Source organism: Protopterus annectens, chromosome 8.part0 (assembly GCF_019279795.1).
Source record: "Protopterus annectens isolate FY-2018-M chromosome 8.part0, PAN1.0, whole genome shotgun sequence".
In the NCBI taxonomy this organism is placed as follows: Eukaryota; Metazoa; Chordata; order Ceratodontiformes; family Protopteridae; genus Protopterus; species Protopterus annectens.
This window is the reverse complement of record NC_056741.1, coordinates 1599103909-1599248087: the sequence shown is the minus strand read 5'-3', so window position 1 is coordinate 1599248087 and position 144179 is coordinate 1599103909.

Genomic DNA, 144179 nt, shown 5'->3' with positions numbered 1-144179 from the left:
ATTTCAAAGTGGAATCCTCTGAGCCCATCCCTGGAAAACTAAGAAACTTGATTAATTCTAAAATGCAATTTTTTCCAGACAAAATAAAAACAAGCAATTTGCACTGTTGCAGTAATTCCTTTAAGAATTCACTTTATAGCAGTTAGCATGCCATGCACTTTTTTCTGGGAAAAGAGCAGTTCAGTGTTTGCACTATCAGCCAGACTAAACATTTGAAGAACTTATGGGCTGTGTAACCCTACCTGACTTGAGGATTTAGGACCAGGGCACTAACTTTCTCTGAATATCCGTAGGCAACAGAAGTGCAGGAATTTCTATCAGAAATTATTCCCAGAGTTTAAAAATTTTACAGATGAACTACCAGTCAAATACTCTAGAAGTTGCTTGGAATAAATTAAATTTAAATAATTAAGCTAGTGGGTTTTTCTGATTAGTATTGTTGTCTAATTGTGCTGATTTTTTTTTTACATTTGCAGGATGGGTGGATTTAGTATAATGGTTAAGCTACTTAACTTCTCACACTGAAGGTACAAGGTTTGATCCTCATTAAGGAAGTCAGGATAGGCTTAAAATGACCCACAATGACAGCTAGTCTAGTACTCCCCAATGAATGATACAGTAATGCTAATAAGTTACTAAGTAGTGTTGTTAGTGTTAAGGAATACAACTGTATAGTTAAGCAACAGCCATTTTATTAATTAAGCAGATACTGCTCAAGTATTTGTACTTAAGCAACTCTGCCTAATAGCTACTCTTTACCTAAATATATGCTGATTGAGTCTCCACTTATGATTACAGACAGGAGAGACCTAATTTGCTAAACTGAACTGTATTTAAAAAAAATTGACTGCTGAATCTGTTTTCCTTAATTTAACATAGCTTCAAGGAGATGTCACTTAACATGCTATATGCCAATGCATATGCCTATAGAGCTTGTGCGAACTCCGTGTACTGACCTAAAGTGCATTAATATAACATTACTATACTTCTTGCATCTGTGATACCAGTACTTACATGGTTCGACACATTAATGGAATTACTGGAAAAAACTCACAGAATAGGAGCCATTGCTATGTATAAAACTCCTGCTAATCAGTCAGTAGTCCTTTCTCTGATGACCAACTCACCGAGTGAAACGCAAATAAAAATGAACAGAGTTTTTGCACGAAGGTAAACCCACTGTATTCCCTGAAGCTGGGCCTATTCCTCACAGCTTTCTCTAGCAAGTTGGCTTTATTTTGCATAGAGCTACATCCACCCACAGACTTCTATTCAAGACTCTGGGAGGTGTGAAATACAAGCTTTTTATAAACAGGGAAGAAAACAAGCTTTTTATTTACATTTTGCTTAAATATTTTAAGTTGCACATATAGTGATTTGTATTGTGATACTTTTTTTGCACTTCTTAACTTGTTTTAGCTGTGCCATGGAGAAAAGGCAATCTGTTTGCATTCTTTTAGTTTGTTCTGGGACCTTAATCTTATAGCGTCATTTGCAATTGTTTGAAGACTGTGTATTACTGCAAAATTTCAGCATTGTTTATACATTATATTATACATCTATTCCTTCAGCAAAATTAAATGTACCAGATAGCTTTTTGTATTTTAAACCAAGTCTGTGGTCACAGCCTTGTAGCACCCTTCACAGTTGGGGCAGGACTGTGATCTACTGCCAGATCTCAGCCTCATTTAAACATTTATTACAGGGCTACTGGCCAATTTCTGCATAGTTTGGTGCCTTAGGCTGTGGTAGGACTATAGTAGTGGCAGTACTGTGAATTCTGCTCTAGGATTTGTGCTTCAGTACTTTTTATAGCTGTATATACTTGCTTAAAGTTGCATTCTAGTAGTCTTAGCCTGTGGTGGGATTACAGTAGTGGCAGTATTCTGAATTCTGGTTCAGGATTTGTACTTTGGTACTCTTTATAGCTGTGTATACCTGCTTAAAGTTGCTTTCCGGTGCCTTTCTGTTAACCTCGCTACTGTTTTTCCCTGTTATTCGAGTCTGCCTCACCACCCCAATAAGGCAATAATTTGAACATTTCTGAAATTATAACCAAAGGACTTGGGCCGCAGTTTGAATTTTTTTCTCAACCCTCCCACCCTTTTCTTGTTGTGATTTTAAAAGGCTGTATCTCTGGTTTCTGCCTCTTATGGTGATCTGACTTTCAAAGTCACCCCTTTCCTCTTTAATTGCTGTTGTGTGTTGTGTAACCTGTTTATGTACTTTCTCACAGTATTGTTTTTGATATATCCATAATAGTAAGTGTCCAGTCAGTGAACCAGTACTGCACTTGAATAAATTTTCCTTACTATAAGTTGTCTCCTGCTCATTTTTCCAGAGCTCCCATCTACTTGGCACACTCACCATACTGTGAGAGGGTCTGGAGTTAATCCTACTCCATTAGTGGCAGACAAAAGATTCATTTCATCAATTTCAGATAACTGTTTAGACTGCTACTGCTTAATTTTTGTTATTTGTTGATTTTGCCTTTAAATCATTCTGAAAGTTAATAAACAAACAAAATGAGCCTATGCACTCAACAATAATAATAACCAAAAATAGAGTGCAAAAAAGCAAAATATGAACAAACACCACAATACATATCCTCAAATGCCACGTCCTTGTTTAAAATAAGGATTCCTTCACAATGGCACTATTTAAAAAGACAGTGGCCACACTCATTGGCCATGCCCAGCCCTAAAAGTGAAATCAAACCAAGAAAAATGTTGAAATTAAAATAAAAACTATAATAATGTATTAAAAATATGTATTAAGTTAAAATTCACTAATTTAATTTAAAAAGTCTACCCTTAGACAACCAGTTCACATGTTATAATTTTGCAGCATGGAGTTTAAGAATTGGATGAATCATAACTTTCTCATTAAGACCTGGGGATTAGCGGCATTTACACTAAGTTGCCATGAAAGTCTTTTATACACTAACAAGCTTTCCCATTCATCCCTGTGAAGTCTTTTCTACCTTTTCCACTATTCCAAAATATTTTTTTGTATTTATCACATATATCAGCATGTTTAGCTAGAGTGTTGTTAAAATTCCAATGTATATCCTGATTGTCATCGGCTCTAATATTCTCTCTCCCTCCTTCCTGGTTTGGGGAAAAATCAGGTCACCCACTGTGATCTGAGGCTTGTATATAAGCCTCATTAATTAAATACCCAGTAGGTATCTTATTACTTTTCCTACCCTTAGTAAGTGGGTAAGCAGTCTTGTTATTGTGCTCTCCTGAGTACCTATCCAGTGTTTTATTTTTTCTGTTTAGCATGTCATCACATTTTTTATCTATCCTAGAAAACACATTAAAAACATTTTACTGTAGTTTTCAAATAATAAATCTGCTTTTATAATCAAATTAAGCTGATCATCCTTTCCAAGTAACACAGATACGTTATGTTTTCCGTTTGATCAAAAGTTCAATCAAATCCATGACAGTCAAACAAAGGAATAAACTAATTAAAAAAACAAACAAACAAACAAAAAAACAGTCATTCGGTTCAATACCATTAGTAAATTTAAAAACCCTAAGTCCTTGAGGTACAATATTATGTGCCAAACATTATTTTAAGTATGCAGTGTCCATTTGTAAAACCCCTAATTTAAAAAATTTTAATTTTAAAATTTAAAATCAAAAATAAGGTCTTTAAGACTATTGCATATATAAATTCTACGAGGTCCTTCTCTTTTGTTACCACCATGTCCTTGAGAAAATGTAAAAAGTTTATTTAACCAAGTCTTAAGAATAAATACATTACTATACAACTGGCAATACAATATAAAAAAATAAAATACAATAGAAAAGTCTCTAAGAGCGGACATAAGGTTGGCACAAAGGTACTAGGTTTCCTTAAAGCCACATAACTATTCACATTATTGTTCCCATAAATCAATTTTAGCATTATATTTCTTACAAATAGTTTAAGATCTATAATGGCATTCTTCCTAAGGGTATGTGAGTCTGATCCAGCTATATATCTAAACCAGGTTTCTACAACTTAACAAAAAATGAACTCCTTGCTCTGTTAGAGCAGAATGATAAACTTGTCATCAGACCTGCGGACAAGGGAGGTGGCATTATATTAATGGACCTACCTGACTATGATTTTAGGATGTTAGAATTATTGCAGGATAACAATACTTATGAAGTTATTAGTAAAGTAAAAGTTAATAAGATAATTTTGTTTGTGAATGATACTTATTATGATATGCTAATGTCAAATATAATTACAAAAGATATTTTTGATTTTTTTTGTATGTACAACATCCTAGGATTCCAGTGATTAAAGGTTTACCTAAGGTCCATAAGGATTTGTCGAATCCCCCACTAAGACCCATAGTCGTGGGCAGAGGCTGGGTCACTGAGCCAGCCTCTACATATGTAGAAAGTCAATTAAAAGAGATTGTTATGCATACTTCAGCAGTACTTAAGGACACCCAACATTTTAGGAGACATTATTTGAATATATTGACAGTGATAGAAACAATTCTGTATACCTACTGACCACATTAGATATACAGAGTTTGTTCACTGTTATTGTGAATGCATATGGTATTGAAAATGTTAGGTCCTATCTACAAGACAATAGTGACTACAGTGAAAGTACCATACCAGTTATCTGTATGCTATTAGAAGTGATACTAGAGAATAATGTCTTAATTTACAACACGCAGATTTTTTGGCAAAAATGGGGGGGGTGGCAATGGGCACTCCTTGTGCCAACAGTTATGCCAACCTTGTGTTGGAATACTGGGAAGAACATCAGGTACTTGCACCCCCCCATGAATTCTGTCAATATATTGCCTATTACAAAAGATTTGTAGATGATGTATTTTTATTGCAGCGAAAGAAGGAATGATTTGACCAATTTGTTTTGTATTTGGAAAGTACGACAGATATTCTCAGATTCACTTCTAAAATGTCTTATGATTCCATAGATTTTTTGATGTATGTATTTCTGTTAATAAGAAAAATGAATTCAATACTAAAATGTATTGTAAGAGTTGTTGAAAAAAATAATTATTACACTGTACCAGTATGCACCCTGGTTATGTGCATAGCAACTTAAATAAGGGGCAACTGGTAAGAACCTTCAGGCTACATACCTCAGATGCTGATTATATGAATGCCTCAGAGACTTTTATTGAGCATTTATTGATGAGTGGTTATTCCAATAAGGAAATACATATTGCAATAAATAACAGGCTTGATTTGAGATCAACAAAAGGGTTACCTTATTTTCCTAAACATAATATATCAAGTTCTAAAAATAATATATCAAGTTCTGGTGGCCAAAGACACCCAGGGCTTCTTCTAACTCACAGATAAATAAAGTCAGTGTTTCTATCCCTTACACTAGTGATATATATATATATATATATATATATATATATATATATATATATGTATATATATCAATAATATTTGTCGGGTCCTTATTAAATTGCCAAACGTTTCAAAGTTCGAATGTGATATGGTCGACACCATATGATCAAAATTTGAAAAGTTTGAAGGTGAAAGGCAAAGACTCCATATGAGCAGAATGGGAAAATTTCCCTTTTCTGCACTGAAGTGCAGTGTCAGAGTTGGTATATTTAAGTAGGGGGTGTGGGGGTGCAGGGGGGGGGGGCTTTCCCCCCTGCTCAGAGCATTGAGGTAAGTTTTTTTTTTTACTTTTTTATTATATATATTCAAGGTTTCAAGTTTCACTCATATGTTGATGAACATATGAGGTTCAAAATTGTGAAGCTTTGAATATATAATATAGATACATCCCAGGCTGTGTTCTATATGAACTACAGAATGAACTGGCACCCCACCTAAGTACCATGTTCAATCATAGCCTAACCTCAGGCTCTGTGCCTGCTGAATGGCGCACAGCAACCTTTATCCCACTCCACAAGGGGGGAGCCACCATGGACCCTGGGAACTACCGCCCCATTAGCCTGACGAGCCTGGTGTGCAAGGCCATGGAATGTATCATCATGGAACTTATAAACAAAGACATTGGTAATCTCCAAACTCTGGACCCCACCCAGTTTGGGTTTGTAAAAGGCAGGTCATGTCTCCTAAACCTGATAGACTTCTTTGATGTGGTCACCAAAGCCATAGACAAGGGTAAGGTGGTTCACACAGCCTATCTAGATCTTGCCAAGGCTTTAGACAGCATCCCCCACTCTGGAATTATAGATAAACTCACTAAACTAGGTATAAATCCCTATGTCACAAGATGGGGTGCCAACTGGCTCACTGACAGAACTCACACTGTGAAAGTAGCAGACTCCAAATCCGACTTCAGACCAGTGACAAGTGGAGTACCACAGGGTTCAGTCCTGGGTCCTCTCCTGTTTGGTATCTAATTCTCTGAAGTACAGGCTAACACAGAAGGTCTTTGGAGCCATAATCAAAACTCCTAACAATGTGGACATCCTACAAAAGGGACTCACCGAGACAGATGCCTGGTGTCAAAGTCATGGCCTCAAGCTCAATGCCAAAAAGTGCATTGTCATCCCCTTTGGTAAAAACTCTGCACCCATGAACTACAACATAGGCAGTAGTATACTTAACACCGAAAGTGTGATAAGAGACCTTGGGACACAGGTGGACAGTAGTCTCGCCTTTGATAATCACATCACCACAGTAGTCAGGAAATCCTTCTACGTGACGCATCTCATCACAAAAGGTTTCTCATCCAGAAAACAAAGAGGTCATTGTTCCCCTCTACTCATCACTCATTAGACCCATTATAGAGTACAACACCCCTTTTGGTATGTACCTCAAAAGACATCTACAACAACTGGAAAGGCCGCAGAAATACCTCACAAAGAGGATTACCAGCCTCAAACAGATGCCATACACAGACCGTCTCAAAAACTCCAGCTTTACTCCGTTGCATATCGCCTACTCAGAGGTGATCTCTGCCTAACATACAAAGCTATGTCAAACCCACAGCTGTTGGACATGCTCCACTTAAAGAAATCCCAATCCTCCGAGCTACACGCTCTAGGGACCTAAACCTTGTCACCACAATAAACAGAACATGCCAGAGGGATAGATTCCTGTCCCAGAGATTTCCCATACTCTGGAATAAACTACCTATCTATATCAAACAAAGCTCCTCATTAGCACTCTTCAAGAAAAATCTTGAAGACTGGATGGGAAATAGGAAATTCACCCCGGGGATCACCTCTGTTGCTCTGCCCGACAGTGGCATAGGAAAATAATTTTCTTGGTTGGCAAAAGCCAGGGTACCTTTTTGGCTGGGCTTGTATAGGCCACAGGGCCAATAGCTTAGTACCTACCTATGAACCTAGAGCCTATATGTCATGTAATAAGGAATAACTGGAAGTTGCTAACTATGGATGAGAAAATTAAAGAAGTTGTAGGTGAAGAACCTAGTTTTTTGTTTAAGAATTGTAAAAATTTAAAACAAAGACTATGTCAGCCTTATCCTTACATGAAAAAAAGAATTTTGAGTCATAGAATTGGTACTCATTCATGTAGGTTATGCAACACTTGTTATATTAATAATACTAATGTTTTTATATTTCCGATTTTTTCTAATAGATATGCATCACATTTGTATGCAGATTGTACTACCAAACATCTTGTATATATTGGTATCTATAATAATTGTTTATGTTTTTATGTTGGGAAAACTGATAGATAATTTAGAGAAAGAATACTTCAGCATATACGTGACATCTCATTCAAGAATACCAGCAATGCCTTAACTAAGCATACTATCCACTTTCTTACATATACATTCTCTTTTACGGTTTTGCAGGTTATTGACATTGGGCCGGATTCACAAAACCTCCGTGTAAGACTTAATATGTCTTACTCGGAGGCTGCAGTTGAACGGTATGACGTCAGCATGTCATGCATATTCATGAGGGCATGCTGAATCATACCCTAGGCTAACACGGTCCATGTAGGAAAGTAGGGGGTGTGTCCGAATGCCAAGTACTGCAAATGGACACACCCCCAGAAGAGTCAGAGGCCTGAAAGTAAACACCCACGTGCGAGTCCTTAGAAATGTCAAGGAACACAACACCACACATCCCCACAGACTAAACCCTACTGAAAATGTGTAAAATGTAAAAATAGCAGTTTCATTTTTTTTTTATAATTTCAAAAATGTTTGCCCGCATTTGCGCTCATTTGCACGAGTATGCCCTTCACTCAGCCACAGTTAGCAGACATTGAAAAGCATATAAGATCTACATATGCAAATTAAGCCAAGTAGCAATAGCGTAGCGGTAGAGACGTTTGCCATTTAAATAAGTATGAAACAATCCCCTGACATATATATATATATATATATATATATATATATATATATATATATATATATAAAACTATAATTTAAGTAAAATGTAATGAAATGGGCCATGTATTTGTGAAGAAATCTGACAGAATAATTTATAAAAAAAGGATTATAATTCCCCATAGCTGAGCAACACTTTAGCAAGCTGAATATGAGTGCCCGTAGGTGAGCAGCACTTTAACAAGCTTAATATGAGTGCCCGGAGGTGAGCAGCGCTTTAACAAGCTTAATATGAGTGCCCGTAGCTCAGCAGCACTTCACCCAGTGTAATATGAGTGCTCATAGCTAAATAACGTGTTACCCAGCGTAAGCCGTTTGCACGGAGCTGAGCAGCACGTCAACCAGCTTACCAGCGGGCAACATTGGGCAAGCTGTATCAAAGCCGCCTTTACACAGACACACCTCCTAGCCTGTCTAGACAGTAGTAAAATAAAAAAAGCAATGCCAAGGGTCGAACCCGGGATACTGTGCATCATAGTCAAAGTACTGAACCACTAAGCCATGACAGTTGTACTTTGAAATACAGTATTAGCATATATATAGGAATGAATGAAAATAGAACCATGACAAAGCAGGTTTGCTTTAAGCTGATAAATATCCAAAATGGCCAATCAAAGATAAGTATGGGAAAACCGGCATATATAAGCCCCATAGGCAGGAATACACACCATAACTGATTGTGGTGCCCATTTGCAGTCAGGATGGCAGATGCAGGAGAGGGAAATTGCTTTAGAGCACAAAGGTGGGATGTTGAGGAGTCAAAATATATGGTTTGGCTCCTAGTCCACGATCATGAAGCACAACTCATGCAGGGCCAGGTTCAATGGGGAGCGTACAAGTCAGAGGCGTGGAACCGGTTGGCACATGATCTCACCAGTACCACAGGCATTCCAAGGACTGGTAAACAGGTCCATTACCACCATGCGGACCTGAAGCGACGTAAGGAGGACCAACTGAACCGTTGGATCCAGGAGGCCCGCCAAATGCCCAATGCCCCACTACTGAGTAAGTATCCATGTAATTATGTATGTAAGAAATGCTATCCTAGCCTATAGTATGGAGAGGTATGTTCCAATATTCCTTCATTTATATTACAGCTGCAGGTGTTCATTCTGCAAATCGCCGAGCCTATGCTGATAGGCTGCTGAGGTTGTGCCACCAGGCAGGTTAGTAATTATTTAGCTGGTATTGTTATAGAATATAAGTGAGACAGATTGTAAAAGAGCTCAGTGTTGTAACCCAGTAATAAAGGTGAAATAAGCCTAGAATAAAAATTCTGCTAGTATTGTAAGATTAGATAAGTGATGCAGCCTGGAAAAGAGTGTATTGCAATCCAGTAATAAAGATTAAACAAGTCTCAAATAGAGCTTCCACCTGTATTGTAATATCAGATAACTGCTTCAGCCTGAAAATGAGTGGTAATCAATCAACAAAGGATAGACAAGTGTCGAATACATCCTTGTAAATTCTGCCATATGAAATAAGTGAGTCAGCTGGAAAGGATTGTTGTAACCCAGTAATAAATGTTAATAAAGCCTAGAATTAAGTACCATTCTGAAATGTAAATATAAAATAAGTGAGAGAGTGTGAGAAAGACAGTTTGAAGCTACCAAGAAAGCTGTAATAAGTCTGGAATAAAGGTGTACTGCAGTCACTACATAATGAAATGAATGAGACAGCCACAACCAAAGAGTGTAATGTCTTAAATAAAGTACAGAACCTGGACTGTGTCCGTCCCACAATTTGGATATGTTGCTGTACCCTTGCATTATGGAGATAGTATGGTTGTATGAAATGCTGAACATCCACAGTTGTCTAGACCCATATAAATCAAATGTAGCAGGATGCTGTACCTGAACACAGCCAGATATGAACATATATGAATAAAAATGGAATGTATATTAATGTAGCTGTAACATCCCCATCACCAACATTCCTAAGGTTACATACAGGAAACTGTACTAATACATGTAGGGGATATATATCTGCATCTACTAGGAATGTACAGTATATGTATAGATAGTGTAAGTTGTTAATGTAATATTTCTCCACCCTACTCTAATTTCACAAATTATGCCATTCCACACCAAACTGGGTATGTGTATTCACAATTAATTCCCATGGACATTTGTCCTGTTGGTTCATACATATCTGCATGTATGTTGATGCATGTGCCCTGTTCACATATCCAAACCTGATGGCCTGTTGCCACCAATCAACCCTGCATGCTGTTGGAATGTGCACTGTTGTTCTAAATATGCATGTGTTATGCTTGCTGCTCAATGTTTGGAATTCATGGGTGTTTGGTTAATGGGAATACTGATGCATGCTGTTACAACTAATTTTGAATGGTGTTGTTTGTTACTAACCCAAAATGCCATAAAATACTTCTAAACATAGGATAACAGGGAAGGCGGGTTCCAGCGGACTCACCTCTCCCACCTCAGCTGGTGAGTGCACCTGGCACCAGTGCCCAGGCCGGGACCTCTTCCTCCGTTGGCCCTGTGCCACCTTTGGGTGTAAGCACTGCAGGGGATGGGGCTCGTCCCCCCTCTGCAAGCGTGGCCGGAGAGCCTCCACTCACCCTCCATAGGGTCTGGTCTGTGGTGCGTAGTGAGATCAGGCGTTCTGTGACTGATCCCCTACGCCAGCTCGAGGCGAGAGTGGTGCAACTCATGGATGTGCCTGCCCATCCTCTCCAGCCCCCAGCACAGGCCCGGCCTGGGCTGTGAAGGCGCAGTGGTAACTGCCCATGGGTGGGGATCTCAGTTCCACTGTTGCCATCTATGGGCTCATGGGCTCGCGATATCCAAACATCCATCCCCGTCAATTGTGTTCCCCCCCACATGTGTCATACTCCGCCCCTGTATGCGTCTTGTTTGTCTTGTCTGTTAACCTCCCCAACCTACCTCCCCAAATATACCTACTTCCTGTACTTCACATTCCACTCTCACCTGAAAAAAAAATAAAAAAAAATAAAAAAAGGGCAATCTGTTCCCACAAAAAAATTACGCCCCATAGATAACTGCCCAATTCGCACACATGTCCGCTGGACATGTAAACTGATAATTCTAATTGGCAGTACAACATATTTTGTTGTCCTCACCCCCCTCTCTCAGGGGTGGAAGGTTTCAAATTTCACACCAAATTTCAAACATATGCACAGCTGTTGCTGATAAAGAAATGGGCAGCTATGGACTTTCCCTACATCCTTCCTGCACATCCTGAGCTTGTTTTCCTACTGTCCTACCCTCTTTGTGCCCCCTTTTTCACCACTTTCCTATTTCCCCATTTTCTTTTCTTTAAAAGAAAATAGCGCGGGTGTTAGCGGGAGTAAGCACTTTTAAGCAGTAGTCAGCGGATGTGTGCTTGTGTGCGCTTAGCTAAGCGTCACGCAAACTCGCGCAAACCCACTTACAACTGCTTAAAAGTGCCTTAGTCTCTCTGTAAGACAAGGCCTGTAGTCTGCTCATCAGCACAATAAAATACCCCTGTCAGTCTCGAACCCCGGACCTTGGACACACTAGTCTGCATGAATTACCACTGAGACACAGCAGATATACAAGAACTTGGTGCTGAAAGAAATATATCATGAAATACAAGGAGGGAATGTAAAGGGAAAATAGGAAGGCCATTACACAAAGCTTGCTCTGTGTATCTTTACTGGCAATTCTTGTGGAATTGCATTACATTAGTGTGAGAAGAGAAACAGCCATGCTAGTAGGTAATAATGTTACAGTAGCACCTTACAAACCCCACACAGTATCAGAGCAGGATAAACACTGCCTTATTTGAATAGGTAAGAGGCCAGACCTCCCAACTGTGACTGATTTACAGGGATGTCCCTGATTTGCAAACAACTGTTACCTGTGCCCCACTGACTCCCTGTGAAATGTACTAACAGTAGGCAGAAAGGTGGGGAATCCCACGTAATGGTACCTGTCAATAAGTTAAAGTAGACACTACTCGCATGTCAGAAATGGTGTAGTAATACATATGCTCAAAATACCCCACAGTCACAACTGCAGAATATCTGAAATATATCACGGGTGTATCCCACTGATATGTACCTTTCCCTCTGGCTGGTCAAATATATACCTGAGAGTATCTGAGGCCTGCAAATGTCAGAAACACACAGGCATATCAGCCTGTCTGCTGTTACATACTCTGTGAATAGCTGTAGAATTACTTCCACAAGCATGCCCTTATGTAGGAGTACAACACAGAAATATCAAAGGATGTAGCCATCTAACATACTAATGACAGTATAGCAGTTCACAAGCACTGCATGTGCCTGATATTCATAATTGTTAGTACAATATACTTAGTTGTCCTCACCCCTTTCTCAGGGGTGGAAGGCTTCAAATGTCACAGCAAATGTCAAACATATGTACAGCTATTGCAGTTAAAGAAATGTGCAGCTATGGACCTTCCCTATACCCAGCCTGCACATCCCTAGCTGGTGTCCCCACTGACTTCCTGCGTCCTGCTTACAACTGTTTAAAAGTGCCTTATTCACTCTGTATGACAAGGCCCTAGTACTGCTCAGCAGCAAAATAAAATACCCCTTTAAGTGTCAAACCCCAGACCTTGGGCTCACCAGACTGCATGAAGTGCCACCAAGCCACAGCAAACATATAAGAACTTAGTGCTGAAAGAAATATATCATGCATTACAAGGAGTGAATGTAAATGGAAAATAGGAAAGCCATAGCAACACATTCCAGTAAAGACAAATATCAGGCATTCAAGGAGTGAATGTAAAGGGAAAATACAAAAGCCATAACAACACATTGCAAGAACTACTGTTGTATGCCAGTTAATCCAAAAGTCCCACAGGTAAGTACATACTCCCATGTAAACAGTGTTAGCATTAGCAGGTGTGAGTTAAAATACACACTGAGAAGAGTGAACTGGAAGAAGCAACAGTCAGGTTTCAGTACAACATGCATTTCAGTGGCTACAACACAGCATTAGATATGAGAGATATACCAACCTTCTGACTCACACAACAGTGTCCACAGCAAACCAGCATGGTCCCCACCTTGCAAAACTGAAAATTCTACGCCTACCTAACCTATCATTTTATAGCAGTGCCCTGAAATCACAGTGAGAACTGCAATTAACACACAGCAAGCTGCATGCAATTACTAAATGCTGGCCACCAATTGGTGCAGAGGCCAACACATGCACATGTGCAGATACCTACAAAAGCAGCCTGTACTGCCAGTCCACACATGCAATAATATCATTGCAGCAACACGAGGGAGAGAAAGAGAAAGACAGAGAGAGAGAGAGAGAGAGAGAGAGATAGAGACAGAGACCAAAAAAAAAAAATAAAAAGCAAGCCAGCCAGCACGCCAGCCAGCAAGCCAGCAAGCCAGCAAGCCAGCCAGCAAGCCAGCAGAAAAAAGCTGTCAGAGACAAAGGTAATGTAAACTACATAATCTAATAATCTACATACTGTGAACCTTCCATATGTGTTAGCAGTCTGTATCTATATGTATATGCAGATGTGCATAGGGCAAGGGACATACTGCAACTGTTAGTGAAGGCTGGACATACATATGTAGTTGAAGGTTGCTATGTGCACATATCAATGTAAGTTGTAGTGTGTGGCATTGAAAACAGCATGCAGTGCAGGTGCATGTCATGTGGTGGTGAACTTCTGTGGGACTTAGCCAGTGAGGCTTGCTACAGCTATATGGCCTGAGGACAGCATAATGCATTATGCACAACACTGTGCAATACCATTACAGAATGGTATGTCTCACAACTGTTTCAGAAGTGATATTCCCACCATGAAAGGTGGGCAGTCTATGTGCCTACATGTGCATGTATATGTACAGCAATGGATGTTTAGAAGTGTGTGTGTGTGTATATATATATATATATATATATATATATATATATATATATATATATATATATATATATATATAAAGAGAGAGTGAGAGAGGGAGACAAGGGGGCAGATGTACTGCAACAGGTGCCTGGTGACCAAAGCATGGACTGAACACCATTGTTGATACTGCAGTACCATACCCCATTCCAAAACATGTTACCCACTAACTACCACTTAAGTGGTTGCCTGCCTACCACTGGAGGTGTCAGAAGGGAACATAAGACACAGGTGTACAATAGCCTCCCCTTTGATATCTACAGTAGCACACTAGTCTTGTAATCCCTGTACATGGTATGTGTCATCACAAAAGGTGTGTCAGCTAGGGAAATGTAAGTCAGTGTACCCCTCTACACCTCACAATGTCCTATGCAGTATGTACCTCCCATGAGAATTACAGCAAGTGGAAAGGCCACATACATATCTAACAAAGACTGATAATGCCCTCAAACACATTCCCTATGCAGACTGACTCTCAAAACCACAGCTAGAGTACCTTGCATACTTCCTACACAGAAGTTACCACTGCTGGACATACACAGTTATGTCACACCCATACCAGTTGGCCAACCACCATGGCAACACCCCACAATCCGTCCAGCCTACATGACCTAGGGCCCTAATCCTTGTCACCGCACTAAACAGCACATGCTGGAGGTACAGGTTTCTATACACAAATATGCCATATCCTGGAGTAAACCACCCAGCATTAACAAACAAGGCTCCCTATTAGTAGATGTCATACATACCCCTGATGAATGTCATGGAGATAGGTAATATGCCTTGTGAGTCACCTCTGTGTAACTGTTTCACAGAAGCAAGTAAAATCACATTACTTGTGTCCCAAAGGGCAGGGTAGCATATGGCTAGGCTGCCCTAGGTCCAGGGCCAATAGCATAGTACCTACCTATGACACAATGCACACACACATGTACTCAGTGCAATACCAGCTATGTGACATTGAATGAGTGTGATACTGATTGTGTGCAAGGCCTGTAAAGGTGTGATAGCTTAGTGTGAGTTTGTGTCTGTCATGGTAGTTGGTGTCCTTGGTGTGAGGCTAGAGAAAGATGTGTCAGTTATCGGGATGCAAACATAGTAGATTGGCATATGTTGTGCCGTACTTCCCTGTGTACGACTGTGGTGTCCCACTGTAGGCAGAAACAATACATGTATGCTCAGTAAGTGGTACTGCTGTTGAATCCAGCTCACATATGAACTGTTGTCCTACCTGATGTTGTAGGCCTAAACACTACAGTATGGTGTATGTTCACATTCCCTGGTAACACTGTCTGGTGTGTTTCCTGTAGTCTGCACAGATTACATACCTCACGCATAGGTATCTGTAAGTAGGGGCACACAGTACTATAAGGTACACAGTTAATGCTCATCTGTGTTGTCATACATTTGTGTGTTGTATGTATGTGTAATGTGTGTGTAATGATGCCTGTACCATGGCAGCAATCACATGTGTGTTACAGGGTATGTGTGTGTACCTGGCAGCATGTATACTCTGTGACAGCAGTATGCTGGCTATAGTAACAACTGTGCACATATGTCAGGTAGGGGTATGGCATCAAAGACTAGGGTGGATTACCATTGAAACTGTAAATGTGCATTGCATTCATTGCATGGGATGACAATATTCTTCATCCATTAGCTTGATACATACCCCCAGTGTGAGGTTGTGCATTGTATCCCACACAGTGTGCCGAGTGCTTGTGTATACTAGTTTGTTGTATGGAGTGTGGCAGGCACTGTCAGACAGTTGTGGGCTGAGCACTGATATGTGGTATCGAACATGTGTAGCCCCTGACAGACAGACAGATGCTATATATGGCAGTTAAGTGATATCAGTACATTAGAATATTAAGTGTGCCACATGACTTACTCACATATTTTTCTTTTCCTTCCAGGGTGATGGTGCATCAGCGAAACCCACCTTATACAGCAGCAGGGGATCAGGAGATCCACCAGAGCCAGGTGCAGAATTACTGTGTGCTGTTTTCCAGGACCAGCCAGAACCAGCATGAGAGGTCTGCACTGTGGCAAGATCTTGTCCATAGGGTAAATGACATAGGCATGCATAACCGGACATATGAGCAGGTACACCATCACTGCAGTGATTTAATTAGACATGTCCGCCAGCATGCGTCTGATATCCACAGACAACAGCTTGCCACAGGCGGTGGGGTACCTATCCACCCCCCCTCACCAGTGTGGAGGACCACCTCCTAAGTGTTGTGGCTCCAGGCCAACAACAGCAGCATCCACAAACATGTGTCATCATGGAGGCCGGAGCCACCCAGCATGTTGAAATGGAGCGTGCAGGTAACATGCCATATCTGTAGTTGACTGTTCTCTGTACTGGTAGTTTATGCATGTGTGAGATGTGTACTGTTTGTGTAGCTGTTAACCTGCCTATTCTTCTGCAAGATTGATATTCTGAGCATAATCTGTACACCTGTGAAAGCCACCTGTTGTACTACTGTACTTTATCATACTCACAGTATCAATGGCACAGTTGTGGCCACTGGCAATCACTCTCATATTTTTGCAGGTCCCTCTGGAGTGACAGCAAGGCAGCCAATCCATGCTGGTGAGTGTGTAATAACAATACTATTGCTAATGACATGTGCATGTCATATGGAGGTGTAGTCTGTGCACATATAACACACCTATGCATAATGAATGCTGTGCATGTTTGCTGTGAGACTATACATATCCCGTTATTCTCAATAGCTGCCTCACTCACATGCAATACACAGAGCATGACACACATGTGTGGCAACACAGTACTGGACATTGTATAGGCATACCTGATACACATGTACACAACACACACATGTTTGGCATACACACTACACCTTAGCCTGCTACACATGTCCAATTATGACACCTGCTGTAAGGCCACCCTTCAGTATCCCACTTATCATCTATGCAGCACACATAATATACCTGAGGGGTAAAGGCCTATCATGTCTTTGTGCAACAGTCTTGAACAAATAATACATTCATGTTAGGCAATGCTCACTATTGGCCACCTTACAAACCCATGTAACAAGTGGCTGTGTAATTGTGGATATAGTCATGTTACTGCACGTCAGGTACAGCATGCTAGCTGCCTGTCTGGCACACATTATTATTGCTGACTGACCACAAGAAGCATGTTGATCATGGCTCACGTTACTACACCACATCCAGTTCCGCCGACCACAAAAGTACACATAGCAGTCATTGCGTAGCACCGTCATGTGTTTTGTGTGTGTGTGTGTGTGTGTGTGTGTGTGTGTGTGTGTGTGTGTGTGTGTGTGTGTGTGTGTGTGTGTGTGTGTGTGTGTGCAAATATATGCACCCACAGCTTGTAACACTTGCATAACATTGTTATGTCCTTGTACACATTGTGTCCCAGGGTGGAGACAATCACTGAACAACTACACACAAGCATCAAGTACACATATACTGTTATTAACAAGAGCTGTCTACACTTGCACTGCATGTTCCTGTGCAACACATAATCTGCATGCTGACACATGTGCAGTGATGTTTTTCCTTGTGATACTGTCACCCACCCTAAAACAGTATTGTGTATGTGTTGGATTGCAGGTGTGTCTGTGTTTGTATCTGCTGTACTGAGGAGTGTGCCTGTGTGCTTGTGTGCCTGTGTGCATGTGTGCATGTGCGCCTGTGTGCATGTGCGCCTGTGGGAATGTGTGCATGTGTGCCTGTGTGCATGTGCGCATGTGTGCATGTGTGCATGTGTGCATGTGCGCTTGTGTGCATGTGTGCCTGTGTGCATGTGTGCATGTGTGCATGTGTGCATGCGTGCATGTGTGCCTGTGTGCTAATATCGTGTACACATTTGTAAACTGTGTTTCCTATCTTCCTCTCACAGGTTCTGATGTTTCTCTGGTGGAGTGCAGCAGGGAACCTGTAGCACTGCTGGGGATAGTGATTATGATGATACATGTGTAATGGCACAGGGAGGTGTGACAGGGTCTGTCGTTGGTCAACCAATTGACACTACACAGCAGTCAACCCCATCAATGCGCACAGTCATCCTGCCGATACATCCATTGTCACCAATGTCCTTAGCTGAGGGACAGCATACAGTGGGCATTGACCAGGGTAGTGTGGTATCACTGGCACATGCATCCCCTCACAGCAGCCATGGCCAGATTCCTGACATGGTACCACACAGGCAGATGTCCAGGGGTTCTCGTGGGAGCATCCATGGTCGTACTGCCCCTGTCAGACGTGCCCACAGAGGTCTTTCAACCTCAGCTATGTTCCGGGCTGTAATGCAGGCACAGGCACGTATGGAACGGTACACCAGACAGGGTCTGAGGGAGCTTAGAGCACATCGCACTGCTATGAATGACACTATGCATGATGTTGCGTCTGCCATCCGTAACATCAGCGAGGTCATTGATAGACGTTGGGGGGACACATTAGATCTCTTCCACAACTACATGTCCAGGAGCCAGGACAGTGCAGGACAGTTGAGGCATCAACGTGGACGTATGCCAGTAACATTATCAGCTGGCAGTCATCGCGGATGACAACAAACCCGCAGCCGCTCCCATAGTGCCAGTACCAGCCCCAGCAATGCTGGGTCTGTGCTATCATTAGACCATGTGAGAAGACCACGTGCACGTGGCTCTGGACAGTCCCAGCAGGGACATGTGTCCAGTTAACAACCCACTGCTTCTGATGACAGTACCCAGTCTGGCTTAGTACCTGATACTGTCCGTAGCACCCCTGCCAGGCACAGGTACCGTGTCCGTGGCCAGAGACAGTGATCTGTATGAACTGGCAGGTACAGTCTGTGGCTGTCCCAAGCACCCGTATATGGCAGCCCCGTGGTGGAACTGTGTGTATGCATACACAAACACATAATGCTAACACCTAGGGCTAACACATACACACACACACATTGCAGCAACATTGCCCCATGTTGTACTGTTGTCCCTCACAATCGCACACACACACATACATGTCAATTGGATGTGTCAATGGCAGACTCTGGCAAACCAAGTACACACCCTGTGCATATGATAAAACTGTGCCACCTCCTGCCATCTGTAACATTGATGCAGGAACAGGGTAGCATGGTGGTGATGCACAGGGTGACTACATAGCACTGTAGTAATATTATCATGTTGTTAGCTGTACAGTGTAATGATATTGTTGTGGGTATATTCGAGCATGCATGATGCATTACCTATGTTTGTCATTGCAGTTTTGTATACACCAGTGTTAATTCCCAAAGTGTACTGTCTGCACATGTGCCACATGGCTGTTGTGTGTATCTGTGCCTGCATGTGTTGGGGTGTGGAAAGTACATGTGTGATGTTTGCAGCACTGAGTTGCAGGTGTACATTTGTGAACATGGTTAGCATGGAACATGACATGGTTTGACAGTATGCTGTGGGTGATACGGTTTCCAAATGTCAATGGTCTGCATTCTGGTAGTATACACAGCTTACATAGTCTAACATTCAGTGGTCATTGCATGGTGTCTCCTCAACTGATACACAGATGTAGGAACCTGGTGTCAGTGATATCCCTGCAGTACTACGTTATACCAGTAGCCATTCTTACTAAGCCCCACACATCCCTGGGAACAATACTCTTTGGCATATAGCAGTCTCACATACATGCCAACACACTGCGGATATGTCCATCCATGACTGCAAATACATACAGTGGCCTACAATGCATTCTACACATGACACACCTAACCACCACAAGGGTATCATACGGACAGATACCTGTTGTCCAAGCCATGCTGCATTGCTGTAATGCAACTGTGGCATTGGCATCGGCATGTAGTTAACATAGTATTCCAACAGTACCATGTAGGTGGTAGCACCCATCATGTAGAACGGGTAAAGGTGTGTACATGTGGACAAGTGTTATCTTGTCTTTCCTGTGATATTCACATTTCCAAAGGTATTCTGTAGTTCCTCTGTGTATCACCTAAGCAAGAAGGTGTCTGTATGCATATCGGCAACAGTTGCCCTACACCTACACTGGGTGTCCATCACTCACAGACTTTGCTGTGTTTTAACATGTCTGACATATACTCCAGACATGAAACCTCACCCACATTAATATATCAAAGCTTTCATGGGTGTGTGTCACATAGTTGGCCTAGGACACAGATCACTGCAGTAGCCTGCATTGTCACCAACATACATGTATGGCCTAAGGTCTAGTAAGCTGCGGCACATGCTGGCAAAGGTAACAACTGTATTCATATGGGGCAGGCTTCACACATAGAAACTATTAAAGGTCACAGGTACATATCTGTATGTGGCACACACATACCTGATGTGTGCATTGAAATTACTGTTATAATAATATGTTGTACAATAATAAAAGCAAAACACATTGACAAACTGTGTGACAAACGCACACATGGCATTTGTAGGATTTAAACCCCTACCTAACTATGTTATGATACTTGAGAGAGACGCATTAGCACAGTGCGCTATTCGCATTACTGGATGATTTCATAGGTTCATATGTTCATAGGTAGGTACTAGGCTATTGGCCCTAGGGCCCATACAAGCCTAGCCAAGAAATGTACCCTGGCTTTTGCCACCCAAGAAAATTATTTTCCTGTGCCTCTGTCGAGCAGGGCCACAGAAGTGATCCCCAGGGTAAATTTCCCATTTCCCATTCAATCATCAAGATTTTTCTTGAAGAGTGCTAATGAGGAGCTCTGTTTGACATGGATAGGTAGTCTGTTCCAGAGTATGGGAAGTCTCTGGGACAGGAATCTATCCCTCCAGCATGTTCTGTTTATTGTGGTGACAAGGTTAAGGTCCCTAGAGCGTGTAGCTCAGAGGGATTGGGATTTCTTTAAGTGGAGCATGTCCAACAGCTCTGGGTTTGACATAGCTTTGTATGTTAGGCAGAGATTGCCCCTGAGTAGGTGATATGCGATGGAGTAAAGATGTAGTTTTTTTAGATGGTCTGCATAGGGCATCTGTTTGAGGCCAGTAATCCTCTTTGTGAGGTATTTCTGTGGTCTTTCCAGTTGTTGTAGATGTCTTGTGAGGTACATACCAAAAGGGGCATTGTACTCTATAACAGGTCTAATGAGTGATGAGTAGAGGGGAACAATGACCTCTTTTTTTCTGGATGAGAATCCTTTTGTGATGAGATGAGCCACATAGAAGGATTTCCTGACCACTGTGACAATGTGATTATCAAAGGAGAGACTACTGTTCACCTGTGTCCCAAGGTCTCTTATCACATTTTCGGCATTAAGTAGACTACCAGCTATGTGGTAGTTCATGGGTACAGAGTTTTTACCAAAGGGGATGACAATACACTTTTTGGCATTGAGCTTCCTGCCATGACTTTGACACCAGGTATCTGTCTCATTGAGGCCCTTTTGTAGTTTGTCCACATCGTTAGGAGTTTCGATTATGGCTCCTAGTTTGCAGTCATCTGCAAACATTGTTAGCCAAAGACCTTCTGTGTTGGCCTGCACTTCAGAGAAGTAGATACCAAACAGGAGAGGACCCAGGACTGAACCCTGTGGTACTCCTCTTGTCACTGGTTTGATGTCGGATTTGGAATCCGCTACTTTCACAGTGTGGGTTCTGTCCATGAGCCAGTTGGCAACCCATCTTGTGACATAGGGATTTATACCTAGTTTAGTGAGCTTATATATAATTCCAGAATGGGGGATGGTGTTGAAAGCCTTGGCGAGATCTAGATAAGCTGTGTGAACCATTCTACCCTCATCTATGGCTTTGGTGACTGCTTCAAAGAAGTCAATCAGATTTAGGAGACATGATCTGCCTTTTACAAATCCAAACTGAGTAGGGTCCAGAGTTTGGAGATTACCAATGTCTTTGTTTATGAGTTCCATAATGATACGTTCCATGGCCTTGCAGACCGGGCTCGTCAGGCTAATGGGGCGGTAGTTCCCGGGGTCCATCGTGGTTCTTCCTTTGTGGAGTGGGATAACTGTCACGGTATGCCATTCAGTGGGTACAAAGCCTGAGGTGATGCTATGATTGAACATGGTACTTAGGTAGGGTGCCAGTTCATTCTGTAGTTCGTGTAGAACGCAGCCTGGGATATTGTCAGGTCCCATGGATGCTGTATTCTTGGCTTTGGAGAGTGTCTTTTTTACATGTGCAGCCATGATTATAGGAACTTTGTATTCTTCTGGTATAGAGATGGGCCCTCTACGGGGTGAGGGGGGGGGTAAAGTTAGCACTGAACCTATCTGCTAGGATGTTGGCAATATCAGTTGGTTCTGTATATTTAGTGCCATTATGCTGTAACTCAGAGCAGATGTGAGTGTTCCCATTTAGATTCTTGACATAGCTATAGAATGCTTTGCGGTTGTCTTTAGAGTCAGTGGCAATTTTGTTTTCGTAACTAGCTTTGGAGGATTTTATGAGGGATCTCAGCTTCTTACTGAGGTTGACCAGGGAGTTCCTCCAGATATGGGATTTTACTCCTTTTTGCAACAGTTTCTTTCTTCTGTTGTAGAGTTTGTTTATGACAGAGGACCACCAGATTGGCTTCCTTTTTTTGGAGGATAACATCCTGGTTCTATTAGGGATAGCATGATCCATGCACTCGTGTAAGTGCTTATAAAATGCATTTGTGTAGGATTCGGCAGTCATACCTCTATTGTCCATCTGCATGGGTGTCATGAAGTTTGCCACTTCTGTCTTAAGAAGTGTGAAGTTGGCTTCTGAGAATTTTTTTACGTTGGTTTCCCTAATTGGGGCTGGGGGTGAGATGCAGATGTCTAGGCTGATTAGCTTGTGGTCAGATCTGACCAATGAGGAATTGACCTCTGGTGTGGAACACCGGTTTCCCATGTTGGTAATGACCAGGTCTAGGATATTGCTGCCCCTGGTGGGGGTGTGAATAAGTTGATCCAAGGTGTTGGAATTCATGAATTCTAGAAAACGTTGAGCAAAAGAGTTGGTACATGAGTAGTTTTCCCAGTTAATGGTGGGGTAGTTGAAATCGCCCATTATTAGGGTGTTGGGTTGTACCCTAATACTTTCCAGTGTATCAAGAAATGAGGAGTGTGAATCCTGGGGCATGGTGGGGGGTCTGTAGCAAGCTATAATTTGGATTGCGGTCTTGTCCAGAGTTAGTTGCACTTGGATAATCTTGGATGCATTATGCTGTGCAACTAGCTTGGAGGTATGGATATCCTTAATGAATATGGACACGCCTCCACCTTTAGCGCTTCTTTCTGGGTTAGGTGGCCGAAAGGTGTGGTATGAATTGAAGCCTGGTAATGCAGGGGTGCTCTCTGGAGCTTTGAACCAGGTCTCTGTCACTGCACAGATGTCAATGTTCTCCATTTTAAGGAGTGCCTCGAGTGAGTGCATTTTGAGGTTTAGACTTCTAGCATTGAATAGCATTACCCTCAGATTTTGCTTGCTTGTACCTGTTACGGTGGTGAATTTGTCATTTGAACCTTGCCTAAAAAAGGCACTATAGGGGTGGCAAGAGTCTTAGCCAGTAGTCAGAATCCTAAGGGCAACAGGTGCAGGCCATCTCTGGCAAAGCATCATGGACTGTTGATCATGTCGTCCCAGACAAACAAATACTAGATCCCCTTAGAATGACACCAGAAGCTTAGCCAATTATTGAAGTCAATCATTTTGTCCTTGTACTGTGGTATCATTCTGGGTGATGGCAGGATGCTACTCAGGGTTAGGGTCATACCTGCCTGGGATACAAGATCGGAGAGCTCCTCCATGTCTCTTTTCATGTAGTCCAGGGAGGTACGTCTCAGGTCATTCACACCAACATGGACAATGACAGTGTCATATTTGTACTTATTGTGGTGTGACCTGAGTGCATGCATTATGTGGTGGATCCTGGTACCTGACAGGCAGCTGACAGTAACTTTCTCCTTGTTTAGTCTAGTGAGTGGAACATCAGTGTGCCTGACTATAGAGTCACCTATGACTAGAGTGTTGGGTACGTTGTTATGCCTTATGGGCTGTGGTTGAGTGGCACACTGAGTTTGTGGGCTATGTGTCATTTGGGTTGTGTTGGGGGGTGGAGTTTGCTTGTGTTTATGCTTTGGATGTCCCTGATGCTTGGGCAGGTTTTTATTGAGAGCCTCCGTGAATGTAGGTGTATGTTTTGTGTTTCTATGTGTGTGTTTTGGTGGTGTAGGTTTTGAGGGACTATGTGATGAGTGTGGTGTGGTGCAAGGGTCTACCTTCTCCTCTGGACTGTCTAGTCCAGTCTTGGGTGAAGAGAGCTTTGCTTCCAGTTTGGCTATATAAGTGCATCTCTCACAGGTTGTAGTGTTGGGTGGTAGGAGGAGAGGGTTGTCTTTGTACATGAGGCAATTGCTGCATTGCCTCAAGATGCCCGGATTCATCAGGTAGACAGGAGAAATCACTGGGAGCTGACCCTTAGACATGCCTGGATAAGTGCTTATTTATTAAGTACTAAAAACTGCTTTCCACTAGACAAGTGAGGAAAGTTGAGTGCTGTAGTAATTTGCAGCTTATGTAGTGCTTACAATGAGTTCTGAACAAGTGCTGAGTTCAAAGAAACAGATTTGAGTGCTGAAACTAGAATACTGGCTAGTTATGAGAAAAAAAATAAGCTAGAAGGCTTCCCTCCAACACAGAAGGGCTTGGGGGCTCAGAAGCCTACAAACAGTCTATACCACTTAACAGGAAAGGCAGGAAACAAGTTTAACATTTTTTTTTCTTTTTTTTTTCTTCTGTTTCCCAGATGCTCTCTTTGTACACAGTAGGAGTGCCTGAAATCAGAATATGATCTCACTGCACTCAGTTGAGTGAGCAAATGAGATGGGCCCAGAAGGAGTATCCAAACACAAATTTACAAGAGGGGCGGACAGTTTCAAGGCCACTAAGATTAAAAGGCCACTAAGATTAACACCAAAACAAAAACAGGGAGGGTGGATGGGACTAACTGAAGAGCAGAGTGAAAACTTCCAGTTCAGTTAATATTCCTGCAACACAGTTAAATCAATTTAAATACTCCCTTCTCCTGCTGTATTTATAGCGTGCTGACATCATCAGTCTTTCCAAAGAGGAATGTACATCTTTTAGTGTGTTATCCCAGTCTTCAAAAAGGCCATTCCTTTCACAGGGAATTGCATACATACACACCCCCCTGCCCCCCCATACAGCGTTTGTAGGATTCAAACCCCTACCTAACTATATTATGATATTTGAGAGAGACGCATTAGCACAGCACACCATTCGCATTATTGGATGATTTCCCTTCTCCTGCTGTATTTATAGGGTGCTGACATCGTCAGTCTTTCCAAAGAGGAATGTACATCTTTAACTATCCCTCAGTATGGGGGATAACAATATCTGTGCATTAACAGACGCCTAGTTCAGGGTCACATATGCACACTGGCACTGCCAGGTTATGTTCTATAGCATGCTTCATGACCACAGGACTTGTAACACACAACACAAGTAGGGGGTGTATCCATATACATCACAGATACACACACCTCTGGGTTGGTACCACTGCACTAAGCATGACAGGCCATACATATACAACTACCATTGTGCAAAACTGCCTTTTGGTTTGGTGTGTAGTTCAGACCCCCATACCCAGTAACCACACTTGGCTTTCCTGGGAACAGTGTAGGATATGCAGGTCTTCACACACACCATTATAGTGGTTGACTTCAGGTACACAAATATTGACTGGGGATACTACTCAGGCCCTCAACAACATCACCCTATAGCCACTACAATTTGGGAATCCATGTGCTATGGCACAACCAGTCACCACACTCACAAGGGGGAATACATATTGGACCTGATCATCAACAACATGGGGACTTTATGTTCCACACCAGAGGTAGAACCATCATTGTTAAGATCAGACCATAAACAACTTTCCCTGGACATCCATATCCCGTCCCCACCCCCAGCCAAGGAAATCACTGTAAAGAATTTCTCAAAAGCAGACTTTGCACTTGTGAAGACTGGGGTGGAATACTTCAAAGGCCCCGTGCTGGAGGATAATACAGCCCAATCTGCAAAATCCTTTACAAACGCATTGTATGAGCACCTGCAGTTATACACTGATCATGCTATCTCAAATAAAACCATGACTCCTACAAAACAGGAGACCTGTCTGGTTGACCCCAGCCATATATAAGCTGTACAACAGAAGGAGGAAGCTACTACATAACAGAGTAATATCCCACAGACCCACATAGATAATAACCTCTCCTTTGCTAATCACATTGACAGAGTCATTGCAAAGACCTTTATATAGCCCTCCTTATCACATGGGTGTTTGCATGTAGATCATGGGAGGTCATTGTGGCCCTCTACTAGTCACTCATCAGGCCGATGTTTGACTACAATGCCCCTTTTGGGGTGTACCTTACCCAACACCTGCAGCAACTACAGTGAACACAACAGTACCTCCTCAAGAGGATCATGGGCTACACACAGATGTCCTATGCTGCTCAACTAAAGGATCTCCAGCTCTACTCAGTTGCTTAACGCCTACTCAGAGGTGATCTATGCCTGACATATGCAGCCATTTCAAACCCAGAAGTAATGGACATGCTCCACCTCATAACATCCAAGACCCTTAGAGCTACACACTCCAGGGACGTAAACCTCAGCACAAAAATAAATAGGACATGCTGCAGGGACAGATTCATTATCCAGAGGCTCTCCTCACTCTGTAATTGAATCCCAGTTAAAGTTAGACATAGCCCCTCGCCAACCCTCTTCCAGCGAAATACAGCCGCATGGATGGGAAATTGCAAATTCACCCCTGGGATCTCCACTGTGTCCCTGTTTGACAGAGGCACAGCAAACTAGCCTTAAAGGGTGCCTTCTGTGACCTACTTTACAGAGGCACAGTAGGCTACTCTACTGGGGAGGTGGACACCAAATACACTCTGCCTAGGCTTATGAATTCCCTAGGGCAGACAGCATAGTATTGACCTCTGCACCTATGTTTATGTTTGGGATGCACAATATTTGTTGCTGCTACTGTTTGCAGGTCTTTATTGCCATAGCTTTCCCAGTTTCTATGAACAACTTGTGTATCTGCATAACATGTTTGATCATGACAGGGTTCCAGTATATTAATATATGTGTCTGTTGTCATTTAACTGTGTGCACAGGGTGGATTGCTGGATCATGGGAGGTTCCTGGCTTAACACATACAACTGTCAGATATGTGTGACTGCCTGCTATACTCAGACATGGCCTAAGTGTGTAAGCATGCCCAGTTCAGGCTTTCCATGGTTTGTTGCCTGACATGTGTCTCATTTATCCAAGTGTGCGAGCATGCCCAGTGTGACCTTTCCATATGTTGTGATCTGAAGTCCACTACATTTCTGGTTGTGTGTGAACATGACCAATATTGACATTTATACTGTGTGTGTTGGAAGTCATGTTGTATTCTTACTGCCAGACTCCTTTGTGTCATAACTCAACAAGGATTATGCTGTGCCTGCAGGGTTTCCATGTGATAGTTTACAAAGACTTGGCAACATTCTCTCATACTGGCTGAATACTTCAATACTGTCATGGTGTAGTGGTTCAGTACTTTCACTATGGTGCACAGTATCATGGGTTTGAGTCCCATCACTGCTTTAAATGCTCATAATGAGCAGACCAGACTGGTTAAGGGCCAGTTGGGCAACTATGAGCATGTTGCATTTTGTTCAGCTATGGCCTACTTAAACCAGGCTTGTCCGACATTGCTGTGTATTCACCAACTTGGGTGGACATTGCCAAACATTACTCCACATTGACCACAGTTGTACTAGTTGGTGTGTGTGATTCTGTTCATAGGTTCATACTAGGCTATCTGCCCTAGGGCATTTATAATCCTAGCCAGAGTGTGTTTGGCTTTCAACACACATTTTAAGTGAAGTTTGCCATGACATTTTTCAAGGTTAGTATACTGTACCTCTGTCTAACAGTGACATAGAAGTGATACCCAGGGTAAACCTACAATCTCCCATCCACTCATCAAGATTCCTCTTGAAGAGAGTCAATGAGGGACTCTGGCTAACCTTGAGTGGGGGTTTACTCAAGAGTGGGGGGAGCCTCTGGGTTATGAATCTGTCACTCCAGCATGTCCTATTTATTTCAGTCCTGAGGTTCAGGTCTCTTGAGCGTGTAGCTTGATGGGATTCTGATTTTCTGAGGTGCAGCATGTCCACTGATTCCAGGTTGAACATGGCTTTATACATCAGACACAGATTGCCTCTGGGCAGGCGGTATGCCACTGAGTGGAGCTGCAGTTTCTTTAACCGGGCAGCGAATGGCATGTGTTTGAGCCCTTTGATCCTCCTGGTGAGGTACTTTTGTAGTCTTTCCAGCTGCTGCAGGTGTCTGATAAGGTACATCCCACAACAGGCATTGTACTCAATTATGGGCCTGATGAGGGATGATTTAAGAGGCACGATGACCTTCCCTGATGTAGATGTGAATACCTTCATGATTACGTGGGCTATATGAAATGTTTTTCTAAACACTTTGGCCACATGGTTATCAAATGAGAGATTGCTATCAGCTTGGGTCCCCAGGTCCCTTATCACTTCTTCCATACTTAATGGGTTACCACCTATGTGGTAATTTGTGGGCACTTAGTTTTTGACAAAGGGGAGGACTATACACTGTTTTGCGTTTAGCTTGAGGACATAGCTCTGGCACCAGTTGTCTGTTTCTATGAGGCCCTTTTGTAGGATGCTTGTGTCAGCTGGAGGGTCGATTATGGTGCCCAGTTTGCAGTCATCTGCAAACTTGTTCACCAACAGTCCTTCTGTGTTGGCCTGTACCTCTGAGAAATATATACCAAACAAGGGAGCTCCCAGGACTGAGCCTTGTGGGATGCCACTTGTAGCTGGTTTGGGGTCTGACATGGCTCCAGCATTTCTGACCATGTGGGTTCTGTCCTTGAGCCAGTTTGCAACCCATCTAGTGACATAGGAGTTTATATTGAAGCTGGTGATATTATCTATGATGACCAAGTGGGGTACTGTATGGAAGGCTTTTGCGAGGTCCAGGTAGGCTGTGTGGACCACCTTCCCCTCGTCAATGGCCTTGGTGACTGTTTCAAATTACTCAACCAGGTTTAAGAGGCAGGATCTGCCCTTAACAAAGCCAAACTGGGTAGGATCCAGTGTCTGTAGGTCCCCAATATGTTTATTTCTGAGGTCCATGATGATCCTTTCCATAGCTTTGCAGACCAAGCTAGTCAGGCTTCTGGGGCGATAGTTTGCAGTATCCATTGAGGCACCACCTTTGTGGAGAGGGACCACTGTTGCTGTACACTGCTCTTTGGGTACATATCCTGTGGTAAGGCTGAGATTGAACAGTGGTTTTATGTTTGTGTTCAATTCTTCTTAGGGTTCATGTTGGACATAGCCCAGGACACCGTCTGTTCCCATTGATGCTGTGTGTTTTGCTTTGGAGAGGCTGGCTGTTACTTGAGCATCTGCGATGTCAGGGGGCCAGCACTCTGCTGGGATAGATATTTGCCCTTTTGGTGGGGAGGGGGGGGGTTGCACTGAACCTGTCAGCTCAGATGTTGGCAATGTCTGTGGGTTTGGTGTATTGTTTGTCATTTTGGACTACTTCTGAGCATATCTGGGGATTCCCACACAGGTTCCTACCATAAGTAAAGAATGCCTTGTGATTATCCTTGGTGTCCTGTACAATTTTTATCTCAAAGATGGCCTTAGACGATCTTATGTGTAGCCGTAGTTTTTCAATAATACTGATCAGAGATGCCTTCCCTTTTTGGGATTTTGATCTATCATATAGTAGCTTCCTCCTTGTATTGTATGGTTTGTTTATGGCTGGGGTCCACCGGACAGGATGCCTGGCTTTGGAGGATTGGGTCTTGGTTTTATTTGGGATTGCATGATCCATGCATTCCTGAAGGTGTTCATAGAATGCATTTATAAAGGGTTATGAGGTCTGGGCCATATTTTCCACAGGCACAGGGGCTGTGAAGGATTCCACCTCAGTTTTGAGGAGTGTGACATTTGCTTTAGTGAATAATTTTCACTGTGTTTTTCTGGCCATGGGCTGGGATCGGGATGTGAATATCCAGTGAGATTACTCTCTGGTCTGATCTTACCAGTGAGGGATACACTTCTGGTCTTGGGCATAGAGTCCCCATGTTGGTGATGATCAGGTCCAGTATGTTTTCCCCTGTTGTGGGAGTGGTAGCAAGTTGTTCCATAGCATTTTGGTTTATAAATTCTGGGAACCTTTGGGCTAGGGTGTTAGGGCTAGGATAATGCTCCCAGTCTATGTTTGGGTAGTTGAAGTCGCCCAATATAATGGTGTTTGGGGAGACGTTCATATTTTCATGTGTGCTCCAGTTGGCCAAGTGTGGTTCCTGGGTTTAGGAGGGTGGTCTGTAGCAGGCTATGAACTGGAAGGCGGTTTTAACCACTGTTAGTTGCACATGGATAGACTCTGATGCTTCATGCTGTGCCACCAACCTGGGGGTGTGGGTGTCTTTGAAAGATATTGATACTCACCCTCCTTTTGTAGTTTGTTCCATGTTTTGCAGCTGTAAAGCATGGTATGAGGTGTAACTTGTTAATGCTAGGGTGCTCTTGGGAGCCTTGAACCCCTTGTTACTGCACAGATATCAACATTCTCCATGCTGAGGAGAGTTTGGAGTGCGTGCATCTTGCAGTTTAGACTTCTGGCATTGAGTAGCATTACTTATGGTTTCTTATTCCTTGTGATACCTATGGAGGTGGGTTTGTGTTTTGAGCCTTATCTAAAAAAGGCACTATGGGGGTGACAAGAGCCTTTGACAATATCCAAAAGGCCACAGGTGATAGGTGAAATCCATCCCTAGCGAAGCATCATGTCTTGTCAAGCATGTCATCCCAGGCTGACAGGCATTGTATCCCCTTTCACTGACACCAATACTTAAGCCAATTGTTGTAATTGATCATATTGTCTTCATATTTTGGCCTTATGTTTGGTGAGGGTAGGATGATACTCAAGGTCATCAAGTTTGCATATACTACATGGTGGTAAATGCTGTTTAGCACTACCTTACATTGCTTAACACATGGCAATCATGCCTCGGGTGGTGCTGCAGGGCTGCATATGTCAGATGCACATACTGCACTCCCTATACATGTTTGGAAACAGGTAGTGTCAAGTTAGGCATCCCTTTTACTATATGTGCGAGTCAGAGAGGTATCATTTCCAGGGTTCCTACTGAGCCAGTGTATGTGCTATGCGTTGCCTCTTTGCCAAGGCCAAGGCATACTGGGCATGCCTCCTTCTGCCTACTGGGGCAGGCTCAGGTTGTTCCTCCTCCGAGTCACGCTCTGCCTGCGATGGCCTTGGCACTGGTGGGGGGCTGTTTGGCCCAGGCCTATGCTGGTCCTGCTGCAGCTGTTTTCACAGAATTATATTATGTAGCATAGCACATACCATGACAATTTGGGTACATGTAGTTGATGAGTATTGCAAGGCTCCACCAGATGTGTCCAGGCACTCGAACCATGACTTGAGCAACCTAAACACACGCTCGATTACATTTCGTGTTTGTGCGTGTGCCTCATTATGGCATTCCTGTTCAGGTGTGTGTGCATTTCTGATGGGTGTCATCAGTCCCGGCTCCAGTGCATAGCCAGCATCCCCCACTAAGTGACCATGTGGGATGTTCCCACTGGCAAATGTCTGGTACAGCTGCGTCAGATGCCAGATATGGGAATCATGGTAGCTTCCAGGGCAGCCAGCACACACATTCATTATTATGCCCTGGGCATCACGCATGACCTGGCAGTTGATGGAGGGGAACCCCTTGTGGTTAATGTAGGTACTACCCTGCTCACCGGCTGGTGCTATGATGCGTATATGTGTGCAGTCTATTGCACCCACTACCTCAGGGTATTCTGCTATTTGCTGGAAGAGACGCATATTGCTGGCCAATAACTCACGGGAATTGGGGAAATATACATGATCACCGACATGTGCTGACATGGCATCCAGGAACTGGTGCAGTACCCTGGATGCTGATGCCTGTGATATCCCCATCATATCACCAGTTGGTCTCTGAAATGTACCTGTTGCTAGTATTCTTAGGCCAACACATACCTTGGTTTCCACTGGGATGGGTTCCCCTCTGTTGGTTCTGTGTGTGAGGCGTGGCCTGCACAGCTCAACAATTTGCTGCAAGAGGTCTCTGTCCACTCTATAGCACTCCACTATCTCCAGATCATGTAAACCCTGGTAGTTGACCCTGGGCCTGTACACTCTTCTCCGTCTCCTCACTGTGGGTTGTCCGGCAGCATTTGCATTGCCACCACCCTCAGCATGTTGCATATGTCGCCTTATAACAGCAATGGCAGCCCCTAGCATTTTTTGTCTGAGTGTAGTTTTTTCAGTTTTCACTTCTAGTAGCTTACTCCAGTGTTGCAGTGTCTGTTGAGAGAAACAAACCACACTGTTGTTTGCAGAGTTTTAAGTGCTGGGCTGGGCTAGTGTTCTGCCTGTGTAATTGCCTGATTCTGATTGTTTGCACCTGCTAGCTCTACTAGTATTCCCTGGTAGCTTCCTACTATTTGTTGTGCTTTCTTTTTCCTTTCTGTTTCCTCGAGGGAGCGACGAGCATACAAGCGGAAACACACCCACAGCAGCTCACACGCGCACACACATGCTTAGATGGACTAAAACTTGCTTATTCGGGTTAAAACATGCACACACCAGTGCAAACACGCTTACAGGTCTTCCAACAGCCTTATACATGCTTACTTCAGCTTAAACGCGCGCACTCACGTTTCCACGCGCGCACTCTGTCTTACTCGAGTTTACAGGCGCGCACACACATGCATACCCACTCAGCAAGAAACTTTGGTGTTATTCACAGTATACACCTTCCATTTCTTGGCTTTCCCTGGCCTATCTGTTGACACACCTCTTTCCATGATGTCTAACTGACAGCTAACACATGCCACTGTGCTCCAATGAGCTTCAATACTTTCATACATACCCCCCTTGTGATATCACCTATCTCCTACTCTGTTCCTCCTCATATCCTACTCCTACACTGCACTGACTGTGCTCATTTGCTATGTAAAAGTGAGATTCACTATCCTAACACTCATTTACATAGGATTGCCTACTAATGCTTGGTTACATGTCTTAGACTGGGCTTCTCCCCTTAGCAACCCCTACTCGGTGGGCATGTTGTCTTCAGCCTGCTATTCCCTTACATTGTCACTTAACAATTTTCATAAATTCCACGTTTGTGGCTTTTATTGTCTTATTTTATGATTTTTATAGTGCACCCCATTTGTGCGGCACTGTGCTACTCTTAAACATCGGAAATCGCTGAAAAAAAAATTCTTTTTATTTTAATTTTGCATCTGGGAAACTTTCCAATGGCCATATATTTGGCCATTGGCATGCTTCCTCAACCATACGCAACCTTTATTTGGAGCTGACAAGGCTCCATTGTGCTATTTGCAGAACGGTTGTCAACTGAGTACATTTCTGCAGCTAACATGTCTCCTACTCAGACAGGTTTGTGCTTCCTGGATCGCAAATTTACCTCATTTGCATGCCTTTCGGCTGCAAGTGAGGTAATTTGCATATCCCAGCCCTGTCCGTGTAGGAGACGTTTTAGGAGCTCTCTTACATGCCCCTACAGGCTGTTCCTGGATCGCTCATCGGACATGATGGCTGCATGGAGTCTTACTCTACTCGTAGACTCCGTGCAAGCCATCGTGAATCCTGCCCATTGATTTCAGAGGTGGAGACATTTTTAATCACACAGAAACTGCTGAGCTATGATGGATTGCTGAATTGCAGGCTGATAAGCTACCAGGGCTGAATGGTCAGGTACCTTTAAAACCCATTTTAAAAGGACGTCATTTGAAACTTAGCATTTGATTGGATGTTGTTTTTTATATAAGGTGTGTTACTTTTTACTGAGTTGGACCTGAAGAAGGTTATTCTCGAAAGTGCTTATCTGTTTTTATTTTTATTAAAGTACTATTTTATGCTCCTCTCCATGGTGTCCATGCTGGTTTGTCTTTCAATTTCATTTTATGTTGCTTACAGTCTTGGACTTTGGTGACCGACAGTGGTTTTATGCTTTGGTACTTTTTTGAATGTTGCTAAATGACGTGTAAGGGCGGGAAAACAGCCTATATTAAGGGCAAGAGGAGGAATTCTGTAGCACTCATTGGAGTCTATCTAACTGACAGTATGCCAGGTGGTGTTGGAGAGTGTGCACGCTTTTGGGCAGGAGTTTAGGGTTTTTTATTGGGCTCCTGATGTGCAGTTATGAACCTAGGCTGCCTCAGGGCAATTACCAGGGCTCAGAGTGTAAAGCTGAGGCCTGGGATCTTTTGGCCAGGGAACTTACCAGTGGTATTGGTATTCGCTGCACTGGTGAGCAGTGTCGTCACCACTATGAAGTTTGAAAAGAGGAGAACTTTGGACACCTGGGTCCAAGAGGCAAGAGCTGGGAATGCCCCAGACATATGTAAGTATTTCTTCCAGTACTTTACTAAAATGGAAGCTGAATCTGTGCAAAATTGGTATGCATTATTACCATTAGGTGTGCTTCTCTCCCATCAGCTGCAGCTGAGAGGGCTTGCAACATCCAGTCCCATGCTGAGCACCTGGCCAGGTTGCACCGTGAGTGTGGTAAGTATGGATATACTATGCTAACTGTAGTGTAATAAACAAAAAAGAATAAAAAACTGTACTGCAGTAAAGAATAAATAGTACAAACTGTAGTGCAATAAATGGGTAATTAGATGTTTAGTATAATAAGTGTACAATAACAACTGTATTGCAATAAACACTAAACAATACCAATAACAGTAAGCAAAAAGGTGTACAGCAGGATTGTGGTGTCATAACATAATTGCACTTGAGCTCTATGCTTGAATGTGTACAGTAAGATTGCTGAAGTCAAATGTAAAACTGTAATAACTGAAGAATGCAAAATTAATGGCCTGAATAATGTATTGCTGAACTCTTACTATGGTTCAAGGCTGTCTCCAGGCCAATTCCAGTCACATAATGCTGTCTTTTCCTCCCACTCCAGGAACAAAAGGTATATGTGTGAGGTAGCCCACTTTGTGGGCAGATATTGTGTGTGGACTTCACATATAATAAACAGCAGTACCAATAACGTGTTAAGCAGCATTGTGGTTTCCTAAACAAATCTGTCTTAATATTTGCATTAAGGCTGTATTCACTGCATGTCTGTTCTAAGTTGCTGAAGTCAATTGTTACATTATTTGCAGATGTCTCCTGCAGTCACAGCTTTTGGGTTCTAATCCCATGCCTACAAACTAAGGTATGACAGCTGTCTCGTTTACTTAATGTACATAAACATGCCTCTCAACTGTCACGATTTTTTGTAATGTAATTACAACTGCCTAATCTGTCTGTTCCATGATTACCACATAAATGATTACCTGGAATGCAATATATTTTCAAATCCATTTACAGAACACCTTGGTAGTTATGTAAGTCCACATTATGTGAAACTGTTCTGTGTAGTTGTGCACCTGCATTTGTCACTGCTTGGCCAATACTGTCCCATCCTAACAGACTGAGAGGTATGTACGTGCTATATCAGCTACAGAAGAATTGTAGTCACTATACTCACAACTGACACTGCACACCTGTAGAAGTATGTAATAGTACTATGTGTAGTAATATTACCTACGAGGTAACTAATGGTATGTTCTTCTCTCTCTCCCCACCCCTTATCATCTTTAATTTATTATTGTTATTTATTATATTTAATATTAACATATTTTGTTAAATTAACTGTTTTATTGGCCTTATGGTTTAATTTATATTGGTTTGCTGTTAACATACTTACTGTTATGTTACTTAATGTTGTGTTACACATAATATACCTTAATATGTATTTGGATTAATAACTATGTTCCATTCTGTTAATACTAACATTTGTTTGGTTATTACTAATCTTAACTTATTGTTATAACTACTTTACTACAGCACGTCAAGTTCGACTGGTTCCTTGTGATCTGCCTATCTTTCCTCCTCTGGCTGTGGCACTGGGTCCCAGCATGTCTGGAACCCAGTCTAGTGGTGCCCTCTCTGTTGCCCCTGCACTACCTACAGCATCAGGTAGTGCTGCCCCACAAGATGGGGCTAGACCCCCCCCTCTGGGAACGGTGGTGGAGGGGGAGTTGTCACCCATGATGAGCTGCCAGATTTGGTGCGCGGGATCTTCTACCAAGGGTGTGGATGATGCCTGCATTGGATGGAAAGCATGATGGCCACCCTGGTGGGGCAGGCTCAGCGCAGAGCCCAGCCTCCACCACAGCTACCCTCGGTGCAGTGATGGAGCAGTGTCAACAGTTCCATGGGTGGGAATGTGAGTCATGCTGCTACCTTGTGGAGGCACACTGGACTGGGATTCCACAACACCCTCTCCGTCCAAAGTGTTCATCCCTCTCTTGTGTCACACATGACCTGTGTCTGCTGTCTTGTCTGTCTTGTCTGTCTTGTCTGTCTGATAGAGCTTCCTCACCTACCCAGCTTACCTCTCCCACACGTACCTATGTCCCTTCTCCAACATTCCATTCTTCTTCTACTTCTTCTTCTTTCGGCTTTTCCCGGTTAGGGGTCACCACAGCAGATCACCTGTCCACTCATGATTAGCAGTGAAGTTTTAGGGTGTCAAGTTGCCAGCCCAGCACCCAACCTTCCACAAAAGGCACACACACACGCATGCACTCACGCCTAGGACCAATTTAGAGTGTCCAATCCACCTACAGCATGTCTTTGGGATGTCGGAGGAAACCAGAGCACCCGGAAAAAACCCACGCGACCACAGAGGGGACATGCAGACGCCGCACAGAAGGCACCCCAGCCGAGGATCGAACTGGAAAACCTCTTGTTGTGAAGCAGCAATGCTAACTGCTGCACCACCACAGCCGTCCCCTCAACATTCCACTCTCACCTAAAAAAAAAAAATGGGCACCTATCCCAAAAAAAATATTGTCCAATACATAGCTCTCCATTTCACACATGTCCACTGGACACACATAATTTGGTCCAATTGGCTTAACAACACAATTATGTTGTCCTCACCCCTCTCTCTGGGGGTTAAAGTCCAAAGTCATCTAGAAATTCTGTCAAAGTGCACAGTTGTTGCTGTACAAGAAATGGATTGCTATGGTTCTTTCCTACACCCTTCCTGCACATTACTCCCTGCCTTTCAATGTGTTTTTTCCCCTGCTTGTACCCCATTTCATCACTTTCCTATCTCACATTTTTCTTCTCTATATGTATTTTTAGCTCAATGCTGGGTGACGCAGTGCATCAGGCAGCTTCGCTAAGCTCTGCTAGATGGAGCAAAATCGATATATGTGTTTGACAAAATAAACACTTATCCCCTATTTCAAACCCAAAACCATCACATCTGCAGACCACTGTATTAACCTGCCATGCCACACAGCTGTAAATTAAAACAGGTGGTTTAGGCAAAACATAGTAATTGCAAGTTACGCTCATTAAGCATGTTTAAGCATAGCTGCACATTACGCCACATCATGGAAACTTGCTTAAAGAGTAATGGAACAATTGGGAGTGTACCTTGGAGTCTGGTGCAAAAGTACTCCACTAGAAAGCCAAACACAGAATAATGGATGTAAGTGAGGTTTCTAATAGCAGGTAACTGTCCCCTTTTATCAGCAACATTTACAAACACACCTGCTAAGGCATTACTGGCAAAATACATGTACAACAGGGACGTTGGTGCAGAAATACATTCATATAAAGCCATGCACATATTGATGGCTGTAAAAAAGTATGTCACAGCCTGCATTTGTGTACTTATATCTTGCAAATACGTTTGCTATAACAGTGACTCAGCAGCTCAGGCTGTTAAATGCCTTGCAAACAGTACATTTTGCAACACACAGTCCTAGGTTCAAATCCAGTGGTGTGTAGCATTTAAATTACATTATTGTAAAGCCAGCAATTAATGACGGAGTCTTGCACTCTTTATCCAGACAATGCATTTCAAATGAAATGTCTGCTTGTCACTGATGGAAGTCACAGGCCTACAGATAGGAACACAGTTCACATACCCATGTAACAAAACTATAAGTGCATAAAGTGTCACATCATGCATTAATATGCATTCGCAGAGGATTTTAACTCAGATAATGCAAATGAGGCCCACTACTATCAGAGTGCAGTACACAATCCTTTCAAACTCACAGTTCAGATTAACACAGCTGCACAACTAATATACACGTATGAAGCCCCTGCTTGTAACAACGACTGCCAGCATACACATTCCAAATGAGTACTAGACTGTAACATGTGGCCTAACAGTTGTCAAAATGGTGGAATAATGTTATATTTATCTCCTATGTTGCTCAAGGACACAACAAACATGTTGCCTAGTACTCTATTAATGATACTGTTGCCTAACATACTTACCTTAAACACATGCCTTAAGTGGAGTGGAATGGGTACCCTCACTATGGCTCTGTCTCTACTATAAGGCTGACACAGCTCCTACAGTTACTCCTACAGCTTGTTGTCCCCCAAAGTGTTCACACTCTCAGACTAGGCCTACTACTTGCAACAGCAGCTGCAGCCTGTAGCACACACATCTGTATGTAACAGTAGCTGCTACAGACCTACCCTCTGTGATGACGTACTCTCCTCACCCAAGTAACGTCCAGCACAACATATCAGAAAGGGCTTCTAATCTACATGAACACCTTATATCTTGTAAAGTAGTTGCATGTCATTGGCTGATAATCATGTAAATCAGCTGTGTTGGCTGCAATTAGCATTTCAGAACCATGGGTTGGTTAAGAGGCAATCGTCTGATAATGAGAAGCATGCTAAAAGGCTATGGGGAACCATTCTGTATGAGACTTTCTGCACACAGAAGACGTGTTTGCAAAAACTTAAATATCATCACATATCAACAGAGGAGTTTTGCACTCCAGCAGGTATGTAACCTTTTTATTTACAAATGGATGCAGATGTGTGAATATACTTACAGGGAATAGGGATTACAGTATTAAGCCTTTCTTAGAGCTGTGATAATGACATGTCATTGATCTCTGGATTTGTTACACCTACAGAATATGTACAATACGTCAAGGGTGGAATGTTGTCAATGTGGCACACTGGTCTCGTGGGACTGTCCCTTAATAGTGGTTGTAATAACACAATACTGTTTGTTTGGCACTGTTGTTTTGACATATTATCAGGAAGGTAGCCCATAGGGGACAAACTACAATAGATCCCAGTGTTGGGTGCATGATCATATAGCAGTATCTGTCATGGCATACATGGGAATAGCTAACTATTACTAGTATCTTAGTTGTATCCACATGCTTATTATGCTTGCACACTGCGGAATATGACATGTGTGTTGAAGCAGTGGATACTGCCAGCCATTCTGTTCTTGTATCTTTACATAGTATATTTCCATGTATGTGATCCTGACATGTGTTCCCATTCTGTTGTCTTTCAGGAAACATGTACCCAAGACATATCAAGAATGTACCCTTTCACAGATGCGGAGAATGATATTTTACTTGAAGGTCTTCAGCAACACCATGAACTCCTACTGTGCAGGGAGAGAGGCAAAACAGGGAACAGAGAATAGCACTGTGGGCTGACCTTGTCTGTGATGTGAATGTTACAGATCATCAGAACAGGACATATGAGCAGATTCAACACTGCACAATGGGATTGCCCGAGGCTACATGAAGGAGAGCAGCAGATGTAGCCAGGGATTGTGGCATCACTGGTAGAGGGTCTGCAGTGGAACAACCACTCTCAGCCATTAATGAATTCCTTGTGAACCTAGGCACACACGACAGCTCCCAGGCATCCATCACACTGTACATTGTGGATGTGGGTGGCACAGTTTCCATGGCAGAGGAGCGTGCAGGTAAGCTTAGTATGATCACCATTGCAATACTGTATCATTCAGTGTGTCAGGCTGTACATACTCTTACGTGGATGTCAGGACTGTGTTCTTTGGGGGGGGGGGTTAACTGCAGTTTGACTCTCATACTCAGATGTTGACCAATGTAATAATTAATATAGTAGCTACTGTAAATGTGAGATCTTCACTCCCTTACACAACACATATTTAACTCCGTTGAAGAATGGTTTTCTCAATGCTGTCTCCTACTTAACCCAAAAAAAACTAAACTCCTTCTCTTTACACCCTCCAGTAAATCTCCACCTATAGACTTTACAATAACATCTAAAAATGGCACACCTATATCACAAGATCCCACTACTAAACTATTAGGAATTACCATAGACAACAACCTTAACTTTGATACCCATATAAGCAACACTTTGAAAAATATTAACAAAAAAATAGGCTCTCTTTACCGGATCAAACCTTTCCTCACTCCAGAATCTAGAATCACTATTGCCCACTCCCACCTTATCTCTCCCCTCCTCTATGCCTCACCCATATTTACTAACTTGTCAAAAAAGAATCTTCTTAAATTAGAAAACTCTTACCACAACATAGCCAGATTTGCTACAGGTAACCCTTTCAGAACCCACAATTGTACTAATCTAAAGCAACTAGGCTGGCTTGAATTTCAGCAGCAACTTAGCCCATCAAATACTGTATCAACCTGACAAAACACCTATACTATCTACCCTTATCTACCCCTACCATAACCTAAAATCTCTAAGATCCGCACACAAACTTCTTGTAAATATTGACAAAGCAAACAACAAAGCTGGTGATTCCCTCTTTTCCAACACTGTTGGAAAACACTGGAAACTGCTTTTCTACTATTCCCTCAAAATCTCTCTTCAAAAAGAGACAAACTCCACCTCAAATCACAATGGCTGTGCCCCTGTACTAATCCTGACTAACTCTAGCTCTTGACACCTGACTAAAACCTATATCTTATAACCTATAACCTACCTCTTATTTGCATCCACTGTTATATTTCTCCTCCTACTATTTCAAAAAAAAAAAAAAAACACAATTGTACATTTTGGTAGTATTTCTTCAAAATGTCACTTGTAACATTATCCTTGTCACAATTATTGTTAACAGTTATGTTATTTTCACACTTTATAACTATATCTGCAGTTATAATGCTTTTTATTTTTCTGTTTGTACTCTTTTTTTTTTTTACTCTTTACTTTCATGTTATTTCTTTAATGTAAATTCATCTTAAACTCTGGAGCTTATCTCCCCAGGCCTCTACTGAAAATGGACATGTATCCAGCTAGACTAGCTCGGTCAACAAATGTAAAATAAAATAAAATAAATAAATAAATAAATATGGACATATTACCTTGTTGTGGTGCAACATGTGGTGGTATTGACATTACCTCTTCCTGTACTTTACACAGGTCCATCAGGTAAAGGACAAGGCCATGGTCCTGCTCCTGGTAAGCAAAACACTGTTTTGTTATAGATGTAGGTTTACAGCAATGCAATCCCTAAAGTGTCATCCCAGGCCTGCTGCCTAGATTGGTATACTGTCAGCATGATTGCCAACTGCACAGATATTTTCTGACTGTACACATGTTACAGTCATACATATGCCTGGTAGATGTCACCACACTGATAGATGTAACAGTATCATCAGAACTTTACAGAGTGACATATGTGTCAACTGTGCAGAGTCTACACAAATGTCAACAGTGTACCTCACTGTTGCTGATGAGATTGCTCTTTAAAGAGCTTTTATTTACCAGTAACTACAGCTGTTAGTGGGAAAAGTAATGTCCTCATGTCCTACTATATGAGGCTGGGGGTTTCAACAGGTCTCTAATAGTGCCAACAGTGTTTAGAGCTGTACATATATTGCAAAGGAGTGCTGCACAGGATAATAGCATAGGTATTAATGTACTGCTTTTTCCTTTCTTATCACAGGTGACCAGGAGGGTTGGTCTCTGTCCCCTACACCACCTGATGTCAGCGTCTGTTCAGACTCTGATGATGATGGTGGTCACAGTGAGGCACAGATGGGGGCTTCAGGGGCAGAATTTGTCTCAGAGATTGACATCAATCTTCTGCCCTCATTGTCACCACACACAGTCAGTATGCCCATATATACTCACTTCCCAGAGGCCACAGATATTGGATAGTCAGAGAGTGGGGACATTGAACAAGAAAGTGTGCAACTATGGCTCCAGTGAGTGTAGACACTGGCCATAGCCAGAGAGCTGGTGAAGTTCCACACAGGTGGATTGATAGGGGTACTCGTAGGAAGCCTACTGTCCTTTCACCACCTGTTGCAGGTGTTACATCTCAGTTCACTCGGCATATGTTTCAGGCTATCATAGAGGCACAGGCACATTCTGAGAGGAACTCCAGATGTATTCTCAGGGTTATAGATGCAGCACACTCTGACATCCGTGACTGCCTCCACCACATTGGCGACACCCTGGACCGATTCATTGATGCACTGGAAAGAAGGTGGGCTGAGACAGTGCCTGTCTTGGAACTCACAGTGTTTGTGATGGAACGTATGGTTGAAGTTGAGCATCAGCCTTGTGGACATAGGTCAGTAACCCCATCTGCTGAGAGTCCATGTGGCCATGCACAATCACTGTAGTGGCAGTACATCTAACACTGCAGAGGGGAGTGTGCTGTCCACACTAAGACCTGGCAGGCCATGGGCTTGTGGTCCTGGGTCTTCCCGTGGAGGACATGGTCCCAGCAGACAGCAGTCACTGTCAGGTACTAGCACCGCTTCTGACCTTGGGCATGGAGGTGCCAGTGCAACTCCTGGCAGAGTTAGTTCCCATTTTTTGGGCTGGAGAAGGTGAACTGTCAGCTCTACCATGCATGGTTTAAAGCTGTCCAACATACACACATGTAAGTTTAGCACTGAGCTTGACTGTGTACATGCACACACTCACACAACACTGTCAAATGCAGGTCACCTACAGACACACAGTGCACATTTCCATGGTCCATCTTGTCTGCTTCCCTTCCTGGCTCACACACATGTTGTCAACCTTTTGGGTCTGCCTAGGCCTCCTGCACCCCCACACAACATCCTCTGCAAGTGATGATACCTGTGCTACATCCCTGTCATCCTCGTCATCGATGCAAGGAAATGAAGCTATGTGTCTGATGCACAGGGTGACTATGTAAATTAATATGTACTTGTGTAATGCATTGTTTTGCCATGCCACTTGTAATGCTACTGACAAATACTGTATGCTGACATTTGTAATGAGCAAGCCACATACATTTGTGTACCTTATGCTGTATGATGTTGTAATGGCTGTATATTTACACAATGAAAGGTGTGTCATGGACCCATTTATGTTTCTGTTTCAGGACTTTGTTGGGCACATCTATGGATACATAGTGGCAATAAAGCCATAGATGTCACAGTACAGGATAAAATGTCAGCACAGAAGAAATATGTACTCAGTAAGGTACAGCACTATAGGTGCATGTCTCCCTAGGTCCATATGTGTATAACAGCCTAAAAAGGACAATGGCATCATTCAGCATACTCGTGCATCCCTAATCTGTGAAAAGGTCTGATACCGTTGATAAGTGTCACTAGGGTTTTGGGAGCTAATGCTGCTACAAGCTGTGGTGCTGGAGATGACTCATCTACAAATTTCCTATGTCACGTACAGACATTTGTCTGACAACAACTATGATTGTCTTATTCTGCATCCCATTGTGTAACTTGAGCCTGATGTATATCACAGCAGATGTGTGCTTCACATGCATGGGGGGCCTGTTACATATAGGGTGTGCAGTCTGTGTTACATACGTGTCTCTCCAGCATGTACTATTTATACCACAGTGATGGTGTAGGTGTGTAGAACAGGTAAGACATGTGTTAGTCCTGTCATGGATATGCGGGAGGTACACAATGTGATCTGACACCTCCCTGTATGGCAGCCATACACATCCCCTCCAAAGCATTTAGGAAACAGACGACATATGTACGGTCTTGACACAGACTCCATAGGTAGGTACTAGGCTATCAGCCCTGGGGCCTATATAAGCCTAGCCAAAGAAATTCCCTGGCTTTCGCCACCCAAGAAAGTTATTTTCCTTCACCCCTGTCTTGCAGAGCCACAGAAGTGATCCCTGGGATGAATTTCCTATTTCCCATCCAATTGTCAAGATTTTTCTTAAAGAGGGCTAATGAGGAGCTTTGCTTGACATGAATGGGTCCACAGCATGGGAAGTCTCTGGGACAGGAATCTATCCCTCCAGCATGTTCTGTTTATTGTGGTGGCAACGTTTAGGTCCCTGGAGCATGTGGCTTAGAGGGATTGGGGTTTCTTTAAGTGTAGCATGTCCAACAGATCTGGGTTTGACATGGCTTTGTATGTTAGGCAGAGATCACCTCTGAGTAGGCGATAAGCGATGGAGTAGAGCTGGAGCTTTTTGAGACAGTCTGCGTATGGCATCTGTATGAGACCGGTAATCCTCTTAGTGAGATATTTCTGTGGCCTTTCTAGTTGTTGTAGAAGTCTTGTGAGGTACATGTCAAATGGGGCATTGTACTCTATAATGGGTCTGATAAGGGATGAGTAGAGAGGAACAATGACCTCTTTTTTTCTGGAGGTGAACCCCTTTGTAATGAGATGTGCCACATAGAAGGATTTCCTGACTACTGTGGCACTACTGTGGTGATGTGATTATCAAAGGAGAGACTACTGTCCACCTGTGTCCCAAGGTCTCTTATCACACTTTCAGTGTTTAGTAGGCTACCGCCTATGTGGTAGTTCATGGGTACAGTGTTTTTTTCCCAAAGGGGAATGACAATGCACTTCTTGGTATTGAGCTTGAGGCCATGACTTTGACACCAAGCATCAGTCTCAGGGAGGCCCCTTTGTAGAATGTTCACATCATTAGGCGATTCTATTGTGGCACCTAGTTTGCAGTCATCTGTAAACTTCATTGGCCAAAGACCTGCTGTATTAGCCTGGACTTCTGAGACGTAGATGCCAAATAGGAGAGGACCCAGGACTAAGCCCTGTGGTACTCCACTTGTCACTGGTCTGAAGTTGGATTTGGAATCGGCTACTTTCACTGTGTGGGTTCTGTCGGTGAGCCAGTTGGCCACCCATCTTGTGACATAGGGATTTATGCCCAGTCTAGTGAGTTTATCTATAATTCCAAAGTGGGGGATGGTGTCAAAAGCCTTGGCAAGGTCAAGATAGGTTGTGTGTACCACCTTACCCTCATCCATGGCTCTGGTGACTGCTTCAAAGAAGTCAGTCAGGTTTAGGAGACATGGCCTACATTTTACAAACCCAAACTGAGTGGGGCCCAGAGTTTGGAGGTTACCTATGTCCTCGTTTATAAGCTCCAAGATGATATGCTCCATGGCCTTGCAGACCAGGCTCGTCAGGCTAATGGGGAAGTAGTTCCCGGGGTCCGTGTGGTGCCCCCCTTGTGGGATGTTATCTGCAATGTGTATTGGTGTACCAAAGAAACTGTATGACTGCTACAGTTGTATGATATGCATGTGTAGTGACATAGCATGGGTGCCATTGTAGACAGTCATAGGTGTGATGAGTGCCACATTCAATATAGCAATGATAGTCTGGGATTTACATCACATACCTTTCTGTTTAGGTTATACAACATTGAATGCATCCCCACATCTTACTGACCAGTGAATGTCAAAGGCTACATTACTCTCTGTGTCCATAAGCCCATGAGTAATGGCTCAACAGTATGTGGTGTGCAGACACTACTATATCATCCAGGGGTAGATGACTTTCCAAAGGATAGTATTGTGCAGTCATTGGCAATTAGTATTTGTCAGTGGCTCAGACAACAACTGAATGTGTGTCATGCCATCCTGGATAACTGTTGGTTCTATATGGGATTTAGTGACAGCTCCTGATATGCAATCACCTGCTAATGTAGTCAGTCAGAGGTCACTGACAATGGCTGTGACTGCAGAGAGGGAATGGCTAGAAGGGTACACCATTAATGATGTCTGGGGAAATCCACTTGTGATTAGTGTCATTGCAGCATAGGTCTTCCAATGCTGTCTTCCCAGATTATGACTGTCAGACACTTGCTTATCCACCAGCTGACATAACACTCTATAGATAATCAACACAGTTCCCAGCAAAGCCTGCTGTCCTATTATTGTCAAATGCCTTGTCAGGCCATAGTAGGTAGAGTAAGTAATATTCCCGTCATCTACTGCATAGTGTAACACTCAATGGGGTCCACCATTTAGAGTTGGTAGCCATGATTTGGCTTTGAGCATAACAAACAGTGTTTGGTCCAGTGTCAGTAGGTGTATGACAGTGTTACTGCTCATATTCATGTTAGCTCCTTTAATGGAATTTCATGTCACATGGCTGAAAGATCTGAGAACACTGCTTGGCACTACATGCTAGTTGTCCTTTGTGCAACTAAGTATTGCAGTTACTTCCAGCATGTTCCAAGAAGACAGTCATCCAAGATGTCTGTACAGAGTGCAGACAAACACATTAGAGAATTGTAATATGTATACCCTGTGATGGTAAGGTGGGTATTTTGCACAGGTATTCTGCAGTTGGACACTATCCAAGTGGTGTGGACTGGAAGGACACAATTACCTTGTGAAGACTGTGTTACATATGGGAGTCCATGGAATTGCCAGTTCCTGGCAACTACTAATGCTGGTCTCACTGACACCACTCTCATATAGGATACCATGCTCCGATACATTTTCTGTCATCACACACAAAATGTTGCTATGAAGCCCATGCTGATGAGTAGGACACAGCCTGTTTGTTCATCCACATAGCTGTCCCGCATCATGAAAGGCTCTGTAGGCTTCCCATACTCTTTTCCAGGTAGAAGCCTTGATTAGCAACCTGGTCACTCAGTTGGCTTTTGCATGTCTTATGCCTTCCTTTCCAGGGTTGGTGGCATATCACTAAGGAACTGACAAGAGGATGATTAGTAGCACTGCTATAGCACCACACTATAATGTACAATGTCCAGTAACATAGATGTCAAGTCTTGCCGAAACAATCAGCTCACTGGCGGTGAGCCATCATAGGTGACAATTTCACAGATAGGCATGCATCCTGCCCTTTAACACATTACTGGTGGATATCTGCATAACATGGCTGTGAGGCCTACTGCAGTAGATGACCACCTTTGGTCAATGTGTGTCCACCTGCCACATGTCCTAGGCATGTCACACTGTATAGTTATGCACCCAAAACACACCTGTGTTTCCCACATCATGTCACACAACAAACAGTGTGCTGTCTAGTTGCTTGACAGGCATTGTATGCTTGCGAGGCCAACATAATTCCAGCAAAGCTGAGCAAGTCCTATATGCATGCATGGGCATCCATATCATCAATGCAAGGTGCACCTACAAACACTGTATATCAGGCTGTCAACCACAAGGGTGTGGCAGCATGACCCTAACTTTGCAGGACCTGCTGCTGAGATGTTGGGAGCATCCCCACTCCTCTACTCCTATGACTTCCAAACACAACATGTGACAGATGTGACTGCATTTCAAACTTTGCTGCCATGGTGTCTCCAACAGTAGTTATTACATATGGCAATGAGCATTATGCCAACATGTACAGCTTACATCCTGCACCACCTGCACCCACATCACACACACCTGCATGTGTGCAGCTCCTTACCAGACACATTTCCAAATAGACACCTCAGAAAATCCTGCTCTAAAGAGCACAGTACACATAATACTGCATGCACCATTCTCTCACTGGTCAAACACCCAAGGCAAAACACAAAATCACACCTCTTAGTCAGAGGTAATTACATTGTGAGACACACTGATGTCTGTGTCAAGTAGCTACATATGGGAAAGATTACAGATAGCTGTCTATAGGTTGACAAAATAGGCCTTATCACACATTGCCGAAAATTAAGGAATACCAGTTAACATAATGTTGACATGACACTGAAACAACTCGAAATATAAATTGATAAGTATTTTTTGGCAATTCTTTCCAAAGTTCTACAGTATCCTAATTGCTTTTGCTTAATTGATTTAGATCTATAATATTTGCTGGCTTCTGATCTGTGTCGAAAGTGCTATTTTTCTGAGTTGAAAGTGCTATGTTTCCCCCACCCTTAATCCTGCTCTGTTAAATACTGGCCAAACAACTTGTGTGTTTTATCTGATTGTCTCAAGGCTTGCTAGTATAATTAAGATTCCCTGTTTGTTACCTCTGCATTTATTGCTTGAATCTAATTGAGTTCTGACTGAGAGTGCTACTGAAACAACTCGAAATATAAATTGATAAGTATATTTTTTGGCACTTCTTTCCAAAGTTCTACAGTATCCTAATTGCTTTTGCTTGATTGATTTAGATTGATAATATTTGCTGGCTTCTGATCTGTGTTGAAAGTGATATTTTTCTGAGTTGAATTTTTATCCCCCACCCTGCCCTCCCTATTAGTGTTTTCTTTTTATACTTGTTGGCTTTACAATTGCCCGCCCCTACTGTATATTTGATCTGTGACACTCCTCCCAGTCTAGTGTCTTTAGCTCATTCTACCTAATACAGAGAGAAGAAAACATTTTTTTGCACTTTATTCATTTGCTTTTACTGTATTTGTGTATCTTCCTACTTTGTTACTAGGGGTATTGACTACAACTCTGATTTGAGATATATAACAAGTATTCTTTTCAGTGCATTTAAAGTGTTTTTTGATTGTATCTGCTTTATTTTCTGAAAAAAAATATATATATATATATATATATACTTGTTTCCTGCCTTTCTAAGCTAGTATAGTCCAGTTTTCAGGTTAAGTGCTGAATTCAGGGCTGTGTTACAAATCTCTGTGCTTGCCAATACCTTACTTGGATAGAAGAAAATTTCTCTGTTCATCTGTGAGAGAGGGGAGCTTTGAGCAGCCTATCTGTCCCTGCAGGAGTGGTTTCAGCCCAGAAAGTAGTAGTTTATTGGCCATTTTGGGCTAATTTCTATCTCTTTCATTTCCCTGCTATAAATACCGCATTTGCCCAGTTTTGCACGCCAGGCAGCACCGGTTAGCTAGAGTATAACTATTCCCGGCTCCACAAAGTCTCCTGTTAAATTTTTCCCTTGGAACTAGACAAACTTTCAACTTAAGCACTCAAGCCATTCATTTCCCAGCCCGGCACTTGCTCAAAACTCATAGCAAGCACTTATAAACCCTAGCACTAGACCCTCCTGTACTGTACAGAAGGACAAGGCTCCCTATTCAACCTTACCAGCCATTCAGTAAAACAGTTCACTGTAACTATCCAGGCATGTCCAAAGAGCAGTTTCAGGTGTACTCTCCAGTCCAACTGGTGAATCTGGGCATTTTGAGGCAATGTTACAACTGCGTCATGTACACAGACAACCCTCTCCTCCTACCACCAAACACTAATACATGTGAGAGATGCAATAAAAAACCCAAACGGAGGCTAAGCTCTCTCAACCCAAGGCTGGATCAGACAGTCAAGAGGAGAAGGGAAATACTTGCACCACACCACCAGTCTCACATAGACCCATTAAACCAGCACCGGCAAAAAAACACACATAAATACACGAAAACATACTCAGAGGCTCTAAATAAAAATCTGCAAAAGCAACAGAGACCTCCAAAGCAGACATCCAAGCAACCTCCACCCCCAACACAAATCATGAAACACATAATTCACAAAACCAGTGTGCCATGTAATCACAGCCCTTAAGGCAAAATAACATACCCAGCATACTAGTAATAGGTGACTCTGTAGTCAGGCACACTGACATCCCACTCACTAGGCTGAATAAGGAGAAGGTTACTGTTAGCTGCCTGTCAGGTGTCAGGATCCACCACATAACACAAGCACTCAGGTCACTCCAGAACAACTACAAATACGACTCTGTCATTGTCCATGTTGGTGTGAATGGCCTGAGCCATACCTCCCTGGACTACATGAAAAAAGACATTGGTGTGAGGGTGGCCTAATGATTAAGGTGTTTGCCTTACAAACACAAGGTGTAGGGTTTGAGTCTCACAAGGGATAATTGTCTAGGCTTACAATGGCTTGCAAGGGCAGTTAGCCTAGTACTATCCTATGAACCTATGAAGCTATGAACCTATAAGAGCTCTCTGATCTTGTAGTTCATGCCGGTATGACCCTGACCCCAAGTAGCATCCTGCCCTTACCAAAAATGATACAACAGTATAAAGAAAAAATTATCAATTTCAACAATTGGCTAAGTTTCTGGTGTCATTCAAAGGGGATCCAGTGTCTGTCCACCTGGGATGACATGCTCGACAAGCCACGCTGCTTCACTAGAGATGGCTTGCACCCGTCACCCATAGGCTTTCGAATACTGGCCAAGGCTCTTGCCACCCTCATAGTGCCTTTTTTAGGCAAGGCTCAAAAGACAAACCCACCACCATAAATAGCACAAGTAACAAAAAACTGAGGGTAATGCTACTCAATGTCAGAAGCCTAAATCTCAAAATGCACGCAGTTGAGGCACTCCTCAGTATGGAGAAAATTGATATATGTGCAGTAACAGAAACCTGGTTTAAGGATCCAGAGAGCACCCCAGCACTACGAGGCTACAACTCATACCATACATTTTAGCCACAGAACCCGGACCGAAATACAAAAGGCAGGGGCGTATCCATATTCATCAAGGATACCCACACCTCCAGGTTAGTGGCACAGCACGACACTTCAGAGATCATCCACGTGCAACTAACAACGGGCAAAACTGCAATTCAAATTGTAGCTTGCTACAGATCACCCACCATGTCCCAGGACCCCCCATTCCTCATTTTTGAAAACACTGGGAAATATAATGGTCCGACCAAACACCCTAATATTGGGTGATTTCAATTACCCAAACATTAACTGGGAGAACTACTCAAGTACCAACTCCCTTGCCCAACATTTCCTGGAATTTATAAACTCAAATGCCCTGGATCAACTGGTCAACACTCCCACCAGAGGTGACAACATATTGGACCTGGTCATCACCAACATGGGTGACCGGTGCTCCACACCGGAGGTCAACCCCTCACTGGTTAGATCTGACCATAAACAAATCACTTTGGATATCCACATTCCGCCCCCACCCCCGGACAAGGAAACTACTGTGAAAAACTTTTCAAAAGCAAACTTCACGTTACTTAAGACCGAGTTGGAAAGTTTCAAAGCCCCCATGCTAAAGGATAATGTTGTTCAAGCTGCAAAATCCTCTACTAATGCATTCTACAGGCACCTACAAGAATGCATGGATTATGCTATCCCAAGCAAAACCAAGACTCACTCTTCCAAGAAAAGGAAACCAGTCTGATGGACTCCTGCCATAAACAAGCTATACAATAGAAGGAGGAAACTAGTACAGAAAAGAGTAAAATCCCAAGAAGGGAAGACATCCCTGATCAGTATCAGCAAGAAACTATGATCCTTCATAAAATCATCCAAGGCGGGTTTTGAAAGAAAAAGGACTCCAAAGATAACCACAAGGCATTCTTTAGCTATGTCAAGAATCTAACTGGCAATGCTCAGATCTGCTTGGAGTAAGTGCAGAATGGTACAAAATACACTGAACCAACAGATATTGCCAACTTCCTGGCAGACAGGTTCAGCGCAAACTTCACCCCCCTCTCACCCCCAAAAGGGTCCATAACCATACCAGAAGAATGTAGAACCCCTGAAATCACAGACACTCAGGTTAAAACAGCCCTCTCCAAAGCCAAAAACACAGCATCAATGGGACCGGACAGTCTGTCAGGCTGCATCCTACACGAGCTCAAAGATGAACTAACCTCTCACCTAACACACTGTTCAAACTCAGCCTCTCCACAGGTTACGTACCCATAGAGTGGTGCACAGCAATGGTTATTCCACTCCACAAAGGTGGAGCCACAACAGACCCCGGGAACTATCGCCTATAAGCCTGGCTAGCTTGGTCTGCAAGGCTATGAAGTGCATCATCATGGAACTCATTAACAGAGACATTGGGAACCTCCAAACACTGGACCCTACCCAGTTCAGCTTTGTTAAGGGCAGATCATGCCTCCTAAACCTTGTGGACTTCTTTGAGACAGTTACCAAGGCTATAGACGAGGGAAAGTTGGTACACACAGCCTACCTAGACCTCGCAAAGGCCTTCAACACCATTCCCCATTCTGGTATTACAGACAAGCTCACCAGCCTGAACATAAACCCCTGTGTCACAAGATGGGTTGCCAACTGGTTCACGGACAGAGCCCACATAGAGTTGCAGGAGCTAGGTCTGACTCTAAACCGGTTACAAGTGGTGTTCCCCAGAGCTCAGTCCTAGGACCTGTTCTGTTCAGCATATACTTCTCAGAGGTACAGGTAAGCACAGGAGGACTATGGCTGACCAAGTTCACAGACAACTGCAAACTAGGGGCTATAACTGACTCTCTGGCTGACACAGACATCCTCCAAAAGGGTCTCACTGAGACGGATACCTGGTGTCAAAATCATGGCCTCAAGCTAAATGCCAAAAAGTGCATAGTCATCCCCTTTGGAAAAAACAAAGTACCCACAAACTACCACATATGTGGTAATCCCCTAAATACGGAACACACAATAAGGGATCTGGGGACCCAAGTAGATAGTAATCTCTACGAAACCACAAACTTTGACTAAAAGGATGATCCGCTTAGGCAAACGCTTTTCCACTCGCTTTATTAAAATAAAAGTTAAATGTTAACAAATTTAAATAATGCTTTTCGTCCAAATCAATGGTTAATGCCTTTATTCACCCTGGTTTAAATGAGAAATGTTCATTAATGTGTCTCTTAAAATTAAGAAGTTTAGAGAGATAACTTACATTAAAATCAAAATAAAATAAAAATAGAAATGAAAACAAATATAATAGAAATGATACATATAGAGTATAGAATAATTAACTAGCATTATATTCATCTTATAATCATCAGTTGACTAATTCTTATCACTACCTCTATAATAGCAACGTTAGTAATAATAGAAAATTAAACAAAAGTCTATTGAAAGAATTATTTAAATTTCAAATTTTATATTTCTGCACATCACTATCAATTTATTTAATATGGAATGCTCTCTAGGTATAAATAATTTAATTAATTTATTAAAATTAATTTGATGAGAATTTTTTAAGATTATTAATGTTTCATTTATTTTTTAATATTGTTTTCATAACATCACAATATAACATAAGTAATTTTTTAATTTCTTATTTTTAATAAATAAATGGAGTCGTTTAATAGCGATAATAAATCGCAGGAATAGAATTTTAATGAACATCTATAACACTATTGTTAGTATTCTAAATTCTAGTAGCAATAGTAGTAGTCTCACTTTAAGAGATTACGTCATGGTTTGCAATCATGGCGTGAAAATCAAGGAAATTGAGCTATTTAAATAAGACTCTACTACTGTTCAGATGTTTGTCAGTTTGTCTGAAGAAGTCCAACCATTGATTTGGACGAAAAGTGTTATTTAAATTTGTTAACGTTTAACTTTTATTTTAATAAAGCGAGTGGAAAAGCGTTTGCCTAAGCGGATCATCCTTTTAGTCAAAGTTTGTGGTTTCGTAGTCTTTTTGGTTTTTATACGCTATGGCTAATAATTCGCTTGAAAACACGCCAGCGATCTTCAGAGACATGCAAGGAAATGAGAGCGGATCTATGCAGGATTTGAGCATTTTAGTACAACTTCTCTCGCAAAAGTTGGATTATACGAATGAGAAGTTGGATGTAGTGATGGCAGAACAACAAAAGTTCAAATATCAGGACCAAATGGTTACCACAATGACAGTACAACAGAGGTAAGGAGAGCAGAGACAACTTTCATCTCACGCTGTTGAACAAACAGATCAAGTCAATATTACACCAGGTCAACGGACAGCTCAAATAAATGTAACTCAACGTACTGGTGTAGTTATTTCACCGGAACATGGACGAGTTATAAATAGAACTAAAACAGCTTCTAATAACAACAATCCGGATGAACATCTGATTGTGCAAGATAGAAATGAGTCCATAATTCTTAATAGATGTCCAAGTGGAATCCAACATAATGAGACGTCCATTTTAAATAGATCAGCAATAAATTTACAAGACTGGCTGTTGGCACCTATAGGCTTGTGGGAAGACAGTAGTATTAATAACAATATGGTTCAAGAGAGCAATTTGGAGAAAACACTTGCTGAATTATTATCTCTTTTAAATTCTAAAATGTTAAAACATAAAAATCTCAATTTGGAAATTGAATATTTTCAGGAGTATCTTAAACAAGAAATTGTCCCAAAGGGTCTCAGGACCTGGAGATACCCTACAGGATTGATACCTGGATCAACGTTTCATCAGGATTTGATCAAATTGTTTAATCAGCATGGGTTGCAACTGTTACAAGTAATGATTAAACATTATGCAACAATGATGCGAGATTTGCAATCTGATATTGAAATGATAGATAAACAAATTAATGATCATACCAATTTCATAAGATATAAGTATGATTATCAACGCTGTTTTCAGAGTATCGAACAGCATCTGCATAAAATAAAAATAACTAAAATTAAGAAATTACAGAGGGATCAAGTGCAATACAAAGCAGGGACAGCATATCCCATGCCATCAAAGATACAGATTCAGTCCAACAACCAGGCTTCTAACCATGGAGAAATTTTACATACAACTGAAATAACTGATACAGTTACAACATCAGTTAATTCACAACAATCTGTATCACATGGCAATAATAATGAAAATGATATCCAAGAAGATAATTTAAGGAGGAGTGATAGAATAAAAGAATGAAATAATAATAATAATGGAAATAACTATGAACGAGGAAGTAACCAACAGGCATCGACTTCTTATGGGGGGACAGGGTTTTCAACGACGGAATCAGAGAAAACAATGGAACAAGAGAAAGAGCCACAACCACAAGAGATAACACATGATATTGAATCAAACTCATTGACATTAGTCAAAAATACACAACAAGATTTTTTAATTTACAACTTTTCTTCCTTTATTGTTACAGAAGAAATGGCTAACATTTTAGCAAAAGGTTTAACTTTTGTACCAACTTATAAGATGAATTTAGCACAAACTATCTGTGACATCAAGCTTTTTGTAAGAAAATTAAATCTTAGACAACTATTGGGAGAATCCAATTCGACGGATCATTCTTTGAGAGTGGCCAGTTGCTATAACCCTCCCTTGCATTTCACACTTCACACTTTTGAAAAAAATGTGTGAAATTGATTTACGACAACTGGACCAACAAAGGAAGAACTATACATATAATTTATCTAAAGATGAAAGGGATAATATTCAGCTTCTAACATCAGCTGATGTTAGAATCATGAACCCGGACAAGGGAGGCAGGTTAGTAATCATGGATAGATTTGATTATAATAATAAAATCATAGATATTCTAAATACGGATTCGTACGAACAATCATCACTTAGTGAATACAATAGCTCTAATCAATTCATTAAGAGCTATTTGAATGAATTACTCATCGAGGCAAGGATTGACTCACAAGAGTTTAATTATCTTTTGATGGAAGCTCCTAAAGTACCAATGATTTTTGGAGTCCCTAAAATCCATAAAGACATCAATAATCCACCGTTCAGACCAATAGTGGATGGGAGAAGATCCTCCACATATGCTTGTGCTAAATATGTGGATGGGATCCTGAAGAAATATGTCTCATTAGATGAGTGGATATTAAAAGATTCATGGGACTTCTTGGAAAAAATAAATAATATCATTTATCAGCAAGATAATAACTTCATAACAGTGGATGTGAAAGATCTCTATTCCAGTATACCTCATCAACAAGGTATAGATTGGGTACTGGAAAACATGCGCCAGAAAAATGCAGAACTAAATGAAATAACCTTGGTAGGAGAATTATTAGACATAATTTTGTCTTATAACTTCATCCTCTTTGAAAATCAATTTTACAAACAAAAGAAGGGGGTGGCAATGGGCTCCCAGTGTGGATCTAGCTATGCGAACTTAGTAATGTCTTATTGGGAGAAAAATTATGTATTTAATAATGATTTCCTTAAAGGCATAATAACTTTTTACACTAGATTCATAGATGACATCATAATTATATTTCAAGGGGATGAGAAACAGGCAGCTGAAATTGTAGAAATGTTTAACAACAATACCGAATTTTTAGGTTTCACTTACACATTCAATAAAGAAGTTATATCATATTTGGATGTAAAGTTGACCAAGAATAGATCACAAGAGGCTTATGAAGCAGATATATTCAGAAAATCAACCTACTCTAATAAATTTTGCATTTTCATAGCGCACATCCTTTACATCAGAAAAAATCTGTGGTCAAAGGACAGCTCGTTCGAGCTGCACGAATGATTACCAGAGATGAGAATTTCGACTTGGAATGTCTGAAGTTGAAAGAAATGTTTCTTAATAGACAATACCCTATTCAATTTCTAGACCCCATAATGGAAGAAGTTAATATAAAAAGATCAAATGGTTACTTCAAACCTATATTAAAGAAACAATATCATAACTGTTTTTCATCAGAGGGGACCCATCTCCAACTCACAACAATGGAACAATCACATACTGTTAATTATAATTTGGCTTGCATAATACGATTCTCTCTGGAATTTGCTAACATTAAAGAAATTATCTTGAAGAACTGGAATATATTCAATGAAGACCAATTATTAACATACAATGTGGCAATTGTTATATACTCACAGGATATATGCTTAAATGAAACTAAATGCTTAAATGGAAACTAAATTCAAACTAAGGGAATAATTTGTTTATGTCAAATCTGTTGTTTATGTAATAATCTGTCAGCCCCCGGCTTTTTTAAGAAGAGGCTGAGAGATGAGGAAGGAACATCTAAGAAACATCTAAGAAGCAAGGAAGATAATGCCTAAGGAAGATGTTAGCAAGAAGAATTATTATGGATCATCCTGAGTATAATTTTTTATCAAATCAACAAATCAATCACATCAACCGAGGGGACCTTAATCTCTTGCTGGTAAAAAAGAATTATTATAGATGGCATGGCGGCCTGCCTTATTGCACCCTGTTTAAATGAAATGTTCATTAATGTGTCTCTTTAAAATTAAGAAGTTTAGAGAGATAACTTTACATTAAAAAAAAAAAAAAAAAAAAAAAAAAAAAAAAAATGAAACGAAAAAAAAATATAATAGAAATAATACATATAGAGTATAGAATAAACTAGCATTTATATATTCATCTTATAATCAGTTGTGACTAATTCTTATCACTACCTCTATGATAACAATGTTATTAAACAAATATTGAAAGAATTATTTTTAAATCAATTTTTTTTATTTTTTAGATTTCTGCACATCACTATCAATTTATTTAATATGGAATGCTCTCTAGGTATAAATAATTTAATTAATTTATTAAAATTAATTTGATGAGAATTTTTAAGATTATTAATGTTTCATTTATTTTTTTTCATAACATCAATATATAACATAAGTAATTTTAATTTTTAATTTTTTTTTATTAAATAAATTAGTAAGTTTAAATGTGATAATAAAATCACAGGAAAATTTTTAATGATGAACATCTATAACACTATATTATTATAAATTGTATAGCAGCAATAGTAGTAATAGTCTTTTAAGAAATTACGTCATGGTTTTGCAATCATGGCACAAAAATCAGGGAAATTGAGCTATTTAAATAAGACTCTACTACTGTTCAGATGTTTGTCAGTTTGTCTGAAGAAGTCCAACCATTGATTTGGATGGACAGCGTTATTTAAATTTGTTAACTTAACTTTTTTTTTTTAAATAAACAGTGGGAAAAGTGTTTGCCTAAGCGGATCAGACCCATCATAGAGTACAAAGCCCCATTTGGGATGCATCTTACAAGACACCTGCAACAGCTGGAAAGACCACAGAAGTACCTCATGAAGAGGATCACTGGCCTCAAACAGATGCCCTATGCAGCTCGACTGAAGAAACTCCAGCTGTACTCAGTTGCATACCGCCTACTCAGAGGTTATCTCTGCCTAACATACAAGGCCATGTCCAACCCAGAACTGATGGACATGCTCCACCTAAAGAAAAGCTTATCCCCTTGAGCCACACACTCTAGGGATCTAAACCTCACCACAACAATAAATAGGACATGCTGGAGGGATAGATTCCTGTCCCAGAGACTTCCCATGCTTTGGAACAATATTCCAATCTACATTAGGCAGAGCTCCTCGATAACAATCTTCAAGAGAAACCTCGACAAGTGGATGGAAAACAGAAAGTTTACCCTGGGGATCACTTCAGTGGCTCTGCTGGACAGAGGCACAGGGAACTAATCTAAGGGGGTGGCAAAAGCCAACACATTCTGGCTAGGCTTATAAATGCCTTTGGGCAGATAGCCTAATAACTACCTATGAACCTATGAACATCATAGTTCCTGCTGGTATGTACAACTATAGATATACGTCACCAGCCTGTATGCAGACACATGAATGTGCTTAGCCAGTCTGTGTCTCTCATGGGAATATGCATAGCTTTCAGCTGCAGTTAACCCTCACCTAGGATAATGGCTCCATACACACAGAGATGATAAAAGTCAATAATTGCCTTATGTGGTGTCACTGTCAGGGGATCTACTATATGTCTGCCTGGGATGCCTTGCTCAACAGACATTGATGCTTCACCAGTGATGGTGTTCATCTCTCAACCCTGAGATTTGGAGTACCAGCCATGGCCACCTACACCCTCACAATGTATCTTAAATGCACTGTTCAGGGAAAAGTTGGAAATAAGAACACCATCATTATAGAACATCTTGGTTATGCTGCTACACGGTGGGTATGGCAACACTGAACCCCATGACAAACTCCTCAAAAAACAAAAGAAGATCGACTAGTAAATCACAAAAAAGGCAGCAGCAAGGCCACAGTATACGCCATTTTTATTGAAATAGAGTAATCACTTTCATCTGTGTTAATCCACCAACTTCTTCAGACAATTAAAACCACATTCTGTTACAACTTAAATACTGTCAAGTAGCATAATCAATTAAGCAATTAAGACCATTTTTTAAAAAAAGAAGAATTAAAGAAATACTACCAACAATATTTCACCATTAAAGCCAGAATAAAAGTGCAATTTACATTATTTGCAATATAGTCTATGTTATTATTAAAAATGTGTTCTTCAAACAACTACACAGCTATCCCTAAAACATTTATCTCAGATAAAATGAAATAAAACAATGAAATAATCAACAGTAAGAGCTAGCCAGAGTCTTTGAAACATCCATGTATATATATATATATATATATATATATATATATATATATATATATATATATATATTCTTCATCATGCAAATATAATACATATTGAAAACAAGCTCAAATTTTCACACTAATCCAAAGTGCATTTGTTTAACATGTGCTGTGTTTCTGTGGAATAAAGTGAACTGAAGTGTGCCGAGCCATCTGTGGGTTTTTTCACAATTTTCTAAGCTTGCCCTGCTCAGGGCTTTATTGTTTTGCCTCAAAAGCTGCTTCATTTTGTGGATTACAAGTTTTATTTGGACGATGCTGTGAATTTTGTTTTATTATGCTAGTGAAGTTTAAATGTCCTATGGTTCTATAAGCTGATGTAAAATGTTCTAACAGCCACACACACACAAACATGGCTACATTGAGGATAGCACCACTTCCAGTTACTGCTTACAGAACATGGCATGGCGCACACATAGTGCAAGTTGGCTGTATGTTGATTAGAACACTTACCTATGTAATGATGCACACTGTAGATCTCAGTACGTGATGCACGCAACACATCTCATTTCTGATAGTACTATAAGTTTAGGACATATTATGCTTGATGACATCAGCAGGCCTAGCTGTGGTCAGGCATTTGGATGGCCACATTATCTGCTATAAATACAACTCTGCAAAATACCTACCTCTTCCTAAGTTAGTGAGGTGATCATATTTATGCATTATGGACATACACCCATGTACCAAGTGGCCTGTTGTGAGACTAGAACCCCTAGCTATCTAGTCTTACACGCTATAAATTACAATACTAATCACATGCACGATGGTTTAAGTCTGACACTACACTGGCAGCTGGTAGTCTTAAGGTAGATGATATGCATCAGGCCTTGTAGATGAGGGCAGTTTAGAAGTCAGCAGTAACTTACAGGGCCAAAAGGTGCATAACTATTGCAGTTTAATAGCCAATGAGGTATTCTCAGTTGCTTGGCAGGGGGATATACACACACACAGCAAGTGGACTGCAGTGAGATTAGAACTTCTACCTATCTACTCTTACACACTAGAGATCACAATATTTATCACATGCGCCACAGCTTAAGTCATATGCTGTAATGGCAGATGGTAGTCTTAAGGTAGATGACATTATCAGGCCTTGTAGAAGAAGGCAGTTTGGTAGCCAGCAGCAACTTACAGGGCCAAAAATACCCATGAGGCATTTTTAGTTGCTTGGCAAGGGGATACACACCAAGTGGCCTGCCATGAGATTAGAGCCCCTACCTATTTATTCTTACACCTATATCACAATACTTATCACATGCACCACAGCTTAAGTTAAATGCTGTAATGTCAGCTGGTAGACTTAAGTTAGATGACATCATCAGGCCTTGTAGAAGAGAGCAGTTTGGGAGCCAGCACAACTTACAGGGCCAAAAAGCACGTAACCATTGCAGTTTGATAGCTAATGAGTAATTCTCAGTTGTTTGGCAAGGGGATACACACACACACACACACACAAACATATATATATATATATATATATATATATATATATATATATATATATATATATATATATATATATATATATATATTTATATAGGTATATATCTATTTGAAAATGCATAGAGATAGATATACTATGTCTGTGAGAGAGAGAGAGACAGTGAGAGACAGATATGTATACATATATGTATGTATGTATGTATGTATAGACATATCTATACATAACAGGTCATTTTGATCAAGGGACAACAGGATTGCACTCAGTTTAACTAAGTGTATGGGCATGCCCAGTGGGATTGTCAGCACTTATAAAGTGACTCCAGGCCACACCTACCTAAACTCCAGTCTGGGACTTTGTGTGTTACAGACACTGACATCTGTCTCTGTTTCTGCAGTACTGCACTTCACTCAAAATGTCCTTGGCATTCTCCAGCTGTCTGGTGCAATTAATATGTGACAGAGGTTCATAATGTTACACCACACACAGACTGACAGTCTGTGAAAACACCAACATAACAATACCTCACATGCAAAAGATGTGGATATTTCCAGATTGGAACCATCAACAGCATTACCCATGCTAACTTCCCTAGTCCACTGAGCCACACAAGCTGCCAGCCAGAGAGTAGTCATTCATCACACAATAAGCAGCTGATATACCATTGATGAACTACTGTTAAAGTGGTTATATGGGAAAACTGCTGTGTTGGGTGTGGGGGAACAACACCACATGTTCTGCTGGGATACACAGTAGTCCAACTATCATACAACCCCACTGTTTAACATCTCCCTTGACTGCTGTAGTGCATATTCTGACCATGAGGCCTAGTGAATATTAAAGAACACATACTAGTGGACTGGGTAACTGTAGTCCAATGTAGATGTTACTTGTGTCCAAATAGCTCACTATATTTCCTTGCATGAATGCAACAGATCCATACATACAATACCATATTATAGTAATCCTTACAAGTAGTGTGCAGGTTAGGGATTTACCTTGCAAATGCAGACATTGGCAGAACTGTAGTTCAGGCCTGACTCTGCCTGATGCAAGCAGTACACAGCTAATACATGGATAGGTATAGGTTGTGTGGGTTACCTGGCATCAATTTTATTATATGTATGTGAGTAGGAATAAGGTGCCAGTCCCTAGGGCCCTAGGTTGTCAGTGAATGTGCTATGTATTGTCTCTAAGCCAAAGCCAGGGTGTACTTGACACTTGTATGTCTGCCTACAGGGACATCATCAGGGGGTTCCTCCTCCAAGTCCACCTGCGACTGTGGCTGTTGTGACCTAGGCACTGGTGGGGGCTGTGTATCCCTACCCTTTGCTGATCCTGCTGCTGCTGTTTCCACAGGATCATACTGTGCAGCATAGCCCAAGCAGTGAATGTATGTGCACATCTGGCTGGAGAGCACTGCAGGGTTCCACCAGACATATCGAGGTACCGGAACTGTGACTTCAAAAGCCCAAACACATGCTCTATGATTTTCATAGTTTGTGCGTGTGCCTCATTATGGAGTTCTGTTGTGGGTATGTGTGCATTTCTGATGGGTGTCATCATCCACATTTTCAGGGTGTAGCCAGCATCTGCTAGTAAATGGCCGTGTGGGATATCCCCCCCAAAACATCTGGTACAGCTGTGATGTGTGCCAGACATGGGAGTCGTGATAACTGCCAGGGCTGCCAGCAAACACATTCATGATAATCCCCTGGGCATTACACATGACTTGGCAGTTGATGGAGTGGTACAACTTGTGGCTGACTTAGATTCTACCATCCTCACCAGGTGGTACCTTGATGTGTATATGAGTGCAATCTATGAAACCCGTAGTTTATGGTAGTGTGCTACATGGTAGAAGTGTTGCATATTGCTGGCCCTTGCCTAAGGGGTGAGGAGAAAAGAAATGTGCTCACTGGCATGTGGTAGCATGGCATCAAAGAACTGGTGGAGTACCTTGGATGCTGATGCCTGTGAGACCTCCATCATTTCCCCAGTTGCCCTTTGGAAAGTACCTGTGGCTGGTATCCTAAGTGCTACACATACCTTTGTTTCCACTGGGTTGGGTTCCCCTCTGTTGGCTTTGGGTCTGAGTTGAGGGCAGCAGAGCTCAGTGAGTTCTTGTAGTATGTCCCTGGTCACACTGTAGCGCTTTACAATCTCCAGTGCATGTAGCTCCTGGAAGGTTACCCTGGGTCTGAACACTCTTCTCCTTCTCCGTCTAGGCCTATGGTCAGCAGCAGCAGCATTGACTTCAGCAGCTAGCACATACAGGTGTAGCAGACTTGCGGCAGCTCCTAGCATTTTGTCAGTTAAAATTCCCAAGTCTGTACTCCAATGGTCCAGAGTATTGGGGAAAAAACAGAATGTAGGGTGTATGCATACTTTATAGAGCTCTGCTGTAGGTGCAAAATGTGTGATTGGCTAACTATGATGCATTCCACCCGCCTACAATATAATTAACATCATTTAATGGCCATATTTTAGCTTAAACAAGGGTCACAACTAATTATATACATTTTTTTCATACATGCTCAGCAGAGCGGCACGCTGGGCAAATACCCACACTGAAGGTAAACACAGCTTAGAAGCTAGTGGACACAGCCTCCTGAAGGAACTTGTACAGCCAGGCAGCACACCATGCAAACATGGGCACCTAAGCTGAAATGAGCTTAGAAGTCAGTAGATACACACCCCTTTGGTGTCAGCTACATCCTGTGTAAACAGCAACATGGGTCTAAGCCTACATGAAGGGGATATGCAGACATGATTACTCCTTTCTGCTATTCAGTAACTCCACCTCATTTGCATAGGTATCTGTGCTCAAAGCCTGGAAACTACATGCATAGCCCAACCACGTTAGCAACAGCAGCAATGCACCATTGTAGGGACTTCAAGCACAGTCCTGTAATACATTTCTGTCATATAATATTAATTTTTTTATTTTTCTATAAAGCATGTTTGCACACTGTGGAGTGCTGTGCAAACATGCCCAGATTATTAAAAAAAATTTAATTTAACTTTTCTTTAATTTTTCTGACATACCGGATAATAGATTCACTCATATGTGTATGTGGTATAACATTTCTGTCCATATATCTCCATTTTTGCAACCCCTTTTTTCTGTGTACACTCCTGTACACTGAATTTTTCCATGTACACTACAGACACTGACACGAGGTTTAAACAGTTGCCTGTCTGATTGCTGGATTGCTCTACCTGCCTCATTTGCATAAGATTCACCTGCTTATGAGGTGATTTGCATGCCATGGAAGTTTCTGTGTTAGAATGTGCGTGCACACCGCTCAGCAGTGCTTACTGAATCTAAAAATGTTCATGCCCAGGTAAGCAGCGTGGCACGATGCCTACATGGAAAAGAAAGCTGTAGGCTTTATTAAATTACCCCCATATTTTAAAAGTCTGTCAAACTGATCTATAACGGTGGGTCAAGAGTATTCTTATGAACTTTAGGTATACCAAAGATGGCAGGGTTGATTAACATTAATTCTATTGTCCAAAAGAAATTCCTCAAGAATCAGGTCATTCATTATATTTTTGTTTTGGTATAGTGGAAAAGGTAGAAAGGAATACACTGGAAGGTGAATGGGAAATTTTGTTGGATTATAAAAAGCTTTTATGTAAACTTAGATTAAATGACGCTACCCCAAAGGTGAGAATGTTATGATTCAACTGGTTCTTAAACTCCATACTGCAAATTTATAAAATGGGAGCTGATTGTCTACAGGTAGACTTTTTAAATGAAATTAATAAATTTTAGCTTAATACTTATTTTTAATACATTATTATAGTTTTATTTTTTCTAATTTCAACATTTTTCTTGGTTTAATTTTACTTTTAGGGTTAGGCACAGTTGATGAAATGTGGTCACTGTCTTTTTAAATAGTGCCATTGTGAAGGAATCATTACTTTGTATAAGGAAATGATGTTTGAGGGTATGTATTCTAATGCAGTCTCCTGCTGAGGGATGAAAGCACTAAATCTGTATGGAAATAAATATTTTGTGTTTTGTCAGTGGTGTTCGCTCATTTATTGCTTTTTGTGCTCATTTTATAGGTCTCTAATACTGAAAATTGCCTTGTCAAGGTAGTTTAATTTATTTTGTTGCAGTATTATTCTCACAAGCAATCTTTCTTGATGTTACTACATCAAGGGGTTAGCAGTTCTCTGTACAGACAAGTGCCAAGAAAATAAATTTTATCTATAAATCTTCCCTTAGTAATGAAACCTGTAATTTAGTGTGGCTAAAACACATTAAACAGCATTATCAGATCTTTGCACAATCTAACCTAGTCTAATGCCCAACTTTAGAGACCACCCAAGGAGGCCTCTGTATAACCCAGTCTAACACCTACAGCAGCCCACCCAAACACTGGCCCAGGCAACATGAATATGCAATTTCCAAATGTCTCTGTAGCCAGCTTGATGGATATGGGCATCCTAAGACAATGTAGCAGTTGTCTCATGTTCACAGCCAGCCCAGCCATTTAATCCTTAAAGAAACAAACACAATAATATGTGACTGATGCACATACACAGTTTTGCTGGTGGCAAAAATCTTGCATACAAACCGGGTTGTCAAGAACACAAACAACAGTATATCCACCACACAGTGTCTACCATACACACATAGACCATTTTACGCTGAGGATCTAAAAAGCAATCTTCCAAAACCTCAAAGACCTTCTAAGCTAATAAATAGCAATGCCTATCTTCACCAATCTGTAAAGCACTCATCAAAAGCAAACAAACACCATACATATGCCTACACCCAGTGGAGCCCAGGGGAAGCCCATAAGGCAAGCCAATACATTACACAGGACTCTTGTCATAGGGGACTCTACTGTACAACACTAGATGCCCCACTAACCAGATTGAACAAGGACAATTTAATGGTTAGTTGCTTATCTGGAGTCAGGATTCATCAAGTTACACATGGATTCAAGTCACTACCTCACAGGTACCAATATGATTCTATAATAGTCCATGTGGGTGATAATGACTTGAGACATACTTCCCTGGACTATATAAAGAGAGACATTGGTGATCTCTAGGAATGCATGTCTCAGGCAAGTATGTGCCTTGCACTGAGCAGCATTCTACATTAACCAAAGATGTTGCCCAGTATGAACAAAAGATGATTAAATTCAACAATTGGCTTTGTTTCTGGTGTCTTTCTGGGGGATATTCAATATTTGTTAGCACTAGAGGACACTGTTAACAAACCACATTGCTTTGCAAAGGATGGTATGCACTTGTCTCTCCTAGGCTTCCGAATATTGGCTATAGCATCATCTACTCCCTTACAGTCTTTTTTAGGCAATGCCAGATTGACAAACCTACTGACACAGAAAATAAAATACAAAGAAACCTAAAGGTGTTACTGCTCAATGTTAGGAGCCTAAACAAGAAACTCCACACCCTACAAGGTCTCCTCACTCTGGAGAACAGAGACAGCTGTGCAGTTACTGAATGGTTTAATTTTGCAGAAAGTAGTCCAGCAGTGCAAGACTTCAGTGCATTTCAGGCATTTATACCATCACCTGCACAGACACAAACAAAAGGTGATGAAGTCTCAAATCATATTGTCAACAAATGTAACTCTATGTTAGTTAAACAGTACAATGCCCTGGAATTTATCTATGGTGATTTGCACATGGATAAAGTCCCATACCATTTCCTAGCAAGCTATAGATTACTCTCTATGTCCATAGAATCCCATAGCTCATACCTCACCGTACTGGAGACACCCAACGTTAAATCAAATACCCTATTCAGAAAGACTAACTACCCCTGTATATAGTGGGAAACATACAATGCCTCATAATAGTAGGCACAAATATTCCTGAACTTTATTAACACAAATACCCTTTACAAGATAGTGTGCACTACCAGCAGAGGTTCAAACATATTGGACCTGGCACTCACCAATATGGGAGAGCGCTGCAACCCCCCCCCCCATGTCATGTCCTCACTGGTGAGTTCAGACCACAAAGCTGTCTCCTTTTAAATAAAAATCAAGTGGGTAATCACAGCAAACTCTGTAACATTTAGGAACTATTCAAAGCAAACTGCATTATATTAAGTGCTAAGTTTGTCATAATCCAAAGCCAAATTGTTCACAGAGACCCTGTATAACCATGTAAATGGATGTATAGAGGCTGCTGTACCTATTATACACAGGCCCAAAACAAACTAAACACAAATCACACTAGTGGAATACTAACCTTAATAGGGTATATCAAAAATGGAGAAGAATCATGGCTAAAATTAGGAAGAGCAACTCCCATAACTGAGCTCTCTAAGTAAAATAAACAGGAAATTAGGGGGGCAAATTAATTCCAGCAAGGCCAATTACCAGGTCAAGATTGTCACAGGCTAAACGTAACCACAAGGCCTTCTACAGCTATATTCAAAACTTCAAAAGCAGCACACATCAGTATGCTGAACTGGTTATAATAGTGCAATAGTGCCACCTTCGCTGAGCAGAGCAAAAGCAAATTTGTTGGCTGATAAATTCAGCTCAATCCCCCCCAACTCTCCCATGCAATATCTACTAGCATACCCCCCAACTATGAAAAGGGAGCAGGTTCTGGTGGCAATCACTAAGGCCAAAAACATAGCCTCAGTGGGCCCTGACAGTATCCTGTGATGCCTCCTAAATAGCTTGAAACATGACCTATCAGGACCACTTGAGTCACTTTTCAACTATAGTCTCAAAACAGGCTTTGTACCATGACAATGGGGGACTGCAACTGTTATCCATCTTCACAAAGTTGGACCATCAACTGACCACAAAAACTACAGACCTATTAGTCTGACTAGTCTGATATGCAAAGCCTTGGAATGAATTAGCATGGAAATGATCAACAAAGACAAAAGCAACCTTCAGACACTGGACCCAATTCAGTTTGGCATTGTCAGGGGAAAGTCATGCCAACTAAACCTGGTTGACTTCTTTGAGAAGGTCACCAAGGCAATGGATGAGGGGACCTGGCTAAGATAGATGATACAATACCCCGCTTGGGTATAGTTGACAAACTTACCAAACTGGGTATAAACCTTACATAAATCTCTGGATTGCAAATTGGGTCACAGACAGGACCCAAGAAGTCAGGAGTTATGATACCACCCCCATTAAGAGACCTTTCACCAGCAGGGTACCTAGGGTTCTGTGCTGGGACAAGTCCTATTTGGCATCTACTTCTCGGAAGTAAAGATTAATGTCAAGTGCCTTTGGCTGACTAAGTTTGCAGATGACTGCAAATAGGGAACTAAAATAAATTCCCTCATGATACAAACATCTTACAAGAGGGCCTAGCACAGACAAATGACTGGTGCCAAAATCACAGACTAAAACTCAATGCTAAGAAATTAATTATCATATCTTCTGGAAAAACGTACACCGAGGCTAAATGCTTTATCAATAAGACACCCCTAAGAGCTGAGCTGGTAGTCAAGGATCTGGGAATAGATACAGGCAGTAATCTGGCCTTCGACCAACATGCAGATAAGATCATTAGAAAATCATTCTATGTCGCCAAACTTATAAGGGTAAGGCATCCAAGCTCAAGGAAGTCATAATGCCACTTTATTTCGCCCCTATCAGACCCATTGAGTATAATGCCCCCTTCGGCATGGACCTGACCAGAAATATTCAACAGCTGGAATACTCGCACAGGCTCCCCATTAGCAGAATTCATGGTATAAATTTATTATCCTATATGAATTGCCTTAAATCCCTATCTCTGTCTCCTACAAGTTACCGAGAGCTGATCTATGCCTGGCATGCATACTCAGATTCAGCTCTGATGGATCTCTTGCATCCACAAAACAAACAGCATCAAAAACACTAGATCCAAGGATTTAAATTTTGCTTGTGACATAAATAGAACACACCGGACAGACTGATATGTGTCTCATAGGACCCCAGCGCTATGGAATAAGCTCTCCATCCATGTGAAACAGGATATATTCCTAACCCTATTCAAAAGAAACCTTCATCACTGGATAGGAAATCATAAATTCACTCTGAGTCTGGCCCCCATGTTTCTGATGGACTGAGGCAACTAACATACCCCTTCCAAATAACCCTTACCTACCTCCTTACTAACATACCCCACCATATAAACATACAAGGAACTCAAGGGAATAAAACTGGGTTGGTTGCATAACTAGGCTTGTAAAGACCCAATTGGTCATTAGCCTAGTATAATCCTAGGATGATGGATCCCATGAACCAATGACAGAAATAATGAAGGGGGTCTAAGGAAATCCAAAGGAAATTTTTTATGTATGAAAGCACTTAAACTTTGCCTGTTTTTTCTTTGTCTATTAAAAAGTTTTTAGTGTATTGTTCCTCTTGTGAGATTTTTTACATTTCTGGGAAGCCTTCTGTTCACTGTTTATTTTTCTTTGTTTATAGTATTCCCAGTGCAGTCCTATAGTGCATTCATTTGTGTGGTTTGGGTTTACATTTATATTAACTGCAAGATAACAAAGGGTTACCTGAATATATATAAAATAAAATGTTCAGCCACCTAAGCAATAATATATCAAACATAACATATCAAAAAACAATAGTATCATTTAATCCATGTACTTACTCTATCAATGTGCATTCCATACCCATATTTTACTTCCGTTTTTAAAGCACAGTCAGAAAATTTATGTCTGTAATGCCTAGTCCCTGAACTACTGTTTTCTACAAATGAGTAACTCATGCTTATGTAATAGTCATAATTTCACAAAGCAGGTAGACAGACACATATTTGTTAAATTTGTTAAGACAGAAAGAGAAGCCAATCAGAATTATCATTTAAAGTCTACCAAACGAAGTACAATCAGCCTTTAGGAAATCCATTTAAGTTTCATACAACATACTAAATTTGGTGGGATAGGGCACTGAGTTTTAAATTCTTCTCCTTATAAAGTTAGTCACTAAATAAGATATCTTATTCAGGCCAGGTTAACAAACTCCCCATAGATATAACTTACTAGGCTGTTGATCTGTGAGGATCTTAAGAAGCCTAACCTTACAACTCTGTGGTAGCCTCCAGCTGTAATACTTTGAGTAAAATAACACAGAGACTGGCAGAACATGGATATGTTGGGATAATTACATGTTGTCCCTATCCTTTAGGGACTAAGAATGCTAAATAAGGACTGAATTTGTAATTACCTAGCCATTCATCGAAATTATGTTTGAATAGAGAAAAATAAATACTTTGCATTATGTTTCTTCCACTCCACATACTTTGCATTTTGTGAAGTGGAAGACAGTTACACATAAGAGGAATTATCTGTGGTACATAACTATCTTTCTAACATCTTTTATTTATGTTGAAGAAGAGCCCGAGATTCATTGAATGGGTGTTTATGGCTGCACTGGGCTTGTGAGTGTGTACTAGATCTAACAGAATAGGGTGGGCTCTATACAAGAAGCAGAGGTCCCCTTTCAGTAGCCTTTATCATACCAAGACAAGGGACAAGGCTTTGAGGATGGTCTGTATAGTTTTTATGATTTAGGCCCTTGCTTTTCTTACTGAAGAGCCATTGCAATTGCAGTTGTAACAAATGTTTTGACAAGTACATACCAAATGTCATTATACTCAATGATTAGCCTGATGAGAGCAGAGAACAGTTTGTGTCTTTCGGCTTTTCCTGGTTAAGGGTCGCCACAGCGGAACTCCGGTCCGCTAATGATTGGCAGTAGATTTTTACATACTGGCTTGTCGGGCCTAAAGCACAACCTTCAATGAAGGAACGCCCATTCACGCATGTCGCTACACAGAAGACGCTCTAACTGAGAATCGAATGGGCACCGTCTAACTATGAGGCAACAACGGTACCGCAGCACCACCACCGCAGCTATGAGAGCAGAGAACAGTACTATACTATGATTAATTCTTTGGATCTGGACACCATGCTTTCAGATGCAAGTTGTGTAATGAAAAAGGACTTCCTTACAAACTGCTCATCCTTATTTCCTGGGTTCTGTTTATGGGGCCAGTTTGCTATACTGTGAGTTACTTAGGAAGTTCCATTTAGCACAGGGAGCTCATCTACAATACTTGTTTGCGGAATGGTGTTGATGTCTTTGGAAGGTCTAAGTATGCTGTGTGTGCCCTCATCCATTGCTACAATAACTTTTTTGAAGATGTCAACCAGTTTAAGTAGTCAGGATTTGCCCTTGCTGAATCTGAATTGGCTTGGGCTGAGAGTCTGCATGCTACCTGCAGCCTTATTTATTAATTCCATGATGATTTTTTCCATTGCCTTACAGATGAGGCTGGTTATGCTTATGGGACTTAATTACTCAGGATGGCTAAAGCCCCACCTTTTTACAAAGGAATGACTGTTGCTGTCCTCCATTCATCTGGCACAAATCTTATTTTGAGACTGATTCTGAATGCTTCTGAAGGTGTCAGGCAAGTCATGTTTTAGGTTGACCAGTAGGCAGCCTGGAATATTGTCTCACCCCATAGAAGTACTGTGCAAGGCCTTATATATCACCTTGAGGACTTGTTCTTGGGAGATTTGAGGGAGGGTACAGATGCAGGTATGTGATCTGAGAATATTGGAGGGAGAGGGGTAATGTTTAAATTTGTCTGTTAATATACTGACAGTGTCTTTTGGGTCTCAGTACATGAAATCATTTACTATGCACAGTGCTGAGCATTGCTTTTGAGGTTTCCAACACAGCAAAAGGCTTTGTTGTTATCATTTGCCTGACTGGCTATTTTTATCTGGCTTTGGTTGATTTGATCAGGGCCTGGAATTCCTTTAATTTAGGAACAGCATTTTTGGTTTCCTGACAGCTAAATTTATCTTTATATGTAGAAGTTTTTTTTTTTTTTTTTTTTTAGTAGAGCCTATTTATATTAGGATTCCACTAGGGCTACATTTGGCATTGTAATTATTTCGGAGGACAGATGCATCTATGTAGGTATTTACATGTGTATAGAATCTGGGAGTAAACGATTCTGCATAGGCAGTGGGGTGAGGTCATCAAGATGGAGGGGGTGTTTGAATTTATTCAAGCCATCACTCAGTTTTACTATATTATCCTTTGAATAATCTAGCTCTCAACCAATCAGGGACAAATATCAACAGAATTAGGAACAAATCCAAAAATAATCAGGGACAATCAGGGACACTTTTAAAATATTACTTTTATTAACTTGAGACATTGACAGAACAAGAGAATGTGAATTACTAAACAGTTTCTGAATTAAAAGAAGTCTATAACTCTAATTATTGTCATTATTTATTAAGTATAATTCACTATATCTTCCCAAAAGTCACAGATTTTAGGAATGATTAAGAGGGACAGGGCTAAAATTTGAGTAAAACTCAGGGACGTCCCTGAAAATCAGGGTCAGTTGAGAGGTACTGAAGTATTGGAAGTTGCTTCAGGCTTTAGTCTTATAGTGATTGTGACTGATTTCTGGTCTTATCTGACCAGGGAGGAACTTACAATACATAGGGAGCGAAGCTGTCCCATATTGGTAAATCCAAATCCAAGATTTTGTTGACACTGGTTAGGGTGTGGACTAACTAGTCCAGAAAGTTTTTATTTGTGAAATTCAGAAATTTCTGGGCATATGTTTGGCAGCCTATCAGCTGCATTTAACACACAACCTAAAACCAGGGTGTCAGTCGTTATTACAGGATTGTAAGAATAACAAAATGTAGCAGAATGGTCGTCATCCTAATATACCGAACAGCTCCTCGAATAAGTCTGAAAATATATGCACAAAATATGAGAATTTAGAAAGAGTATCCATGTCACCGCTGCATATGATGTATATGATAATGAAAAGTGCAGGTCCTGAAAGTTTGAAATCTAAACTGCAATTCAAAAACAAAAACACTGAATTTCAAAATGTACTCTTACAACACTGAAGCATTTCTGCTGTACTACCTGAAGTCAGGGACATTGCACCACCCACATCCCTGTAATGTAATATGAACTCCAAGATGGCTATACCTCAGTGTACAGGAATATTTGGACTTAAATATATTCCCCCACACCAACACATTGTTCAGATTCCAAAGGTAATAATTGCAGTCCTTGAAGTAGTGGAACAGGCACCCTAATTCAGTGACATGTTGATTTCAACATCAGGCTAAGCATTAGCCTAGCAAATCAGCATGTATCACCACTGTGCCCTACCCCCAGTCTAGCCAATCATGTGAGAGTGTCAACCCATGACTCAGTTTAGTGTAACTGTGCTTCAATCATAGGCATCAACCATGCAAATATAAAATATATAGGGGGGTGCTGAACACATTCACAGCCTACTGCCTAGTACTTAGAGACTCCTTCAGATTTAGCAGTAAGCCAAGGCAGGAGTTCTGTTGGACATTTTTTCCTTTACTATAGTCTTTGTTCATATGCAATTGATGCTAATATTAATTAATTACTGTACTAATAATACAACTGAGGTTCTCTCGTTAACTAAGGTACAAGTATCTGATGCTTTGCCTATTAATGTTAATGCACAATCACTTCTACAAACATGGCTTGTTCAGCTGTTTAACAACACAGTTTTGACAACCCACCTGCAAATATGAGCTTCTTTACAGGGACAAGTCCTTGCACCTCCCACATGAGGGAGAAGCCTCCCATATTCTCTGAGTTATATTTATATACGGTCTTCTAAACCCTAAGAAAACCAAATGTATGTTCTTTGGTACTAAGAAAACACTTTCTACTGTCACTTCCTTTCTTAACATCTTTGATATGACTAAGTCTCTGACTGTAAATATCATTCAGTCTCCTTCAGATTGTAATGCAGTGATTATGTAGCTTAAAAAGGCATCCTCTGATCCCAACATTGATGGATCTGCTGCACATCCTCAAAACAAATAACATCATAAATACTTGTTCTAAGGACCTAAAGAGCTGCGGCCTCTTATTTTTGGCATTTTGGATAGTTTTCATCTGCAGCATAAACAGGAGATGTTGGAGGGACAAGTAGGTGTTTTAAAGATTACCCCTTCTTTGGAACATGCTTCCTATCCATGTGAAATAAAGCTCATTTCTAACTCTATTCAGGTGTAACATGGACCAATAGATAGAAAATTGCAGACTTACCCATTGGTTTGGCTTTACCCATTAGGTTAGGCTCATAGGTTCATAGGTGTTAACTAGGCTAATGACCACAAGAGCCTTTTTAAGCCTAGCCATGCATCTCAAATCTCTGAAGAGTTCTGATACCCTTGATAAGTGTAAGCATGTGCTTGGGAGATGAACTATTTACAGGTTACCTGTTTGAATCAGAGACATATAACCAAACTAGGGATGAATTTCTGGTTTCCCATCCAATTGTCCAAGTTGCACTTGAATTGGATTAGGGAGGAATTCTGCTTCACATGGATGGGGACCCGGTTCCATAGACAGGATAGTCTCTGGAACACATACCTATCTCTCCAGAAGGTCCTATTTATATCACGGGCAAGGTTTAAGTCTTTAGAATGGGTATTTCTGGTGCTGTTTGTTTTGTGGATATGCAGGAGGTCCATCAGAGTGGGGTCTGACAATGCCCTGTATGCCAGGCATACATCTACCCTCAAAAGCCTGTAGGATACAGAATACAGGGATAGGGCCTTGAGGTGGTCTGCATAGGACATATTACTTATGCCCTGTATTCTTTTAGTGAGGAACTTCTGTGGACATTCCAATTGTTGGATATGCCTGGTTAGGTACATACCATAGGGGGCACTGTAGTCAATGATAGGTCTTATGAATACCGAATACAGTGGAACAATGACTTCCTTGAACTTAGATGCCATACCTTTGTTTATAAGTTGCACAACATAGAATGATTTCCTCACCACTGTAGGCACATGATGATCAAAGACTAGATTACTATCTATGTGTGTCCCTAAGTCCCTGACTACTGGGTCAACTCTAAGGGTTTTTTTGTCAATATGATAGTTACCAGGGATAGATGACTTCCCAAAGGATACTATTATGCATTTCTTGGCATATAGTTTTAGTCCATGACTCTGACACCAGTTGTTTTTTCTGTGTCAGCCCCTCCTGAACATTTATGTTAGTGTGAGATTCAATGACAGCTCCTAATTTACAATCATCTGCAAATTTAGTCAGCCAGAGATCACTGACATTGGCCTTGACTTCTGAGAAGTAGATGCCCAAAAAGGAGTGGTCCAAGGACTGATCCCTGAGGGACTCCACTTGGGACTGGCATCTTTGAAGAGGTGGACTCCCCAATTCTAACTTCCTGGGTCATGTCTGTGAGCCAGTTGGCTATCCACTGGGTGACATATGGGTTTGTACCTAACCTCTTGAGTTTGTCAACAATACCCAAAAGGATATTGTATCAAATGCCTTGGCCAGGTCAAGGTAGGCAGTGTGAACGATTTTGCCCTCATCCTTTGCTTTGGTGACCTTCTCAAATAAGTCCACCAGGTTGAGTAGGCATGATCTGCCCTTTACAAAACCAAACTGGGTTGGATCCAATGTCTGGAGGTTTACTATATCTCTAATGATCATCTCCATGATAATTCTTTCCATGGCTTTACATATACGACTAGTGATACTTATGGGTCTGTAGTTTCCAGGGTCTGTAGATGGCTCACCTTTGTGTAGAGGGATGACTGTTGCCTTTCTCCATTCATGAGGCATGAAGCCTGTTTGGAGACTACAGTTAAACAGTAATTCCAGAGGCCCTGATAGGTCATGTTTCATGCTATTTAGAAGGCACATATGTCTCAAATTGACAGGGATAGCCTGTGAATGCTTGATTTGTAAAAGCCTATATCATAACCGTAAAATTCCTTGAGGTATTGACACATGTCAGCAATATGTTATTAAATTTGAGGCTAGCTTGGCTAGACTTAAAATTACTCTTAGTCCAATAGCCTAGTAACCATCTATGAACCTATGAAACTACTACCTCTTTTGGATACTTATGATTTTACCTAGACCAGTCCCTCAGTTATCAGAAAAAAAAAACATTCTAAACTGAGATCTAAAATCAATTACCTCTTTTTCTGGGCCAAGAAAATCTGACATTCCCTCTCAGCTCCTGCCAGAGCAGCCATAGCCAAGGATGTCCTACTTGCTCAGCTTGAATACAGCCTATGTTTATTTGTCACCAGTTCAAACAAAATTACAACTACTAATCCACAATCACAAAAACCAAACGATGAAAAACCAAAGACGCTGCTCCAGGTATCAAAAAAGGCTGTCCTCCATACAATTGTACTATTCAAAAAACAGTGCAATCCACACCAAAAGATTCCGCAAGACAGATTCCACCAAAAACAAATTAATTAACTTATGTTTACATAAGTTAATAAATTCATTTTTGGCGGAATCTGTCTTGCGGAATCTTTTTGTGCGGATTGTACTGGTTTTTGAATAGTACAAAATTACAACTACACTGAAGACCTTAAAAAAGAAAATTTGTCATTTCTTTACAAATTCACCTCAGAATAAACATTACTGCCTCACATTAGCCAAAGCAAAATGGCTTCCTGTACAAGGCAGAGCAAGCCCAGTACTTGTTTCTCCACTTTTCAATCTAGTGCATCAAAACATTCCATTTCCTCTTGCAGTGAAACTCATTATAGCCAGCCCAGCCTATGGCCCCCGAAGCCAATCAACTGATGAGTCTTCCCCCAACCCTTTCCATAATAGTGCATTGTGCAGATCACAGATTCTCTGTTCTAGACCCCAGTATGTGGTAATCTCTTCATTATGATATTATGACCTCACCTACCACACAAGCTATCCAAAGTTCAGGTCAGAAGTGAAACAGTTTCTGACTGACCAACACAAATACAAATGCCTGGAAACTGGGAACATTAAGTATACCATTTTCCCTGTGAGTTAACACCTTTTTTCTTCTGATCATCTCCTTCAGTTAAGTCTATGCCTTACTATTTGCATACTTGCCAGTTCACAAGCACTGTTTTTCCTTCATGAGTATGTTAGACATCAGTAACACAATCCTATAAAACCTGGTGGAATGCGTAACTATCAATCTTTCGCAGTATTTTAATTTCTTTGGACATCTTTTACTATTGTTTTGCAGTCATGCCTATGTATTATTAGTCACATACCTGTTCCATTGTGCATCTATTTATGTAGATTGATAGTTGCTTTTTGTTATTACTATATCTGTTCAGTCATTCTTCAATTGATACTGGCTATTTGTTGCTTTTCATTACTACAATGTGATTGTAATCTGGCTGAGCCTGCAACTGGTCATTCTGTGATCTGCAATCTACCTTTATTACCAAAATGGAAATGAATTGACTAAAATAAATAATACACACAGACACATACAAACTTCACAAACAGTGGAAAGAAGAAGTTCTTGTTAGTGTGCACAATGATCTTACATAAACAAGTGTTCTGCAGTGCTGACTATCTAACCTTTAGTCTACAATAAAACTTTAACTTCATCCAGCTGCTTTTAAATAACCAGAGTTCAGTTCTCAGGCCTTTGATCACATGTAGCGCACTTATATCTGACTACTGCCAGTATCAGACTATACAATTTTCATTCCAGCTACTTTAAAGCAGCAGTTATATACACGCCTAATCTCACCAGCTGATTTGTGCATAACCATGTGTGTGTGTGTGTGTGTGTGTGTGTGTGTGTGTGTGTGTGTGTATATATGTATATGTATATATCAAAATGTACAGGTGGTACCTTCTAAATTATTGATAACTGGATAATGTGAGTACAGTTTCTGAAGGAAAAAATTGGAATATATGAGTTGCAATAAAATATCTCTTTCTTGATGGAGAGCTCTGGAAGCTTCATTTAGGATTAATGTTGCAGTCAAGAGAACTGTATTTACCATCATTAGAACTATGAGGCTAAAAAAAGGAAATATATACTCTGAAGTCTGAGCTTACAAAATCTTAGAGTATTCCCTTTACTCTGAGGTATAGTGATTTTGCATATAAGTACGCAGGGATATGGGGGGGAGGGGTGCAGAGAAATGAAGCCCCTGCCCCGGAAAATCCCTTTGATATATTACAATGTATTTTGAAAATTGCCATATTTCTTTATCAATTGCACTTTGTTTATCTGCAGAATGCAGTTTCTAGTCAGGCTTTTGATAGAGGCTTGTTGTTGCTTCTCTTTCGGCTTTTCCCAGTAAGGGGTCGCCACAGCAGAACTCCGGTCCACTAATGATTGGCAGTAGAGTTTTACGAAACGCCGAGGTGCCAGCTCGATGCCCAACCTTCAATGAAGGCACACCCATTTACGCATGCATGTCTTTCAAACGCTACCCAACCATGGGGAGGACATGCAGACTCCACACAGAAGGCACTCCCAAGCCAAGCCGAGAATCGAATGGGAGAACCTCTTGCTGTGAGGTAACAACGCTACCGCCGTACCACCGCGGCATATTCAGGCTTTTGATAGAGTGTCATTTGTATAAATTATTTTATGTGCATGATGTGATGCCTCCATCACTCAAAGTTACAATATTGCACAGGAGGCTGTGCAATTCATGACCTACTGGTAGCAATTTTTCCACAGAACTGCCTGTTTTGATTTTCTCATCTGAACTAATTAGTAGTACAGGACATACTGAATTTCACCACGATGCTTTTGATTCAACAGTCACACTAAGTCCAATAAATGTCTTCCAAGCTTTGTCAACCATACAGGGAGTAAAGTATTGTAGCAGAAGTGTTTAAATTCCATAGCTGGGGAACTGGCACAGTTTCTTCGTCCAAAATTCACAGAACAGCAATCTGCTGCTGAATTACCTACTTCTACTATTAGGCCATGCAGTGCATTTGGCTTCAGTGTGAAACATAATTAAAACCTCATCTATAAAAAAAAACAGAAAAGATCTCAACACTGATTGCTTCTAAAAAGTACTCGAACAAGTGCTATACAGATTATGAAGTCTATGGCCTACTTCCACAGTACATGCAAGCTATACAGATTATGAAGTCTATGGCCTACTTCCACAGTACATGCAAACAAGAGTATGTTCATATTGATAGGAAACAATTTCATAAAACTGTTGCACAGTGTTTGGAGAACCCGCCACAAAGTTAAATAAACAATCAAGGGTAACTCAAGCCAAGCTGGGTATTAATATATACACTGAGAAACAGCTTAGCTCTTCATCATTGCCAGTAATAATTTCCATCTGACTACAAATGATCCCTCAAATAAAAATAAAAATGTCTTTTTCAAGGGTGTAACTTTGGCGTAAATGTTGAGCATCTCCTTGGTCCAAAGGAAGCACTGCTGACAAGCAGTATGTTATCCTTTCAAAAGTAATGGTGAAGTATTGTTGTTGTTCCTGAATGCAGCACTGCCACTGGTGCAAAGGACAGATGCCACAGGCAAGGTCTGAATCCTACCACTGAGAACCAATTGCGAAGAAAGTCCCCAGCTGTTACCAGCAACATCCAGAGTCAGACCGCCCATACATAGAAGTTAAAATAAGAAAAAGTGCACACAAGTCTAACTCAGTAATCAAGAAATGCAACAAGACCCCAACAGCATTAAAGGGAATATGCAATGCTGTCCTGGGATGGGCTTCTGACATCTGCACCCAGAATGAACAATACACGGGCCACCTACAGAGCTGCATCTTTAGCCAAGCACCTCAGGCCCCTTTCTGGCCACTCTGTTAGTGAAGTATAGCATTTACCAGTGTCCCTTATCTACCATAACTGTTTTTCACGCAAAATATCTTCAGACACATAGACGTACACAGTTTCTAGAAAGACTGATACAATTCTGAAATGCCACAGATTTTTATGGCACTGTAGTAGTGTTACCACTCTGGAAATAGCCAGATACCACCAGCCACCTGCTACTGATTTTGTCAAATACAAAAAATATACACATATATTTTCAGTGGTAGCTGGCTCAAGTAAACCAGCTAAGTGGAGATGGGAGTCATAACTTATTAATCTACACAAGTCGATAAGGCAAGCAAGGAAGTTTCAGATAAAATATGCACATGGAAGTTTATAATAACATCACTTGTAATATAATTAAACAGCCCCCTATCCAAATCAGATACATAAATCTAACTACCTCTAGGTTAAGGAGAATTAACCCTTACTTATCTAAAAGGCAGAAATGGTTGATTGCAAATTTACAGGAGAGTGTCCCCCTCAATAGCTTCAGTAAGACTAAGACAAAACAAAGATCAGTCCCAAATATTCAATTAGTCCAATCCCTCAGGTCTGTTCCCCAGAAACCATTGTATAATTTCATTTTGCACAGAAAGGCATTAAATCAGCTTGTTTTAGTTTTCCACAGAAACTATAACTAAAAAAGATTTTCTTCCCCACCTGTAATTGACAAAAGCTTAATTACATCAACCCAGAAACAACAGAAATTACTAATACCCAAGATCCTACTTTCATCTCTTACCTGCTTGCATTTTAATTATTACTTTCCTTTAACAGCTAGCTACTTCTTTGCAAAAGGTTGCATCTGTATTTTTTTACCCTTGCTAGCACAAAAGATGCAAGAAGTTATATCTTATACACTCAGTAGCCATCAAGGAAAACTTCACTTTATTTGAATCCAACACCAGCAAAATCCATTAGTTGTTAAGCGCTTTCATCATAGACAATGACTTCATCAGAACCAGGATAATTCACATGCTTGAAGAAGTCTATATATATACCTAAAAAATTAGCACATATTAAACTAATGAATTAGGTTAAATCAATCAATTAGGAAAAACATGCTTAAAGACACATACTCCAATATAAAATAAATACTAAATTCTCAAGTATAAAAGTCTATGTACATGCATGCACAGCTCTTGTGAAACATAGTATATGAGAATACATAGTTTTAAAATAATTTTTTGTTTTGTATTTAAAATGTATAAAAGACTGTATATATAAAATATAAACATTTTTCATGCCTAAAAAACATAGGAATACTTAAAAAAAACATTTAAAAATACTTGTGAGTTTTAGCAGACAAGAAATGCACAATGATTATAAAGTCATCTATTTAATCTAAGGTCCCAATCCTTAATTTGGATTTTGCCCTTTAGGGCTGGTAATATGGATACATTATTATTTAGTCCTGGGGGGGGAAGTTGGCAGCAAGCCTGAGTTGCCAAAAAAGTTCCTTTTTGCTAAGCTGATTCTTCCAATCTCCCCCCCTGGGTTCAATGTCAGCTGTGTCTAATATACCAAACTTGAAGCCTTGGAAATTTGGACACACAGGTTAGTATATCTGGCAATGTGTGATACCTGTCCGGCATACTATGTTGGAAAGACGGAAAGGATTGTGACCTTAGATTAAATAGATGACTTTATAATCATTGTGCATTTCCTGTCTACTAAAACTCACAAGTATTTTTGAATGTTTTTTAAAGGTATTCCTATGATTTTTAGGCATGAAAAATGTTTATATTTTATACATACATTCTTTTATACATTTTAAATACAAATCAAAAAATTATTTTAAAACTATGCATTTTCATATACTATGTTTCACAAGAGTTGTGCATGCATGTACATAGACTTTTATACCTGAGAATTTAGTATTTATTTTATATTGGAGTATGTGTCTTTAAGCAAGTTTTTCCTAATTGATTGATTTAACCTAATTCATTAGTTTAATATGTGCTATTTTTTTATGTATATATAGACCTCTTCAAGCATGTGAATTATCCTGGTTCTGATGAAGTCATTGTCTGTGATGAAAGTGCTTAGCAACTAATGGATTTTGCTGGTGTTTGATTCAAATAAAGTGGAGTTTTCCTTGATAGCTACTGGGTGCACTACTTTTGGTTACTGGTATTTTTCATGCATCCTGGAACTTTTTATCATTTGGTGAGTTTGTATTTTTGTTCCTGGCCACATGGAATCTCCTCCAACTCCTGAGCTGGATAGTGGATCCACACAAGCCTCATTGCCAAAGGGGACACCCTTAAGGCAGGCAGCGGAGCTACACGAGCTCAAACAGGATGTGAAAATGCTTAAAGGAGAGCTTTCACAGCTTATTGACTTGCTTACTATACAAAGCATTGGAAGTGGTACGCACAGCAGTCCGATTAGTTCGGACAAAGTAATTATATGTTCGGACAGTTCACTACCAAACACTGGGAAAGGTGATAAACTTCCAGAGTCCTTTAATTCCTGTTCCTTGGGCTTTGGTAACAGTAATCAGACTAATCTAGTCAATAATGTGATGGAAACTCTTCCTGGATCGCAAACTGGTAAAAAACGTCGTGATGTCATCACCATGGCACAGGTGCATCATTCCAACTGCCAGGATGGACGAAAGTGTAACGGTGGTGCTTCTAATGGCACTGTTTACCATGGGCGGGATGTTTTTAACATTACAGATGAACAGGTTGGAGCTGCACCTTGTTTGCAAACAGGTACTGTAAACATTTTTCCTGTATCAGGGAACAATTCTGGCAATGTTTCTAGGTCTCTGGTTATACCGGGGAATCAGCATGCTAGGACAGCTGCTTCAACAAAGAAGGGTGGTTTGCATCCCAGCTCCAAATTTGACTATCTTATTAATAAAAATTATACTTTTTCTAAAGAACAACCTGATGTATGAGGCAACACTGTCAATGCTGACAATATGCACTTTAAATCTTTAAAAGACATTATTTTTACCTTTGAAATGAAGCTGTTTAAATATAAAACCTTGCAGCTTGAGTCTAAATACTTTAGAGAATGTATTAAAGCCAAAGTGGTACCACAAGGCTTACGGGTTTTCAAATTTCCATTTGGGATTTACTATAATTATATTATCGAGGATTTTACTAATATGTTTAATGGGTGGGGTTTTGAACTGTTGCAAAAAGTGTTGGTTTACCATGAAAAAATGTAAGTGGAATTGCAGAATGAACTGGCTGTATTAAATGCACAAATTATTAGTGGTTTGTTATTTGAACAATACGAACTGTTTTATCAAAAAGTATTAGAAAGAGTAGAGAAGAAATGCAATGTTATTCCATAAAAAAGTAGGAAATTGTCCAGGGCTATCAAACAATATCAGTTAAAGGAGGCCTATCCGACTAAAAAAATTTTTGTTAAACATGATATTGTTGTATTAGATGAACAACAATTTTTCAACGATGAAACACTTGTGAATGAGGAACCCGAGTTTGAGGGAATACAAGAAGGTATAGTTAATCAGGATTTTCCCCCATTACGTCACTCAGAAAGAATAGCAAGCAGGAATTATGGACACAATTATGTGGGTCAGTATCCCAGAAAAAACTCATACAGGGGGAGAGGCAGGAATTACTATTAAGTATATCCCCCAATGTTGAAGGTGATAACATTGTTCACACTTTTGAAGGATTCAACATTTATAATTATACCAACCAACCTATTACTAATGAACATTTTACACTTTTTTTGAACGGTTTTAAATTTGTGCCTGCCAGTATCTCGGACATTGCTGATGGTCTCCTGGATATCCATTTTTATACCAGGAAATTGAATTTTCAGGTCATGTTTTCTAACCAGGAGGTTATTCATAACTGCAAAGGTGGTCTTAGGAAAACTAGTATATTCAATCCATCTTTGCACCCCCTTATACATACCTTCAAGACAGCTGTTAAGGAGGATATGTATAAACTTTGGGCAGGACACAAAAATTTCTATTCCAATCTTAACCCCAAAGAAAGGATTTTATTGAACCAAATTAGAGAGGACAGGTCAGTGCAAATTATGACCCCCCAATAAAGGGGGAGGTATAGTTATTTTTAATACTACTGATTACACCAACATCATTCAGGACTTGTTATTTGATCAGGATAATTATACACAGGTGTCCATTAACCAGATACATATCGGATACCAACGTATTGACAGTTTTTTGTTAGAATTTTTGTTGGATCAATGTATTGACCAGGACACCTATGATCTTTTGACCAACACCCACCCCAGGGTTCCTGTGATTTTTGGTATACCTAAGGTACACAAGAGTGTTTGTTCCCCACCCTTTCAACCCATAGTGTCTGCTAGGGGGTCCAAGACCCATAATTTGTCCAGCTTTGTGGAAAACAATGTTAAACATATTGTCGAAGGAGTTCCACATTTGGTTAGGGAATCCTGGGATTTCTTGGGACACTTAGTAAAGAAATATGGAGCCCAGATCTTATTTTCTTAATCATAGACATTAAGGATTTATTCACCTATATCCCTAAGAAAGATGGTATGAAATTTTTCGAGGATATATTATTTCTCTATTCCAGTTTGACTCATGGGGAGGTCACCCTTATATGTGAATTAATGTCTATGGTTCTAGATTATAACTACATCTATTTTGAAGGGCAATATTACCAACAAATGTCTGGGGTGGCTATGGGAGCAGTATGTGCACCAGTGTATGCCAATTTAGTCCTTTTTGGATGGGAGCTTAAACATGTTTTCAATAGCACTTGGTGGGCTGAACATTTACTATTATACAATCAATACCTGGACGACATTTTTATTCTATGGAAGGGAGACAAAGACAATATTCCTGCATTCATTGATTATTTGAATGGAACTTCTACCTTCCTCAAATTTACATTTTCCTGTCACAAACAACAATTACCATTTTTGGATACACTAATTTCCCATAATGACCATGGCTTCAGATCTCAGGTTTTTCATAAGAGTACTTTTTGCAACTCTTAATTGCATTTCAGCAGTCATCACCCCTTGTCCCAAAAGAAAAGCATTGTTAAAGGACAGACTATACGTATTGCTAGAATGACTTCTGAACACATCAATGTCAAAAAAGAATTTGTTAATTTGACCAACATGTTTTTACAAAGGGGCTATCCCAAAGACATGATAAATTCAATTTTGGATGAAGTGTATGGTAAATGGGGTAGGAAATACAAACTCCTTTTGGGAGCAGGTCAGTTTACAAACCCACCCTCGGGTAGTCCCCAATCTCATCCTGGGTCTGGGGCATTTACAAGAGCATGTATAGTACAATACAGTACTATATCTAAAAATATTAAAGCTATTTTTCGAAAAAATTGGAGTATTTTTAGAAGCAACCAGGATATTTACCAAACTTTGGGTGACCAACCCTTTTTTATAAACAAGGTGGGAATGAATCTTAAGAAATTGGTAGAGAAAACAAAAAATTGTATTGGAAATGAGAATGGGAAAGGGACTACAAGTTGTGGTAGTTGTTCCCAGTGTAGTTTCATTTTTAGGGGAACTGTTACTACATTGAGCAACAGATTAAGGACTAACATCGATTTTAGGAATGGTAATTGTAGAACACAGAGGTTAGTATATCTGGCAATGTGTGATACCTGTCTGGCATACTACGTCGGAAAGATGGAAAGATCTTTCAAACGTAAGATTTACGAACATTTATATGAATTAAAATATAAAAAGGAAACTAATGCATTGTACAGGCATTCACTAAGCTGTCCAAATTTCCAAGGCTTCAAGTTTGGTATATTAGACACAGTTGACATTGAACCCAGGGGGGGAGATTGGAAGAATCAGCTTAGCAAAAAGGAACTTATTTGGCAACTCAGGCTTGCCGCCAACTTCCCCCCAGGACTAAATGATAATGTATCCATATTACCAGCCCTAAAGGACAGAATCCAAATTAAGGATTGGGACCTTAGATTAAATAGATGACTTTATAATCATTGTGCATTTCCTGTCTACTAAAACTCACAAGTATTTTTAAATGTTTTTTTAAAAGTATTCCTATGATTTTTAGGCATGAAAAATGTTTATATTTTCTATATACATTCTTTTATAACTTTTAAATACAAATCAAAAAATTATTTTAAAACTATGCATTTTCATATACTATGTTTCACAAGAGCTGTGCATGCATGTACATAGACTTTTATACTTGAGAATTTAGTATTTATTTTATATTGGAGTATGTGTCTTTAAGCAAGTTTTTCCTAATTGATTGATTTAACCTAATTCATTAGTTTAATATGTGCTAATTTTTTAGGTATATATAGACCTCTTCAAGCATGTGAATTATCCTTGTTCTGATGCAGTCATTGTCTATGATGAAAGCGCTTAACAACTAATGGATTTTGCTGGTGTTTGATTCAAGTAAAGTGGAGTTTTCCTTGATGGCTGCTGGGTGCATTACTTTTGGTTACTAGTATTTTTCGTGCATCCTGGAACTTTTAGCATTTGGTATATCTTACACACTACATTCATGCATTTCCCCTTCCTTTCATCTCCAAGGTCACACATTCCACAGCAACAAGAAACATGCATTGTAGATAAAAACAGAATTCAGTTTGCTGTTTACAAAGATATCAACACTCTGAAGTAAGAAAATACATATTTTACTTCGTCTTTCTTCAGCATGTCACATTGCAAGGTAGCACTCATACCTTTACAAGTTATTAATAATCTTGTAGGAAACAGTGCATATAGCAAGAGAAGAAGACAGATGACCTACAGGACAGCAAAGAAACTACATTTGATGAAAGGCCAGATTATGATATAAATGAATGACGATGTTTTAAATGTTGTGGCTATCTTTTCCTAAAACAAAAAACAGTGGATGATGCAGTGGTGCATTGTCACCTCACAGCAACAGGTTCCCCGGTTTGATTCTCAGCTGGGATGCCTTCTGTGTGGAGTCTGCATGTCCCCCCTGTGTTCATGTGGGTTTCCTCCCATGTTACATGCATCTGGAGCATTTCTCCCTGGGCTTCTGGTGAAAACTGACTTGTTCCAAGTTGGACTTTCCCAGTAAATAAATGTTAAATAAATAACCAACGCAACTGAATAAAATCATCTAACATTTTGAACATAAACATAGCTACCCTTGATAGCAACTACACTTTTACTTATCAAATGTACTATTTAACAACTGAAGCAGAATCTTTGTTTCACGTATTACTGTCTCCTAACTTTACTTTGATCCCCCATCATCCAAAAATGTCACTTCAATCCTGACTGCAGCTGAATTGTCACAGAAAAGTTCAGTGAAGACAAACTATACCAACAGAAAGTATTTGTCTAATAAATTCTCTACACATAGTTTTCTACTTTACAAAACAGATGACAAACATCAGAACGTAATGCTTTAAACTGATTTGTATTTTCATTTAAACAAGACTAAGAGTTGTTTTGTGCAACTATTTCAAGCTTAACTTTCCACATTATAGGATTCAAGTATGAATACTTTTGAATGCAACCAGCTTTTTCTTAAGTGCCTGGCCATCCCATGACCATGGGCAGCAGCAAAAAACAGCTTGCTTTGTGTCTACAAAGTCAATAAGCCTGGCTGGTGGAACTCTGTCACTACGGCACAAGGTGTAAAGACAGTGAGCTTAGAGCTAAAGGGCATCTGATGCATAGTTCAAATCCATTTAAATGATATTCTGTGGATAGAGAATAGGAAATTTATACCGTACCTAGCACCCTTGTCCTTTATGGGCAGAGGTAGCTTATAAATTCCTTGCCCTCAATGTCATATTTGGATACAGGACATCATTATTCTTTGAGGAAAGCTTAGCTAGGCTTAGAAAGCCCCCCCAAGTCATTAGCCTAGTAATCTATGAATCTATGGTAATTACAATGTCCACCACTCTGAAGAATTCAATTTTGACTTAGACTGGTGCATTTTTAGCACGAACCTAGGTGGACTTGGTGGGATTCCAATTCAGTATCTGGATTAGTGTGTCTGTTTCTCTGATGGTATCTAGGACAGCATTTTCAGTTCATAATGTCAGAAGCTGGACTTTGATAAAGGTTCAGTTGGATAAGCATTCTGCCACAGTCTTGTTGTAATTCTGTTAACTCTTATTTATATATGTCAGTAGCTTCATTACACTTTGGTGAAGCCGTACAGATACAAAAAGTGTTTCCCTTCTGCAGTTGCTCCAAGACCCCAAATACTTATATAGCGCTATCCTCCTTTTCCTTGTTAACGTTATCCCCACTGTCCACGATACCTTCATATTACTGTGTCATCACTTCAACAACTGAATGCCTTATAGTTCAGCACATTCGGTGTAAAGCACACATTGTTAAAGGAGTCAGTGGTATCATCATGTTACAGTGGTGCAGTGAGAAGCATTGCCTACTCACAGCAAGAGCACAAGCCACAAAGAATTATATAGAATGATGGGATCACCCATTACCAAGAGTTAAAAAAATAGATGCAAGAAAACCAGAAATCCAGGAAAAAGACAAAAGTAGCATCGATCACTGGAATTGCTATACTCATTAATTACTATGCCTTACGTACAGAGACAGGCAACATCAAAATACTAGGGTTTTCATGCAGAAACAAGAGCGATGTGAAAGTATCTTGTCTATGCTTTGCTTCATATTATGTGCCTTCAGTTTGGCATTCCAGTCCACTATCATTTGCTGAAGTCTGTGTTCAGAGTCTGCTTGTCGTGTGACATCATCTGCATGTAACTGATCTGTCCACTTCCATCACCAATATGAACAGCACTGAACCAGAGCAGAACCCTGATGCACATCTACTCCCACTGCTAAGCCCTCTGTGAGTCCGAACACTGTTAAAACTTACATAAATGGGCCCTTGTACCTAGGCTATATTAATTCTACTAATGTGTCTGGGATTTCAAGCCATCATTACAGGATTGCCCAAATCAGCTTTCTTGGGACATTATGCTTTGGCTATGTCTAGGAATCCCTGTTGGACTTTTTCCTCCAAATCTATCTCACTGCAAAGATCAGTTCAGGATTTATAAATATATCAATGTTAAATACTATATGGATAAAAAATACAAAAAAAAAAATGACTTATTTATTATATTTATGTAATTCACTTATTTTTTTATTATTATTGTATTTATTATTATGTTGTTTTATATTATTATTTTGTAATTTTGGGATCTCATGCCAATAGCTTAAGTGCTGGAGTAATAGAAATGTGGACAGTTCAGGATTACTTGTTCCTAATATAAATCTGAACTGCTCATCTTCCATCTTGTTTTCTATTACTCTGCATACTCATTAATCAATCAGTCACTGTCTCCCACACTTCCATGCAGCCTGACAGGAGTTTCGTACCTTTGCACTTCCTGCAGTTGTTGCCCCCCTTTTTCCTCCATACATGACACTGGAGTGCTTATACTCTATCTCTCTTATTCTCTCCATACAAAAATGAATACCCTCAGGAACCATTTCTCCCCTAATGCAGCCAACATCTTGCTCATATGTATTTTGATTCCATGCTTTCCATCTTCAGTGACTTAAGTTTTCCTTAGTTCACATTGTACTTTTAGGGAGAGTTCTCCTTCCTTCTTCATTGTAGGTTATGGATGGGGCAGTACAGCTTCTCCGAGGCTTTCTGCATTTGGAAGTTTCCTGAAGTACTCCTAACTGCTCTTCATGCCTTATGGCCTGGTGAGCAGACTGTTGCTGGCATCCCTTATGAAAGTCATCCGAAGATTGTCTTTGTCTTTTTATTATTGCCTTGCTGCCTGGAACAGTTAATTTGTGCTATCTGGAGAGTCACTTTCCAGACACTGCTAGGGGTTTTGTGACTGCTGTCTTAGTCTATTTGACAGACATCTAGCATTCCTTCTCAGTCCGGTTCATGTTTCCCATCTCCCACTTACTTTTTCCTGCACTCCTGCTTTCTTTGGATTCCAGCACCAGCTTTCCTTATGCACCTTCTTTACTTACCTCTCTTGGCCACATATCTTTTCTATAGTTTTCATGTTTGCTGTTTTGAAATGCCTCCATTCTTCAGCTCCACCTATTTCCTCTCCTTTTTGACATGCTGGAGTACAGAGTATTTATTTAAACTCCTGATCTCTCTCCTTTCAGTTTCCAGGTCTTCAGCTGATTCTTTGTTGACCTTGGAGCATTCTCTTCGCAGTTTTGGTGTTTCGATGTTGTGTGGATTCAATTTCATGGTCTTGAAAAACTGAAATTCGAGATTTCAGTATTTCGAGATTATGAAGTGAATCTGTTGAATTACATCAAATTTAAGAAATTGCACTGTTAACCTTCAATCGAATGTGTTTTTGGAAATCAAAAAATTAACTTATTTTACATTTTACTGGGCATGTCCTCATGTCAAACATTTACAGTCTTTTATTAACAGCAGACTTTTTTGTGAACATACTTTCTCATGGTGTCAAGTTGCCAGCCCGGCGCCCAACCTTCCACAGAAGGCACACAAATGCACACACTCACACCTTGGGCCAATTTAGAGTGTTCAATCCACCTACATACATTGTTAAAATTCAAACAAGTTCATTAACTGCACAAGTTATGTTTTATATATCACCACTCAATGGGCATCACTGAATGCAGTTTTTGTGATTATGTTGTAAGAGTATGTAGTAAAACATTTATTTTATTTTATTTATTTTTATTTTACATTTGTTGACCGGGATAGTTCAACTGGATGCATGCCCATTTTCAGCAGAGGCCCGGGGAGAAGAGCTCTAAGGGTATGCAGATACAGCATTACATAATACCAGCATTACATTATACAAACAGACTATTTACAGAGATTACATAAGTAAGCAAGTTAAACAAGTTTCACAGGTTAGAGTTAATCCTGAGCGCAAGTCAGGATTAAATTAAATTACACAGTAAACTGGTTAACAGATTTTTACACATTCTAGAGAGAGTTAGCCAGACTTGATACATTGACATAGCCAGTTAAGTGACAAATGTTGTTTGAGTCTAGTTTTAAATTGACCTAAGGTGGAAAGTAAGGTAATATCAGCTGGAAGAGAGTTCCAGGATCTACTTACAGAGTTTGCAAAGAGAGAGTCACTGGCTGTGTTATTAATTTTGCTAGTCTGAATTAGTAGTTTGTTAGAGGATCGAAGTGGTCTAGGATTGTTATAGGGGCTGATAATATTTTTAAGTGCAGGAGTATTGTCCGGATTATAGAGGATTTTATAGGCCATAATCATTTGGTTATACTGGATTAGGCTGGGTAGTTCAAGCTACCCAAGCTGATTTAGATTGATGCAATGATGTGTCCTAAAAGGCAGCCCAGTGGCAAATCTGGCAATGTTGCTGTAGCATATTGAGAGTTTGTTAAGGACAGGCTTGTTTAAATTCGAGAGTAGAGGGGATGTATACAGAAGGGTTGAAAGAAGGTGAGAGTGAGCTATGGCAATTTTAGCTGGAGGGGTTAGGAAGGCTTTTATTCTGTAAAGTGACCCTAGTTTTTTATTTATAGTTTTGATAGTTTGGTTAACATGTAGGTCGAATTTTAGAATATTGTCTATGATGACCCATAATAGTTTTGTAGAGGGGTCAGGGGAGATTATTGTGCCATCATTTGAATTTATGGTAAAGGTGAAAGCGGTAGACCTACGTGTTGGTGAAAATAACAGCATTTTAGTTTTTTTGGGGATTTAGGATCAGATGACGTTCAGAAAGCCAGTTTTCTATTGTATTAAAGGTGGTCTGGATAGCTGACCATAACTCTATTGGAGATGTGGCTGAGCAAATCAGAGTAGAGTCATCAGCATATTGGATACAGCTGACTTTTGGGATGACAGTATAAAGGTCGTTAATGAAGATGGAGAACAGCAAGGGCCCTAGTATAGAGCCTTGTGGTACTCCAAGGGTGTTAGGTAGACAGTTAGAGAGTTTGTTCTGCCAGAGGACAGCTTGCTGTTGACCATTCAGGTAGCATTGAAACCATTGAAGGGCTCTAGTATCTAGACAGAATGTTTGCAGGGTGTGGATTAAAAGTTGGTGATCAACCATATCGAATACCTTGGAAAGATCCAAGAAGAGGGCTGAGGATATATAATTATTGTTGCAATTATGGTTTATGGTGTTGGTAAAGGCTAGGAGGGCTGAAGTAGTGCTGTGATGAGGACAGAAGCCATGCTGAGTGTCTGCCATAAGGTGATTCTGGATTAGGTGGTGCATGAGTTGTCTATGAATACATTTTTCCATAATCTTTGCAAGTGGAGAGAGTATAGTTATTGGCCTATAATTGGAGAATTCAGTAGAGCTGCCTCCTTTGTAAAGTGGGATTACATAGGATATTTTCCAGATGGTGGGAATTTTAGCTTCTACTATGGTTTGATTGATTAATATTGAGACGGGGTAAGCAATAGCATCAACTGATTTTTGTAAGGTACTCAGCAGGGAGTTGATCAGCAGAAAGTGTAGTGGGTTTTAATTTTTTGATCAAGGTACAGATAAGTGAAGTGGTGACTGGTTGGAAGCTGAATGCGAGTAGGTTTCTAGGGGTGCTACTTTCAGGACCAGGGGAGCTAGGAGGTAGTTGGCTAGCTAGGGCTTGAATTGTCTCAGTAAAGAATCGGTTAAAACTGTCAGAAACATCTTCAAGGGTTTTATCAATAGTAGCAGCAGAGATTGGGGTTGAAGTTTGTCCAGGATGTAGTAGATTATTTAAACCTGCCCAAAACTTCTGAGGGTTATTTTGAGTCTGCAAATTACAGTAGTATTTTTTTTGTCTTGTAAAATAGATTTTTTGGTTTTGTTCCTGGATTGCCTGTATTTAATGTAATCTTGGGGGTCTTTAGAAGAACGCCATAAAGCCCATGCTTTGTTTCTAAGGGTAATTTTGAGTTTAGACTCTTTAGAAAGCCATGGCACAGTTTTTGCCTTGGTTCTCTTTGAACGAACAGGTGCATGCAAATCAAGGATCTCAAGGAATCTGTTGTTAAAGTATGCTACTGCTTCCTCTAAGGAGAGGTGTTTTAGAATAGACCAATTACATGAGTTTAGTTCTTGTTGGAATTTGGCAGGGTCAAAGTTTTTATTGTTTCTAACCTTTCTGAGTAAGGGTTGTTGGGAATTAATGGCTTTGTGCTTAATTACATATGTGAGAAGGTGATCGCTTAGGCCATCAAGGAGGGTACCAGAGGTATACAGTTGGGGGTGACTATTTATGAGTACCCAGTCAAGTATGCTTTCTTTTTGGTTGGGTTTACCTTTCCTGGTAGGGGTGGATATAATTTGTGTAAATGCATGCAGGTTAATATGGGCGGTTGGGGATTCTGAGGAACAGGTGCCCCAGTCTATGTTAAAGTCTCCAAGTAGTAGGGTTTCTTGGGGGTAATGACATGATAGCCAGTGCAGGATATCTTCAAGTGTAGATATATTGTTACCTGGGGGAATGTACATACAGATGATATTAATACATTTATTTTTATTAAGTTGCAATTTGGTGGCAAGAATCTCCAAGTTATTAATCTGAGGTGGTTGTATTACATCTATGGTGACATTCAACTCAGATTTATAGAGTACAGCTACCCCACCCCCCTTCCTGGAAGCACGATCCAGCCTGTGTATGTTGTACCCAGGTGGTAACACTTCATTGTCTTTAGTGTTAGGTTTTAACCAGGTTTCAGATAAACAGAGAATCTCAGGGGAGTGGAAATCCAGAAGTGCATGCAATTCATGTACCTTGTTATTAATGCTTCTAATATTGAGATGACAGACTATGAGAGAGTTAGTTGGCCTATTAATTGTAGGTTTGTACCTTAGATTGCAAGTAGAGGGGGTATGTTTATCTGAAGTGGGTGGGCCAGGGTTGGGGTGAATATCATCACTAAGTATTAGGTTGAGTCTATACTTGGTGATGAACTTCAGGAATTTGTTTATTAGTTTGTAGTAGTATTTGGATCTAGAGCTAATGTGCCTGGGGTTGAGATGTTGATACACTGAGCAAGATGTTGGATAGGATCTGGTACTGTAAGTATGATTGAAGGTGGGAGGATTTACAGCTGGGGTGATAGTATGGCCTTTTGGGACCTGAAATCCTGTGAGAAACTGGTTTTCGTACAAGGTAAGTAGGTATGGTGCGAACAAGAGGGGTAGTAAAGAGGAGTATATCATTATCTGTGATTCAGCTAGTGAGTTAATGAACTGTTGTACCTGGTGATGCAACACCAGAAGATAGAGTGGTGAGGTAAAGGTACTGGAAGGGGGATGGGAGAATGCCAGATGAAAGATAATAGGTGCTATTAAAATGTAGGTAGAAGAATGGGGGTGGGAGGAATTATCCCAGATGAAAGCAGATATGATCTAGAAAGTAGGGGAGTGGTTATAGTACTTTAAATTTAGAGGTACTGGGAGCGGGAGGTAATTGGGGGCAGGGAAGGGAGCGAAGAGAGCCCGAGCGTAGTGAGGGCGAACATAGTGGGACTATTGCAGTTTACAAGGTTTCCTAAGGTGTCCTAAAGCTATAAGGTAAGTATTATAGCTCTTAATGTGAAAGTCAGTTTACTTAAGTTACAGGGGAAGAAGGCAAACACTCAAGTAGAAAAAAAGAGCCCTATGGCTGACCAAAATGGTGACCTGCTTAATTACACAGCACTGTAAGTGAAAGCTTAACAAATGCTTTTTGTGTGCAACCTACTCTGCTTAAATGCTTAGAGAAACTAATTGCAGTCCTGCATACACCGTTTTGTAGGGAACTGTAGAGTTCAATCTGCTTAAATGCTGAGAGAAACTGATTGCAGTCCTGTAGACACCGTTTTGTAGGGAACTGTAGAGTTCAATCTGCTTAAATGCTTAGAGAAACTGATTGCAGTCCTGTAGACACCATTTTGTAGGGAACTGTAGAGTTCAATCTGCTTAAATGCTGAGAGAGACTGATTGGATATAATTTATGTAAATGCATGCAGGTTAATATGGGTGGTTGGGGATTCTGAGGAACAGGTGCCCCAGTCTATGTTAAACATACATTTTCAAGCAAATTTGTAAGGAAGTTTCCTGACAACAGATCAATGTGGAAGTTGCTATATCAGATATTAATGGACACTTCAAATCCTGCTAATAAATGTCTCCTCATTCATCAAATTTAAAAAGACATTTATTATGTCTCTACTATCTATGAGCACAGAGTGGAGAGAAGCTATAGTATTTCTAGTTTCTGACAGCTCACATATTTCTTGCTGTACACTTTTATAGTCAAAATGATTTGAAATTGTTTATATTTATGTGTTCTTTAAAGTTGCTCACAATCAGTTTGTACTTCTTGTTATAACAAAATTATACATTTATATTAATTTTCTTCAATAAAATGTTTAACAAAAAGTACAAAATGATATATGTTATTATCACTCATTTTACATCATATAGAAAAATTCACCAAAATCCCTCCTTTTCTCATGCCTACATAAAATACCATTTAATTCCTACTAGTCATTCAATGTTGTAGTCTGTACCAAGCAAGCAAAGTATAGCTAACTGTGGGATAAAAATCACTGCTTTAGAATAAGTGGTATTAACAATAAATAGTATTTACTTGAAACCTGGCTAGTAAATAAAGTTCCAGATGTAATAGATATTTTAGACTTGGCTAAACTCTGACATTTCATTGTCATCCCAAATGCATCTTTACTACACTACCTTCCGTGATAAAACTCAAGGACAAGGAGCTGAAGGTGAATCTCTTGATTTAGAAATGTCACATAAGGACATTAAAAGAAAATGAAATCTTTACTACTAACATACCTAAATATTTAGTACAGATCTAGGTAGGATGCTATACAAGCACCATTACCATTTTAACATATATGCTTCCTCTAGCTACTCTGTGTATCTTTATGGAAATTTAAGAATGATCTACAAATATATTAGTAGAAAATGTTCATTTTTAAGATACTTCAATTTAAACTGGCTAGGACCTACTAAACTAGTCTTAATAAAAAAAACTAAGCTTGTTCAGTCTTAACTAAAATCAAAGAAATTACAGATCTTAATTTTATGTCCAGTAGTGACTCATTACTGGACTCAGTAATCATAAATATCCACCCTGAAATTCAAAGATACTTCTATACACCTCTATGTTAAAGGCAACCATTGTTCAGTTGCAGATTGTTATTGTTTTCATTTTTCGTATCTTAAAAAGTCTTGACTGGACTATTTTTAAATGGACAAGCATTATTTTTATATTTTACTGGACAAACATTATTTCACACTTAAACATATATAAGTCTTAGACAACATCCTTAAAGTTTGACATAAGCTGTTTTCACTCCATGAGAATATTAAAATGGTAATATATTGCCATGGCTATATTCAGCGCTCAAAACTTGACTTAGACCTACAAATTGTATGTAGACTTGATGGAAAGAAACAAACTAAACAGCCCAAACTCTGCAGTGAATTCCTTGAACAATGGCTATCATGCAAAGTAACAACAAAAACTGCCAGGTCTGACTGCTTCAGGAGATAAGAAGTCATCTTTGCCAGACTCCATAAGGATACTATAGCAGGCAATGTTTATGCTGAAATATCCAAGTCTTGTTTCCACTTTAACTTAACTGATAGCAATTTGTCCAGCTTGATACATAATTACAAAATACTTAACAGCAACATGTACTAGCCAGAGGCCACCTGCCATAGTAACATTACATAAAGCAATTCTTACAGTACCATCACCTTCCGCTTTAACACAGTTAATGCAAAAATAACAGCATCATGCTTTTCTTAAAATGGTATTTCGTGTAATGCCAAACCACAGGCACATATTAACCTTTCTCTTAAGTCTGCCATTGTGTCCGTTACTGAAACAGGCAACAAACAACCTTTCCTGTAGTGACGAAATGTTCTGGAAAGAATGACATCAGATGCATTTCAAACCCAAGACCTTTAGTATTTAATAAAAAAAGCTGAGAGTCATGCACACTGAGTTGTTAGAATTCTCTTCCAAGTAGTTCAAAAAGGTATTCAGTATATAGACTATAACTACACAATCATAAAAAACAACTACTGAGCAGCCATCTTTGTGGATTTAAAATGGATTTTTGAAATTGTTGACATTACTCTTCTGCTAGTAGACCTAAACAAATATGTGGCTTTACATAGAAGATTCTTAAAAAATGGTTTAGTTGCTGTTTGAAAGACTGAACTTTTCAATATCAGAACCTATTTAAAATCAAGAAAAAGTACTTGTTCGGATCCAAGAGGGACTCATGTTAGGCCCTGCTCTGTTTTCCTTGTTTGTTAATGACCAAATATTTCAGCATTGTAAACTTCAAAACACCTTCTATGCAGACAGCCCTATTCTGTCAAAGGAGGCAAAAGCAGTGCAGAAAGTTCAGAAAAATCTCCAAGATAAGGTTCATAGGTACTGGCTAAGCTATATGGTGGTTTTAACTCTTATGCTTTGGATACAAATAACCCAGAGAAGACTGAACAGGGATATGTTGAGAAACAGGGGTGCTAAACCAGGGGTGAATTTGTGGTTACCCATCCTTTCATCCAAATTACATTTGACTACAGTAAGAAAAGTACATGTATTTATGTGGAGCAGAAGACAATTCCACAGAAGTGGTATTCTATGTGATACAAGCCTACCCCTCCAACATGTTCTATTTATTTTGCAAATGTGATTAAGGTCCTGTGAGTGGGTATTTATGATACCACTGGACTTGTGAATGTCTAATCGGTCTGACAGAACAGGGTCTGTTGAAGCTATATAAGCATGGCAGCGGTTCACAGTAGATTGTATGATACTGAGAAAAGGGACAAGGCTTTCATATGGTGTGCATATGTTTTATAATTAAGCTCGTTTTTTTTTTTTTTTTTAAGTGAGAAAGTGTTGTGGTCATTCTGGATGTGACAAGCATTTGGACAGGAAAGCACTGAAAGTTGTATATGGAATCGGCTATTGAGTGCAGAGTACAGTAGAACAATTACATCCTTGGATCTGGAAACAGTTTTAAACATAGGTTCCCAGAGCCCTAACTACAGGATCATTTTAACAGGGTGTGTTGTCAGTGTGGGGACTCATGCTTGCACAAGGATGCAGTTACACACTTCTTGGCATTTAGTTTCAGTCAATGGTTTTGACAGCATTTATTGGTTTGGGATGGTCTGGATATGGGTCTTGGAAGATCTTGGTGTACTCTGGGAAATGTATAATGGCATCAAGTTTGCAGAAACGTCAGCCACAAACCCTTAACATTAGCTTTGACCTCCAAGAAATAAGTGCCAAAGAGGAATAGACAAAAGACTGATCCCTGGTATACATTGTTAGTGACAGGTCTTTGGGAGGAGGTATTGCCACCTAGCCTAATTTTCTGGGTTCTACTTGTGAAACAATTTGCTATCCAATGAGTTACTTAGGGGCACACAAATTTAACTGGGAGAGCTTATCTGCTATACTAGAGTTTGGGATGGTGTCTAACTCCAACCTTTTTTTCCTTAAGTATTGTTTGTTTCTTTGATAATAGTAAATAACATGATTCTAAACTCATCATATTCATAGATATTCCAAGGACACTGAATCTCATGACTATTGTCACGTTGCCAGTACCCCCCCCCCCACCATCAAGCTGCATCTCCTTTCTCCACTATGGCCATACTGGTAAATCCTACAGTAAGTTTGTGGAAATCCATCCAGTCAGATTATTTATGTTTAAAGGAAGCTAGAGAGCCACACTGTTAAACAGCAGGGGAAGTTTATTTCAGAGATTTGGGAGGTGCTGGGTTATAAACCTGTCCCATCACTGTATTTTATCTATTGATGAAGATTTGCATCCCTGGCTCTAGTATTGATGATATTGGACTTGTGAAGAAACAGGAAGTCCAAGGCAATGTATCACCTACCCACAAATGTCTTACTAACAAAGCCACTGCTCCTTTGCCTACTACCTCTCTACCTCCATACCACTTATGAAAATCAACACTATCTAGGATTCCACTACCCAAAATGTCAAACCTCCACACCTAAACTCTCGTATCCAGGAGACCATATAACCATTCCCTTCTATCTGACTCCTCTTCTCCTGTATCCTATTATAGATAGGTTCATAGATTAGTACTAAGCTAACTGCGTTTGACTCAAATAGTTCCACCCCAGAGTCAAACAATATCAAAAACTAACAAATAAACTTCTAAAACTCTTAGTCAGCCTACACTATAACTTGTTAATCGACGGAGACATTCATCCAAACCCTGGCCCTACCACTGCTGTGTATAATGACTCACAAGCTTCTAACCCCAGAAGCACTAAACCGCTAAGCAGGTCCCCTAGTTCACTCGTAGCCTTTCACCTAAACATACAAAGTATAAATAACAAAGTCCACAATCTACATGCCCTCTTAGATGTCCATTCCCCAGATATACTCTGTCTCACAGAAGCCTGGCTAAAGCCCACAACTAAAGACAATGAGGTTCTACCACCAGGATATAACATAATAAGAACTGACCGATGCACTAGAAAAGGAGGTGGTGTAGCTGTACTTTATAAAAACACATTAAAAGTTACTAGACTATCCCTTCCACCACCCAGCTTTGATAATGTAAAAATTCTTCCCATCAATCTACAAATTAATAAAAACAAAAATATAATTATTGTCTGTATCTATATTCCCCCAGGCAATAACAATAACACCCTATAAGATATACTACACTGGCTAACCACCAACTACCCTCAGGAAACCATTGTTCTTGGAGATTTCAATATTAACTGGAACTCATACTCCTTAGACTCCACTCCCAACCATATAAATCTATATGGGTTTATACAAATTATATCCTCCCCCACCAGGATCAGTAAACCCAAGAAAAAAGAAAGCATCCTAGATTGGATACTTATCAATAGTCATCCCCATAAGTATAAGGATGGTACCCTCCCTGATGACCTCAGCAATCACTCTCTAACCTATATCATCAGGCATAAAACTGAGGATCCTCACCAGCCTATTCATAAAACCATTAAAATAATAAATGCTTCAATCCCACCAACTTCCAAAATGAACTAAAAGCTTGTAATTGGTCTATCCTAAAAAGTCTGCCACTTGATGAACCAGTAATATTCTTTAATATCAAATTTCTTGCCATACTTGACTCACATGCCCTTGCATGAACAATTAGAACTAAAGCTAAAACTGCACCTTGGCTTACGAAGGATACCAAAGCAAAGATTAAACTTAGAAATAAAATATGGGTCGCCTGGCATGGCACCAAAGCCCCTCTAGACCATCTATGATATCGGCAGATTCATAATGACACAAAAAATCCATTCTCCTTGACAAAAAACTACTATCATAATCTTCAACAAAGACACCAAAATAAACCTCAAAAGTTTTGGGCAGGTATAAATAAAGTCCTTCATCCAGGACAATCCACCACTCCCACTCCTTCTACCTCTACCCATAAATCTCCTGAAGAGATCGCCAACACTTTTAATAGCTTCTTTACCGAGACGGTCCAGTCTCTTGCTAGCCAGCTAACACCCACAAGTACTAACTCCATCATAACCCCACCCACTACCCACCTCCCCTTAAGTCTCCAACCAGTCTCTATCTCAATTATTCATTCCCTACTCAAAAAACTAAAACCGACCACCCTATCTGCAGATCAACATCCTGCAGAGTACCTGCAAAAAGCCGCAGACGTCTTAGCTTACCCAGTCTCAGTCTTGATCAATAGAACCATAGCAGAAGCCTCCATCACCTCCATCTGGAAAACCTCCCATGTCATCACCACTCCATAAAGGTGGTAATTCTACAGAACTATCAAATTACAGACCCATTGCCATATTTTCACCATTGGCCAAAATAATGGAGAAATGTATTCACAAACAACTCTTGCACCATGTCCTACATAATAATCTGCTCGCTAGCTCACAGCATGGCTTTAGACCTCACCATAGTACCTCCTCTGCCCTCATATCCTTTTCCAGTGTCATAAATCATAACCGTAATAATAATAAATTATCCTCAGCCCTATTCCTTGACCTAGCCAAAGCTTTTGACATGATCAACCACTTACCGCTACTTTGAAGTCCATCTCCCTGGATAACCAGTCCATTCAGTGGTTCCAATCCTATCTGAATGACAGACAACAGGCTATCATATGGGAGGGTACTCTATCTACTCTACTACCCCTTACCCTTGGAGTTCCCCAGGACTCTGTCTTAGGACCTCTTCTCTTTTCCATCTTTATTAATGACCTACACTTCACCATTCCAGATGCTACATGTATACAATATGCAGATGATTCCACCTTGATCTGCACAGCCCCTACCCCATCCGACCTGCATACGCTATCCCAGAAAACATTTAACGCAGTTGAGAACTGGCTTTCAGACCATCGCTCTTTCCTAAACCCAAAAAAAAATAAACTGCTTTTCTTCTCCCCCACTCGCAGGTCTACACCATTCTCCTTTACGATTTCCTGTAATAATGGAACTGTTATTTCCCCAGATAACCATACTAAACTCCTAGGGGTAACTATTGATAATAACCTTAAATTTGACATGCATATCAATCAAACCATTAAAACGGTTAACAGAAAACTGGGCTCCCTATATAGAAATAAACCTTTCCTTACCCCACTAGCTAGGACTGCCATTGCCCACACTCATCTTCTCTCCACCCTTTTCTATGCCTCTTCCATTTTTACTAACTTAAATAAATCTGAGCTATGCAAACTCTCATGCTGTTATAATCACATTGCTAGATTTGCCACTGGCTCCACTTAAAGAACTCACCACTGCCATAACCTCAAATCTCTAGGATGGCTAGAACTGAATAGCTCACTTCAGTACAGTCAACTTGTAGTAGCCCACAAAATTCTCAACCACCCAGATAATACCCCTGCACTTAAAAACATCATTTACCCCTACAAGAACACCAGGCAACTGCGCTCTTCTAACAAGCAACTAATCCAAACTCTCAAAGCTAACAACTCTGCTGGTAACTCCTTGTTTTCCAACTCTGTAAGCAAAATTTGGAATTCTCTTCCAGCTGATCTAACACTAGAACCATTACTAAACCAATTCAAGAAAATCTCAAAAAGTGGCTCACTGGCTTTGCCCCTGCCAGAATCCAGACTAACTCCTACTATACTATAGCATATATGACCGTATTGTAAGTATTACCTAGCTGCTTCTACTTGATTGCCTGTGATCATTTAAGATTCAGCTATGACTAATAATAATTGTACTTGTACTTCTCATGCTAATTGTGAATGTAATTGTTTTAATGTGTGGAGCTTTTCACCCCGGGCCTCCGCTGAAAATGGAGATATATCCAGTTGGACTATCCCGGTCAACAAATGTAAAATAAATAAAATAAATAAACAAATTAGGAACCTTTGGGGTTTTTCTAACTATTTAATATGTTTTAGAGAGCTACATTGCAAAGGGGGGGGGGGATTATACTTTAACTGGCCTGATCAGTTCTGAGTTTATTCACTCTTTAAACCTTGATGACATTCCTGATAAATTTTGTTATGTGATTGTCAAAGCAGGAGGAGCTATCAACCCAAGTAAGTAGGTCTCTAGCTGCATTTTCTTTTTGTAGAGATGTGTTGTTAAGACACTATGATGAGGGAAAGGTTTCTGTCAAAAGGGATGATATAACACTTCTTAGCATTTAGTCTGAGTCCTTTTTTTAGCACATTAAGAGTTGGGTAAGGAGAGTTCTTTCAGAAGGATTTGGGTGCCATTTGTCTGCAAACATTGTTTGCCAGAGGACTTGGCTATTTACTTAGAGATCTGAGAAATAAATACTATAAAAGGAAACGTCCTAGCACTGAGCCCTGAGTGACACCATTGGTCAGTTTCATATTTTCTGCAGCTCCCATCATGTGGTTCTGTCTTTCAGATGGTTTGCTATCAATCATATCACATATGGGTTGATTTTTAAAAGCATTTAGTTTTTACATGATGCCAAAATGGTGAACAGTGTCAAAGGCCTTGACCAGGTTAAGATACAGTGTCTGCACTGCATGGCCACCATCTGCAGCCTCCACAACCCTTTTGGTGAAATTTACTAGATTATATAGAAAGGATCTACCCTTCAGAAAGCCAAACTGTCTGAGTTAAATTCTAACAAGATTCTTTATATCACAGTTTATAAGGTGAGTTATAATATGTTCCATGGACTTGCATATAAGGATTGTAAGGCTGATGGGTACCCATCTCAGTTGTAAGGTCATCCATACTGAGGGGCATCCCCACTGCTGTACACCACTCATCAGGAACTAAACTAGTAGGTAAACTTAAGTTAAACAGTTTTGAAGAGTGTGTCTGCAAAGACATGTTTAACATTATTAAATTAAGAAACCAGGTATATTGCCAGCTCTCCTGGAGGCAGTATTTTTGGTCTTGGTTAGCACTTTCAGTAAATGATCTTTGGAGATAATTGGAGGAATTAGAAATTCAGATATTTCAAGGTCCTAAATAGAAGTCTCAGGGTGAAGCTGGCATTAAATTTGTTTACAAAGACATTAGAAATGTTAGCTGGATGAGAAAAGGATGTCTCATTATGAATAAGTCCTGAACAATGTACGGTATTTTTTTTAACTTTTTCTAGCATAGTTAAAGAGGGATTTATAATTAGCTTTGGCTACAGAGGCAAGCCTAAATTTGTGTACTCCTTTAGTGGATCCAATAGTGTTCAATTTATTTTCGCAATGCTTTTGATGTTATCCTTTAGAGGATGGGTTTTAGGTCTGCTAAATAATTTAAGGAGGTTTATTTTACTTTTGGTTGTAGACTTTATTTATAGTAGTGTGCCCCCAGGGTGTTTTGTTTTTGAATTTCCCATGCTACTTTGTTCCAGTAGGGACTACTAGATCTGTGTATTTTTCGAAATGAGTATAGAATTCTTTAGTGAAGCTTGCTGTTGAGTTAAGGTCAGGGAAGGTTGGCATGTTTGCAGTAATTTAAATTTAATGCTGTTTGGGATTTTAAAGAAGCTAAAAAGTTTATGGTCAGATTTCACTGGAGAAAGTGATATAAAAGGAGTAGTGCAAGAAGTGCCCATATATGTATGGAAAGGTCTTAAATGTTATGTCTTGTAGTAGGTTTATTTGTTAACTGCTCAATGGAATTTTCGTTTATTAAGTCAGGGAATTTTTGGGCATATTCTACAAAGGAGGTGTAGATCTCCCAGTTTAACGATGGGTAGATAAATTCAACCAAAATAAAGGAGTTTTGGTAATATAGAGATAATTTAGAGCAATCTTACATGGTCATCAGGGAATATGCTTTGTTGTTAGTTACCTCCTAAACAAATCTAATCAAGACATACTCCTTGGTTGTTCAGGATTTTGGTAGCATTTCAGTTCACAAAACCTCTGCTTATAAACGCCTTGGGCTTCGGTTTGATCCCAACCTTACATTTAAGCACAGTAATAGAGTTTTATCAATGTTTTTCAACCATCTTAAGCTCTGTTACAATTGAACAATCACATGTCACTATAAACAAGAAGGGTGATTGTTTAAAAGTACCTATTTCCAGACTGCAATGGGCTCTTCCACTTCTGGTCTGAATGAGAAGCACCCATTTTCTTCAATAAACAAATAAGAGTTGCTAATTTATTTTACTTTCCAGTAATAGAGCATCATGGATTAGCATTACAAAAGGCAAAAGTGGCTTCTGGCAGCAGCAGCAGCAAGAAACTCCTTATTACTCATTATGATTACAATTAAGTCCATTCACTTGGATACTACACACCACAAGCGCAAAAAATATAGTATAGCAAGGCTTTGATTCCTGTTAAGATAAACTGATCACCATCCCCACTAACATTAGGGAACCATACATTCAGAAAGACATGCAGCTGCAGGCTGGAATGCTTTACTTGTTGATGTAAGACATGAATGCAGCCCAACAGTTGAAGGACTACTTAGATAATATCTAGCAATGTGTTATATTATGAAAGTGGCAGAGCCTATCCTCTTCCTCCTCCTTCTCTTACATCAAATTGTGATAATTTGTCAAATGATTTTAACATTGTTAAGGACAATGACCATGTCAAGAATTTGGATTATGCCAACCCTATTCTCTCTCCCACAAGTTTCCCTTTGGACACTCCCTCATTGAGATGGTCTGAATGGTTGAGAAACCATCAACCGAAGGGGCCAGGTCAACAGCAACAGCAGAACTGGCCCAACCCCACTGGAGAAGTGTGTCAATGAGGCAGAAGGGATTTAGGAACAAGCATGATCTTTACAACTGATGGACAAATGTACGGTGGTTTATAATAAAAAATATGATTTTAAAATTTACAATTTAAGCAATGTATGTGCTACTAGAGACAGTAAATGATAAATGAACAGCCCTATAGCATATGCCTGCACTGATTACAATGGCCACACCTCACCATTTTCCATTAGAATTAATGCTACTACTTTGGTCCTGGTGACAGAAGGAGCAGAGAAGCACTGATTTATACTGATCTTTCATTGGTTAAGAGACTTCAGTCAGTGGTCTATTGCAGTTTTGATGCAAACCTCTTCAGGGACATTGTGCAGTTTGGGTTTCTGTTGCGTCCAACTGCTGTAGGCTCTATCCATGGTATCTACCAAGACAAATGTATAGCAAGTATACTGAACTCATCAATGTATGGGTTAATAGTACTTCTCAGGAAGCACCTTGGGAGTAATGATACTCTTTTTAGTGACAGCAAGAGGAAAGCATTACGGATTCCTAGTGGGATGCAGCTGTGTTGAGACTAAAACTGTCCCCACTACCAGAGAGATAGCACTTCCAGTAACCTACTCCAAACCTCATAGGCACTACTCCTCCTTCTGGCCACATTAGTAAGCACCTGGAATCATGAATATGCTCTTTCCAACTGCCTCTGTAGCCAGTTTACATTTCATCCTGTGGACATTGAAAAAAGGTACATCCAGAAAAAAAATAGATGTCTAATTAACATAAAATTTGAATTCCAAATAGTACACAACTCTTCTCGTTTCTGTTAGTATTGTTGGATACTACTCAGAAACACGTTTGAAAACGTGTAACAAAAATGATAGAAAAATATAAGCACATTATCAGAGACAGTTAAAAGAGGTATACTTTAATCAACTATAATGCAAAATTCTGCCACACAAGCTAATTTATTTTTGCTTCTGAAAAAGGGAGCTGTAAGATGTGTGTCCTCCTTTAAATTATTGGCGCCACTAGCATATTGGTCATGTACAGTTTTCTGTGTACTAGACAGTTTAAAAAATCAAGTGTGATGGAGAGGGGGTTTCAGAAAAATGCTGTAAAGGAGTAAGTCAATCCTGAAAATGGGGACATACCCCCAAATGTAGGTACAACATAAGAATGTTCCCCCAAATAGAGACAGCTGAGAGGTTGAAATGGGCATTCTGAGACAATGCAGCAATTCTCATATTTACTGAGAACTACCTGCTACTTAAACTGACATAATGTGTGACAGATATAGTTACACAATATTACTGGATGCAAAGCATTCATGAAACCAAAGCAAACAGCAAAGAGATTGTCAGTAATACAAAAGACCATACTAACTCTCACGCATGATACAGACAAATCACATAAATCTACATATATTGAGACTGTTAAGAGTAACCTACATACACCACAAAATGTAACTTAAGAACCAGGTACCTTCAGCCACCTCACATACCTACAACTCAGGAAGCACCCAGCATGAAACATGCATCCAGAGCTCACAGTGTCTGATTCAATAGCATATAAGGCAAACCTCCACACAATCCAACATCCTAGTCTTAGGTGATTCCATACTGAGTACTGCTGCACCCCTCACCAGGCTGAATAAGAAGAGGATCATTGTTATTTGCCTTTTGGATGCTAGGATTTGCAAATCATACATGAACTCAAGTCCTTGCACCACAACTACACATAAGACACAGTCATAGTACACATGGGTGTAAATGACTTGAGAAATATCTCCCTGGACTATTGGAACAGAGACATGATGAAGTTTTTGTAATATGCGACCCATGCAGGTATGAAACTAGCAGTGAGCAGCATTTTACCATCACTGAGAATGATTCAGCAATACACACAAAAGATGATTGACTTCAACAATTGGCTTAGCTTTGGGTGTCATTCAATGGGGGTCCAATATATATATCAGCCTGGGAGGAGATTAGACAGTCCTAACTGCTTTGCCAGGTATGGCCTGCACCTATTCTCCCAAGGCTTTTGTTTACTGCCTAAACCTCATCCACGCCTAACTTAACAAAATAGAAACTGGATAACAAAGGTATTGCTGCTCAATACAAGGAACCTAAACAAAAAAAATACACTCCCTACAGGCACTACCTACCCTGGAATGAATCAATATATACATCATCATAGAGACATGGTTAAAGACCATAGAGAGCACCCCATCAGTTTAAGGTTTCACACCTAAGTCACATTTCGGCCCACCACACTGGACAAACATTCTAAAAGTGGTGCTGTCACTACATTTATACAGCAAAATCTCACCTCCATGCTCATGAGGCAGGATAATGACCTGAAACCCCTCCACATCTAATGTACCATTAACAGAAACCCTTATCACATCATAGCCAACTGTAGGACTTCCCATGCCCCCTTGACCCATAAATTCTACCTGACTACAATGGAGTCCATATGCATTAGACCAAACACCAGTCTCTGGGAAAATTCATCTACCCATCTATCAATTGGGAGACTTATACATCACCTAATATATATGTCCAGAGATTTCTGGGCTTCATCAATACAAGCCTTTCTAGACTAGTTAGTCTGCATATCAACTAGAGGAATCCAAATCCTGACCTTGCTCCTCATCAATATGTGACAACTGTTCCCCACCAGTTGCACCTTCCTCACTAGGCAAATCAGATCATAAGTCAATCACATTCATCATAAGACTGAGCCCCAAAAGCATCTTCAAATATTTCATTATTCATTAATTATGAGAATGTTAATCCTCTCAGACTGAGCGATGACTAGCTATATTCAATAATCCCCTTGAATCTGATGACTACATTTTATGCACATGTAAATAGCTGCATAGACATATTTGTCTGCCTCTGAAGTAAATACAATGTTGAATTAAAAAATAAATCCTCGAGGTGGAACCCAAGTATAAACAGGATCTACAATAACAGAAAAAAAATCATTGGATGCAATAAATGCAATTCTGAAGATGTGAAATATGCTCTTGCTAAAGTTAACAAGGGACTCCGGTCCTTGATCAAATCATCCAAAGCTTGATATTAAGTCAAAATAGCCACTCAGGCAAAAGACTACCATGAAGTCTTCATTAACTATGCTAGAAACACCAGGAACAATGTCTAGCACATAGACTGGTGATGTCCTCGGAGTCTGCCTACCAGTGGATAAACTTAGCTCTAACTTCATCCCACCTTTCTCCCCCTTCATTTCCAGTTCACATACCTTAATCTACACACACCATCAACTATTCCAAGAAAAAGTCCTCCAAGCACTTTCCATGGGCCAGTTAACATACCAGGTTGCCAGTTACTGGCCAGCCTGAAGCAGGACCTGCCAAATTACCTACAGAAGATATTCAGTATCCATCTCCAAACAGGCATTTGTGTCAGAAAAATGGAGGACAGCAATAGTCATCCCTTTGCGAAAAGGTAGGGCGTCAATGGACCTAGGAAATTACAGACCCGTAAATCTGACCAGCCTCATCTGTACAACTATGGAGAGGATCAGTATGGAAATAAGGATATAAGTAGACCACAAACTTGATCCAAAGCTATTTGTTTTTGTCAAGGGCAGATCCTGCCTGTGTAACCTGGTCATCTTCTTTGAAAAGGTTACTGAAGTAATAGATTAGGGAAAATCAGTACAAGCCACATATCTAAACAATGCAAAGGTACTTGACACCATCCCACACACCTGTATTGCTGATATGGATAAACATTTAGCAGGAAGAACTTATGTAACTCATTGGATAGCAAATTTGCTCATAAATAGAACCCAGGAAGTAAAGGTAGGTGACTTTATCTCCTTTCAAAGACCTGCCACTAGCGGTGTACCCCAGTGTTCAATGCTTGGACCACTCCCCTTTGACATTTACTTCTCAGAGGTCAAAGACATTAAGGGCTTATGGCTGATCAAGTTTGCAGATAACTAAACTTGGTACCATCATAAACACTCCAGAAGACACCAAAGATCCTCTAAGAGGGCCTTTCCCAAATAAATAGCTGTAGTTATAACCATAAAATAAAACTAAATGCCAGAAAGTGTATTATTGTCTTTCTTTGATAACCACGATATACACTGCAACCATCATATTGACAACACACCCCTGAAAATTGATCTGGTAGTTAGGGTTCTAAATCTATGTGGACAGCAAGCTGTCCTTCAGTCACCACATATCCACTACTCTAAGAGGGTCACTTTTCTTTGCATATTACTAAAGAGTACAGTGACAAGGTCCAGGGGATGTGATCATTGCACTACATTCAGCACTTATTAGGCCAATCATGGAAAATAATGCCCCCGTAGTTGTACCTATCAAAACATTTAACACAAAATGACAAAAATACTTTCTCACCAAGAAACTCAAGGGCCTCATCAGAACTACATTGACCACCCCAATGCCTTGTCTTTCTTCTCAGTATCATAGAGGCTACTGAGGGGTGATATCTGCCTCACATACAAAGCCTCAACAGAGTCTAGCCACTCAGACCTACTACACATTCACAAGTACTATGGTGGCATAAACACCAACTCCACAGATCTTAAATCTCTTCTACAACATAAATACAGCATGTTGGAGGGATAGATATGTATCAGAGAATCCTACCTCGTTGTATAGTCTTCATCTCCACATAAAGCAAAGTACTTACCTTACTCTAGTCAAACATAACCTGGACACATGGAAGGCAGACTGCAAATTCTCCTTCATTTAGTACCCTTGTCCCATATGGATAGGAGTACCCTGTAAATGTTTTGGCTGATTCTAGGCTATTCATAATTAAATTACAGGGGCTAATAGCTTCATAGGAAAGCAGAGCTAGGCTTCTAAATATCAAGGATCAGTAGTAAGTGACTTGCTCAACGTCACACAATATGCAGATGAAGGCCGAGTGTATGAATCCCTGTACTACAGGGAGTAGCACATGAACAACATAGAGCCTTGATCCTCTATGTAAACTGCCAGACTCTAGGATCCAGCTTCTTTATAGCTGATTTGGAGAACAGTGTTGTTACACAGCTGCCATGCACTGCCCCCCCAAAAAATAAATATGTACTTTCTATCTGAAATCCAGATGCTGTACTGCACAAAGAGTGAGTCAGTCAAAACTGAAATAGTTAATAAGGTTAAGTCCCTATTACTGGCCTGCTCAAATGAATAATGTCAAGCCTCATCTGTTGGCTTGTCTACACAGCAAGATACTTGCAGGCTCTCTGCTATTCTGAAAATGGAACTTAGCTTTCAGTAAATATATTATATAATGATATCAATAAACTGTTTCCCACCATCCACCATATCAGCTATATGGTTTCACACAAATGTTAACTTAAACCACAAGATTGATAAAACTATCATGGAAATATTTTAGACTGTGCACTTGCATCAAATCCAAGCACTATTATAGTGAATCCTGGCAGAATTCCTTAATCCAATGTGTTTACATTTACTGCATGGAATTATGCTAAAACTGGCAAAGTACAAAAAAATGTTTCTTCACAAACATGAAGAGTTAAATAGATCTACCTTTACTCAAGTACTAATGTCAATTAAATGGATACCATGGACTAGGTAAGTACTAGATGAAACAGTGCATTAGTTCTGTTCTGTAGGCAAATGAGGGTTGAGGGAATCAAACCCTGCACCACAAAGTAGCTCACAGCCTTAACCCTCTCTGTCAATTATAATCATTGCTGTTTTGAACAGTGGGCTTTAGTAATACACACCTACCATCAATCAATCCTTAATGTAAAGCCTTGTTGTCTATAGTATGTATGCACTCATTCTATACACGATTCAGGTCACACTAGATTCTTTGCAGCTCAGAACTAGGTTAAGCATACTGTCTTCCCTTGCTCTGTTCTGAGCAACAGTAGTGTAATAAACTAAGGGAATCTTGGATAAGTATTGACCAGTTATTAAGGACAGGCTATATTTCTACCCCTGGTCTTTCTTCTCCATTACAGTGAGATTGCAGCAAAATTGCAGGGCCCTATGTTACTATAAAAAAATGACAAACGGACAAACAGTTGGTTGTCAGGGGGTCTTCTGGCAAAAATTCCCTGTCCTTTTACTCTCTAGACAGACTCTTCTGACTTGGTGTGTACACATTCCTTCAGAAATGGTCCGGATTGTTAGCTTTTGATATAACACATACTGAAGATTTGAAAACTGCTGTTTGTGGCACTGAATATCTAGTCACTTTTCTTGTTATTTTTTTAAAGATGGTCTTGTCCTCCCAGTTTAAAAAGGCCATAATTGTGACTTTTCACAAAAAAAGTTACACTATGCACAGTGGCGGATTTAGGCATGAGCGCAGGGGCACGGGCCGGTCCCTTTTTAGACTTGCATTTCAAAAAAAAAAAAAACATGTCTTACAGAGAATCCTGTCACCAACGTGCCTAATACTGTACATCGGAGATGTGATTGGAGGTTTGCAGTCAGATGACTTTTTTTTTAAATGATCCTTCAACAGCATCTCCATTGTAATTTAGGCACGTTGGTGAAAGCTGTGATATCGTTGTGGGTAAAAGTTTATCTTCCGCCTACTGATTCAAGAGAATTTAAAATGAGAAAGACAAAATACTTTGAAATTGCTCTTCCAGTGTGAGTGATCTGCACTGAGGTATTAAATTTGCTAATTTTCATTGAAGTACCAATTATTTTCAAGGCACCAAAGAAGCAGTACAGTTGAGAGAGTGCTGCATTTGGCGCCCTTAATGCATAAATTATCATGCAGATTCTTCTTTGTGATTTTGCAGTAATATCGTTTTTTTTTTTTTTTTTTTGTGTGTAATTAAGCAGTTCCCAAAAAAGATGTTTTATTTTGTGGTTGATGGCAGGCACTGTACAGTTTACCTTATAAAAGGCACAGAATCTGTTTTAACTTTAAAAGTGACCACGATTGTCCTTGATACTTTAGAAATTTGTCCCTAACTGGTTGAGAGTTATGCTTCCCTCGGAAGCTATAAAACACGCTTTTCATTGCCATATAGTCCTGGAGCTGTCCCCATGAATAACATTATTTTTTTTTTCTTCATGCCAGGTCACATTGAGATGTTACATTTATTTTTGATTTGTAAAAGCTGTCACAGAAATGTTAAGCAGAATAACTGTATAGTACTTGGCAGAGGGTCCAGTTATTGCTGAGACTTTTGCACGACAAAAAACAGAAAGAACACCTGTCCCCATCCAGCTTCTACCCTAGGCGATCATGACTGTCAGGGGAAAAATCCGTTAGATGACTGAGAGTTAAACCCCAAATCACCTGCTACAGGACCATTACTGATGTATGATCGTAACTGTTTCTGGTAATACAGTTGCTGTCACAGCCTTTTCTTTTTTTCCATGATGACATCTCATAGCATGTAATAGCATATTAGATAATACTCCTTAAAGTGCCAAGGAGACAGGGATTGTGTAACTGTTTATTGACTGAGGTGCTGGACATGTGTTTGCTGCAAGCAACCAGTAAATCATTTCTGAAGTAGGCACTGAAAACTAAAACTCCTTTCTTTGTCTCCATCTTCTAACTCAGCTGTTTGGACGCAGACAACAGACATCAAAAGGTTCAAGCTCCAGGGTTAATACATCTTGGTATTCCTAACTAGAGATCTCATTCCTTACTTCTGATATTTATCACCTGTAGAAGACTGCTTCTATGTTTTTAAATCTCGCTTCGTGTTTTATGGGTTTCCTAACAACCGCCTGTTGGGTATACGGTGGGGGAAAAGCTCATTGGTTTGAAGGAATTAAGAATACCTGCATTTTATTTTTGTAATGGTTTTGACATTTAACAGAAAAAGACCTGACATTTAATTGAAAAAGATCTATATAGCATTGGTCAATAAAACGCACATTAAGAGACAGAACTCAGCACAAGCTAAGTCTTTTGTATTACACTAGGTGCAGGTTGTGGTCTTAATTGATCAGGATAGTATATTAAGGCTATGTGACATTAGCTTTGTTGAAGCATTTACATTTTGCTTTTTTTCAAAGAGATTTGTCTTCAGTTATTTTCTGAAAGTAGGGAAGGAATGATTTCACTTATTTGTTTGAGGATGAATTCCCAGATGTTGGAGCCCATTATGGAGAAGATGTATTCTGTCTACTTTAATTTGGTGTATAGGGTAAGGAGGCTGGGGTGGAGGTGGGAAGGGATCTGATGTTGTATGGTAGCTGCCTTTTTGCTGGCAAAGAAGGGAAGGACTGCATGTTAATAAGTTTGAAAATCATGGACTTCTGCAGGAAGGTGATTCTTTGTGGAATGGGTAACCACTTGACTTTTGGCAAGGGTGTTACAGTGGTGTTCTCTTCTCGCGGAGAGAGTTATAACTCTACAGATGTTAAAATGGTTTGAAGCTTACTGGTCTTTCAATGAAGAATTAACTGTGGAAGTTGGAGTTGCATTCAAAGGCAGACAAGTGCTAATTTCTGAGTCAATGACTACAGATATTCTGAAGCAATTTCATGAGGATTATTAAGGCAATGAAAAGGCATAAATTCTTGCCAGAGAGGGTGTGAGTTAGGTAAAGCTCAATGATCAAATTAAAAACATACAATTTCTGTAGTGCTTGTACAGATTATCAGGATGTCAACACAAAAGAACTGCTAGAACCCAACAAGATATAATAAAAGCCTTGACTGTATATTGCTTGTGATCTCCTGAGATAAGTGGCTGCCAATATTCATTAACTATCAACTGATACTGAAATATCCAGTTGTTTATAAAATGACTGCATTTGTATCAAGTCAAGAAGTTGCAGTCGCAATATAGTTCTGAATGTCTTTGACTGGAAGACCTGATGAAATAATGACTCAAGAATTCAAAAATCTTCAAACTTCAGCCTATTACCTTAAAGTTTTGGATTTATTGAAAGACATATTTGATGCAGTAGACAAGTGGTATTAAATTAAATCAAATGTAATTATTTTCAGGAGAGAAATGTGATAGGCTGAGGGAAGCCTGCAATTCCCTTTCAGTACAGCATGCAGAAAGCTATAGTAAACCAAGTTAAATGTGATTTTTTTCATATGGGGTCATTTATTGCACTGTTTTGATTATTTTGCTACTTGTGTATCTCTGATACCTTTAAACTAAAACAAAACAAAAAAAAAAATCTTGCTTTTTTCCCTCTTTCTGAAATTTAAGAAAGTTCAGTTACAGATCTGCTGTTCTGAACTGTTTGTAAGTTTCTTGGAGGCCAGTGCTTGCTTGGACTAAAGGGAAGTCTCTGTGTTCACCAGTGGCAGTGGTTAACACTGAACAGCCTGCCTGTCCCTGTAGGAGTGGTTACTGCCTAGAAGCTATAGTTTTATTGGCCATTTTGGGTCAATTCTAAACTCCTTGATCTCTATCTTTTAAAACCCTGCAACCCTCTTTTAGTGCAGTCTTGCGCACAGAGCAGCGTCGGGCAGCACCGCTTAAACAAGCTTAAACTATTCCTGGCTCCACAAAGCCTACTCTTCACTTTTTCCCTTAGAACTGCTCTAAATCTCAAATTAAGCACTCTATTCTCATTCTAAAGCCCTGCACTTGCTCGTATAAGTAATCTCATAGGTAAACACAAACTAAAGCACTACATCCTCTTATACTCCTTCAAAGCACTTGCTCCCTATTGGTTCTTTCTGATCAGTCAATAAGTAGTTCACTATATTATTCAGGCATGTCCAAAGGTCAGTTTCGAGTTTACTCTCCAGTCCAGCTGGTGAATCTGGGAATCTTGAGGCAATGTTACAACTGCCTTATGTATACAGACCACCCTCTCCTCCTCCCAACAAGCTCAAATATATGTGAGAGATGCAACTATATAGCCAAACTGGAGGCTAAGCTCTCTCAACCCAGTACTGGCACAGCCTGTCAGGAGAAGAAGGTAACCACACTCACCACAAATCCAGTCTCAATTAGACCTATCGCATCAGCAAACCAATCACATAAACACACAAAAACATACTTGGAGGCTCTAAATAAAAATCTGCCTAAGCAGCAGAGAACTCCAAAGCAGACATCCAAGCAACACCTACCACAAAATAATATCCACGTAGCACATAGCTCACAAAGTCAGTGTGCCACAGTCACATCCCTTAAGGCTAAGCAACACACCTAATACACTTGTAATAGGTGACTCTATTGTCAGACACACTGACATCCCACTCACCAGGCTGAACAAGGAGAAGGTCACTGTAAGCTGCCTGTCGGGTGCCAGGATCCGCCACATAACACAAGCACTTGGGTCACTCCAAAGCAAGTACAAGTATGACTCCATCATTGTCCATGCTGGTGTGAATGACCTGAGATGTACCTCCCTGGACTACATGAAAAAAGACGTACAGGAGCTCTTTGATCATGTAGCCCAGGCCGGTATGACCCTGACCTTGAGTAGCATCTTACCCTCACCAAGAATGATGCCACAGTATAAAGACAAAATGATCAATTTTAACAACTGGCTAAAGTATTGGTGTCATTCAAAGAGGATCCAGTGTCTGTCAGCCTGGAATGACATGCTCGACAAGCCACATTGCTTCGCTAGGGATGGCTTGCACCTGTCACCCCTGGGCTTTCGAATACTGGCAAAGGCTCTTGCCTCCCCCATACTGCCTTTTTTAGGCAAGGCTCAAAAGACAAACCCACCCCCATAGACAACACAAAGAAAAAAAAAAACTAAGGGTAATGCTGCTCAACCCCAGAAGTCTAAACCTCAAGATGCATGCACTCGAGACTCTCCTCATTATGGAGAATATTGATATCTGTGCAGTAACAGAAACCTGGTTCAAGGATCCAGAGAGCACCCCAGCACTACCAGGCTATACTTCATACCATGCTTTCTGGCCCCAAAACTCGGACCTAACCACAAAAGGAGGGGGAGTGTCCATATTTATCAAAGATACCCACACCTCCAGGCTAGTGACACTGCACGAAGCTTCGGAGACCATCCATGTGCAACTAACAGTGGGCAAAACTGCCTTTCAGTTTGTAGCCTGCTACAGACCACCCTCCCAAACACAGAAACCTCACTCTGCTTTCCTGAGAACACTGGAGAATATGAAGGTCTCTCCAAACACTATTATATTGGGTGACATCAACTACCCAAACATCGACTGGGAAAACTATTCAAGCCCAAACACCCTCACCCAATGGTTCCTAGAATTTATAAACTCAAATGCTATGGAACAACTGGTCACCACTCCCACAAGAGGGGAAAACATACTGGATCTGGTCATCACCAACATGGGGTCTCTATGTTCCACACCAGAGGTATACACCTCATTGGTAAGATCAGACCATAAACAAATCTCACTGGACATCCATATTCCATCCCCACCCATAGCCAAGGAAACCACGGTGAAGAACTTCTCAAAAGCAAACTTCACACTTCTCAAAACTGAGGTGGAATCCTTCAAAGCCCCCAGACCAGTGGACAATACGGCCCAAAATGCAGAATCCTTTACAAAAGCATTCTATGGACACCTACAGGAACGCATGGAGCATGCTATCCCAAATAAAACCAAGACTCACTCCTCCAAAGGCAGGAGACCTGACTGGTGGACCCCGGCCATAAATAAGCTATACAGCAGAAGGAGAAAGCTACTACATGACAGAGCAAAATCCCAAAAAGTGAAGGCGTCACTGATCGTATCAAGAAACTACGATCCCTCATAAAATCTTCTAAGGCCAGCTTTGAAAGAAAAATTGCACAAGACACTAAAGATAATCACAAGGCCTTCTTTAGTTATGTCAGAAACCTGGGAGGCAACTCCCAGATATGCTCTGAGTTAGTGCAAAATGACAAAAAATTCACTGAACCCATAGACATTGCCAACATCCTGGCAGAAAGGTTCAGTGCAAACTTCTCCCCCCCTTCCCTCCCAAAAGAGCAAATGCCTACCCAACAGTGTGTAGCCTTCCTGAGATCACAGATGTACAGGTGAGAGCTGCCCTCTCCAAAGCAAAAAACACAGCATCAATGGGACCAGACAGTGTCCCGGGCTGTGTCTTACATGAGCTCCAAGAAGAACTAAACCCTCATATAAAGTCACTGTTCAATCTCAGCCTTACTACAGGATATGTTCCCAAGGAATGGCATACAGCAACAGTGGTCCCACTCCACAAAGGTGGTGCCACAACAGACCCCAGAAACTATCACCCTATAAGCCTGACTAGCCTGGTCTGCAAAGCTATGGAATGTATCATCATGGAAATCATAAACAAAGACATTGGGAACCTCCAGACACTGGATCCTACCCAATTCGGCTTCGTTAAGGGCAGATCTTGCCTCTTGAACCTGGTCAACTTCTTTGAAACAGTTACCAAAGCCATAGATGAAGGGAAGGTAGTCCACACAGCCTACCTGGACCTCGCAAAGGCCTTTGACACAATACCTTACTCGGGCATCATAAATAAGCTCACCAGCTTAAATATCAAGCCCTATGTCACAAGATGGGTTGCAAACTGGCTCAGAGATAGAACCCACATGGTCAGAAAAGCAGATGCCATGTCAGACTCTAAACCAGTTACAAGTGGTGTCCCACAAGGCTCAGTCCTGGGACCTCTCTTGTTCGGTATATATTTCTCCGAGGTACAGGCTAACACGGGTGGACTATGGCTGACCAAGTTCGCAGATGACTGCAAACTGGGTGTTATAATCGACTCTCCAACTGACACAAGCATCCTCCAAAAGGGTCTCACAGAGACGGATAACTGGTGCCAGAGCCATGCCAAAAAGTGCATAGTCATCCCCTTTGGAAAAAACAAAGTGCCCACAAATTACCACATAGGTGGTAATCCATTAAGTACGGAAGAAGTAATTAGGGACTTAGGTACCCAGGTAGATAGCAATCTCTCCTTTGACAATCACGTTGCCAAAGTGGTTAGAAAGACCTCCTATATAGCCCACCTTATCATGAAAGGGTTCACATCTAGATCAAGAGAGGTCATTGTGCCCCTCTACTCATCACTTATCAGGCCCATAAATGAGTACAATGCCTCGTTTGGGATGTACCTTACCCAACACCTTCAGCAACTGGAAAGACCCCAAAAGTATCTCAACAAGAGGATCAAGGGGCTCAAACAGATGCCCTATGCATTTCATCTAAAGAAACGCCAGCTCTACTCAGTTCCATACCGCCTACTCAGAGGCAATCTGTGTCTGACGTATAAAGCCATGTCCAACCCAGAATTAATGAACATGCTTCACCTCAGGAAATCTAAATCCCTTAGAGCTACATGCTCCAGGGACCTGAACCTCAGCACAGAAATAAATAGGACATGCTGGAGGGACAGTTTCATATCCCAGAGGCTCCCCTCACTCTGGAACAAAATCCCAATCCATGTCAGGCAGAGCCCCTCACTGACCTTCTTCAAGAGAAATCTTGACGAATGGATGGGAGATCGTAAGTTTACCCTTGGGATCTCTTCTGTGTTGCTGCTTGACAGAGGTACAGTAAACAAACCTTAAAAGGGCTTCCTTCTGTGACATATTATACAGAGGCACAGTCAACTAATCTAAAAGGGTGGCGAAAGCCAAACATACTCTGGCTAGGCTTATAAATGCCCTAGGGCAGATAGCCTAGTATCAACCTATGAACCTATGAACCTAAATGTGGCTAGTAAATGTTGCAAAATGTAATATATGTGATGTACAGAATATATTACTGTTTACAGTGGAAATGCAACAAAGTTGTTAAAAGGGAAAAATGTGAAGATGGCTTCTGAAATGTTTACACATTTGCAGTGTTCAAAGCTTGCTCTCTATTAAATGCTACTTCAGGTCGAGAGAATGAATTAGCTTATCTGGACTCCCCTCAAGAAGTGCATGACTGTGGAAAGTGGAAACCATGCATTTAAAGAAAATAGGAAATATTTCCTGGGACTCTTTTTTTTAAAGAGTAAGTGAGGCAGACAGACAGAGAAGAAAGGGGGAGAAATAGAAAGAAAGAAAAAGAGACTGTTACACTGCCTTTTTTCTGGACTGTGTACTGTGGACTGCTGTCCTTGACATAGTTAGTGTCAGAGGTTCTGCTGCCTGCTGTATGGATTTACAATATAGAGGTAGACAGAAATTAAGTAAGTTTTTTTAACTACTGGTAGTGATAAGTCAAAAAAGCCTCTTGGAGTTCTTCTGCATGCCATCTGTTGGTTTAAACATATTTATTTTGAGTTTCCTTTATGAAGGTTTATACTTGTTTCTATATTTGTTTTTTAAAAAGTGCATTACATCTTCTCTGGAACAGACCCCCCAGTTACTTCCTAACTCAATTCAAGTGGAACTTGGACAACTGGATGGGGAACAGGAAATTCATCCCTTGCTCACACCTAAGTCTCTAATGGACAAAGACAGCCTGTAAATGGTTCATCTCTCAGACCCCTGCTTGTAAATGTTTCATCTCCCAAGCCACTGCTTACACTTATCAAGGGTTCCAGAACTTGTCAGAGATTTGAGATGCATAGCTAGGCTTAAAAGGCCCTTGTGGTTGTTAGCCTAGTACACACCTAGAGCATATCTCCACCTTTTCATGGTCTCTTCAACCTGTTCCCTACTCTAACTACAAATCACAATTTCATTCTCAAACATCATAGTCCACGGGGACTCCTGTCTGACCTCATCTGTCAATGTGTTTATCATCATTGCAAATAAGAAAGGGCTCAGAACTGATCCTTGATGTAATCCCACCTCCACCTTGAATGCATCCATCACTCCTACTGCAAACCTCACCACTGTCACACTGTCACACTGTCCTACATATCCTGTACCATTTTTACATACTTCTTTGCCACTCCCGACTTCCTCATACAATACCACAACTCCTCTCTAGGCACCCTGTTATATGCTTTCTCTATGTCCACAAAGACACAATGCAACTCCTTCTGACCTTCTCTATACTTCTTCATCAGCACCCTCAGATCAAACATCGCATCTGTAGTGCTCTTTCCTGGTATGAAACCGTACTATTACTCAGTAATCATCACCACACACACACACACACACACACACACACACACACACACACACACACACACACACACACACACACACACACTCATTAAATCCTGGTAGAGAGGGAGGGTGAGTTATCATTGGTCTGAAACCATGTTTCAATGATCTTGTGCTGAGAGAGGAATTTCTTGCTGTCATATTATAGCTTATGTCAGGTTACCAAAAAATGAGCGATACCTGTCCAAGTAGTACAGACAATGACAATTTGTGAAAGTTTAGCAAAAACAATTATGCTTGTGTGTACAGTCCAATATACATCAACATTTATAGAAAGACTATGAGTGCAGTATTATCGCATTCCTATTTGTACATTTTAATATCTGTCCTTGCTTACAAAATATTTACAGTTGTTTTCCTTATGCCTTTTAAGTTTATTTCTCCAGAAAACACTGTGTAATGCAAGGATGCGAGTAGGCTGACAGATGTGTGACATTCCTTTCTGCATAGATGTTAATGAGTTATGTATTCCAGATATTCTTACAGTTACCACAGATAGTTAAAATAATTGGTAAAATGTAGTGTCAGAGCACAATTCATTTCTAGCAGTGACTAAGATAACTGTGAGTAGTATACCACCCACAGACAGAAACAGTTTTGTAAAGTAATTGCAACATGGCAAAGCAGAGAACAGATCATGCATTCATTTGTGAAGTGTTTTACATGTGTTCTTTCTTTAATACAATAAACATGTATTGTGGCCATTGCCTAAGTCAGTAGTACATAACATAGTTTTATTTTGTACATTAGATACAGAAGCAGTTACATAGTACTTGACTTTGCTTTATTTTATACATTAGATATAGAAGGAGTTAATTTTTGCACTGAAATGAGCTACACAGTATGTCAGGAAAAAGTGCTGCCATGACTTCAGGAGCCAAGTGAGAACTACATCAACAGTCTCTTTTCAAAATTTTCAGAAAGGCCATAAAACATGGGGAAGGTTCAGTATCTGAGGGTAAGTCATTGTGGGTGAGAGTAGCACCAAAGTACAAGATAATGTCCTATTCTCTGGGTGATTATATCAGATCAGATATGTATGATATTTTATTTCCTGTGGTAAAATATTTGTCTAGGATTTTGTGAATTAGGGTGTTCATAACTTTTACTGATTCAGTTTTGAAAGGAAATCAGGTAATAAATGGAAAATGAACTGAAAGGTACTGCACTTTAAAAGTTTGGCTTGTTTATATATTAAGGAAGGAGCTCATGTGTGAGACGAAACATCTTAGTAGTCCTTGTTGTGTACTGTGGATTTATTTGTAGGTTAACAGGCATTCAGTGTATAGACTGTGTTTCCCTGTGATTTTTTTTTCTTGTTAGCAAAACTTTTTGTTTCTGTATATGCTCTTCAGTGGAGGCAGATGTAGTTGTATTTCATTTTGTTGTTCTGTTAGGGAAGTTATCACCTCTTGATACTGGTTTTCACTTTTTTTAAAACTAGCAGTCAGAGAGTCATGTGTGCTTGATGACACAGAAAACATAGTTAATGAAGGTAGTGCCATCAAAGAAGTCAGTCAAGGTAGCACTATCACTGAAGTCAGCAGCTCAAGAGATAACCTAGAAAGTGAGAGAATACCTAAGTGTAGTCATTTATGTCAGTAAGAAATATTCAGATGAAGTTGGTGACACTATCTGTTCACTGACAGATATTAGTGAGTACATCACATGTACTAATACTACAGAGAAAGTCATTGTCATAAATCATCGCAAACCACATGACAGTTTCCATTTTCCACTCAAAGCCTTCACAGACAAAAGAAGAAAATCAGGAAGTTCCCTTCACCAATGTCAACTCTCGTGGCTAGACCAGTTTAATTTTCTGGGATATTCGGTGAAACAGGATGGGTTGTATTGTTTAGCCTGTGTCTTATTTCTAACACCAGCACAGACAGAATGGGCAAAGTTATTCACTGAGCAGCCATACTGTAATTGGAAGCATGCTAAAGCTGATATTCAGTGATACTAGGATTTCAAGTACCACAAGAAATCTGAGGCAAAATTACATGCTTTCAGAATCACAAGTGACAATCCAAGTCAGAGAGTAGACTTTGCAATTTCAAATGCTACACAGCTGCAGGTGACCAAAAACAGAGCTATACTGACCTCTATTATAAAGTGTCTGGAGTACTGTGGAAGGCAAGGGATAGCACTTTGTGGGCATAGAGATGACCACACATCTGACTGTACTACCAACAAGGGAAACTTCAGAACTCTAGTGGATTTCCGAATTGAAGCTGGTGACAGAGACTTACAGACCCACTTTCAGACATGCAAAAAGGATGCAACATATATTTCAAAAACAGTGCAGAATGAATTGCTAGAGTGTATTAAAGAATACCTTCGACAGCAGATAATAATGGATATTAAACAGCCTCTTGGATCCTTTTATTCTATCCAAGCAGATGAAACTGCAGATATAAGCAAGTGGGAACAACTTTGAGTTGTACTGCGATATGTGAAGAATGGCCATCCTGTGGAGAGATTCATAGAGTTTATTGCCTCTGAATCTGTGACTGGAGAGGAGATCTGCAATAAGTTGTTTGCATACCTAACAAAGTTAACATTGAATCTTGACCACTGCAGAGCTCAAGGATATGATGGTGCTGGAAACATGGCTGGAACACAGAAAGGCTGTGCAGCTTTGTTTCAAGAAAAAGTACCATGTGCTATTTTTTCCATTGTGCTAGTCACCAGCTGAACCTTGTACTTTCAAAGGCTTGTCAAGTTTCAGAAGTATGAATAATGTTAAGTGTAGTGAAGGAAGTTGGTTTGTTTTTCAAGTACTCCCCAAACAGGCAAAGTTGCCTAGAAGAATCAGTGCAGTACATGAATTTATAGAGAAAGGCAAGTAACCAAAACCTTATCGAGAAACAGGGGCTTAAGTTGCTTTGTGAGACCAGATGGGTGGAGAAACATACAGCCTTTGATGACTTCTATCATCTCTATGAAGCACTTCTTCACTGTTTAGACAATATTATGAATAACAGAGGACCACATTGGGATGGAAAAATTTTGACAGATGCCAGTGGACTTTACATTTAAATTACTAAGTCATGCTTTATTTCTTTCCTGTCAGCAAGGTTCTTGTTTGGCTTTACTAATCCCCTTAGCAAACTTCTACAAGGATCGTCACAAGACATACTCTATGCATATGAGGAAGTCAGCTGTGTGCTTACCGAGCTGCTGGCTATTCGTGCAAACATTGAGCATAAGTTTAGGAATATCTTCAGAGATATGTCAAAAATGGGTAAGCAGTAAGCTGACTTATCCCTTCCACATTTCTGTAACAAACAAAGTATAAGGATGAATGTTGATGGAGAGACTTCAGAAATGTACTGGAGAAGAGCAATTTTTATTCCTTTTCTGGATCACTTTATTCATGAACTTTCCAGCCGATTCACTACAATGGCATCAACAGCTATTCAAGGATTCACACTTATTCCATCAAACTTGAACAGCTTAAAATTAGAAAGAGAGAATTCACTGAAAAATTTTTTTGACTTGCCTTCACCGACAATATTCCATCAAGAGCTCAGACTGTGGAAAAGGACATGGGAAGCTTTATCAGCCAGTTCTGCAGTGCCAAATGACTTGAAACAGACATATTCACAAATAAATGTCAACATGCTCCCAAACATTTCATTCATAATAAATACCCTCTTGCTCACTCCAGTCACAACCGCTGGAGTAGTGAGGGCTAATTCAGCCTTAAAACTGATAAAGTCTGAACTCCGGAGTACTATGGCACAAGAGCGCCTAAACAGTTTAGTGCTGCTATTCATGCATAGAGACATCCCCATAGACTATTCTTTGGTAATTGATTTATTTGCAGAAAGACACCCAAGAAGAATGGTACTTACTAATCCACTTAATTAAGAATTGAACATTAGTATGACTGAAATTTGTGACAAATACTACAGTACAGCATGGGAAAATAGAGGACATTATGAAATGCTTAGCGTTACACTCACAAAACAAAGATTGGGTAAAGACTGACTTGCTCTGCACTCACGCATAGTTTTCTATGTATCTTTTGATGGTATAACACATTGACTGTTTATCATAGGAAACAATGTGCTGTTTTATGCTGCTTGCATCAGTCATACCAGCTGAGGATACCTACATAACAGACTGTGCTGGACAATGGAGATTTACACTCATTCCATGGATGGTAACAGGGAACAAAATATTTACAAAAGGAAGATTTCCTGTCCTCCTTGTAAATAGAGTTCAGCATCTAGAAAAATGTGTGTAAAGGGAGAAAACCATTGACTTACAATATCTTGCCTTTTTGAAGACACATGAGGTTTTGGAAAAATATCAAGGTTTACAAAATCATTAAATGACTGACTTTGGACAATGGCTTCAGAAGGAAGAAAGAAGAAAATCTGAGTATTAGGATTGATGAAGTCCTGAAAACATTCCTGTCATTACCCCAAGGATCTGTTGCTAAAAACAAAAAGTATATAATAATTCTGTGTGATTAAAGGTATTATAACAGAAAATGACCTTTGATTTCAACCAGTGGAAGAACTCATTTACTCCAAAGGCAATCAAAAGACTCAGAAAATTCAGTGAAGTAAGAGCACTACCATCACAAGAAGTCATCTACTCCAGAGGCAACATAGAAAGTCCTAGACGTACCATCAGAGAAGTGAGAGCACTACCATCACAAGAAGTCATCTACTCCAGAGACAACATAGAAAGTCCTAGACGTACCATCAGAGAAGTGAGAGCACTACCATCACATGAAATCATCTACTCCACAGGCAACATTGAAAGTCTTAGAAGTACCATCACAGAAGTCAGTCAGAGCACTACCATCACAGAAGTCATCTACTCCATAGGCAACATAGAAGATCAGAGACGTACTGTTAGTGAAGTCAGTCATGGCAGTTCAGTCAGTATAAAGCATGCAATTGAAATTGGTGACTAATTGTTCATTGAGGGATATTAGTGAGTAAATCACATGTACCAGTATTACAGACAAGTATAAAGTTGTAATGCATCATTGAAAACCATACACTTTCTACTTTTTACACAAAGTGTTCACAGAAAAGTTAAGTGAATCTGAAAGTTCCCTATGACAATGTCAGGACTTATTGGTAGACCAGATTAATTTTGTGGTATATTGTCTCAAAGAGGATGGATTACCTGTATGGTTTAGACTATGTGCTGTTTACAACACCACCAAAAGAATGGACAAACGCAGATGCATCCACCTTTGGGAGGGGGGGACAGAAAATATTACATTCACTGTAGGTGATTGAAATGCTGGAATACCAGGCAGGTTTGGCATCGGCATATAAAATGAAGCAGACATAAGACTGCTTTTCTGACAAGGTAATTCATTAGTCACAGCAAACACTATCTTGCAACAGCCTAAGAGATGGCTTTACATGGGGATATCATCAGATGGACGTTACCACAATAAGATCAACAATATCCTTGTCAATTAGAGATGAAAGAATTCTATACACTCAGCAAAATCAAGATCCAGAGCTAACTGTGGCAGAGACTATCTGAGTCTTATTGTAAAGTTTAAACTTACAGAAAACAAGAAAAATGACTAGGCCGGTCAGGTTTCAGTTGAGCAATACTGCAAATAAACATCTACTGGAGATGAAGAGTAGTTATAAGGGATTAGGCATGATGGACAGAGTACATGAACTATGGACAGAAGTATGAAATATTAACCAGGAAGTGGCAAAAATAATGCTAAACAGAAGATTAATATGGCAAAATGACTGTGAAAGCTTTATAAGTGGCTGGGGAAAGAAGAATATCTAAAGACAATGAGGATCAAACATCCAGAAGAGTGAAGTTAAATGGACACTAGAAAGCTTTGCTAATATGACTGAACCATCAGCTGAATTGTTTAAAATACTGCAAAATGATAGTGTAACAGTGCTGCATTTAAATTGCCAGCAGCTGTGGAAAACAAGAAAGCAGCAATTGTATTGGAACATGTCAGTTTAGATTCAAGTCCCCAAAATGGTCATTGCTACAGAGTCTGTTCCAATTATAAATCACACTTGTAGAAAGTACTGCATTCCCCAAATTAGGAGAACTATTTCACAAATGCTATAGCTAGGGTGACTGCAATCCAAGTTGAATGAAAGTTCGACATGACAGAAGTTTAGTGTCAAAAAAGACGTGTTGGAAGAGAAAATATCTCAAATTCAGATGACCATGAACTTGGAAAACATTGAAGTCAAAGAAAAAAAATTCAATGGACTTTGACTTGAGAAAGAAGACAACCAACACTGGCATTTTTGAACTCCTGGAGACCAGCATTGCCTCCCCCTCCCACACCCACTCTAGAATTTGTTAAAAGGAGAGAAAAGGTACAGTAGGACTTTTGTTATGAAAACACTAATAAAAGATAATTAATTATGCTTAAAACCATAGAAAGAACACTAAACACTCCAAAAACATCATGACCTGCTTAGGAAAGTTGTATGAGTTTAGTTATTTGGTACATCCATTAAATGAAGCTCTTACTAATTTATCCAAACATCTGTGCCTGTGGTATATATTTTTTGTCGCATAACAATAACATACATTTCACTGTGGTTAGTTTTACCATCAGAGGGGTTCTTTCCAAGTTTATAACAGTGAATATGCCCAGTATGAAAACAAACAAGTAAAAAACTGCACCAAACTGACACACCAAATATTTATTTGAACAAAGCAAAAAAGGTTAGCGCTTTCACGACAAAACCTGTCACTTCATCAGACACAAAACTAAAAATGAGGCTAGTATTTATAGTGTAGTCAACAATCAGCTGACACTTGGGGGGGCGTGGCTAGGATGCTGAACTGATAGCTGCACTTCATTTCAGCTCTCTTACCTCATTGCTATTCCTGACAGGAATTTTACAAAAAAATATTTAATTTGAAGAAATATTTACTACTAACTTATTTTAACAACTTTGAGCATCTACAGGAGAATTTTCATTGTCAGAACTTTAATAATTCCTGTCAAATTAATTACTGGCAAATCAGCACCAATATCAGCTTTACAATATGAGTCATGTTAGGAATTCAGCCCAAGACTCTTCTCTCCAAAAGGATCTACAATCTCTTATAACAAATATATAGGAACTCACAATTAAAAGTGACAAGATGGACAATAAAATAGATACTTTTAAAGAAAAGTGCTCACAACAACTAGAACAACTTCAGGAAATGTTTACTCAGCAGAAAGGACATATATCACTTATTGAACAGTCACTAAATGACATTAACACCAGAATCCAAATAGAAGAACAACAAATTGAATTCTTATTACAACATAATGCATATTTACTAGAAAAGATTGATGATATGGAAAATCCAACAAGAAGAAATAATATCCGAATATATGGTCTACCAGAAAAATCTGAAGGGGACAATATGATAAACTTTTTTACCACCTGGATACCAAATGTAGTACAATTACCTGAAGCTCTTTCATATGGTATAGAATGTGCACATAGATCACTAGCAACACCTGGAAATACTTCTTCTCCAAATAAGAACAAACCGAGGTCCATAATGGTGAGACTTTTTTCTACACAAGATAAAGATCTGATATTAAGAAATGCTTGGGCAAATTATCCCATCAAATACAATGATACATTAATCAGATTTGACAATGATTACTCTATAAAGGTGGTTTCAAAAAGAAAGGAATTTCTACCAATAAAAGCCTTGAAGAAGAAACAATTCAAACCCCATCTTTTATTTCCAGCAAGACTGAGAATTTTCCTACCAAATGGAATAAAAGTCTTTGAAACAGTAGAGTCAGCAATAAAATACCTTACCAACAATAACATCCTAACACAAGAAGAATCTATGGACTGGGCAATTAGTACTCCAAAGAGAAATGCTGAAGTAAACAACTGGAAGACTGTTGAACAAAAGAAAATAAAACTAAAGGACAGATAATCTTATATGTTTCATATTCTGTCAAAGTTTAAATAATAATATAAACAACAAAAGAAAAGTTCTTTATGTCTTCAACTCAATCTGAAACAGGTACTGTTTTCTATTATACTTTAAATGTTAAAGTTAATATAAATTCAAGTACATTTAAATCAATCACTCAAGTATATTAAGCATAATTTAAATATTACTTCATTTTTTATTATTTATCCATCTAATATATTCATTTTCTTAAACAGATTAATCAACACATAGCAAAGTTCTCAATAGTTTTATGTTTGTTTTCTTTTCTCTTACATATAAAGTCTTCATTAACATATAATGTCCTATTTAGTTCATAGTTGTATTCCTTAATAGATATAGTAAGTCCTGTTATAAACTTTGTTATTAGTTATATCTCTGACTACATATTTTTCTAAAAGACAAAAGTGTTCTTGTTTGGGTAAACAGCAGAGATGGGAGGGAATGTGTCATGATTAATACGAAGTGTTTCAGTTTGACATTATCATAAGACTAATTTAAATAGTCTTAAAACTGTTTTGCTTTGGTTCATTTGTCTATGTTGATGTAGATTAAGGTAGAATTTGCTCTCTGTGGTATTTTGTGGCTTCAAGCCGAATATGATGTGGTTCTGGATATCCGGAGTTCAGTGACAGTTCAGCTGATGTTTAAATGTCCTGTTATGTTCTGCCCTGTGATAGTGTATATCATAGTATGCATGAAATGCATTTTATGTGATGTGAAATCAATAGAGTAGGCTAGAGCAGTTGTGTGAATAGTAGTTAATCTTGCCAGAATAAAAAAAAAAAAAAAATACCCTTTTCCGCTTGGTTCCCGAGACAGCCTTACAGTCACGAATGGTATTAGAAGCACAAGCTCTGTATATTGTTGATGTTTTTCATATTTTTGCTTATGTGCATCATCCCCTGGCTTTATCTAACTGACACTCATCCAGGAAGCATGCTTATTTCATTTTTTAAAATAACATGACCATTATTTATACATCTATGACCACAAGACATTCCCGGTGCTTTTCCATTGTTGGGGCAGCGATATAGTTGTGGCACTGAAAATTGTCAGGAACCACATTGCTTTTATGTATTACATGTTTATATTAAGTACTCTCCACCTTATTTTACAAACACAGAGATGCACTAATTTCTTAACTGCACAGAGAACAGCATTTTGGGAGAAGTATGCAGTTTTAAAACAAATGCAGAGATATATACATTAGTAAGACCATACATTTTTAAACTACAATCTCAATCTTCATAAATTAGCATTTCCTTAAGCCTTTCTTGAATTGTCCGTGTTCTGGATGACACTAATATTGCATTCTCTCTGCATACTTTCATTTTAAACTCCACCCTCACTCACCACCCAGATTGTGTGTTCATAGTATACATGTTTCTTTCTCCTCTATTTTTTAATGTATATATGATAACTTTTTATCACAAAAGTGGTCTGCTATCTGCCATAACATTTTTATCCCCTCTATTCCCCTTCCCCTAAATTGCCTCAGTAGTTATCACAAAGTTGCAATAGGTGTATATGAATACAAGAACACCTGAGGGAGACTCAATTCATTCTGCTGCTGTAAGATGCTGTAAATGTTTTACTTCACCAATTTAGAGAATTAAAGCAATCTTCCCTGACACTAGATATGGGGGTGAATAATGGGTTTATTAAATGAGCCTAAGAAGCAAATCAAAAGCTGATGACTTTCTGTGTAGCTCATTTTACACAGAAAAGCAACAGAAACGTAATGTCACTCAGCAGAAAAGAACTTAATGTTTGCTTGTATATGAAATAACAAAAAAAGTAGATTTCACTGGTTACCAATGAATAATATATACGTCTTTATTTATTTATTTGTGTTTTGTTAATTAATAACAAATAAGGTTTTAGTTAGTTATGTATATATGTATGCATCTACGTTTGTATATTTATATTGCTTTTTTGGCAGTGAAAGTCTGAATGGGTAGAACCCCCCCTTTTTCAATGGAGAAAAAAAAACTATGATTTGACAATCACTGATTGTTGGAGTCTGCCAGGTCTTTTTTTTCTGATGACCAGTTTAGCAAATTCAGTTTAGTTACAGGAGTTGAATGGGTGATAGCTCAACTGCCTTCTTCTTTCATATGTCCCAAACATTCAAAAAATAAATTCTCATGCTACTAACATGACTATAAAATGTTGTATTTGCCTTTCACCCAAGATGCTCTGGTGACATGTTCATTATTGCACAGTAGATATCTGGAAATACAGCACTGGTGTTCAAATCCTGGGGACTACTTCCCCCTTTTATACGTTAAGCATACTCTGCCTACCTAATGGTGATGTGGTTAAATCCAAAAGATGAAAATATAATGGGGCATTGCAGGCTTTTGTTATGGGCTCATTCCATCCCAGCCACACTAATTCTTCCATAAAGCTAAATAACTCATAACCTTGCTATCATTCCTGTTCCTCCAGTTTTAGGACATTAATTAAACCTTGCTTAATTGATTTTGTAGTCAGAGACTCATTTATCTGTCAATTGTTCAGATTTTCAGAGTGTATAATTCTATATAATTTTTTTTTTGTAAAAAATATTGTTGAACATGAGAAAATGTTTATTAATACTCTAAACTATTTTGAAATGATATTACCTTAGTCTAAATGTTTTGTACCTTTTTGAAACCTGATTAGAAACAAGTATTACTGAATTACAATAATATAAATAGAAAAAGATACTTATATATTTTAGCTGATTATATTATTTTCATATATTATTTAAGTGTCTGATGATGTAAGTGATCACATGCCTACTTACATCATAAGACAAAAGAATGACATTACCAGCGCCCCCAACTATAGGACTTCTCGAACCAAGAAAAACTTTCAGCCTGTATTATTTCAAATGGAACTTAGTGCCTGTGACTGGAACCCTCTAAAAACTCTCCCTCTTGAAGAAGCTGGTAGATATTTCAGTAACAAATTCTTAACAATCCTCGACAGACATGCACCTAAACGATCTATAAGAACAAAATCCAAACCAGCCCCCTGGCTCTCAAAAGATACCAGACAAAAAATATTACTTAGAAATAAATCCTGGGCTAAGTGGAGAGCAACCAGAAATACTCCAGAATAACAAATCTTTAGACAGTTGAGAAATACTACAAAAAAGCTATTCTCTCTGACAAAAAAAGCTACAGCAAAAGCTACAGCAAGCTGCAGCAAATTCACCACAATAATCCATAAAAATTCTGGGCAAGCTTGAATAACCTCTTTCGTCCAGGCCACTCTAGCACTCCTTCCCCTTTAGGGTCAGAAACAATGCCCCCCATCAAACAGCCAATGCCTTTAATATTTTCTTCACAGACACCATACAAACTCTAGCCAGTCAACTAGCTTCAGACAACTTAGATCTACCTAACTTCTCACCTCATACTCAGCCAACATTCCAACTACAACCCATCTCTACCTCTTACATCCAAAAACTTGCCCACAAACTTAAGCCTTGCACCCCCTCTGCTGATAAGTTACCATCTGAATACCTACAGCAAGCAGCTAAAGTAGTCGCCTATCCTATATCCATCCTGATAAACCGCACCATAACTGAAGGAACCATTCCAGATCTCTGGAAAATCTCCCACATTATTCCCTTACACAAAGGAGGTAACTCTAATGACTATTCTAACTACAGGCCTATAGCTCTCCTTTCTCCATTAGCCAAGATTATGGAAAAATGTATTCACCATCAGCTAATGGACTACTTACTTCAACATAATATTCTTTCAAACTGTCAGCATGGCTTCAGGCCTTTTCATAGTACCACCTCAGCTCTCCTATCCTTCACCAACACCATTAATAATAACCGTAATCATAGCAGCCTCTCATAAGCACTCTTCTTCGACCTGTCTAAAGCCTTTGATATGGTTAACCATCTCTTACTCATAAACACTCTATCATCCCTCTCTCTTGATGCCAAAGCAATTCTCTGGTTTAAGTCTTACCTTAGTAATAGACAGCAAGCCGTTCTTTGGGAGAATCAACTATCATCTCACCTTCCTATCTCCCTGGGAGTCCCTCAAGGCTCCATTTTTGGTCCTCTTCTTTTCCCATTATTCATCAATGACCTTCAAATAGCCATTCCTCAAACCACTTGTATACAATATGCTGATGATTCTACTATCATATGCTCTGGCAACTCTATATCTGAACTTCAATCTTTAACCCAGACAGCTTTTAACACAGTAGAGTCATGGTTCTCAAAACTGTGCCTTCTTTTGAACACCAAAAAGACCAAGCTGCTACTGTTTTTAACAAACAGTAAGTCCTCCACCATAGATCTCTCCATTCAATCTAATAATGGCACCCTTATGTCCCCCGACTCTTCCACCAAACTATTAAGAATTACAGTTGATAACAACCTCACTTTTGACAATCACATTAATAACACCATTAAAACTGTTAATAAAAAACTGGGCTCCCTATGTAGGATAAAACCTTTCTTAACTCCAACAGCCAGAATGACTATTTCCCACTCCCATCTAATTTCAACTCTTCTGTATACAGCACACATATACACTAATCTAAAAAAATAATCTTACCAAACTAGCCAACTCCTATAATAGCATTGCTAGATTTGCCACTGGAAACCCATATAGAACTCACCACTGTCTTAACCTTCACCAGCTAGACTGGCTCAAATTAAAAAACCTTCTGATACTTTCCCAACTTGCCATTGTTCATAAGATTTTTTACCAACCTAACAACACACCAATACTCAACAACCTTATAGCACCCTATAGGAATTTTGATTCCTTATGCTCCAGTAAACTTCTAGCCAGTACCACCAAGGCTAACAACTTAGCTGGGGACTCACTGTTCTCCAATACTGCTGGAAAGCAATGGAACCTCTTGCCATCCGACCTAACCTCACTTCCATCCCTTCCTCTCTTTAAACAAAGTCTTAAGAAACACCTTAAAACTCACTGGCTATGCCCTTGCTGTTACCCAGACTAATCCTCTGGATTTCTCTTTGTCATCTCTTTGTTATCTCTTGACTTCCTACTTTCCTCCACTCTTTCCTATCTACTCCTCTGAATTAGTAGCACCTATACGTTATCTCTACTATTTAGGCACCAATTACATATATTTTCTACTTGGCTATGAATGTATCCTGAAGGTAGCATTCCTGCCATTTTCTTTATACCTCTTCCTTTTTCTACTGTTACTGTCTAATCCTTTGGAAATAGTAACTGTCTGGAGTAAACTAGAATAACCAAGGATTTAAATGTATTCTAATAATGTCTTGGGGTTGCCCTAGATATTCATACTGTAAAATGATCTGTAGGTGTATATGTATTATTGTAGTGTGTCACATAGTCTTCCCATAATTTAAACTGTAATGCCTTTCTTGTTTATTATAAACATTTTTTATGTGGTGGTGGTTGTTTATATGTGGAGCTTTTCTCCCCGGGCCTCTACTGAAAATGGAAATATATCCAGCTGGACCAGCCCGGTCAACAAATGTAAAATAAAATAAATAAAAATAAATAAAAACTAAGAGGATAATAGAAACTGATCCAAACATTATTTGTGAGGGTAGAAAGTTTGTTTGGTTAGATTCACTAACCAAACATATAGGTATGTTACCTCATAGTGATAGGGAATGGTTTTTAAGGTTAAGAATTACAAGTTCAAAAGTTTTATTGTTTTTAATTATCACTTTGGTGTCAGAAACATGCAAAAACTATACAGTAAAAACATTTTAAAATTCTTCATCCAAGATAGAATAAAAAATAAACAATATTTACATAAAATCACATATAAAACAAACTCAAAACTAGGAAATGAAATGTGTATCCATAAATATTAATGGTCTGAATAATAGTAATAAAAGAAGAAGCCTATTCAAATACATAAATTTACATAAACTACAAGTAGTCTTTTTACAAGAGACACACTTATTAGATAGAGATATAAATAACTTAAATATAAATAATTACACAGTATTAATAAGTTCTCAATATAAAACAAAAAAGAGGAGTAGCTATACTACTTCGCAATACAACTATAACACCTAAAATAATTACTACTCATCAAGATACATCAGGTATGTTTTGTCTAGCTTCAATAGAGTTAAATAAGAGAATCTATACTTTAGTAAATCTATATTGGATTCCAGGACTAGGATTAAGAACAGTTAAACAGCACTTTGAAGAGATAATTCATCTAACTAAGGGTAGCCTGATATTGGCAGGAGACTTCAACTGTATAATAAATGAAAAAGATACAGATTTTAAATCTAAAAGAAGAAAACAACCTATCTCCAAGGCACTTTTAAAATGTATAGATACACTATATTTAAAAGATATAAATGAATGTGCAGAACCAGACTCACTAATCTTTTCATTTTATTCTCATAGATATAGAACTAACTCTAGAACAGATAGAATATATGTCGCCAATGACCTAATAACAAAAATTGACAAAGTCAAAATTATAAATTGTCTCTTACCTGATCATAATGCCATAGTCTTTGAGACAGAACTTATTCCTTTTCATTCAAATCCCATTACTAGGATACCTTCCTATATCACAAAATTGACAGAATTTAAGGAATTTTATGAAGAAACAATCAAAAACTTTCTAGAAATAAACTACATAGAGGATATTTCAGAAATATATGTCTGGGATTCATTAAAGGTAGTTACATATGGGAAAATATTATCCTGGTACATAAATAAAAGGAAGCCATGGAATAAAGATATGCTAGACTTACAAAACAAAGCAGATGAATTGAAACTGGAAATACAAAAGGGCAATACTACTCAAGTTCAAGAACTTACACAAATCAATAAGAAGTATGCAGAAGTGTTACATCATATGATTATGATTAACTTAGAAAAGATAAAAATAAACTCATACTCTACTAATCCAGCACACCTGAGACACTTAACTAATAGAACAAAAAAAAAAAATAATCAAATCTAAACAAATAAAATAAATATTTATTCCTAATACTAACAAAAGAGTTACGGATCTAAATAATATTTTAGAAGCATTCAGACTTCAATTTAACTTTGATAATTCCCTAAACACCCAAGATACATCTACCAAGGATATAAAAAATACTTAGAAAATAATATTAATATTAAATTAACACAAGAACAAATAGACATTATAAACAAACCAATCAATATGACAGAATTAAAATCACAAATTAAAAAACTCAAGACAAATAAAGCACCTGGCCCAGACAATATGTTACCAGAAATGTATAAATTAATACCCAATCAAGCCATATCCTTACTATTAAAAGTATATGATATAGCCAAAAAAGATTTGAACATACCACCCTCTTGGAAATATTCATTGATATCTCCAGTTATCAAACCAGATAAAGATGAGAAGCAGTGCTCTTCATATAGGCCAATATCATTACTCAATATAGACTATAAGATGTTTATGGCTATATACGCAGATAGGATAAAACACTTTCTTCCTTTCCTAACTCATTCACTTTGGAGCACCTCAGAAAAAGCTGCCTTCTTAATTCCACCATAGGAACAACAGTGCAGCCTGAGCTCATTTTCAGAAAATCCATTTCTAATACCATACAGAAAACAAATGTTTATAACTCTTTAACTATAAGAGCTAGACTAAAAATGTAAACGCGAAAGTTGTTCAGCAGACACTGACCTTTCCAACAGTGTTAATGATGAAAAATATTTGGCAAGGAATATTGATATTGTTCATATGTTTTACCTTTCTGGAAAAGCAAAGCACAATATCTTGGTCAATATACCATGTAGACCCATACAATTTGTATTTAATTTGTTTGTATGACTGTCAGCTTTAAAATGATACCTTAACCATTACTGTGTGATGCTCCTTTCTGGAGATATTCACATAAATATGATTAATATAATATTTCTCATAATTGATAAATAAACAAAGCATAATATCTCATTATCTGTAACAGACAGAGCCTACATATCAGTATAGAAGTTGTGCGTCTGAATGTCAACTTCAAAATGATGCATCATTTGTGTGATCACCATGCTCCGTTGCAAAGATATGGGCATAATAATGAGAAGTATTGGAAATGTATAATTTTCATAATCGTACAAGACTAAACAAACTGTGATATCTGTATATATGTGCAGTGCACAGACACAGTACTTTTACCATGTTGTAAGAAGTAACACTGTCTTCAAAATGAGGTATTACTTGGCACACTGACATGCTCCCTTGCAAAGTTATTTACCAAAATATGAAATAAATCATAATTTCCATAACCTAAGTCCAAAACAAACTTTGATATTTGCACATGTGTACAACATACAGGCAATTATTTTACCATGTTGGAACCAGCAATACTGTCTTCAAAATGAGGTATTACTTGACATATTCAGAGCCTCCCTTGCAAAGTTATTTACCAAAATATGAAAAAAATCAATTTCCATAACCTAAGTCCTAAACAAACGTTGATATCTGCACATGAGTACAACATGCAGGCACAATTCTTTTACCATGTTAGAACTATCAATACTGTTTTCAAAATGAGGTATTACTTAGCACATTCAGATGCTCCCTTGCAAAGTTATTTACCAAAATATAAAAACAAAATCATAATTTCCATAACTTAAGTCCGAAACAAACTGATATCTGCACATATGTATAACATACCGGCACAATTCTTTTACCATGTTGGAACCAGCAATACTTTCTTCGAAATGAGGTATTACTTGGCACATTCAGATGCTCTCTTGCAAAGTTATTTACCAAAATATGAAAAATATCATAATTTCCATAACCTAAGTCCAAAACAAACTTTGATATCTGCACATGTGTACAACATACAGGCACAATTCATTTACCATGTTGGAACTATCAATACTGTCTTCAAAATGAGGTATTACTTGACACACTGACATGCTCACCTGACCTGGCCAAATTCTTCGATACTATTCCCCACTTGAGAATAATAGATAAACTCTCTCAACTAGGCATCAATCTGTATGTTAGAGATGGGTAGCAAACTGGCTCACTGACAGAATGCACCTAGTCAAAATAGAGGAAGCCACCTCGAGCAGTAGACCTGTAACAGATGGTGTACCCCAGGGATTGGTCTTGGGGCCTCTGTTGTTTGGGATATACTTTTCTGAGGTGCAGGCCAAAACCAGTGGGCTATAGCTGACCAAGTTTGCAGATGACTGCAAGCTGGGCACTGTCATCAATTCCTCTACTGATGTGGACATCCTCCAAGAGGGTATCACCCAAACAAATGATTGGTGCCAGAAACAAGACCTGAAATGAAGCAGTCACCCAAGAGACCCCTTGAATAAAGTGTTGACGTATGTACAAGCACCTGAATGAAACATTTTCCAAATGACCATCCAGTCACATTTCCTGCCATGTACATGCACCGTAATGAAACATACAGCCACTGTTTTGAATAGCACAAAAGCTGGCCAGTCAGCCCCTAGGATCATATGCCTCGCTACCACTCCATCCACCTATAAAAAAAAAAAAGAAAAAGAAATTGCCTCTAAATGAACTGCAGCCAAAATATGCAGATTCATCACCCTAGCTCCCAAGAGAGACTGCTGTCATACCGCTGTCATACTGATCACAAAGTGAAGTAGTCGGTCTGACAAGATATATATATGTGTGTGTGTGTGTGTATATGTATATAGGTGCAAGTACATTATGTACATACATATTTATATACACGCATATATGCACAGACATATATATATATATATATATATATATACACACACACACACACACACACACACACACACACACACACACACACACACACACACGAAGAAAAAAATCAGGGGTTTTGGAGGGTAGGTAGTTGATGAAGAATAAGGGAGGTGGCTTGCAATGACTCCAAAGAGAGAAAAACCACAATCTGGCTTGTGCATTCATCAATGTGATAACAAGTTGTACTTGTGTGAATAACAGTGACAGCTCCTGTTAGTTTTACCTGAAAAGTGATAATGACTCAGTGCTATATTGTAACTGAACTTATTGCTAAGGTAATAATGACCTGCCTTTCATTACTGCAAAGTTATGCATGCTTAGACACAGGCGATAATTGTTGCACATAACCTGTTGAATAGGCATTCATTATATTACCTTGTGCAGCTATGTAACACAGACTAATTATCATCAGTAGGGGGATGAGCTGAGTAATTCAGTAAAATACTTTAACGCATAGATATTATAGAGCCCTTCCTATCACCTAAATTCCACACATGACTGACAAAGCCAAGAAAAAATCCCAGAATATAAGGTAGCTCCATGCTGGTAGTAGCCAGCAAGTAATAACCTTTATTTCACTCAGGGGAACTACTTAGTATAATGAGAAATACAGGTCTCACCTCAAGGTAGAGCCTATCTGATCCCAACCTAGAATTTAGAGAGGTCCACATTACAACTACCTCAAGACTTGCAATTCAGGATCTCAAAAATGAGAGATGTCAAACATCGATGTTCTTTAAACTTGTTGTTTTGCAGGGAGATAAGGCCCCTGCACCTCCAAATATGCAACATCAACAAACCCGCTGGAGAGAAAGGTTTGTCTCCCAGATGTTGTTCCTTCTCTGGAAGAGACTTCCCATACATGTCAAATAGAGCACCTCACTGACACTATTCAAGTGCAATCTTGATGAGTGGATGGGAAACCACAAATTTGTCCCAGGGGTTCCACCTATGTCGATCATTGACAGGGATGACAGGTGCTGACTGAGGTTTGTTTTGGGAAATAAACTCTTGGCTAGGCTTGTAAGGCCCCCAGGGCCATTAGGCTAGTAACCTCCTGTGATCCAATGAAGAACCACAACTCAACAAAACCCCATTCTTTGTCTGCTGGACAGTCAAATGGCTACAGGGAAGAGCTCATACAACAAAGATATCTACTATAACTGGAATGGAGGTGCTGCAATCCTGAGCATGCCACCCTTCAGAGGAGATTATAAACATGTACTACATGGGCAAACAATGCATGCACTGCAGTGGTCCACTGAGTCATAACTATTTTGCATCACAATAACAGTGTTTCACCTTCTGGATAGAATTAAGAAAAATAATGAAATAAATGGTACCTGAAAACAATTGTCGACCTAGCTGAAAGAATCTCAGGCAAGCCATTCCTGAGGTTACTCCTGACAACTGAGGAAAAAGAAAAAGTGGAAAAGAAGAAAGGTTTTATTCACCTTTTCATTTCCCCCTCCCCAGCCACTCACATGATCATAATGGTTGCCTAGACATCCAACCCTTCAAGTCTTTCTTACTCTCTCATTCCAGACCATATAGTTTCTGTCCCCATAAGACAATATGTCAAGTTACCTCTATTTGTATGAGATGGCATTATTTCTCATTCCTAGACAATACCAAAAAGAACAACTAAAGGAACTAATATTCCAGTACTTCAGTACTGCTGACTCATTCTACTGGAGCCAATGAATCTATCAGATTCTTAACTTGTAGGCCTCTACATGGCAGTTAATGCATCTTATTAGCCTTTTTAAAGTTACAACAGTCATTAACATCCACCTAGTCTTGCCCTAGTAAAATCCATGCAACTTCCTGTCTTCCCTGCAATGTAGAGTTATAGCTTCTCAGATTAGAAAATCTTTCTTCAAGTGCAAAATCACCCAATTATTTCATTTCACAAATCCAGCAATATAAGTCAAATATTATTTCCTTGACATAATAAATGTAAATCACTGCCCGTATAATCATTTTTTTTTTTTTTTACTTTACAATATTCAAATACTGGCAAAATAGCAAAAATGTTAATTGTGAAGTGAAGGCAAAGTGCACTACGATCCTAAAGAGCACCACTAACACACACATATACATGCTCTTCATAACGATCAGATATCTATGAACCTCTCACCTGGAGCTTGAATCTCGATTCCTCACCCCTAAGGCTGCCTCAGCACATGTTCCTTCTTGGCACCCTCACCTCGTGCAACCTTTCTCTAACTGCACAAGCAGCACCAGCAGTGCCCATCCTGCTGACTGGTCACCAGATACTTACAGGTGCCAGTTCTCTCCTTTTGTGAACTCTTTCACGGAGAGCTGCAGTTTGTTCCTTAGACGCTGCCCGCATATGATTTAGTTGTAAATTATACTACTAACTATTAAATGACCAAACAGAATTTCAATTACAAGTTCTGTTTGGTCATTTAATAGTAAGTACATGTGTAATATGCATGAGACAAGAACTTCATCTGATTACACCCTTCATGTTGCTGGTTGCAGACAAATTAGCAGTCAAAAGTTTAGATGCAGACACCCAAAGGGAGACTCCCTGAATATGCAGACAGCATCGCTCATCTCTGCTCCCTGTCAAACCACAATGTAGGATAGAAAGTAAACATAAGATCCCTCCATGTGAAGGTGGAACATACTTTATATGTAGATGAAACTAATACATTATAGAAGGCAAGCAAGCAACTATGCAGCCACGAATATCAAATGGAAGGCATTCGCAGCTGCATAGTTTAGTCACTTGCTTGCCATTTGTGTTTGCCGGGTTTAAAAAAAATTGTATTCAACAGCATCTATATATTTTTTTTTTAAATAGAAGATGAGCTGCTTAATATGCAAAAGCTCAACCCCCCATGCCTTACAGTTCTGGTGCCCATGGATCAAGTTTATGAAAGTTGTATAAAGTTTATGTGCAGCTGATAGGTGTTCAGCATGAACTTTCCCCCCTGTGTTCTCTTAAAATTATATCACTGTTACATCTAGCATTAAGTCTCATTGGGTTCTGGTGCCAATGTTTGTTTATTATTATTGCAAAAAGATCAGAATGTAGCACTTCTAGGGTAGCTTTTTTTTTTTTAACTGCACCATGCTTCTCATTGTTTGGCACTTTGGAAGAAACAGTGGCCGCCCTGCAAGTCATGGCTGGCTATTCAGCTGCAGATTGGCATCTATTCTGAATAATATGATCTAGCTGCTATCACACGCACATACCTCATCAGTCCATCCTGTAAAAGGATGGAGGTGCCATATCTGCAACGTATCTGTTGATTAATAATTCTTAGCTATACGTGTGACATTATCGTGAATTGGATTAGTATATTTTTGTGGGGTTTGGCTGGAGAAGGACACATTTCTGTATTTTGGAAACTGGCTAATCTGGTATAGGAAATTATAATTACTTTTCTGTTTTCACATCAAACTTGTGGGTTTTTTTTTTCAGTCTTGTAAAAAGCTTTTTTCATAAAACAAGGGCAGCTCTAGGGTGTGTAATTTGCTTACCTTCTGAACTTTTTACAGGGCACGTTATTCATCTGTTTCCAAGATGGAGGTGTGTGACGCATGTGGTGGCTTGGATTGCAAGAATCTGATTGGCTGCCACCACTTGCTTTATCAAGAACATTTAAACATGATTTTCTACAAGAACTTTAATGTGAACTTAATGTAAAAACATGCAGAATCATAACTATATAAGGTAATTTACACATTCAGTTAAGATTTCAGTGTGTTTTACATTAAGCTCAGCTACAAATCTTGAGCACAGTTTCTCACGCTTGTGGAAGGCACTCGGGGGTAACAGCTTGTAATTAGCGCGCTCGGTGTTAAGCACAGAGACGCCATGAGAAGGTACTCAGGGTTAATGAGTTAATTCACAAAGACCAAACAGATTTTAATAAAGGAAGAAACACTTCAGATAATATTAAAAGAATACTAACATTAATAGACTATAGCAAACGTAGAGTCCTAGATTTAAATGTAATCTCATTAGATATTAATAAAGCTTTTGATTCTGTTAACTGGAACTTTCTTTCACTAGTTTTAAAAGAATATAACTTTCCTTCTAATTTTAATAACCTTATCCAAATACTATATAAAAAATCTACTGCATATGTTAAACTGGGATCATATAGATCAGGCCCTATAACAATCACAAAGGGAACTAAACAAGGTTGTCCTTTATCGCCATTGTTATTTGCATTACTCATAGAACCCTTTGCAAATGAAATCAGATCAAACAATAACATAAAGGGCATTTGTATTAATAAAATGTTAAACCTTAAAATCCAACTCTTTGCTGATGACATACTATTAACTCTCTCAGATGCAAATGAGTCTTTGAATGCTCTGTTTAACTCCATGAATAAATTTCAAAATATTTCAGGCTTAAAATTTAATGAAAACAAAACTAAAATTATTCCCTGTAACTGTAAAAAATATATATAAACAAAAGATTTTCCAAATATATAGTAACAGAAAGTAAATTATTATATTTGGGAATAAATCTACTCAATGAATTAACAGATTCTCTAATATTTAACTATAATAAAATACTAGACAAAATACAACAAACAATTGGTTACTGGAATAAATACATCTTTTCAACAGCAGACAGATTATATCTTATTAAAGCAATCATATTTCCCAAAATATTATACTTAATACAAAACTTTTCATTGCCACCTCCCAAATATATTATTCAAAGATACAATAAACTAATTTTAAATTTTCTGTGGTTTCCAAATAAACCCCGTATAGCCTTAAATAAACATTTGCCAGATTGGGAAGATGGTGGAATTAATTTGCCGGATATTGATTTATATATTATCTCCTCTGTTATTAAAAATATAACACTATGGTTAAATAATTCATACACACCTATATGGAAACAAGCACATGAGCAGATTTACATAGAATTTAATTACAATCATATACAAGACAATTTAACTGTAATATCATCACCCCTTATATGGATGTTAAAAGATTATTATTTAGGGAAAAGAATAATATCAATAAATTACCATCAAACTATATAGGCTTTACACTATCAGTGTTCAAAACATATATAAACAAAATACCAAATATAAATTCTTGGATTGTTCTTATTTTCCCTATAGCTTTTACACCCACTATTCAAGACACATCCCAAATCTCTAAAATGAATATACCCAAGAAAGAATCATTACTCTTTTGGCATCAACTTATAGAGAAAGGGAAAATACTAACAAATGAACAGATAACCTACAATTATAATATAAATAAAGACTACTGGTTACTTTTACAAAATCTAAGACATTTTCTTATAAATAAAATAGAACAAATGCAACCTTCAGTTAGACATGAAACTCCAAAACTCATTGAATACCTTATTCTTATCACAAAACAACCTTATCAGGGTAAAGGTTACTAATCTAATATCTATAAAATTGTTAAAGAAACAAAAAATTATCATGAAAAATCATACTGGGATTATTATACTTTAATAAACAGCCATCCTCCAATTGAAGAAGAAAAAAGTAATATTCTAAAATCTTCCAAATTTTCTACATTATCAAAATACTGGCAATTATTCACTTGGAGATATCTACACAGAAGTTTCTATACACCACATAGGCTAGCCAAAATGTTTTCTAGTGAAGATCAATGTTGGAGATGCCAAATCAAGATAAAAGCAGATTGGCAGCATGTTTTTTATGAATGTATATGTCTCAATATGTACTGGAAGTCTATTAACTATTTTTTTCAGACTGTTTATGATGATAATTTTCAATTAACAAAGTCCATAATTTTATTCAATTCTCCTATTCCAAACTGTGTACCAAAAAAAGACACTAAAATGCTATGGTCACTATTGGCAATTTCACGTAAAATCATAACTATACACTGGAAAAATGAGGCTTCTCCTACGTTCAAGGAATTTAAGAATTTAACATCAACAGTTGCTCACATAGAAATATTAACAGTGAAGAACAAAACTAAAAGATCTACTTCATACTATTACTCTTGGATGAAAGTACTGGAAATACTTGAAAAGATCGACAAAGATATATCATGTTATGTTTCTAACTTTATATAATATAGAATTTCAATGTTATTTGCATAGACACCAATGTAAATAGTTATATAATGGTTTGAAGTTAGTAATGTTTTAGAATTGTAAATATGTTATTTAACTATATTTCATGTAATGTTTCTTAGGACATCTTATTTGAAATAATAAAAAAATATTTAGTGAAACAATCAGCTGACACTTAGGTCACATGTTTGTTAAGGCTCATTACAAACTTTCATTAAAAACAGATAAAAACAGATGTGAAAAATGTAGATATAAATAAGAAATTCATAAAAATACAATGTATATGGATATACATAAAAATGTAGATATAAATAAGAAATTCATAAAAATACAATGTATATGGATATACATATATAGGTATATAAATATAAATATATATATATATATATATATATATATATATATATATATATATATATATATATATATATATATATATATATATATATATATAAAAGACATCCTCACATACATACATATATGTAAAATATAA